This window comes from Castor canadensis, chromosome 2 (assembly GCF_047511655.1).
Source record: "Castor canadensis chromosome 2, mCasCan1.hap1v2, whole genome shotgun sequence".
Taxonomy (NCBI): Eukaryota; Metazoa; Chordata; class Mammalia; order Rodentia; family Castoridae; genus Castor; species Castor canadensis.
In genome coordinates this window covers 85,570,064-85,714,242 of record NC_133387.1, presented here as the reverse complement: position 1 = coordinate 85,714,242, position 144,179 = coordinate 85,570,064, and the positions used below count along the sequence as shown (strand labels likewise).

General features: G+C 41.9%; 1 protein-coding gene, 1 long non-coding RNA gene and 1 pseudogene across 5 annotated transcripts; 2 read left to right on the top strand and 1 right to left on the bottom strand.

The window, feature by feature from the left end:
• The first annotated feature begins 65,704 nt into the window (after positions 1–65,704).
• Positions 65,705–66,153, top strand: LOC109700414 (large ribosomal subunit protein uL24-like; annotated as a pseudogene).
• A 5,829-nt stretch (positions 66,154–71,982) lies between these two features.
• LOC141420707 (uncharacterized) lies at positions 71,983–76,898 on the top strand. Of its 3 annotated transcripts, none has more exons than XR_012445243.1 (3): positions 71,983–72,111; positions 72,961–73,081; positions 76,296–76,898. It is a non-coding gene; the product is annotated as an uncharacterized lncRNA (long non-coding RNA). The 3 variants fall into 3 exon arrangements; XR_012445244.1 differs by having other exon boundaries at positions 72,068–72,226; XR_012445242.1 differs by lacking the exon at positions 71,983–72,111 and having other exon boundaries at positions 72,316–73,081.
• Positions 73,932–137,970, bottom strand: Snx10 (sorting nexin 10). 2 transcript variants are annotated; one of them, XM_074065171.1, is made up of 7 exons: positions 137,825–137,970; positions 98,215–98,261; positions 87,810–87,896; positions 84,079–84,179; positions 83,577–83,675; positions 76,241–76,453; positions 73,932–75,785 (listed from the first exon to the last, which is right to left on the bottom strand). In XM_074065171.1, exons 2-7 carry the CDS (start codon positions 98,236–98,238, stop codon positions 75,704–75,706), a joined length of 606 nt encoding a protein of 201 aa, XP_073921272.1. In that variant the 5' UTR covers positions 98,239–98,261; positions 137,825–137,970; the 3' UTR covers positions 73,932–75,703. The 2 variants fall into 2 exon arrangements, with proteins under 2 accessions (XP_073921272.1, XP_073921273.1); XM_074065172.1 differs by having other exon boundaries at positions 137,758–137,948.
• Between the last annotated feature and the right edge of the window lie 6,209 nt (positions 137,971–144,179).

Below are 144,179 nucleotides of genomic sequence, written 5' to 3'. Positions count from 1 at the left end.
CTTGATGGGTCCCCACACATGCCTGTTTCCTTTTTACCCCTTCTAGGTTGGGAGACTAAATGTCCAACTTTGCCCAGGACAGTCCTGGTTTGTGCCTGCTGACTCAGGGTGATTACTAATAGCAACGTCCTTCCTTCATCAAGTTCACAGTTACAATGATGAATGAAATAGTCACCCTTAGTGGCATCCTATTTTCTAAACGTTATTCCCCTGTATCACCTCTTTTTTTGTTTTGTTTTTGGAGGTACTGGGGTTTGAACTCAGGACCTCATGCTTGCTAGGCAGGTGCTCTATCACTTGAGACATTCCTCAAGCCCCCTGCACCACCTCTTGAGAATGAAATTCTTAAGTGTGCTGAAGTATTTGAAAAAACAGTTTTTCATCAACCCTGACCTTCCTTGGGTCAAAAGCTGAGGATTGCCCTCAGTTTTACTATCAGCATCTAATGAATGGGTCCATGTTCACTTGAGCTACATATTGTCTTCATTTCAATGTTCTCAAGCTCAAGAACCTAGTCTGATAGTCTTTCCTGGATCCATAAGCCTCCCTCATTCTCATTTTCATTGTTTTTGACTTTTTTCTAGAAAGTATCCAATGCCAATCTGTATAACTTTTTTTCTTGCCTTACTGCACTGGCTAAGACCTCCAGTACAATGTTGAGTTGAAGTAGAAAAAGGCTAAGAAGGCACATCTGAAACTTTATTTGGGTTTTTTACAGCAAATACGGTAGTCCCTCTTTGTAGTTCACCTGTGAAAATTCATTACACAAATTGGAATCATTCCTGTCACACTCCATTGAAATGGAATAAGAGGCAAGGAAAAGAGAAAGAAAAAGGGAGGTCGTGGATGCCTGCTCAGGGAATTGTTTCACAGAACCAATCCAGCAAAACTGCCTGCCTTTCTTTAAGACTATTTTTACTTAGCAACTGATGGTGGAACTACCAATCACAGATCACCAATCACAGCTTTCCAGCTCCCTCAAGCACCAAAAGTGAAAATGAACTTTCTTTAAAAATAACGTACATAGATTTCTCTGCACTAGTAATACTTCCAAACCTTTTTTTTGTTCTCTAGACATACCAGAGGCCACCCTGGCCTGTGCATGTGTGCATCAGACTGCTATTCTGTTTTTAACATAGAAAAATCCATTTCTCTACACACACACACACACACACACACACACACACACATACACACACACCATTCAGGCCCTTACCCTTGGTAGGCAGATATTCTGTCACTTAATCTACCCCTAGCTGCCCTTTTTTGTTTTGTTGTTTTTCCACATAGGATCTCTCATTGTTGCCCAGGGTTGACCTCAGACCTCAGTCCTCCTGATCTCTATGTGGTGAGTAGCTGGAATTACACACTGTGAGCCCTGCTCCCATCTCTGTATTTTTTGTTCAACTTTGACAGAGTGTTTGGAGTCAGGAGAGCTAGCTTTGAACACTAGCTCCATCCTTTACTTCCAGCATGAACTCACTCACACAGGTCACTTAATCTCCCTGTGCCTTGCTGTGCTCATCACTAGAATGGCAACAAATCCATGATAGCCATGTCATCTACAAATTTTAGTTTTACTTTTTCCTTCCAATCTTCATGATTTCTTTTCTCATCTTATTGCACTGGCTGAGACCTCCAGTGCTGTGTTGAATTGAAATGGTGGGTATAGACGTCCTTGCTGTAGTCCTACTCTACATTTCCAGCAGAGTTTTTTAAAGATGTCTTCTTGTCAGGTGGACAAAGTGCCCTGCTAATCCTAGTTTATTCAGAGTGTTGAGTTTTGGCAAAAGCATTTTCTCTATTTACTGACATGATCACATGTTTTTGCCCTCAAGTCTGTAATTTACTAAGTTACAGAGATTGTCAAAGAATTGTTAAAGAATCTTGCATTATTGGGGTAAAGCCCACTTATTGCTGCACTTAACTTGCTAATATTTGTTAATAGTTTTGTGCCTGTTATTAGTGTAATACTGTATGTATCACTATACCCTTTTGCTGTATTTGAGAATCAAATAAGATTGTGAATTTCGTCATGTTTCTTAGACTGTAACATGCTGTCCACACATAGGCTCCAAAGCTGCTGCATCTGATAATGACAGTGACAATGAATGGCACCAAGAAACCCCTTCCCACACAGCAGCCCCAGACTGGTCAGAAACCAGCCTCCATAACTCATTCTCACTCACTCACAAATTCAGTCATGACCAACAACTCAAAAGCCTCAGCCTGGTAAGGATGTCTTCTAATTGCCTTTGCAAGAAAACCCTGATTTAAAATTGTCTTTCCTGTTATCAAACCTTATTGTACCACGTGTTCCGACTCTGGGTTTAAGAGTGTTTTTCCCTAAATACATTGATGTATTCTTGCTAAGAACCTCCTCTGTCACTTTCCTGACATTTTTCTACAATCTGCCAACAATAGGACATGGTAGGACTTATGACAATGTGTATGGTTTTAATTCATATAAAGATTCCCTCTCTACTTGGGAAGTTTAAAGTCAAGTATGACTTCTCAATTTTGACAGTTTATTGAAAGTATCCTAATTTGTATATCCCTGCATAATCCTGCATGCCCTTGCTTTCTTCTATTTCCTCACAACTATCTACTGAGCACCTACTGTGTGCTATGTGCTGTGTACTGATGTAAGTGCAGGAGATAGGACAGGGAACCAGATGGGTGAGGCAGTGGACCTGTGTGACCAGTGCTGTTCAGACTCCTATGCTGATTTTGAAAACCTGTGCTGGCTAGCAATTGCACTGCCCAACCTTCAGGACACAGCACTCCTTCCCCTGGCTTCCATGAGAGGAGGCTACCTATAGTTCACATATGCATCCCTCCCTAGCTCTTGTCCTTGGCCAAAGGGAACTATGTCACAGAGGTTACATTGTTTTCCAGGAAGAAGCCACATCCTCAAGGGCGAAGCCACATCTAATGACCAGTAGATGGAAAGACACAAAGGCCAAGCCCCCTTATCCTCAAATGGGATAATCCTGGGGGACCGTCCTAACTCAGGACCATGGTTTCATTACAGTTCAACTCTTTCTTCTCCTCCATTCTGCTTTTCCCTGACCCCACAGCTATTATTTCCAGAACATTCTCTACTAAACTTCCTGTCCTCAAATTCCCACTTCAGTGTCTATTTTCTGTGAAAACTAGGTTAAAACAAGCCCTAAACCCTGATATTTCCTTTTTAAAGGGGAAATGATATTAACTGAATATCTTCACTAAGTGTCTTTCTTCAAATATAGTAGGTTTAAAAATACACCAGGATTGAAGGTGAAAAGTTTGCTGAAAAAGAGTAAATAATTTGTCCCCTGAAGATTAAAGCCATAATGACAATTCTTAGGGAAATCACCACTCCCAGCTGATATACTCCCTCAAAAGTTCAATAAACAAACAAAACCACCCACCATCATGGAGCCAGAGTTTCAAGAACATTTGTCTAACACCAAAAGTTCAGGTATGAAATGTCACAGACATTCACTTTGGAAGTAAGTACGACACTATTAAATAGGCAGAACTCTGGGCTCCAATGTGGGTCACTGGCTGCCACCATCTGTGAGATGGTTTTTCTGTGTCACACAAGATCTCCTACAACAGAGTGACCTAGAATCTTCACATAAAGGATGTTACTTATATGCTGCACGGTTCATGACATTATTTCCGGTTTGGTTTCTTTTGGAAGGCAGAGCAAAATTCGTCAACAGTGCAGTGAAACATCACAAGCCACCAGGAGCTTTCAGACAGGAAAAGATGAAGATACCCACCCAGCCTAGGAAAGGCTATAGTGTGCTTTTCTAACACACGGCAGGTGCTCAGTAGATGACTTGTTGTGCCAACTCCCTCCTCCCTTGTCCCTTGCTTGTAGTGGCACCAGATGAAACTGGTAAACCCTGATGGTAATTCACTCATTCAACAACTGTTCAGCAGTCAGGCTGAGAACTAAGCTGCATAACAAAGAGATCACCAAAAAGAGTGGCTTAAAGAAGCAAGGTTTATTCTGCATTCATGTAACACTTCAAGGCGAATGGTCCGGTTGGAGGAAGTTCTGCCATATGTGGTCATTTAGGCTTCCATCCAGTTGTTCTTTCACACTCTAGAGTATTGTCCTTGTCTGCAGTCAAGTTGACAATGGGCACCACCATGCTCTTGCCCTCAGGAAAGAGGAGTTGGTTAGGGATTGCTTCTGAACTAATGAGACAGAAGTTGAACAGATCACTTCCTTTCCCACTCCACTGGTGATACTTTGTCACCAACAACACAGCCTCAAGGGAAGCCAGGAAGTGTGGCACCTCACAGTGCCAATCATACTACCTTGAGCCTGACATCCTGCTAGGCCAGGATGATCTGTAGTGCTTCCTCCCAGAGTTTACAATTGGGCAGGTAAGAAAATAGCTAAGTGAAGAAGCAATTACTAAGCATAAAGGTCTGGGAAGAGAATGGAGACTAAGATATAGGATGAGAAGGTAGTGGAGGGTCTGTAGGGAAGAAGAAGTGACAGGGTAGTCAAGTGATATTTAAGCAGAGACCTAACAGGGAAGAAATGCATGGCTCTGTGGAACAAATAGAGTGTACTAGATAAAGAACCTAGTGCCCAAGTTCCCTGGAGGGGACCGAGATTGAAGAACAGAATGAGTGGAGAAAAGTGGTTAGATCCAGGGTGCAGGCCACAGGGAGGGTGGCCACATCTGAAATGCAAGAGGAAGGCAGATTATGATTGACCTTCTATTATTGGGAGAAGGTAGTTATGATATAATCCACCTGTCACTCTGAGAAGGGAAATCTAGGGCCAAGAGAGGAGGGGGAGGAGGAGGAGGAGAAGAGGAAGAGGAATAGGAAGAAGGAGGAAGGAAGGAAGGAAGGAAGGAAGGAAGGAAGGAAGGAAGGAAGGAAGGAAGGAAGGAAGGAAGGAAGGAAGGAAGGAAGGAAGGAAGGAAGGAAGGAAGGAAGGAAGGAAGGAAGAAAGAAAGAAAGAAAGAAAGAAAGAAAGAAAGAAAGAAAGAAAGAAAGAAAAGAAAGGGTGGACAGACTCTCCTGGTAGCCAAAGCTTCTTTGGGTTTTCAGAGGGCCTCTGAGATCAGCCAAGCAGGATAGCAGCCTGAAGTCATGCTCAAAAGCCAAATCCTTCAAACCAGCTTTGCCAGAAGGAAGATGAGGCAGGAAGTGCACTGTGGGGAGGGATGGTGATGGGTTTTCTGTTTGAGCCAGTTATCTCCAGCAAAAGGGCTCCTCAGATTTTTAGATAAGGTTTTTTACCTGACTGGAAGACACAGGCAGCTGGGAAACAAGAGCTGATTTCTCATGAGGATGTAAAAAGATCTGGAAAATAGGAAGGTTTTCTCTTGCTTTGTTTATCTTACTATGGAAAAATAGTAGAAATGATAGGCAAACATGCCTAACTTGTCTACAACTCTTGAAAATGCTGTCTTGCAAGGGCCGAGAGCTGGCTCAAGTAGCAGAGTGCCCAGGTCCCCTGCATAACATGAGGATGAGCATCCTACAGTTGAGAAGTGTGTGATGAACCATGGTGCAGGGACGCTATGAGGGGCAGTAATGGGATCCCACCAGGGGTTCCTCCTGCGTCTGCCAGGCCCACAATCAGTCTTTCAATCTCATGCTGCTCAGGTTAAGCCTTCTTGCTACCTACTCATGTATGGCACCAAGTTACAGAGTCATGCCTGAGACCACCAGACTGCCACCCACCTCCCTGAAACCCATGTCCATAAGGAACTTAGGTGTCATCTCATGTAACACCCATGACACCCCAAGGTCGTGGTGTCACCTCCACTTCACAGCTGAGATGACTGCGGGTCAGGGAGGAAGAAGGACCACTCATGTCCTGGTGACCTAGCCCAGGATATACCCCACTGTCCCAGATCTGTTGCCAGTCTCTACAGGTCATCCTGCAGACCCTCAAATGAGCAGTCTGTGTTGTGAATCTTCCTAACAGGGAGGCAATGTCAGGTCTCAGCCTCCTCTGCCCCCTCCCTGCCCCCACACTCAGATGTGACCAAAGCTCCACTGCTGTTCTTCCTGTCCCCCTCTCCTGAGTCAGCCTCACTCTCTCCTCAGGACTATCTCTTCCCCCCTGACCTCTTGGCTTCCAGATTCTCTCTCCATTCCCTCCTTCCACAGCCCTGAAGCCATCTAGGTACCTTCTGTGCTCCATCATCTTCACTGGTGTCCATCACTCAAGAGATAAAGCCTGAACAATGCTCACCCACTGAAGGAAAGCAACCTGGAGAAGAGGCTGAAGCCAGGGGCATCTCCAAGAACAAGGCCTAAACAACATTGTTCTTTAGATCTTAAATATCTCCCCAAAGGTCGTATGCTTAATCTCCTGTCTGTGGCACTATTGGGAGGCCATGGGACCTTTATTAGGTGGAGCCTAGCATGGGGAAGTTAGGTCATCAGAGCATGTCTTGAAGGGATCTAAGGACCCTTCCCATGGCTTCCTGGTTGCCATGAGGTGAGCAACTCCTCCACCACATGCTCTCTACCATGCTGTCCTTTGCTGCCACAGGCCCAAAGCAACCAGACCAAGCGACCATTTCTGAAACTAAGCCAAAATAAACCTTTTCTTCTTTAAAAAAAAAAAAAAAGTAGCAGAATGCCTGCCTAGCAAATGGGAGTTCACACCCTAGAACTACCACCACCAAAAAAATAAATAAATAAAAACGCTGTCTTGCATTTAGAGCTACATGCGGATGGCGATCCTGTCTAAAAGCCACACGATTTTACTCACTCACTAGGATTTTGCCGACACCTTAGCTTATGTAGATACTTAGTTGAGTCGAATTTTTTTTATAAAATGGCTCTTAATAAGTAAATGAGATCAAATTGAGTAAAAAATTGAAATTTGTAATGGGCCTATGTATTAGTCAGTTTTCATCATGAAATACCTGACACAGGCTACATATGAAGAAAAGAGAAGTTTATTTTGCTCAGAGTTTTAGAGGTTCAAAGTCCAAGATCAGACAGCCCTATTGGTCTGGATTCTGGTGAGGGTGTCAGATGGTGGCCCATTGTGGTGGATCACCTAGGGGAGCAAATGGTCATAGCTCAACCTGGGGGAGAGAAGGACGGAGACAGAGATAGACAGATGATAGATAGAGAGATGATAGATAGATAGATAGACAGACAGACTGAACAATCCCCTTCCAGAGCACTCTTTCAATGACTAAGTACCTTCCATTGGGCCCCAACTCCCAAAGGTTCTACCACCTCTCAATAGGGTAACCTGTGGCTCAATCCTTCAGTTACAATGGGCCCCTCAGGGACATAATTAAACAATTAAATCATACCAAAACCATAGTAACATAAGCATTTAAATTTTCAAAAAGACTTTGCAGGCCTTGACAATTTGAGGAGCCTTGATGCTGTATAAAATGATGACAACTTTGGATCAAATGCTGCACTTTTGTAAATAACACCAAAACCTTGGAGGTAAAGGTTATTTAAAGCTTCGTTATGAGAACATGTATGCAAATCATGTCTGCATTGACTCAAATGCTGTATTAGTTGCAGTGTAAGCTAATCATTTCAAATATTAACTCCTGGCCTTGGGATGAAATTAAAGGAGAAACATTTAGGCAGAAACATTTACCCTCAAAGTAAGATCACTAAATTCATAAGTATTTTCCTAAGAGGAAAAAAAAGTGTCATCAGTTTCTAAGTCTAAGCAAAATATAAATAAATAAATAAATAAAAATTAGCCCATGGACCACAGAAAGCAGCCTTGTGTCAGAACACTGGATTAAGTTTTTCCTACCTCTCATTTTCATTGTAACTAGTATTTACTAATATATTCAACAGAGGAATGTAAAGTGCATTACAGTTCTTCAATTTGTCATCCTCAGAATAGCCAAAGGAAATATACTGGTACTAAAGTGTTACCTAGTGTCCATGTCCCAAGCTTAGCAGATGTTTCTAGGGAAATTAGGAATGTACCACAAAAAGCGAGTGTGGGAGGAGCCAGGCAAGAGGGAGAAACTGATAGAGAAGCAGGAGAAGCAACTGCGAAACATAAAAGTCTTGAAAAAGAGAGTGAAGGTATTGCCATGACAAAGACTAAAACACAGGGCAGAAGGGATCATTTACTCGCCACTCTTGCTTTCAGTCTCTGCCAGAGAGCAGACTGCCCACCATCCCTGCTAGGTATTCACTCAATGCATCCAGTGACATTTACCGAGCATCTGTTATGGGAAAGACACAGAAGTGGGCCCTGAGACGACAGAGGCAGTCAGGCAAGGCCCCTCTCTCCAAAGAAATCACACAAGAAATGAACAATCTGCAAAGAGCCCTAAGAAAGGCAGGTGCCAAGTGTCAAGAGTGCCTTGGAGAGGAGGCAACCCCCCTCTGCCTGGAGCTTTGGGGCGGGCTGTACAGGGAGTGGGTCTTAGTCCATCCCTGAAAGATGCTGTGCTGCCCAAACAGCAAAGAGGAGAGGATGGGGGATTGCTGGGGAGCAGCAGAAGATGAGGTTCAGAGGGGAGGCAAGGAACAGGCTGAGAATGGCCTGGGCTGCTAGCTGTGTACTCAGTCTGGACCCAGGTAACATTTAAATTGGAGTGACACATCAAGTCTGGGCTTTGCAAAAGCCACTGGTAACAACATGAAGCCTGAATCTCACATTTGACCTTGAGATATGCCCCATGCAGAACAGTCTCTTCTCCAGGAAAGCCCTCAATACTCTAAGAGCTCTTCTGGTTCTGCATCAGTAATGTCATCCCAGGTTGTAACAACCAATGTCCCTGTGGGTCTTTGGATGAGCCCATTGAAGATGGCTCATCTAGGATCTCAGCCAGAAAGATGGAATTCTGGGTAACTCATTGACTGGGTGCTGGAGTTATCTGGGGTCCATCCTGGGATGACTCAAAGTTCAGGACAGCTGATTAGTGTTCTCCACAAGATCATGCACTAAACCGACTGCCAACACAGGTTGCAGGGAGTCTGGAGTTGGAGACAGAGAAGGTCAGAGTCTATCTGGCTTATGGCTGGCAGAAGTAGCCTATAAAACAACTCCTCGCTGTTCATATTTGCCTGTCTTTGTTTTATTTCTTACTGCACCATCTAGCTGTGATTTCACCATAAAAAAGCCATCCGAAATGTGTACTGCTCATCCCTTTTCAAACTCAGTTCCCAGCTGCACACCCTCGACTCTGCAGCAGATGGTTGCTTGGAGTTTCCCACAGATGCTATTCTGTTTCCTCTCTTACCTTTCCATTGACTATTCCCTCCACCTGGAATGATCCCAGTGTGCCTGACAACCTTCTATTTCCCTTCAAGATTCCACTCTAGTGTCTCCTGGTCTCAGAAACCTTTGCAAAGCCTTCAAGTGCAGTTGTTGCCCTCTTCCTCTCTGCCCCCTTTACACAGGGAGCTCCATCCTGTTCTACACTCAGCAATCACTTGTCTTCATAACCACCTCTCTCTCCACCCCACAAGCTCTCAAAAGTCTAGGAAGGTGGAGAATTCCTTACTGTCTTTGCCCTCTCCTTGCCTCTCAAGCATCCAGGTATACAGGGGATGCTTACCCAATCTGGACTTTTCTTAGTAACTTTCAAAACCTTTCCCATTTTAGTAGAATTTTGCATCATTGTAGCTTACATTAGGAAATCCCACTTAACATGTGCCATCTTCTATAAACAACTGTTCTGAAGATGTTCTGAAGTGAGAAAACCGATGTTCAGAGATGTGAGATAGTTTGTATCATCTGGTCTGCTCAGAGCTCTTGAGTTGCATGATGTGGGAGTGGCAATGAGTACTCAGTCTCAAGTTCAAAGGCTTATTTTGGACATGGTCTCCATCCAGAGCCCAGGGCCCAGAGCCATCAGTTCTTGTCTGAGCACCACTTTGAGGGTAAGGCTGAGGTAGGACTCCCAGGAGTCTAGGGGAGGTAGCACTTGAAAGGTTAACAGGGGTAGCCTCACAGTTTCATTCAAGTTAAAACTGTGGTCAAGTCTTGGTCATTGAGCCAAAACTGCAGCCAGCACTGTAGTAGGAGGGGAAGGAATGGGAGGTTTCATTATTTGTTCTACAACTGGGTCCCTAGCATTGGTTTTGTGTTATGATGTGTGTCCTACTGAAAGCACCAGAAAATCAGAGCTATCAGAGCTCAAATTAGTGAGACCTGGCAGATGCCTATGAATTGTTTTAATTTTAGAGTAATTTATTTTTTGAACAGAAAATATATGTACAGAATTTGAAATTCAAAGGCACAAGAATGTACACAGTAAAAATTGTGTCTCTCACCTTTGTCCTCTCCCCCAAAGTAAAAACACAGACATTCTCCTCTCCTCTCTCTCTCTCTTTCTCTCTCTCTCTCCATCCCCCACCGACCCCTCCCATTTTCAAATACAGGGAAGACAATATGCTGTTCTACATCTTGATTTGCTTTTTCACTTAAACAATATACCTTGGGATTCCTTCCATATCTGCACACAAAGAGGTGCCTCCATCTTTTTTTTTAGTGTTCCTTTGTATGACTGTACCAAAATTTGTTTAACTGGTTTCCTAGTGAGAAGCATTTAGCTTTTCCTCTTCTGTTGCTATTATAAATGGCATCACAATGATAATCTTGTAGATACATCCTTTTGTTCACAGGCGAGGCAGGTGAGGGAGCTGGGGTTTAGGGCGTGTAAGCGGATTGCCCAGTGTTAACCAATAGAAAGCAGCAAAGGGAGACCTCAAAGGCAAGCGCTTCCCATTAGGCAGCCAGCACAATGTGTTCCCCATCAGTAGGAGTCGGGGGGGGCCACAGACCCTTGTCACCACGTGAGGATCATTCCTGAAGACTCAACCATCTGGGCTTCTGGCCAGCCTGCTCTCTCGGGAAGCACCTGGCTTCTTCTCCTTTGGGGGACCTCTATAGTCAACCTACTGCAGGCTTTCCCTCAAACCCAGCTTGCCCCTGACCTGCCCTCCTATTTAACAAAGTCAATGAATTCGTGCTCCCCATAAATACTGCACAAACTAAATTGATCTCCACAGGCTTGAGCAAATGGCATAAAAAGAATTCATCATACTTGTACTGGCTGTGGCCTTCAAAATCCAAATTATGTTGTTTGAATAAAATGACCTCACCTTATATCCACTGTGACATAATGAGTATGGTGTTGGATGCTAAACACTCCCCTGCTTTATATTTGGAGCCTCAGTTTGCTTATCCATAAAGTGGGATTGCAAGATTGTAAGGAGGACTTAACAATACAATGTGAGAAAGTGCCTATCATACTTCATTCAAAAATTATTCACTAAGGCCTACAAAGCAGTATGGTCTGCATTTTTAAAAAGAAGCTTTTCTAATAAAAGCAATCGATTAATTTAAGAGACTTGCATTCTAATTTAAGAAACAGACATTAAATAACTGATTGCAATTAGGAGCCTCTGAGGACGTGACTTTGGAGCTGAGACTGAAGGATAAGCAGGTGTTTAGTTGGGGGAGAGGGACGTTCTAGCAAAGGGCCTGCACCGTAGGAACAAAGGCTCTAAACAGGCAATGAGCACCTGAAAAGGAGTCCATGCAACTGGGTCCAGACTTCCAGGGGATGAGGAGAGAGGCCGGCTGCCAACACTGCCAAGGACAGATGACCCACCTGGTTTCCCATCTCTACAGCTACCCTATGTCTCTCTCAGATCCCTTTACTTGCCTTCTTGCTTGCTTCCATGCATCTCTCCTGCTCACTCTCCAAGACATAGCTACAGGGGCTTTTAAAAAAGGCAACCAGGGTCAGCTTGCCTCCACTCGATGCCCTTCCAAGGCTGCCTGTTGTTTCCAGGAGATTGGCAGACCTCATCCCATTCTGCTTCTGCACAGTGGAGCCCTTCCAGAGCCCATGCAGAGCCACAGCCTTCCTTAGGGAACATGGCACTTTCAGCTCCTGCCACCAAGGTAGCTATAAACTAACACATGAGGTACCGTTCTGATTCAGCATGGCTGGTGGGACCAGGCATAGCAGCAGGCCTCTGAGGAAGCACACTAAAGGTTTTTTGGAAGGTGGAGTGGGGACAGAACTGGACCAATCAGAATGTCTCGCTCAGGAGTTTGAAATAAGGGATTCTGTGAGAATGGCCAGAAGTTGAAGGGTATTATGATGTCAAGCCAGGGACAGAGGAAGACAAAGTCACAAGAAGTTGATACCCTAGGTAGCCAGTCAGGGAAGAGAGAGAGAGAGAGAGAGAGAGAGGAAGAGAGTGAGAAGGGACAGGGGGAAGGGGAAAGAGGGAGAGAAGGAGAGGAGAGGAGAATATGGAACAAGGCAGAGAGGAGAGATGTGATTTTTTTAAAAGACCCTAAAGCCCAGAAGAGAGATGGGGAAAGTCCCTGGCTGGGAATACCGTAGGTCCTGGCTCCTGCCCTAGGCTGGGCAACTCCACCTCATTCTAGCCTGAGCTGGCCACAAGACCCCTTTCTCCCTAATCATCCAAGGTGAGTGCCCGTGTTCGACACCAATCCCTTTGTGCTTGAACTAGCCTGGAGCTCTCTACTGCTTATGTCCCTAGCATCGGGGCAGATGGCTGGTGACCAGACTCTTGTTTGTTGCCATCTCCCTCAACTCCAGGGTTTGTTCCCAGCTCATGCTCACCGTGTACTGTTGGGAGAAATGAGTAAATGAAATTTACCCCCAGACCTATGGCTGGCTGGGATCGTGGCTGGAGAGGCACTTGAGAAGTGCTTTTTTATTAAATACCAGTTTCAGTTGACACACTTAACACCCTGGGTAAAAAATGGTATTGCCCCATCATGAACCAATAGTGATCCTAGAGCAAAACGCCTGGAAGAAAGGGTAGAAGGAAGACAGAAGGTCTAGAACATCTATACATAGAAGCCATTTACCTATACAACACCTCTAAGCACCTGTTGGCTCACTAAATTCTAGTGAGGAGCACATCACACACAAAGGAAGGTGCACCTACCTTTAAGAGTCTGCACTTTATCTGGTCAGTGGTGTCTTTTCCTTACATTTAGATAAAACATTTCAAACCACACTTGAGCTATGCTACCACAATGCAGAGCTGTGTCCCTGTGTTCTTGCAATAGCTGCTGGTGCCTTGTCATTACTATGTGAACTGTATGACACCATCACAGCACCCCAACCCATTCTGGGAGCACCTCCACCTTCAGGGTAGAACTATAACATTCTCAGACATATCCAGTGATGAGTCCCTGTACGTACATCTGATTCTGTCATAGGTACAAAGCCAAGCCACCTCAACAGTGGTCAGTAAGCCCACTGGGGTCTGTCATTAACTGGAGAGAGAGCATCATCTGTGACAGAAATAATCCAATGGCAAAAAAGGGAGGAAATAATCTGGTTGTCATTTTCTTATTCTGTGCAATTGACCAAAAGATCCTTCCTTCGCTGGGCATTCCCTCATGCTGAAATTCACAAGACAGTATACTCATGGGGCAAGAAGCAGTTTCAACAAATACTATTTATTTAGCCTCTTGTGACAGACACAATTCAGGCTCATCAAACTGCCACATGCTGCCTCCCCTCTTCCAACCTGACTTACTGTTAGGGAGCCATGTGCCCAGTCCCAACTGACAGACTGAGAAAAGCTCTGAGGGTCATTTCCAGGCTGAAAAATCAAAAGCTAACCCATGACCTGCCTTCTTTTCCTTCCCCTGCAGTTTCGAGAAGGCAACCTGCTCCTGATTGCACAGCTCTGGGATGGGAAAGGGATGCCCAAAATGCACATGACTTTAGAGGAACAAGAAATGAACTTTGATGGTATGGAGTAGCTGAGATAATACAGTGCCGTCCAGTCTAGCCCCTTCTGTTCCTGCGTGGGCCTCACAGTACAAGATTCTAGGTAGGACGCAATGAAAGGCAGGAATCAGCCCTGCAGTCAAGGAGTATGCAGGCTAGATTGGGCAACCAGGTAGGCAGACATTCCACCTCAAGTGCTAAAGGGCAGGCCACAAAGTTGACAAACTAAATAGCTAGCATTTAGATCAAACCAGCTCAAAACATAAGGGCAAATTTTACATGTGAGGGAAAAGCACATGCCTGCTGACAGGCATGCACATAAGGCCCAAGAGGTATGCTTTCATTGAACAAGAGGTATAAATATGGTGATCAGGCAATTTTGAGTTGTGACACCAACTTCTAATTTCATGATACAAAATTTTTAAAGCATACCGAAAAGTAGAATAGTGCAATGAACTATAGTGCAATGAATAGTTTTGTTTACCACCCAGCTATACAATTATTACCATTTGGCAGTGTGGTTGTATCTACTCTATGTCTTTCTTTCCCTGTAGTGTTTTTAAATTATCTAGTAATGAGTCAGTCTTAGATAATCTAGCTAGTTAGCTAGCTAGCGTATCCTTTTACAGTTAGTTTGTTCAAATCAGAGCCTGAAGAAGTTGTGAACATTGGCTCTAACTGATGTGTCCTTGGAGTCTGATTGCAGTTCTAAGCATTTACCACACACACATTTTTAATGTCATTTATACACATTAACTTTCTAAACACAAAGTAACACATTTTTAAGACCCTGTCTACTCTGATCTCACATAGGGACAAAACAAATCTTGTAATCATCAGCTGGAATGCCAAAAGCCACCAAATCGTGTTAGCTTCGCACAGAGCAGACACTAAAATGTATGCCCAGACTGCAGGCAGCAAATGTGCGTGATGTGTGGCCCTCGAGAGTGAGACCTGAGCCCTTTCAGATAGGTCCTTCAGAAAATGCCTTCCTAAGAGGAGAGACCCAGGGCTTGTGTCCATCTCCTTAGACTGTGGGGTACATGGGAGGTGTGCAGTGGATAAAACCCAGGGCTCTGGTCTTAATCATTAACTTCTCATTAAAAGTGGTCTCGGCAAGGTAGTATCCAGAAAGGGCATTTAGTCCATGCTTCTAAAAAAAGAGAGATCACTACCTCAGGCCTAAGTCTGAGCCTTTGTCACAATAACTGTAACTCTACCAACCAGATGTGGCCGAGGGTGTGTTCCTGCAAGAGTGTTTCCCAGCCAAATTCCATACTTCGATGATCACTGTTTATTGTTAATGCAGAATAAGACAGGATTCTAGAATCTGAGAGAGATAGGAAGATAAATACAAAGTGTAGAGAGACATAGAGGATAGGTGTAAGTTCCTCACAAGAAAGAGGAAAAGCAGTAAGAAGCCAGAGAGAGGGCTAGACAGAGAGTGAGCAGTCCTCAGACCAATGGAGAAGCATAGAGTGGAGGCAGATGTCATCTTTTCAAGCCTAACAATTTGCTGGAGGACCACTCCAAAAACAAGCCATTCCAAAAGAAACTCACAGGTAAGCCACAACCTCACTATGGTTTTACACAAAGAATACTTCCCAGGCAGCATCATTGGATCACCCATGCTGTGTTCTCATGATGTCAGACCAACCAGCCTTTGTTCTATTTTCCTGCCATGGTGGAGGATGGGAGCAATCGACACACAGCATATCAGATGTGAGTTATTGGCTTCGAAGTGGATCCAAATCCCAGAAACCCTCCCAAAGAGAAAGTGGAAAGGATGGAGGAGAAAACAGAAGGCTGCAGCTGGGTGATGTGCCAATTAAATAGGCTCATTTGGAGTGACTTCGCCTGGCAATGTGATCAGGGAACGTAAATGATCAAAAGCAGTGGGACCCTCTCCCATCAGTCACAAAGGATGCTTAAGGCCGGTTCCTTTGAATGCTGTTTTAGTAGTGGTCTTGTACAATACATCTTAAGGAACATTTATACTGTGTTCACTGTGCATTCAACTGTGGCCACTTCAAAGGTTTAGCCAAGTATTTTATGGCCATGGTAAAGGGTTCTTATTGATTTAAATTACAAGCTTGGCTCCTGTCAGCTCCACTTGAGGGCAAAAATGCAATAAAATATCCCACAGCACAAGAGACAGACATATCGCATTGAAAATCTTCTGAGATCCTTTCTACCATAATCACTCTCAATGATATTTATTTATATGGGCAAGGTTATCAGAGAGATTTGTCGTCAGTCTTTAGGCGGTAGGGGTTTTGTCTTGGTTTGGGTATTTGCTTTTTAAAAAGCCTAGTTTTGACCCCGGCTCAAAAAAGGTCACAAGTGCATGCCGTGTCTCTGGGCTGAGAGGCTTCCTCCTCTTCCTGGCTACAGATAGAGTGGCTTGTTCCAAGAATAGTGACATTGACATACTGGCCATGACGGCTGAGGGATTATGGTTTTCAGTCCTCCAGTCATTTGCATATCCGGCAGGCCAGGCTCAGATGAATGAGAGGTGTCAAGGCATGAATGACAAGCCTATCAAGGCAATGGAAAGCTGTCCCCAGATTAACTGTCAGGGAGACAAACTTCACTCTGGAGACACACCGAACATGCTTTCAGTTGGAAGATTGCAAAATCGAGAGGGATCCGAAAGCTGTCAATATGTGAGACTGTTTATGCTACTCGCTAAACCTTGTGAGAAAAAAAAGCAGAAAGCCAAGCAGGATGCTCTGTCTGCCTCGTTCCCATTCCTTTATAGTAATTTGCCTGAAACATACCCAAGACGGAACTAACCGCTGGACATACACAGAAAACCGCAAATGACTACTATGTATCTGACATTTGAAATAACATGTTTCCGGAGGGCTGGCATTACAAGAGTCATTTCACTTCAAAATGTTATTCCTAATGTAATTTTTTAAAATTCATAAGAGGCACTTGCTAGAATTCAGTGTAGCACTAAAGTCACTCAAAAGACAGAGGTCAAATTCATTTCATTTCTTTTATGTTTTCTTCTCTCTGCTAGATGAAATAAATGATTAAGCCTAGAACACTTGGCAGTTCAGCGAATGTGCTCCGTGGCACCATTACAAGATCGATTTTCTCAATACAGGAGTCTTTCTAGGGTGCACATTGCTTAGCTGACATCTGTCGCCGTTGTCATGGCAGCGCTTTCTGCAGCCTAGTGAGAGGTCAGGCCTGACAGGGAAGGCCTCGCCAGCTCTACCCCAGTCACTTCAAGGTTAACAGGCAATGGACCAAAGAAATAGGCAATTATAGTACAGTCAATTCCAGTTAAGGAAATATCTGAGAAGTAAATATGTCTGATAAGTGGATGGAAATGAAATAGCCAATGCTATTGATGCAATCCCATAATATCAATACCATTGTGTGGTGCGGTTTGGTTGGTCCCTGTAAAATTTTCATGTACAGAGAAATCCAGCAAGAGAGGGGATAAGCAAAACTTCATTATGCTGCCATTTGCTTCTGTGTTTGAAGGACAGAATTCCCACAGAAGGACAGGTGGACAGTAGAAGAGCAATGCTGCAAAGAAAATCCCCTGGGTTTCCAAACCCTGTTGGTTTAGTCCCCTGGTCTCTTCTGTTGCATGTCTACCTAAAGAAGATTCTAGGCATTTCAAAATTGATTTGAATATTTTTCACTGCTGTCTTTTATTTACTAAAGTTATTATTTTAATATTTTCTATAGTTTCAACAACCCTGAAAAATATGATTATGCCCCCAAAATCTAAATCACCAATATGCTAGAATTAAGTATTCCCAATTATGTATTTCTACTAAAGCAGAACTTTTGATGGACAGAGAAAAGGTATTATTTTAATAGACATTCATTGGATGGAATTAGAAAAATGGCAGGAGGAACTAAAAGGTAAAGATTTTCAATTACAAACTGCATAGCCCAGAAATTCAGTTACTGACAATATCTGCATGTAGCAATTCTTGAAATTTGTTATTACATACATTCATATTACCTACTCCTGATTAAATCCCATTGTTAGTATCAAGAGATCTTCAGATCTCATCAGACACCTGAAAGACTGGCAATGACTTTTCCTCAGCTGTGAGATTTTGTTAAAAAGAAGATTGGAAAACTATGAGTATGTGTGTGAATGATATATGTATGGATGCATATGGATATATAATCTCTGTGGCTTCTTATCTGGAATTTTTTGTGAAAATGCTCAGCTGTGGTCAGTGTAGACCCTAGTGACTGCTGAGGTCTATGGTCCATCTTGATCCTATTAAGAGGTAGAATCCCTTTGAGCAGTGGTCAGGTTACATTTCACCAACTTGTTTGCCTGAGCCCCACTTCTAAAACTGAAGCTGCTGGTGTCTTCCTTTGACTTCATGGTCAAAGTTGGCTTAACACCTGAAGTGATGAACTGACATGACTCCCTTCAAAGCCCAATGTCTCTTGAGAATCAATGGCTTCGTTTGAAAACAGCAATATTCTAGAGTGGTTATATGTGATTACAAGAAAGAGTAGATCATGCAAATCCTTTAAGTGTAAAGGATTTTATTATAAAGATATAGTAGGCGATCCTGCATAAGACTGGAAACATAAGCAGGAAACAAATTATGCAGTCCAAAGAGGAACTAGAACTGAAATTGGAACATCAGAAAATAGGGTTATTTTCTCTACATGTATTTCATCTTTACCATGCTTTTCTTATCTTCCTCTCTCTTCTGACCAACTTCCTCTGCTTTCAGCATGGCTTACCTTAACCTGAACTTTTAGTTCTAGCACCGTCCTCATCTTGCTCTGTTCCTCAATGCCCCAATTCCCAATTTCCATAAGAGAGAGTCTGATCAGCTTAGCTCAGATAATGAACTGGTTCTCCCAAGGTCAGTTGCACAGTTGGACTTATCATCTGGAAGTGGGGATAAGCACAGGTAAGGGGCTATGAGCCGAGTAATGCAGTTCAAACATGACTCTCCAGGCCCGTCTTTCAGCAAGGGCGAGGCACACACTAAAGACATGTGTTTTCTATGTCTTCTACAAGGAGCAGAACCAACACATGAAGTTAAAGTTCTCCACATGCCCGAAAGCTTTACAGATAAGCAAGCATCCTTCAACAAAATGAGGCTGAGATGGCTGTTCAGCAATGTAGTCACGAATCTGTGCTACTTGCAGCATTATCAGAGTCCTCCTTATTTGTATAAAATAACCACCCCCTGGGGGGAAAATGGTGTGAATCCTCCTTCTAATTATAGGGGGGAAATGCACACAGGAGGGTGTGCCTGGCTCTTCACCATGGGCCCTTGCTGGCCTTGCAGCCCATGACTCAGTGCACCCTGCCTTTGCCCTGCACTGCTCCCTGCTCCCTGCACAAGCCCTCCGTGCAGCCTTGCCTTTCCATCTTCTCTCTGGGTCATACTATTAGCTAGAATGAACACATGGAGGCTTTCAAAGAATAACCAGGGAGGAATGGATGGCCTCTGGAAGGGGGCTATTTTCTCAAATAGCTTAAATGGACACTGGGTGTCATTAGCTAAGAGAAAGTATACAGGGTCTGTCCTTGAGGGCCATCTCAGATGCCAGCTCCCTCATAAAGCGTTCCCTGACTACCCAGATGAAAAACCAATAATCTGTCCTCAGAGAAGGTATTTATTGTCCCTATTTCTGTTTCCCAAACATGAGAACTTGTGGGTCCTTGAAATGGCAAGCCTGCAGACTCCCATTGGAAAAACCCTGTGTTAGAAGTTACGAACTGTCATTTGAGGGACCATGTGAGCCTGGTGAGTCATAAACTCAGGGCCTGAAATCACTCAGCAGTTCTAAGTTGTTAGGCTGACCTCGAGATGACCCAGCATACTTTTCTACTAATATTTAAATGATCATCAAAATAAAAGTATAAAGCATCATTGCCATCATCAAACCTTCATTTTAAATACCTTGTTGTTGAGGACCTGTGTCATCTGGAGTACATGGGTTCTCATTCTGCATGGGCCCACATGCAATTTCCCAGGTGCCACCTCTTTTGAGTTGACTGTGGAACCCTGGTTTCTGAAACACTGAGTGCCCTCCACAGCCTGGCACAACTTATATATCTTCTATTTACACTTAGTCAACGTCATAAATCCCAGGCTCGTTTGGGATAGTGATAGATTTCTAACTTGCTCACCCATAAACCCTATCAAAACACCCCCTCTGATCTGGTACAGACCCCACAGTTCTAGACACACGTTCTGAGCTTGCTAAAACAAGAGTACAGAGAACTGCTTTACATGCCCACAGAGGGGAAGAAGTGCAGTACTGACTCCACTCTGGTGTTTTCTCCTTATTTGTCATCTCCAGGCAAAACTGAGGGTTACCAGGGCAGAGATATAGGCCATACTTTTATCCTTTGTCTTATTCTTTTGAGTGATTTGAGTAGTGGCTATTTTTTTCATCCTTTAACCAATATACAAGACTCCAATAGCTGTACTATGCATCTGCAAATAGTGTAATATCTCACAGTCTGATGGAGGAGACAGACACGTAAACTAGACGAAGCATGGAATAAGTTTTGAAAACAAGGTGTCTATTAAGGGCAATGAGAAAGAAAAATATTATTAGTACTTCAGGAGCATATCAGGCATTTCAGGAGCTCATCATAGAAAGAGTCAAGTTGAATACTGGATTAGTTATAGATTGTTGCATAACAAGTTACTCCAAAATATAACCACTTAATTCTTTTTTCTCACGTTTTCCATGAGTCAGGAATTTCAAGGCTAGCTCAAAGGTTCTCATGAGGTTGCAATCCCACCACTCATGTGTCTGTTGGCAAGAGGCCTCAGCAACTCTCATGTGAACCTCTCCATAGTGTGACTTGAGAGAGAGAGAGAGAACACAATGCTTTACTACCCTAATCTTGGACATACTGTCCAGTCATTTCCTGTATATTTTACTCATTTAAAGTACAGCCTACACTTAAGAGGATGGATAGCAATTAGGCCCCTTCTTTTGAAGGGAGAATTTATGATTCTATATTTAAGTTGCCATAAATATCAAAGAGATTGGAACTTTCTGCAGAAAAGGTAAAGAGAACTGTCTAGACAGAAGGAACAACATGGATGATGTGAAAGACCAAGAGCTCCAAGAAAAGTGTGGTGTTCACTGCAGGTTTTCAAACTTGTTTTAATTAGTCAGAAATCTTACAAGAAAGCCCAGTATGCAAAACAATTAAACATAGCTCAACTTGGCTGACGCTGGGTGAAGGAAGCAGAGCTGGAACTCCCATTCCAAGGCAGCCTTTATAAGAACTCTCTAGAAGCTCTAGAACTTCACATGGTAGTTGTAAAGCCACCGTTGTATGCAAATGGCATGCATAAAGGAGCAAAGCATAGTCTGTATTAATTTTTGTTTTATTAGTAACAAATTGTGCTCTTTTCCTATCACTGGACTATAACCAAATTTAAAAAAAAATAAGATTAAATTCTTAACAAAAAGAAATCAGTGATCTCATTACAATAAAATCTCAATTATTGGTGGGTTATTTTCCAAGAGTTCACTTATAAGAAATTTCTTTAGAATTCCATGTATCAGTTAGCGATGGCTAGCCAGATGGTATATAACAAACCATCTCAAACACAATGACTAAAACAGCTACCATTTATTCTCCTATAGGCTAGAGATCAGTCATTTAAGCTGATGCTTGGCTCTACAGCTATTCTCTGTGTCACAGTTTAGCTAAATGGTAGCAGCTACCCATGTCAAGCTTGGCTCATGGAGATGGAGAAGCACAAAGGGCACAAGAGAGAAAATAAAGGAAGACAAATCCTCGTAAGTACTAGAGTCAAGACTGGCACACTTTGCCATGTATGGTAAACTCAAAATCAAGGGTAGGAAAATGTACTCTGTACATAGGATACTAAAGCAAGGGGATGTCTTGGAGCCAAACATTCATCTGTACATTCTGAATACATTTTCCATCCAAAGAAAATTTAAGTTCTAGTGTGTGCCATATTAGCTTACCAAAACCAATTTAATGCCAAGTGCAAGAACAACAGAGGCCTCCTACTCAGGTAGTTATGGGATGCTGGCATATTTTTTTAAGCAAGCCAAATTTATCTTCCTGCTCACCTTCTTCACTCCCTTTCAACAATGCTCACATCCCCCCTCCACCCTCATGTGCTGTACATCTTCATGGCTGCCCTAACCCCTAACCTCTATGTCTCATTCATCCCTACTTCCCTAATTCCAATTAGTGATTCAGAACTCTGAATCCTTCAACACAGACCCTCAAAGTTAGCTGTTGAAAGGAAAAACCACATGATTAAACTAATTCATGCTTACATATAAATGATCCACTATTTATCACTCCCTAAGACATTTACCTTTTAATGAGGGCTGTCCCCTAGCCCAGCCATCTTCCCAGTGGTGAGAGTTAGATAGTAAGTGTATATTGATAAAATTTTAGCTTGGGATAGTTTTAGGAAAGGGGACTATGTCTTAGGCAGGCCTGTCAGTTGCTCTCATTTTTTGAAGGCAGTACCATTCACACATGTGGAACCTGCTACATTGACTTCATTACTCTCAATTCTAATATTTTCTTTTCTTCTCTGTGCTTCTGTAGGGAATTGAATTCACCAGGAGAAGATAAAAGTCTGAATTATGATTTACATCTCATTATAAGACAATGTTCATTCCTATTTTGGAATTTATTCTATAGGCCAAATCTTTAAAGACTTTCTTTTGACATTAAAAATGACATATTTCAACATGAAATATACCTACTTTGATTTAGGAAAGGCCAACTGATTTGGCCTTGTATTGGGTTTTCTTAGGACTATTCCTATGCTATGCAAACAAATGATTACCTTGAGAACATTGCTATTAATCATCTTTAATATGTGTTTACTTTTAAAGATAGATAATAAAGATTCCAAGTATCAAATTTTAGTAACACTGCTGTTTTATTCTGGCCAAATGTATGTCTATATAAACAGAGGGAAGAATAAAGTTGAGGACTGGAAATGCTGTGTAAATGATCTGTATAATTTGAACAAAAAATAGTTTTATTGCTCCTGAAGACAATGTGCATATGATTCTTCATTTCTGCTGATATTTGTCTGACAAAAAGTAGCAATGTCTACATGCCATATGTAATACAAGTAATATGACTTGTATTATTATGTCATATTTTCACAATTTTGAGTCATTGAAATAGTTGATGCCTCCCCCATCACTTTGCCGAGAAAACCCCAGTGCCTACCATTAGCTACATGAGAATGAGCCTTGATGGATGGTTATTTCTTTTCCAGTCTTATCAAGTGCCAACTATAGCACTGATTTCAGGTAGGTGATGTTAAGTTAGGACTTAGGATGCTTTGATTCAAGAATTCATTCTCATGGGTGTTTTTCCCCTTACATTAACCAGTCATCTAAGTTCCAGGCTACCTAAGAAAGAATGCTTAGCCCTTGCTTCTCAACCCAGGTCCTGCTGAAATCTAAATAAAGTCAAAACTCTCAATGAGAACTGTGAAAGGTATGAGAGGTGTGTATGATCGGGAGTAGGATTAGAAATTTGAGTTAGACCTCTCAGTGGCAGGACAGCCAATCACCCATATCTGTTCTTATTACTGTCTCAAGTAAACTCCTAAAGGAATGACATGGGATTCAGAGGAGCAGTTCAAATCCCATACTCTACATTTATCAGCCACAACTTGGACAAGTTACACATCCTCTATGTGAAACAAGTTCTTTATCTGTTAAGTAAGGATGATAGGGTAATTGTAAAGATTAAATGAGTCCAAGTGTGAAAAGTGTTCAGAACGGTGTGTGGCACATGTCAAGCATCATGGGTTTATGGTCCTCAATCACTGCCATCATTGTCATCATTATCACCACCAGCACACCATCATCATGTGTGGATTCATGTTAGCCATGTAGTTTCTGTTTCCTCTTAATTCAGATATCTGAGAGCAGCTGAATCAGCTCAGCGTTGATACAAAGTCTTAAGCTCCTCCTTGAAAATTGCTGTTGGACTTAGGTCTTGCTAAGACAGTACCAAGTTGAAGATGCTGCAAGTCAGCAATGCTGCTCTCACTCTCAGGCAAACGCAAGGGAGAAACTCTTAGATCTGTGCACCAAGAGAATTAGAATTACAATGTTCATGGAGATGTAGTTTGTAGTAACAAGAAAAAAAGGAGGGGTGGTGGGCAGAGAAAGATCCAGATGGACTGCAAGAGAATGGCTATACTGTCTGAGTGTTCATTCAACAGCATAACAAACCTAGTGAAAAAAATGCATTGTTACAAATATCAACTTGAAAAAATCTCACAAACATAACATTCAGTGAGGGGAGAATATGTTAGTATAACACTTGCAAAACTTGTTTTTAAAAAGGCAAGACAATTTAGGCTAGTGGTGGAGTGCCTGCTTAGCAAGCACAAGGCCCTGAGTTCAGGCCTTATTATTGCCAAAAAATAAAAATTAGAAAAAAACAATAAAAGCAAAAAATGATATAAGCAAAATCATGATAGTGGTTACCTTTGGGAGTAAAAGGGATGTTATTAAAGCCTCAGGGGTTATGATGACATAGTTTAGGTGGGTAGATACGCAAATGTTTTATTGCAAAATTTTACAAATCACATATATTATGAATTTGTACTTTTACACTTTATTCAAAAGTTTTTCAGTGAAGAAAAAATTCATGATTCCCTACCTTGCTTAAAGCGCCAGCCCCATTTGACTCTGGTGCCCTTCCCACCCAGTTTCTTATCTCCATGTGCCAAGGCGCTATTCAGTGGGTATTGCTCTTAGTAGAGTGTGCTCTTCCTTTATTGGTGTTTTTGTTTGTTTTGTAAATACAAGTGTGCAATATCAGGTCAAAACGATGTGGACACCTCTTCTCACAAATATTACCTACCTACCACCTCACAAAGCAGGAGGTGGGCTTACTTTCCCAACTTTGCAAAGAAGCTGGTAATCTATTGCCCAACCATTAGAATCCCTCTGGTTTCTGAAAACACCCACCCGCCCTGCTCCTTCAGGTGGCTTCTCTTCGGGTTTACCCTTCAGGGGTCCCTCCTTCAGCATATTGGCTTCTGTAAACCATCCACAAGTTCCTTTGGAAGTTGAACAGCTATAAATCTTCAATAGAAAACACAGTAAGGGAATAGAACCTATGGGCTGAAGACCCAACTCTCCTGATGGCAGATTCTATAAGGAAACAGCCTGTGAATGGGATTTAAATCCATCCTCCCTGTTCATTAGGCACCACCATGCAAGATGCCAGCTGTGGAGAGAGAAGTGATCAGTTAGCTCCAGCCCCAGCCTGACACAGTAATAGGAGCCGGTCCCCAGTGAAGGCCAGAAGACCCATCCCTGGCCCTCCCATGCAGCCACCCACAGCTTTTCTTTGCATTATTTATTTAGTTCTAAAACTTGGGGGCAGGAGAGGAAAGAGAGGAAGAAAGGGAAGTGATTTTTCTTCTTAATATGTTTGCTCTTCTTGCTCTAGGTAGAATCGATGAAAGTGGGATTGAACTCACTCCCTCATATCCCCTTCCCTCCAAACGGTTTCCTTGCATTGTAAATAATTCAGACAAAATAAAATAATCATGTGCTAGTAATTACCAGTACCTCCTCCCCCTAAACCAGCCATTCTTGAAATGCCTGCCCTCCCTCCCGGGGGCTGCAAGGGCCATGGTGGCGCCCTGCTCATGACCTGTTGAGGTTTGGCTGTATGTGGCATGGAAGGTAAGGGCAGGAGTGCTGTTTCGTGGTCATTACTGAGCAGGAGGGCAATGAAACGAGCCTCGTGCTTCCATGGCAATGACTGACAGTCTGTTCAGGGGCCTGGAGGAAGCACAAATTTTAAAAGGCCACCACAAACAAATTCTTATTTTTCATTCTCATTTCCATATTTCCATCTTTGTGCATGGGAATAAAGCTTTTATTGACTAGCTCTGAAGCCTGCACATGCACCTTTTCTCCGGCCCTCACCTCCTCTTATAATTTTTATTTATCAAGTTTATTTCTTTATGTAAACACCTTGCTTACCTGGGTGGCCTCATGAACAGGGTCTGTAGGAGTGAGGTAAATGGTCGTTTTGCTGGGGAACATCAGAAGTACAGTCAGATTTGGCACAAAGTACAATCCAAGAAGGAACATTGTCAATCCTATAGAATGAAGTGATGGGAAGTCACCAAATGAAGGGGCCAGGGATGAAGGGTGGCTTTCCCAACAAAACTGTGTATGACAGAGAGCAGCCTGGTTTGAGTGCTATGTGGTAGAAGGCATCTCGTTTGGATACCACTAATTTATAGGCAAATCTCTGCTTTAGTTCTTCACAGAAAGATTCTCTGCAGACTCATTGTCCTCATGGAGAATTAAAGAAGCCATAAACAATAAATTTGAAAATAGCATGGACAGGACTGTCATGATCCCAGCTTGTTATTAGCATCTGTCATGTGGCCTTAAATGAGATGCTGAACTCATACACAATGCAGACAAAATCCTGGCTCCCCCTTCTTACTCTTGCCTCTGAAGCTGCAGGGATAGACCCCAAGGAGCAGAAGGATGTGTCTTTTGAAGTCCAAGGGTTCTCTCGTCTGCTCCGGCAGCTTTTTCAGGGGCAATGGTGGCAGATGGAAGACTGTAAATCTGACTTGTCTGGTACTGAAGCCATGGGCCACATGTGGGTACTTACACCCAAATTCATCTAAATTAAATAAAAGTTAAAGTTCAAGCCAGGCACCCATGGCTCATGCCTGTAATCCTGGCTACTCGGGAGGCAGAGAATAGGAGGACCATGGTTCGAAGCCAGCCAGGGCAAATAGTTCACAAGACACTATCTCAAAAAAAAAAACCCATCACAAAAAAAGGGCTGGCAGAGTGGCTTAAGGTGTAGGCCCTGAGTTCAAGCCCCAGCACTGCAAAAAAAAAAAAAAAGTTCAGTTCCTCAGTCACACTGCACACTGGCACGTTTCAGGTTTTCAATAATCACATGTGGCTTGTAGCCGCTTAATGTATGATGCAAGTGTAGAACATTTGCTTCACCTCAGAAAGTTCTATTGGACAAGGCTGCTGCAATGCCAACCCACTGTAGTAGGGTAGGTGTGCTGACAACCTAGGAAGAGTCTTTGGAAAGGGAAGGGGAGGCAGCCACCCTAAGTCACTCTGTCCTTGGGAAGTGGAACTTGTTTACAACTGTTCAAATAAGAAAATTTCCTTGGGGAATAAGTGCAACACCCAGGGTTTTCAAATTTCTGTTTGTAGGGCTGGGGACATAGCCCTACAACACACGACATCCTGCGTTCAATCCCCAGCACTGAAAAAGAAAAAAAAAATCTGTAGCCACGTGTGGTGGCACATACATACCTGTAATCCCAGCTACTTCACAGGCAGAGGCGGGAGAATAGAGAGTTCCAATCCATCTGGGGCAAAATTAGCAAGACTCTATATCAAAAATATAATACAACAAAAGTACTGGAGGTGTGCTTTAAGTGGAACAGGACTTGCCTAGTGTGATAGTCCCTAGGCTGAATCCCCAGTATGCAAAAATAAAATAAAATTCTGTTCATATTCTAATGAGTCATAAAACATAATGGCAAGGGGCTAGAGGTGTGGCCCTGAGTTCAAACCCCAGTCCCACCAAAAAAGAAATAAAATAAGATGGCAGGACATTTTCAAGTGCTTAGAAGATATATCTACCAGTTTGGGGGAATTTTGACCTATTGTCTCTATTTGTGGCTAAAATAGGGAAGTTTTTGGAGAAAGGAAAATGTGCATATTCAGGAGCAGGGCTCAGTGGCTCATACCTATAATCCCAGCACTTGGAAGGTAGAGTTCTGGAGGATCACTGTTTGAGGCAGCCCAGACAAAAAGCTATCAGACTTCATCTCAAACCAACAAGTGAGTGTGGTGGCAGGTACCTGTCATCACAGCTATCATTAGGAGGATTGGGGTTCAAGGCCAGCCCCAGCAAAAAGCATGAGACCCTATCTGAAAAATAGCTAAAGCAAAGAAAAGGCTGGGGATGTGGTTCAAGTGATAGTGCAAGGTGCTGAGTTCAAACCAAAATAAAAAAGAGAAAGAGAGCATATTCAAGGAGGACTTTTTAAAAATATTTTAGTGAGAGCAATGACTGCAAAGATAATATAAAATTTGCATTAAAATACTAAGAATTAGAATGTGTGGAATAAATTCAAGAACACGGGTGTTTTACAAAACGGTAAGGTTTGCTTGTCTTGCATGTCTGTCTTTGCCCAGCCTGAGGTTTCTGCCCCTTCTGTACCTCATCTCCCTGTTCTAGGATGACTCCAGAAGGGGCCAGAGACTGTGGTTGGCTCAGGGGGTACAAATGACCCAGACCAAAAGAACATATGATGTCCTGGAAGGGTTTTCAGCAGGGGAGAGCATGAGCCTAGGTGAAATCCTACTGCTGCCTCTAACTCACTGATATGTTCAGGACAGAAATGATTCTGACTTTATATTTCTTCAACATCACACTTGAATACTACAAATACTAAGCTAATGAAAAAAATCAGCATTTTTACTTTAAAGATAGTGCAATGTGGAATATTGGTTTATTAATGCTAGTATTACCCTTACTGGGGAAATAGGGTCAGTCACATCACTTATTCTATTTTGAGGTAGATCAGAAATTTCAAAAGATTTCTTCAGATATCTAGGATTAATCTTTTAGGGCTTCCCATTTGCTAGGCAGGCGCTTTACTGCTTGAGCCACACACCCCCACACCCCCCACACCCCATCCTTTCCTCTGGTTATTTTGGAAATAGCCTCACTTTTTTGCCCAGCAGGGCCTGGAACTTGATCCTGCTGTTTAGGCTTCTTGTGTGTAGTTGGGATGACAGGTGCATGCCACCACACTCTGCTAGGGTCTTGCAAATTGTTTTTATTATTTTTTTGGCCTGGGCTGGCCTCAAACCATGATCCTCCCAATCTCAGCCTCCTTTGTAGCTGGGATGACAGATGCATACCACCACACCCAGCTATTGGTTGAGACAGGGTCTCGTGAACTTTTGTCTGGGCTGGCCTTGAACCATGACCCTCCCAATCTTACCTGTTAAGTAGCTAAGGTTACAGAAGTGAGCCACGCTTTTTTTTCTTTTCCACAAAACTCCATAGTGTGCCTGCTCTATGCTACGCACTGAATATGACACAGTGGTTGCTAGAAAGACACATCAAAACCTCCCAACTAGCAGGCTAAATGAGATGTTTCTTCATTTGTGCCTTCTGTCATTTCCCTAACCGGCATTTACACTGAGGAGTGCCATGTGCCAGACACCATCTTAGCATCTGATAAGCCTTCTTCAAAGGTTTCAGTCTCGAAGGACAGAGGTACAGCCTAGTTTCTACAATAAAGAGAGCAGGTGATTCTGGCAATAGAAAGGAAAGTGCTTGTGGATTTAGAAGCAGCGGAGCCCAGGCCCAGCTGAAAGAGCAGGACAGCTTCACAGAAAAGCAACCTTTGAGCTGAACCTTAGAGGGGAAAGTTACCAGCCGTATGTCAAGTCAGGGAAACAGGAAAAGGGGAACTGTGTTTGGAGAACCCTGAGTTTTCCCAATTTAGTTGGACAGTAAGCTGAGTAGGAGAAAAGACCAGAAAGGCAAGTCACAAGGCGTGACAGGGGAACTGAATGCCAGGCAGGGCCAGAAACATAATCTAATACAGTCCCAGTTAACAGTGGGACTCAGACTCCAGCACTTTATCCATTCTTGTAAATACTTCAGAGCCTCTGTCTATTACACCCCCTCCGTGATTGGTGCCCCTGTTATGGGAGGTAATTATGTCATCAGTTATAATGCCAGGCTTCTCCGACGCCAGGATCTACTTACATTCCAACTTCGCTCCCCTCCTTTCCTTAAATGTTTACGTGATGGTTCAATTCATCTTTAGAGTGATAGATCTTTCACAAAAGCTGCACAATTACCCCAGGAAAGCAGGAAGGAAGGATGCACCCCCAGTGAGCACAGATTCATATCATGGGTGGTGAGAAGAACCTTGGACTGGAAGCCACAAGAGAGTGGCGGCTTGGCTCTGTCATCTAGCAGCTGGAAAGACTGGGCAAAACGTATGCATCCCCTGAACCACTATTTCTACAAAATGGGCAGAGCTAATCATGTGTTATCACTAAGCTACAAAACACTGGGAAATAGAAGAGTTTAGAATATTTAATATGATTTGTCATCTGACATATCAACCCAGGATAACTTTTTCTTTGTAAATAATGTCCTTTTCCTCTTCAAAGTATCAATTTTCCTTCAAGTACAAAGCAACTACTTCTTTAAAAATATTTACATGAGAGTGATGGAGGTGAGTTCAACTATGATATATTATGAGAACTTTTGTAAATGTCACAATGTACCCCAGTACAACAAAAATGTGATAATTTTAAAAATGCATACACCTACAGATGATTTCATTTGCTCTTTCCTGATTTTTTTTCCTTCCTAGCTTTTATTTGTTTCTTATTTCATTTAGGATGTAACAAAGGGTTCATCTTGTGATTTAAATTTCAAAACTGAACATGAATTTCTTGAGTACCTGTTATGTGTTTAAAGTTATATTCCCAATCAAGCAGTAAACAGAAGCAGTGTTGGGAATGACAATTTCACAATATAGACACTGAAAATAATTTCTGTCGTTGCATTTTGTATGTCATTAGAAAAACAAAATAATTGAATAACTAAAGGTCAACTTGTGGCTGAAACTACACGTGGTCAGGAGCATAGAAGAAAGTCCTCACTGAGGGCAAGGTGGCTTCAGCAGGCCTCATGCAGCAGGTGAGATCTGGATGGGCCCTGGAGGCCAAGAAGGATTTGAGTGGAGATGGGGGTGAGGAGCAGTGATCATGAGTAGTGCATGACTGTGAGCCATCAGAAAAGCCACCAGGTTAACTGAAGAGAAAGTACTGCAGAGTGAAGACAAATTAGGTTGAGTCAGATTATGAAGGATACAGTGGTTTAACTCATCCAACAAATTCCATTTGGCAATTTAATCTATTTAAGGTCAGTAGACAGAAGACAAGTAAGATACTCTCTCTCTCTCTGCCTCTCTGCTCTGAGACAGTAGTCTCCAGGGTTGGTGGGGTACCTATTTGTACCCACTGATTTAGGAAAGTTGAGGATCCTGTTAGGAAAACCAAATAAACAAGTAGATGGGCTTGGACTGTATTTTTATAATTTGGTCAGCCTGCTGCGTGCATGGCTGGAGTGAGGAAGCATCAGAAGTTAGTGAGAGGAGGAATGGAAAGGTGGCAGGAGAGACAGACACCTTGTGTGGGATGGGGTCTGGCAGGACCAGCCAGCCTTTGAAGAGAGGCACCTATGGGTGGTGACCTTGGAAAGCTGGCCGGTACCTGCAGCACTTGCCCCAAGGAACTGGATGGTGTCCATATCCCCATGCAGGAACTGAGGGAGGGGCCTTGTTACACTGCTATAACCCTTCAGTGTTCCAGTAACAGTGTCATGGGACCTCCCTCTTACCGTAACCCAGTGGAGGGAGCATTTGCCCTGCTGGAGACCACCAACCAGTACCCAAGAAATTGGATCCCATCATTGGGGATGGCCAACCTCCATCAGCACTTAAGCAAGGGAAGAGGTCCCCGAGAGCAGATCAAGAGAGGCAGAAGGACTATAATACATATCAAAAATACATGTTACCTCCACAACTTCCATGGGAAAAGCAGCTTTCCCCTCTCCTGGACTTTGGGCTTGGACAAATAAGTTGCTTTGACCAACAGGATGCTAGTGGATGGAACCCAAGCTAAGATCAAAAATGCTTACATGGTAGGGTTTGCTGTCTTGAATTTCTGCTATCATCTTAAGAAGAAGGAACCCTAAATAGACCTTTGCACACTTACACCTGAAGGATAAGCAGAACTAGGCAAGCAGCCTGGAGAGTCAAAAGACTAAACACCAAGATAATCCAGAGAAACTGGAAATCAATCACACGAGTTGTGGCATCCAACATTCCACAAATTGGGACTGTCCCTGCTGGCCTTGGTGAATGGACCTGGCAGAAGAGTGTGATTCACAAGAAAATCTGTGAGGATGGTCCCGTGGGAGGAGCATCATTTTATTCCTCTTGAAAGCAATGGTTGAGTCTAGCTTTGGCAAAATAAAGCACAACTGTGACTTAAAGGTAAAACTGTCCTAGACACAAGCTGGGTTCAATGGCAGAAGTTTCTGGAGCTCATGCAATTGTTTTCCCTTAATACATTTTTCTTATTCTTTTTAGTTTTTATTTTTTTTTAACTTCTTATGTTGAAATAACTTTTGGCTTCCAGGCAAATTGCAAATAATACAGATAGTCTTGTATTCCCTTCACCCAACTTTTCCCAGTGCGGATATCTTACATAATCATAATATATCATGGAAACCAGAAAACTAATTGGTACAATACTACTAACTACACTTCAGATTTTATTTGCCTTTCACCCGTTTTTCACTATTTGTCCTTTTTCTTTTCTAGATCTTATGCCAACCCCCACATAGTTTGTCTGCCTGAGGTCTTTCAATTCTTCACAGTTCCTTCGTCTCCTTGACATTTTTATGATCTTGACACTTTCAAGGAGCACTGGTCAGTCATTTTGTTGAATGGATTTGTCTGACTTTTTTCAATGACTGGAAAAAGATTATACAATTTTAGTAAAAAGACTACAAAAGTGATGATATGTCTTTTGGGGGGCGGTGGCTGGAGGACACTGTCCCGTTACTACTGATGTTAACCTTGATTGCTGGGTTTCACCAGGGTGACGTTAGTGTTTTTCCCTTGTAATTAATAATCATCTCAGGAAAGATACTTAACTATACAAATACCCTGCTTCTCCTCAAGCTTTCACTAGCTGATTTTAACCTCCACAGGCAGACCTTGCCTGCCACAATTACGACTGCAGTGGTTGCCCAATAACAGCTCATGCACCTGAAGGTACAGGAGAGACCGCTAATGAACCATCCCTTCATGCGTCCCACTCGCAACACAACCAGTAATGAGATCTGAACTAAGTGTGCGAAGGGGTAAGAAAGGTCCCATTCCTGAGACTGACGAGTCTCAGTCACAATTTCTGGGCTGCTTTTCAGGGTCATTAGAATAGCTGTTGACAGATCTTGTTTAGAAGGCAAAGAAGGAAATAACTGGGGAGCATAACCAACTTCCATGCTAATCAAGGTGAATAGTTATGATGCAGAACAGAAAACCACAGGACCCTGTTTAACACGACCAGGGCCTCAAGTTACTCAGCCAGCTACCTTGTTCTGTATTTGTAATTAGAGTCACAAAGAAACAGCCTCCTCCCAAGCTACTTCATAAGCAGAGCCCCAGACAGCATCCTCATTTTCAATAACTCGTTCCCTTTATCTCACTCTGCCTGATGTCTAATAAGCTGATTGCTATTTACTTTGGACCAACAGCTAATCTGTTAATGATTGATTTTAAATTTTTACAGTCATTTGTCTCTGGCAGGACCTGAGCCTGGGAAAGGCAGTCTTTTCCTACCTGATGAATTGGCTTTTTCTTTGGTAGTGGAGGTGGGGGTGAAGGGAAGACAGAAAAGAAAGAAGGATTGAAGTCAAAAGTCTTCGTGGTTGCATTCTGCTGACAAGAAATTGGCATTCAATGAGAAATTTCAATCCAAGAGACAAAGTGCTAAACCTTCTTGTGAAAATCATCTCCCTTTGAAAGTGTCAGCAAATAACACAAGTGGACATTTTGCTAATAGTGGTAAGGATAAAGACCCTCTTCAATATGAAGCAAATTGTAATTATACTATAAATTTAAAGAGCCTAAAATTCTTAATTAACAAAATTGAGGCTTATTGCCTGGCCAGAATAAGATAGCTAAACTAAAACCATTACAGTTCTTTAAAGCAAGCTAAATTACACACTGTATGATATATGTATTTTTGGAGGATATACGCAGAAAAGTGAATTTTGCTTTCCATTCTTTTAAGAAAAGAAGAAGATCGTTGAATGACAATGATTATTTTAATTGCTATCACACAGCAGTGCTCTGCAATTTAATCACTGCTTCTAAAAACAGAACCATGGACAACTACTGTGTTCTGAAAAGTGGAAGAAACACCGCACACAAGAGTGCTCTGTGCCTCTATAAACACCACTTCTTCCCCAAGTTAAGCTTTCCACAGAGACGCAGTCTCTCATTTTGTAAATAAGAATGACCCCCAAGGCTAGCATTTCCGTCAAATACTTACTAAAACACACCCTAAGACCTCTCGTCTCAAAATGGAATTAAACGCATCCAAGTGTCTCTGCAAGCCAGGAGTGATTGAAAATGTGAACCAGCACTCTGATGGAATGAGAGGGAAGGGACCCCGGAAAAAGGGGGCTTTGGCTATCTGGAAGTGATGGGGGTCTTCCTGGAGAGCCGGTGTCATAAATTAACAGACAAGACATGTTACTGAACCACTGAAAGGAAAAGCTACACCGTTGGAAAGATAAAAGCCCTAATCTTATTAATATTTTAGATTCTGCAAGACATTGAGACTCCAGCTACCATCAGCAGTACCTGAGAAAGAAAGGGGAAGAGGGGAAAAGAAACTGCGAGCTCCCCAACGGTCTGCTGACCTTCTGAGAGGCAGATAGTCTGTGACAGCGAGTGCCTATCTCAGCAGACATGCTGGGCACAGGAGAAAGTGTTAAATATAACCAGGTAGACAGTGATGAATTGACATACTGAAAAATCGAACGCTTCAGTAATCAGCCTAAGGATCTGATATCAACAACATTTTTCAGTTTTGTCCAAATTCATTGAAAGGTGTACTTTAGCAAGTTCACTTCTCATTGGTAAGACCTTTCATCTTTATGCTGCTTTTCTGATTGGATTCTGTGTCATCCTCACTTTGGGTGGCACTGTGCACAGGAAGCAGACAGTTTGCTTGTGGGTGAAAGAAGACGGGGACGAGCAAAAATATAAATGGATTTTCCTCCACCATTAATTAAAAAACGATTAAATATCTATCAAAATGGTTATTTAGAAAGAATTATTAAAGCAAGCTATATGAAAATGCATCAGGTACTGTTTTCCAAAAGCACAGGAAACCTGAAATATTGAAATATTGCCCTGTATTTTGCTGGAAGAAGCTTCTATAAGTATATTTCTAATTACAGAGTTGTAATTAATGTCTATACGGCTTCAGATAACTTCATTAAATCTTTAGAATATTTGTATTATCCTAAGACAATCTCCATTCATTAGAATAAAGAAATCCTTCAAAATAACTTTTTAAAATGCTGCTCAGAAGCTTTTCTTTTTATGAGACAGGTTCAGTCATAAAATTTACTTTTAGGTTTCATTCATCTCCATAGCAGTATTCTAAAAATTCCTTAATTCAAAAACACTTTTTTTTTCCTAGTACAAATTGAACATGGATGTCAGCTGAGATCGCGCTCTCTTTTTGCTTACATAAAAACTGGTTCAAACTTTCTTCCCACATCCTGTGGGAAGGTCAGTGTCCTCAAGTCTGAGAATTTCTGAGAGCTTATATTCTCAGGGTTACTTCTCTCTCACCAATGGCTTCTGTTGGCTAGATTCTTGATCTCACTTGTCTCTCATCTACTATGGCTACCCTATGTGAACATGAATTTTGAACATAACCCCTTTTACTTGATTTCTGCCAAAACACCAGGCAAATAAAATATTCATGGGAAGCAGACTTTCCATTTCCTTAAGTCCCTCATAAGTTTCATCACTTGCTGCCATCTTGTTTTCTCACTCCCTTCATCCTTCTCCCTTTTCTTTCTCCACTACCCCCACCCCCAGCCCAACATTCCTGTAAACTTCTTCCACAGAGCAGTTTGCTATCTCTTAGCCTAGTTCCAGACTGTCCCAGCTATCTCCTTAGGACCTTATCTTCATGGACAAATGCCTCCATTAAGGTGGCAGAAAGTCCCCTCCCAGAAAGGAATTCCTGGCTAGCTCTTAAAATAACAGCATTTTCCTCTAGGTTGCCCATATATTATAAGAAGATCTGACTCATTTCTGCAAATGTTCAGGAAAAGAAACACAAACAACTAATTTTGTGATATGTACCATAGGAAAGCACAGAAGGTCTACAGTAGGTAGGAATATAACAATAGCATTTGGGGGGACTATAATTTGGGGGTAGGACTTCTCTTTTCAAATTCACCCTGAAAGAGTCAAGAAAAGGATTTTTTCAGGCAGGGTGCAGTGGCTCAAGCCTGAAGTCCCAGCTGCACAGGAGACAGAGATCAGGAGGATTATGGTTTGAGGCCAGTCCAGGTAAAATTGTTCGCAAGATCTTATCTCAGCCAATGACTGAGCATGGTGACATATGCCTGTCATCCCAGCTATGTAGGGAAACACAAATAGGAAGATTATGGTCCAGACAGGCCTGGGCATAAAGCAAGATCCTATCTCAAAAATAATCAGTACAAAAAAAGGGCAGCAGGAATGGCTCAAGTGATAGAGTGCTATCAAGAGGGAGGCCCTGAGTTCAAACCCCAGTACCATCAAAGGAAAAAAAAAAAAAAAGATCAATTCACAGGATAGCCAGAGAGCCATGTTAATTGGAATTGAGCCTCCACCCTGATATCTTCCCAAGTCTCTAAACTCCTAGCTTTTCCTAGACAGTTCAGTGTAGGAGTGTCATAATTGGTACCCTGTATGGGACTGACTGATTTTCCATTGCAGACTAAGCCAGAACCTAAGATGAGAAAATTCCTTATTGCTTGGAAGAGCCAAAAGAATTCCAGGAACTGACAACATATCAACTGTTTTTCCTTCACTCTCAATTTGAATACAGGACCCATTTCCCAGAGGGTCCATGCTGCTCAGAACTCCACAGAAAACAATGCAACGTGCCACCCACCTGCCCACATTAGATCCACAACCTTCACAGACCAGTAAAGCCCCATCCCTGAGCACAAATAGGGGTGACTCAATTTATTGCCAAAACCAGACAATCTTAACCTCTAGTGGATAGCTCAGGCAGAAGAAATTTATTTTAAGATATCTAAAGTAGTTACTATTGAATGCATTTTTCTGGCTCTTGTGGCAAAGTAGTGATGATAGCTAAACAAATGATAGAAGTTAAGTGATCTAGGTTCAAGCCAAAACAAAAGTTTTCACCTTAACTCAGTGCTTGAAGCATATATTCAGTACTGCTGTGTTGGAATAAAATCATTGCAAACTTCTTGAGAGGGAATGAATTAATTAATAACAGATTTTATCAAAATGTTGCATCCTATAAAACACTTACTCAGCTGCATTACAGCTGCTCTATCAGAGACGTGTGGAACAAACTTGCCCATGCACTAAGGAAAATGCTGCATTTCAAGGGACCTGGAAAGAAAGTGAATTGTCACACACTTAACCATGATTGGCCACGCTCATTATATACATGAATGAAAATGTCATGATGAAACCTAATAAAATGCACAAAAAGTTGTCTTTGGAATCAGAATATGTGTGATTCAGTCTATTCCTACTGAATTCATATGTTCAAAATATGGTAAGAAATGTAATTTTTAATTATATCACCGTAAGTCAGTCACTGTTAGAACAACAGTATACCAACTTACATACTCACCACAACACAGATTTGACTATCATCCCCATCTTACAAATGGGGAATCGAAGCATGGGAGATAGCAGCACACACTCAAGGCCTCACCAATAACATGTAGCCATGCAGTAAAGGAACACAAGTAGTCCAGGCATCCAGGCATCACACTCAGCTTCTGTGCTGTGTACTTCCACCACTAAACATGGGCCCAGGGCTCACTTCACCAGCTCCACCACAGAGGACCAGAGACCAGAGCTTGCTTCTGTACTCTGATCACCAACTTCAGTACCCTGAGATCTGGGGAGTCCAGAAAACCCCACAAGTTCAAGCTCACTCACTACAAGGAGCAGAATGGCTGAATTAAGGCAATTTGAATTACAAAGTAATTTAGTATCTACCAATTTGGAGAACTCTAAATGTATATAGTACCTATGACCATAGGATGTTAAGTGTGTCAAGCATAGGTTTCAGAGACCTGCTTAAATAAATAGATGCATATTATTTGCATAGGATATTTCATATGACAGAATATTAAAATAAACACATTTTTTTGTACTTGGATTATTCACTTCTTTCGCAAACCATTTCTCTCTTAAAAGCACCAGAGTTAACCCTAGCCTGGCTGAATGAACTAGTATAGTCTTTGTATTAATAGAGGTTGCATTAATGAAATTCTACTGTGATAATTATGCTGGGTCTGAATCGCTGACTTAATCCATGAGATAGTGTAACAGAAAAATATGTCTTACCCTGTGTCATCTTATGCTTATCTATCCCCCTCCCCCTTTGACATAGCCCGTTGGCAAATCTACACACATTTGTGCTTGAATCAGGTAGCTGGATAGAGAACCTTCTCTCTACTGCCCCAAAATGTAACTGCCTCTTCATTTACTATTACAAGACCTTTATTTGCATATAACATAAGCATTTTCTTTCACATGCATGTATTTAATTTTGCTAATCATTTTCTCATAATATTCTAAATAATAGGTATATGATACAATGTTGGCTACCTTCTCTTCTTTTTTTTTTCTTTGTAAAGGTCAGAATCTGTTTGGGTATCTTCCCTTCCCACACATGACTGAAGGTTAACCCTAATTAGGCCAAGCTTGTGATTGGTTTAGACATGGAGCAGGCTTCACCACTCTTTTTAAGAGTGAAGGAAGAGAAAGCCTTTCTCTGCTTCTACTGGTTCTTACCATGTTTGGTTGTGATGTCTGGAACTGCTGCAGCCACTTGTGACTATGAGGGCACCAAATCAGAGGAGAAAGATGACAGGGACATGGCCTAAGGACGATGTTAGTGAGCCATCAGTTTAACCATAGAAACTCTAGCTGTATGAAATAAAAAATGCCCTCATTGATTTAGCAGATTGAGTCAGGGTTTCCATTGTTTAGAGCTGAAAATATCTAAAGGAGACAGCATGAAATGGGACTGTATACTTCAATTTAATTACTTTGTTCAACATATATTAATTAAACACCTACATCACACACATTGTTCTAGTGCAATATCTAGATATTGTGCAGTATCTTGTAACGTAGCACACTACGAGTGGGAGACGGAGGACATTCAGAATGGGAAGAAAGTCTCGTTTAATATGGGAATGCTTCTCAAAGGCTGTTCCATTCAGTCACCACAATCACATGGTGATGTTCCTATGCTGGTCTCCATTTTACAGATGAGGGTGCTGGGACTCAGAGATCACAAGCAGCAGAGCCAGGATGAGAACCCAAACCTGACACCACCTCTTCTGGTTCCATCAGGCCAGCAGGGTAGGGAGTGGGTCAGTCATAGTGGCAGAACAGGATCTGGACATGTCACGGACACCCATCTCCTGTGCTGCAATAGTAGTAAATAGGACAAGGCAGTAAAATTCAGGACAGTCCCAAGCAGATGGGCTCTGACAACTGCGAGATAAACACTCAGAGCTTCTGAGAAGCTGGTGGAAGGGCATGAAGGCGGAAGGAGTGGAGCTGGGCACCCTAAAGAGCATGTGACTTCCTGACCTGTCAGCTCTGGTCCAGGCTGCCCTGGTAGAGATGGAGGCCCAAACTCTACAGAAGATAACCACAGATAGGCTGATACAAAGGTGGGGTGCTACTTCACTGAGCACTGTTTCATAATAACAAATAAAGGAGCCCTTCCAAAACCACTGTGTTCAGTGCTGCTTAGTGACACTATGACAGTGGCTTCCGTTTACTGGACACTAGCTCCACACCGGGTAATGTGCTAAGTTTTTCTCTGCTGGATCATATTATGAAGTTAATTCTATTGTTAATCCTGATTTTTGCAAATGAGGAAACCAAGACAGAGAAGTTCAGAAATTTGGCCAAGGTCTCAATAAATAAGAGGCAGAGTTGGGGATCTCCATGTCTGTCACTTTGGTGGCAGGGTTTGAACTCAGGGCCTTGGGCTGGCTAGGCAAGTGCTCTTCCTCTTGAGTCACTCCACCAGCACTCCACATCTGTCTCTTATTACTGTTCTGCACTCCCCTCTCTGGCATTTTTGGATCTTCATGGCCTGTGTGCTTGGATTCTCCACTCTGATCTAGGGCAGCATTCCAAGGGGAAGGACAAGTTTGCTTATTTGTCCAGTTTCCATGGACTGATACAGAGTCCTAACGTGGCCAATAAGACTTATAACCAGGCCTGCTCTATAGCCTACAAGACCACCCCGACTATTCCTTAAGACAGTACAGCAATGTCCGCTCAGCATGACGGTTTCCACACCTCTCTCCATTCCTATATTTGTCTCACTGTGGGCTAACAGCATCCAGTGCACACAGCAGCACTGATACAGCCCATAGTGTACACAGCACTGACAAAGGACACTTCACCTGCAGCCCTCTCACCCTGGAGAGGCTTAAAGGACCTCTGAGTAGTGAAGCGTGTTTGTATACTCAGCTATATCTCCAAGAAAGAAGGTCCAACATTTGAAAACCCAAATGAAGGGTCTGCCATAAAAATAAATAAATAAATAAATAAAATGAAAAGGGATTAGGGGAAACAAAGGCATTTATTAAAAGGTGGTTCATGAGACAGGCACGGTAGCTCACAGCTGTAATCTCAGCATCAGGAAGCAGCCAGGAGGATCAAGAGTTCAAGGTCAACCTTAGCTACACAATGAGATTTCGTCTCAAAACATCAAGGACTGAAAATGCAGCTCAGTGGTAGAGTGTCTGTTTAGACTGTGTAAGACCCTGGGGGTTTTTTCCCCCAGCACTAAAAACAAAAAATGGGAGTGTCTGTATGGGGGGGGCTCACAGACCTAGAAACATCTTCTGTACAATAGTAGAAACTTAGAATTGTCTAAGAGCAGATGAACAAAAACATAATTTTGGTGAAGGCATCCACTGAAATAGCATATGGACAGCCATCGGAGGTGTATTGGTCATTTCAGGCTTCCATAACAAAATGCCATAGATCGGGCAGTTTCAACACCAGACATTTATTTTCTCTGGATTCTAGAGGCCCAGACTGCGGGCCTACAGGGGTGGTATGACAAGGGCACTCCTCCCGGCCTGCAGACAGCCAGCTCCTCCAAGTGTCCTCACACAGCAGCGAGAGAGGGAGCGCTCTGAGTCTCTTCTGATAAGGACAGTAATCACATCCATTAAAAGCCTCATGCTTATGACTTCATTTAACCTTAATTACGTCCAGAAAGGCCAGAGTTCCAAATACAGTGAGGGGGACAAGCTTCAACATATAAATTGCAGACACATAATTCACTCCTTAGCAGAATGGTAGTATCAAAGGATTTTCAGTGGTAAAATACCTATGATATAATATTTAATAGAAAATAAGATAAACATAAAATCATGCATCCAGTACGTAACATCATACATCTTATACCTGACACATGAAAATCTGTTAAAGAGAGACTGTATACTCCCTTGTATCCTTCAGCATAAATGGATGGATTATTTTAGCCAGCAGTTTGCATGAATCTTTTTCTGTAATATACTTGTTATCTCTTTTACTTATTTTAAGAAAGTTGATTTAAATTCATTCTCAATAAAGTATAAATGACTGATAGTCCTTCTCATATCCTAGGAAATATTTGTCTTTCATGAGAGACATAGTTAGCTGTCAGGAAGTCCTTGTTGAAATTTACTTGTCGGCTATGCAGTGGTGCTTTGAAATCAGAGGAGGTGTGTGGAACCCTTGACATTACATGGTGCAAGTCTCCCAGGGCTGGTCCCAGCTCTTCTCCTTCTGAATGAAAAAATTAGAGTCCTTGCCTCCACCTGAAATCCATGGGACCATTGATATAGCTGGCTACCTCTTCTACCTCATGTGGGTGTGCAAATTTTTAATTACTTAGGAGTTAAAACTCAACTACTTCCCAAAAGAATTTGAAAACATTTAGGAGAAATAAAACAACTCGATTAAAAACAGAATTAAAAAAAAGAAAAACAGAATAAGAACAGTTTACAACAGCCAAAAGATAGACATGGAGACATTACTGTAGCAGAGCATTGCATTTAGCTTACATTTTCCTCCCAGGGCACAGTACTCTTTTTCACATAATCACAATTTGCTGATTGATTGTGTCTCCCACAGCCCTTCCCACAGTAGGTGTCCAAAATAAACAAATTTAATCCAAGTGAACCAACTTGAAGATTTAGCTATCTCTCCCTAAGGAAACTTGAGGAAATCAATACCCAAATTACAAAGTATTTTGTGAATTCCAAAGCAATAGCTTATTCCGATTATCATTTTATTTTTCTGCTAAGCCATTTAAAGCATCTCAGGCCTGAAGTACATTATGTGTTATCGTTTTATAATGTATTTAGAACTCCACAGACTTCCCTTCCCCTCACCTCACCATCAGATGATCCACACAGGTCAAATTTGGTGTCAAGCAAATTAAAGCATTATTTTATTATCCAAAGTAATTGTTTCTGTATTAAAAGGCCATTGCACTGAATCGGTTATGTTGGTGATTGTGCCATTTAGGATGCAGGGCCGTCAGTTGTGCTGAATGCTCTTATTTGCAGAAGTCTTCTTTAAGCTCTCCTAGATGCGGCAAATCATTCTTAACTGGGTGCTCCAAATGGTCTGTGTAACTCAGAGGTATTTTTCTAAGCCAGTAACACATTGAAGCCCTTCCCCCACATCCCCAGTGGATCATGAATTACCAGGGTAAGAAGAAAGACCCAGGCCTCACATTGCAATGTGGCTGCCACTAATCCTTCAGCAATGCTGGTGCTCAGAGTCAGCCATGGTGTGAGCTCCCAATCACATCAAATATACAGGAAGCAGGAGAGAGGGGCTTTAGAACAGTGCTTTTAGTGAGAGCTTTTTTCTTCTCTCTTTTTTTTTTTTGTCTTAATAAATTAGACATAAATAGTTCTTTGAAAGTTTCAAGGAATCTCAACATTGTAAGGAATTTGGGGACAAACTCATTAACTCAGCCTTCAAACAGTTCCCATATCTGATGACCCATTAGGTACTAAGCCCCACTTTAAGCAACTCAAGGCTTACAAATTCCCCCAAAGTCCCAAATTTTCCTCTTTTATAAATGGGGAGAGAAGCTTAGAGAGAAGAATCTACCCGAAACCTCTGATGCAACTTGAAATCTGTATCAAACGTCCACATGGGTTTGCCTCTAAAACACAGGCTTCTGCCCCCACACAAAGCACAGCAGTCCTGTTCTGGATTACATTGTATACGAGGGTGTAACTTGTCTAAACATGTACCTAAGAACGCTATGGTTAATTATAAGCCAATCAAATTCTGCAAAATTCCCAGAAGTAAACATGAGAAGAAACAGGCAAAATCTATTTAACACACACACCCCTCCAAAGGAATTTTCAAACAAAGCAATCATGTCTTGTTCTCACATAAGACTTAAAATTGTCAAGAAGTCAATTCTCCCAAATTAATCAATAAGTTTATTTAAATATAAATTCATCAACAATTACATAATTCTAATGAAAATCCCAGCCGTATCTTTGGGGGGGTGGGAGGTCCAAGGGTTTGAACTCGGGGACTTGTACCTAGCAAGTGCTCTGCCATTTGAGCCACACTCCCAGCCCTTTTTGCTTTAGTTATTTTTCAGATAGGGTCCACATTTTTGCCTAGAGCCAGCCTTGAACTGTGATCTTCATACCTCTGCCTCCCTCATAGCTGTGATTACAGGTATACACCACCACACCCAGCCCCTCAATGGGATCTTTTTCAAAACTTTGGGAAATTATTGTAAAGTTCATCTGAAAGAACTTCAAGAACAGCCAGGAAAATTCTAACTTGAAAATGAATGAGATATCAAAATGGGTGATGCTGCTTCAGAAACAGACAAGTAACTGATCAAATGATCATCACAGGCCCAGAAAGTATGTGTGGACCTTTAATGCATAGTCAGAAGAGCACTTTATATCAGCAGGACCAAAATAAATTATTCAAGAAACGGTCTTTAAAAAGCTAGCTAGCCATTTGGAAAAAATAAATAGAGCTGGATCTCAGCCTCATTCTTTATTCTGAGTTAAATTCCAGTGGGATCAACAATTTAAATGTAAAAACTGGAACAATAAAAGTAATATGGGAAAAACAGATGAAGATTTTTATTACCCAGGAAAAAATGGCAGTCTTTCTTACGATGAGTTAAAGGCCAGAAATGAAAAGAGAAAAATTTGATAAATTACGTTTCATAAGAAGTATAAAATTCCTATAAGTAAAAAAATAAAAAGGGCAAATGATAGTCTTGGAAAAATACTTACAACAAATATAATTTTTAAAGAGTTAATAGTATTAATCTTACAAAGAGTATATAAAAGGCTTTCTTCTCTATATTCAAACATTGTTCGATTTTTTACAATAAATATAGAATACTTTTCTACTGAATAAAATAATGAAGCTGCTAATTTATTCATTTGTTTGTTTTGATTTATTGTTTTGCAGTTCTGAGGACTGAGCCCTGGAACTCACGCGTGCTAGGCAAGCAACTCTACCACTGAGCTACACCCCAAGTCTTGTTTTGTTTTTTTTTTTAATTAACATGTTTACTTCCTCTATCATATAAGGAACCAACCAATAACTTCAGTTCACATAATCGCAACGTCTAACCACAGGGTTCTCAATATTGGATATGCTAAAGAATCACCCCTGGGAAGTTTTTTGCTGATTTCAGAGGCAGAAGAACTTGCCTTTACAACTTAATAAGCATCTTGATGTCAATGCTGACCTCACTTTGAAAGTTAACGGACTAGTATATTCAGTCACAAAACATTTTAACCTACACAGAAGTGCAGTGGGAAACTACCCCTGGATTTAACAGAAAGCAAAGAAATACCCAGCGCTTCTTGAAATAGCTAAGTTGGCCAGTGAAGAATTGTTTTCCTCTGACTCATAGCTTTAGTTGGCCCCTTAAGATCTAATGCTAAAATGTTGTTGTCAAATGAACTTACTGTGTAGTTTTTATCTTCAGGATTCCTTATATTTTGTGCCAGGAAAACAACTCCAGGATGTATGAAGAATGGTGGCTGGGTCGTTCTCAGTAAGTCACTTTATAGGAACTCCACCTTCTGTGTGCAGTTTAAATTTCATTTACCAAAGATGCCATGTACTTTCTTAAATGGAAAAAAAAGATCTGATTCTTTCTGGGAATTCTCCTGCTTCACCTTGACAAACTGACTTTTTCATAAACTTGGAATGACCTTTGCAAGTTTCTCCTGGGCTCTTCTTCCTCAGTTTCCACCTCAAGGTCAGAAGTTTCACAGGTTTTAAATACAGTTCATTAGGTACACATGACTTAAGGCTATCTTGTTAGATTAGAAACATAAATGCGCTTTGTAAGAGACCTTCCAGTAATTGGTTTTTTAAGGGACATAAAAGCCTTAGAAATGCATCATTTTTTTCTAATTGTTTTCTTTCCTTTTTTTTTTTTTACTTTTGATAAATAGTTAGGTCCTATCACCTATATGCTTTGGCTTATAATAATTTCTCTCTTCATACATAGGTATTAGCATACTAGGTTAAAAAAAACAATTCTGCAGCATTTTCATTTCTTACTTAATTTTAGGTCTTTCCTTCGGTTGATCAATCCTATTGAACTTCTGAATATGGTCCAGTTACTTTGCAGATCATAGGCACATAAACATTCTTTGGAACAATAAGTCTGAGCAATATAACTTTATTCCCTTGCAAGCTTTTACAAAAAGGGGGGCCAAATTCCACAACCACAATGTAGCCACAGAAATAGCAACTATACAACTCCTCAGTAGTCTCAGTAATCTTGGTAAATGGCCGTGAAGAATTTTAGAGTGATATCTTACCAGCTGGGTATGAACAACAGTATTACTTTCATCTGGTGCTCATGACCCCAGATGGGAACCCCCAGTCTTCACCCATATAGAAATACTTAATGTCCTGACACAGTGATACACATGACATATTCTATAAGCTGAACTTCAGGCTGGGTAAAGGACATGCTCTTTTCCAATGACCAAAACACGATCTTTACTGTTGCTGAAAATTTTTCCTTTCTGAGCCAAGACAGGAGGCCCCAAAAGTTCTGACAATGATTTCCTTCATTTTGCCCAAGACAAAATGCTAATTTTCAGATAAATTTTAGGTACTTCCTGCAACTTTTAGATTCAAGGTTTTCCAAGTTATATTTGAAGCTGTCTAGAGGGAAACAAAAAACACAAGCAGACCTCCCTTACGTCTGAACAGCTGTTATGGTAATATCTCTTTGACCAGCAATTCACTGAGATGAGAAAGTTTGGTGCAATGATAGATTATTGAAGGGTATCTTGCCAGTTCTATAGGTCACTGTTTGGAGTCTTGAATTTTATGAAGGAAAGCAAGAAGTCAGAGGGGCTCTGCTGAGACCTTCCAGAATCTAGCCATCTATCTCACACACTGATATTAGGGATTTCTAAAACATTTTCCTATTAGATCATCTTACTTGTGGAATCCATGACAAAGATTTCCAAAGGGGACTCCTAACTGAACCACATTTGATATTTCATTGGTGTGGAACAAGGCCTGCTCAGTGAGGATAAATTTCTAATTTCCTCAGGTATCAAAGGGCAACACAAGATTGTTGCCTCTTCTCAACAAGTATTTGCTGAATAACGAATTAATGCAATCTAATTCCAATTCTTCCATGTTGATACCCTCTTACCAAAATTCAGTTGATCTCAGTGTGATTTGTGTCTCTACCATTTTTCATTTTGATCAACAAGACTTCTTACTCCATAGCCTAACTTCCACATGTCATTGTATTTATCACTTCAGCAGGAGGGAGGGGCTCTCACCGTAAAGTGGAACAGAGAACGTGGTGAGAAAATTCACTCACATCCTAGAACTGGGCTCTGTGAACTGGGTTTGGTGGTGCACACCTGTGATTCCAGCACTCAAGAGTTCGAGGCCAGCCTGGGCTACATAGTGAGACCTTATCTCAAAAACAAAAAGAAGTTTGCTCTAAGACAAAAAGCAACTAGACCAAGAGTGGAAAAATAGGCACACGTGGTTAGCTGGAGTGTATGATTAATTTGGCAATATAAGAATATGCACTGCAGCAATGGATGAAATGGCATGCATTTAAAAATTATTACACTTGGGCCTGGAGGTGGGGCTCAAGTGGTAGAGCAGCCGCCTAGCAAATGTGAAGCCCTGAGTTCAAACCCCAGTACCACACACACAAAAAAATTACACGCATATGCTGGAGTCCATGCAGTCATTACAAAGGCTGCAAGAGATCTAAATGTGCAGAGGAGAGATGTGCAATATATTATTAACTGCAAGCACAAGGCATCGAAGAGTAATGTTTGCCATTAACTAGTTTGTGTAAACAAAGAGTAGAGACACACATTTGTATATGTATTAAAATTACACCAAGAGTGCTCAAAACTATTTATACTAGTTGTAACAGTGGATGGTAGAGAAGAGAGGAAAGGGGAGGAGGAGTTTCTCTTTTATTTCATATAATTCTGCAGCATTTGAATTATTTTACTGATAAACAAATTACTTCTGTGATTTTTAGAGTATCTTCCACCTTCTTACCCTCTTCTTGTTTTATCTACCTTAGCTTAGCCGCTAGGTTTTTCTCAGGACTGAGATTATTTGTTTTCTATTAACTCTCTCTCTCTCTCTCAGACTCCTCTGTATCTCCCAAGCTTATACTTCAAACCACTTTTTTTTGCTTTAAATATGACCTTTCCTAGTCTTCAGCTTATGAGTAACGACATGAAACCACCAGTATGTGAACCCCAATCCCAGTGCTGAGTTACGTAAAGCACATGTGGAAGAAAAATGCTAACTCAGTTGCTTCAGTCACAACATCAACCAACATAAGCCATGCCACAGTGTCATGGTACAGGAGGTCAAAGACCCATGCACCTTGCACTGGTAGTCATGGCAGGATTTAACTGGGGCAGTTCTGGTCCTACCATTAGGACCAGGACCGTGCACACTCTAATCTCAAGACACGGCCATTATCCCGGATCATTGCCACGATAGACCCAAACAACTCCAGTCTGTCGTGTCAATGTGCATTTGGGGAGTCTTTAGCACACAGATCATTGGCAAGCCACACCATAAAAGCCCTGTAGGAGCCGTGGCCATGTGTGGAATCAATGCACACTCGGGGACTCCCCCATGCCTGGATCATTTGCAACGCAAGGTGTTAATGCATACTCCAGGAGCCCTTACGCCCCAGCCTGCTTGGGCTGAGGGACCATGTACACCAGAAATACTTCTGAAATACTTGTTACAGTGCATACACAGTATTCACTCTTCTAAATGGCATGTCAGCAAGTTTAGTGTGTGACAAATAACTCCTAAAAGGCACAAAACGCTCCTAGAGGCCCAACTTCACACATGGAGGATTGGTTTGTGGAATTGTGGCATGGTGGTGAGAGTGTTTCTTTCCAGCAAACAAAGGGAAAAGAAACAGTCTTGCAATTTAAGCCACTGCCTCTGCTCAGTATTGTCTAGGTTTTCCATATAAAGCCAACTACTTCCTACTTATTTTCCCAGCATGTGACACCTGGCACCCACAGACCTGCCCTCTCCCTGAGGGCACGGTTAGATCTAGAAAGCTCTTTGGGTCTTGAGCATTGTTCAACAAACAAAATAGTGTGAATCACACATGTAATTTTTAATGTCCTAAGTAGCCACACTTCAAGTAAAAAGAAAACATTTAATTGATTTTGAAACTATATTTTATTCCTCTCAATGTATCTAAAATATGACCCTTTCAATATCCAAACCATACTTAAAAGCCGTCCAAGAGACAGTTGGCATTCTTTTCCTCATACCGTGCCTTTTATAATGCAGTGTGCATCTTCCACGTAGGGAACGCTTCCATTTGGCCCAGCCACAGCGCCAGTCCCAGGTGGTCGGGTGTCCTGGTAGGCAGCACCCCACAAAGGCCTAGGGAGATGGATTGCCCCTTGTCTCCCTTCAACCACCGATCTCAAGGCAAGCGTGCGTCTATCTTTCCACCTCATTTCCTTACCAGCGCTGCGACAGCCTTTTCTTAGCAACTGAGTGGATGGGGACGTTTGGGGTTTTGTAATCATAAAAATAACCACAAGTATGTATTCAGAAAGGGGGGGGGAGGGACTACTTTAGGCTCATGTGATAATGCAGAGATTAGGTCATCTTTCTTGAAGATGCAACCGAAAGAGAGGGGCGCTGGCTACTGGGGGACGGGAAAGAGAGGGCGTGCATGGCCTCTAGAGTGAAGGCAGTGGCCTCGCTACCACTAAATGTACACCCGCAGGGCAGTGGGGTGTACAGCCCGGGTTTGTGAGGTCGCTGCAGTCACTAGACCTGGGAAGGAGACTGGTATCTGGGATTGGGTCTTGCAGGACACACAAAGGGGAAAGGAGGCGGGAAGGCGACGGAGACAAAGACACCAGCAGCTGGGGAAGCGAGCGGGGGCGGGAGAGGTGCGCGGGCTCGGGGACTGGGGCGCGGCGGCGGTCGGGGACGCGGGGCGCCTCTCATCCCGGGCCCCGCGGGACGGCGGGGGGCGGGAGCCGGGGGAGGGAGGCAGGCGCGACGGGCAGGTCCATTTGAATATCAGGCTCTGCCACACTCGGGGCGCCGCTGACAACTTCATTACCTCCGCATATAAAAATGACTGCCGGGGAATGCAAATGGCTCTCGCGTCTCGGCCGCCTGCCTCCGTGGAGCCGCGGAGCTCCGGGCGCAGACACGCGGCTGTCCACGGTAATGAACCGCCGCGGTCCTCCTCCCCCGAGCACCGCCATCCACCAAGAGTTGGTCCTCAGTGCTACCCAGGTGCCCCGCCTCTTGAACTGCCATCCAATTAATGCTATGGAAAGGCCAGAGCATGAAAGAGAGCAGCTGGTGGGGAGCATTGACCTTGAACCCCGATGGAAAGGAATGTACCCCGCTCGCCCCGATCCCGCTTGCCCACGCCCCTAGTGATCAACCCGATGCCCCTAAGCCTCCCTCGCTTCCCAAGCGCGTCCACCGAACAAGTAGGGTAAGAGCCGGGCGTGGGGCTCCTGCGTCCCAGGCCTCGGGTCCTGCTGCCACCAGGAGGACGCTGCGGGGCTGCGCAGGAACAACCCCCAGGCCTGGCTGAGTTCCTCATCTGGAAACTGAGGCAAGTCCTGAGCAGAAGGGAAAATGGTGTTTGCAACAGCCTTTTTTTTCAAGCCAGGAATTCTGTAATTTCAGCACTTGGGAGGCAGAGGCAGAAGGATGGAGAGTTCGAGGACAGACTGGGCTACATAGCAAGATCCTGGTTTACAAAAAAACAAAACAAAACAGAGAGCCTTTCTTCTTTGGCGCAGAGAAGAAGTCACCTGCACCTTTTGTTTGTTTATTCATTTATTCATATGTGCATACATTGTTTGGGCCGTTTCTCTCACCTGTCCCTCTCCCCCTCCCCCCAACCCTACTGGCTTCCAGGGAGAACCTGTTCTGCCCTCTTCTCCAATTTTGTTGAAGAGAAAGCATAAGAGATTATAAGAAAGACAGCATTTTTGCTAGCTTGAGATAAAGGTAGTTATACAGAGAGATTCCTAGCATTGCTTCCATGCACTTGTGTATTACAACCGGAATTGGTTCATCTCTACCAGACCTCTTTACTACTTCCCAGTCACCTTCCCATAGTGGCCTTTGTGAGTTTAAGATTACTTTATTAGCTCCTCTGCAGTGGGCACATCAAACACTTTCAAGTTTTAGGTTTCCTTTCCTTTCCCTATTCCTCCCATGTGTGTTCTCCCCTTAGTGTGTGACTCATGTCCAATAATATTACTGCATTTGTTTTAGGTCTATAATCCATATGAGGGAGAACATACGATTTTTGGATTTGCATTTCCTTTATGGCCAGGGATGGTGAGCATTTTTTCATGTGTTTTGGCCATTTTCACCTGCACCTTGTGACAGCTCCGATTGAGGGCAGGGACTAAGTCATTGATAGCAGAGCACACCTTGCAGGCCACCAGTAGTGCGCTGTCTCAATCCTAAGTATTTAGGAGTCTGAGATCAGAAGGATTGAGGGAGGAGGCCAGACGAGGCAAATAGTTTGCAAGAGCCCATCTTTGAAATAATTAGAGTGAAATGGACTGGAGGTGTGGCTCAAGTGGTAGAGCACCTGCTTTGTTAGCTTGTAAGCCCAGAGTTCAAACCCCAGTCGTGCCAAAAAAGAAGAGAAAAATAGTTGGTTTATAGTGAGTCACATCTTTTGAGGCACCAAAAGATGTGTTATGTTCAAGGCCAACTGCTTACCTGTGTTCCTTTTGTCACACAGTCACACACGCTATTGTACTCTTGGAAAGCATGGTTTTGTTAATGCTCTCAAGGAGCCCAGGACAACCCAGCTAGGATCTGTGCTCTCAGCCACTCTGCAATATTTCCATTCTGACCTCTCTTTCAGTTTATGCTGTTGTTCTGCATCCCCCAGCCCCAACCCCCTCTTCCCATCATATCCAAGGTCAATCCTAAATGGTCTGTGGCCAATCCCTTCCCATATCCAAGGTTAGATTGGAAAAGAGCAGTCCTGGCCACCATTTGGGGCAATATCTGCAGGGGATTCTGGGAAATACTTTCTTGCTCTTAAAGAAACCTGTGGGTGTGAGTTCTGTCCCTTCTGCTGGATGATTTGTGACCCCCCTACCTGGTAACTACAGAGGAGCCAGGCAACAGAGCTACCCTTTGTGGAGATTTGCAGGTTAGATGCACTGAAGGCAAGGGTTAAAGGTTAGGAAAGCTGAATTCTCGTCCTTTCTCCACCATGCTGCCCTGTGTTATATTGTGTCAGAGCATCTGTTCCCTCAAGGATCATCTGGCCCCTGCAGCTAGCTGTCCTGCACCCACACTCCCGGGCATCCGAAATCCGTGGCCACGGGGGTGTTTACTGAACTTCAGATCCTCTCTCTGGAGAACTTGAAACTGGTTTTAAGCTATTGTGGTTTTGGAACACAATAGCTACATAACCAGTCACATACTTAAGTTTCTCTTGGAAACAAAATCCAAATTAGAATGGAAAATGGATTTTTATCGTTTCATCAAATTCACGCACACTTTTCATTAACACAGACAAACTACAAAATAGGCACTTTATATCTTATTAATCCTTCAGAGTCTATGAGTGGTGACTAGCTTTTTCCCACTACCAAGGAAAGAAAGCCCAAACACCTGAGCAAGACCTTCCGTACCCCTATGGTCTGCATAAACAACCCAGTGGCCACTGTCTGCTGGCATCCACGCATTTCCCCTCCCATGACCTACAAAAATGCCCTTGACCTCCATCTCCAACTGTTCATATACCTGTGCATCCTGCCAGTTCCAGATTAAATACCGCCTCTTCCAAGAAGCTTTTCCCATTCTTCATATATGGCGACATTAAATATTGAGTTCCTTTGAATTTGTTCTCAGCAATATTTACCATATGTGTTATTTAACTGATACCCAGTAGTCCTAAAATAACTCATATTTCAACTAATTGGAGAAGTGAACTATTGTCACACAACAAGTATAGTGGGAACTAAATTTCATCTGTAGACTTGTATAAACCTCACTTCCAACTTAAGGAGGAGTGGCTTTCTTAGATGGGACACAGCTTCTTTTACCTCTTGTTTTTATTAAGATAACTTTAAGTAACCAGTCTCTACTAGCTTCAACAAGGAAGATGTGGTATCTCATGTAAAGAGTTCCCAGATGGCAGGTGCTAAGGTTGGTTAATTGAGTGACCCAAAAATGTTTAATGTTGTCAAGGGCTCAAGTTCTTATCCTTCTACTCTACCATCCTCACCTTGTTGACATTGTCCTTAAAGAGCTCTCCACAAGGTCTCAAAATGGCTGACACAGTTCCAGGCATCACCTTAAGACATGGCAAAGTCTAGCCAAAAAAAGACAACACTGTTCTTAGCTTAAATTTCTTAAGAGTGAGGCAATTATAACAAAAAATCCTTGGAAGATCTTTTCTCATATCTTAAATTGGCCAAAACTGGGCCATAGGACTATCTCTAAACTATCACTGGTAAGGTGAGATTATCATAATTGATGACTAACCAGGATTTACCTCTAAGTCATACTGGAAAAGGATAAGCAGGGTGGCAAAGCAGAGAATAGGACAAGGGATGCCAAAATAAAAAACTGAACTGCAACCAGTCCTGCAGTCATTTGCTCCTGCATATAAACGATCCCAAAGCTCAGTGGCTTAAATATATATGTACATTTTTTTTCCAAAAATCTATGGTGTCATTCATAGGAAAGTAAATAGAACTGTATTTTATCATATTAAACAGAATAATTGAGATAAACATCACAGCTGAGGATGTGGCTCAAGTGGTAGAGCACTTGCCTAGCAAGCTTGAGGACCTGAGTTCAAATTCGTTTCACAAATAACACTTGTTTTCTCTCATATGTAAAATCTAGACATGCATATCTACATATATGATCTGAATGTAAAAGGAAGCCTGTTTGAGGGGACCAGGGGAGGAGGGGAAGAGGCTGATGGAAGATGAATACGATTGCAGTACATTATAGACATGCCTAATGTAACCCATTTAAAAAAACTTTTTTTTGCAATACTGGGATTTGAACTCAGGGCTTCACACGTGCTAGGCAGGCACTCTACCACTTAGACCACTCCATGAGCCCCAAATTTTTTTTAAAGGAAAAGAAAATAGAAGAGGGGGGAACAAAATAAGATAAAGGGGGAGAATCTGATCAAAGCACCTTCTAAGCATGTATGGAAATATCGGAATAAAATCCCTTTATGCAAATAATATATGCTAATAAAAAAATCTAAGCTGTACTCCCAAAGAACAAAAGAAGACTGTTGTTGGGTAGGTCCCACGTGTCTCTCAGCAACTTATGATATTCTATTACTTGACAATCAAAAATAACCACATTTCAGTTATTCTTTTATTGGTTATTTGTACAAAAAATGTGCTTGGAAAAGTGGTATATATTGATTTAGTCTAATTTTCTTGGGGAAGTGTTAAAATTACATTTGCCCTTTTACTGTGTTCTTTTCCCAACTAGTCACACATGGTGGGTGCCACATGTTTTTGTTTTTAAACAGTATTAATTCTTGACTGAATTAAGCTGCTTTGCCCCATGTTCTTTAGTTTGTAGATATCTGAGAATCAAGGCAGAAGATAGCAAATAATTTCTTTGACCTGGAAAATAATTTGATAACTGGGTTATTTACCATCAAAATATTACCTTTTTGAAAACCTGTAAATTATAGAAGTGTTTGAAGATAAAGCCATTATGTAGCCATTTTCCTCTTTTCACCAAGGCAGTTAGGAAAATTGCAACATTCTTTGTTTTGTAATGTCACTCCTTACCCTGTACAGGCCTTCTAGTTCTCTTTCAATTTTTATATTTGTGGGACAAGGAAGTCCTGGTGTAGAGGCTACAGTTAGGCCCCTGTCATTCACTACAGTAACACATGGGTTTCCTTTTGCACCGTGTCTTCCCTCTTCTAGTAAATACAGAGCTGCCTTGTGGGCAGTACCCAGGCAGTGATGACCTTCCTCCCCCTGTTTCCTAGACACCAAGGAACGGTCCGATGTACTCCAATACCATCTCCATGAATCATAGACCATGAAAGCCAGAGTTACAGCCTTCTAATTTGATAGGCAAAAAAACTGAGGCCCTAGAGTTTAGAGAACTTTCTGGAAGTTGTCACACTGGTTAGGATCTCACTATTGTGTTTCCTGGTTGATGGTCCTCTATGTTACCCAATGCTATTATTGACTAACAGAACTAATTCTAAGCAGGTGGTCAAGTCAGATCCTTTAACAGAGGTGATGGCAGCTGCTCAGTCAGGTCCCTGCAGGGACAGGATGTGCCCTGTGTCCTCAGGAACAGAGAGCCTGTCTGTGGTACTCAGAGATTCCACCTGCTACCTGCACCAGGTCCCACGCACAGGCACCTGAGGTCTCCTCTCATCCTTGTGCTGTTACTTGTCCCAGCCTCCCATGCAAACTGAGAGCTGTAGCTGTAGGCAAGGGGCGTCTCTCCCAGGTGAAGAAGGGAAAACAGCTGAGGGTGTTGCCGGTCATCTTTTCCCCTTCACAGTGAGTTAAAGGCAGTTTTTAATGTGAAAATATGACAGTTCAATCATAAGTGAAGTTGAATTTTCCCCCTGAAATAATTGTTTGGGCTTAGAAACCCTGAACTCTATTTTTTTCAAAATGGAATTTTTCCATTTGCAGCATTCATTGAAACCCACAACTCATTTGTTCAAATCATGCATTTCTAAACAAGGGAAAATAAAATGTGCTTCAAATCACTAATATTTTTAAACCATTAAAACTCAACAAAGGAAATGAAACTTAACCACTGTTTCCCTCTTCTTCCTCTCCCTCCTCCTTTTCTTTCTTCTTCTTTGACCAACAATTGCTATAATCCACACTAATGAGGTAGACTGTGTTACGAATTTTCTTCACTTAACATTTCTCATTATTAATAAATTTTGCTCTGACAACTATAAAGTGAGCACTCTGGATTTATGCACCTCACCTAATTACATATGCCGCATGTACGCATTTCATTATTTACTTGACAGATTCATTCCTTGATATCATAAATAATTAAACAAGAATCAAATATTAACAATCAGATACATGTTAATTCTCCTCAAATCTGTAGAAACAAACTATATTTTTATCTTCAGTTCAACAAGCACTGATTAAAATTTCTTCATTAGGCAAATTTCATAAGCTAAGTTCTTGATCTACTTTCACTTTCATTGAAAATTAAACCTGGAACAAATTATTCCAGAATTACTTCATGGAAAAAAATGAACAGAACAGCATTTCTAACAAACCACTGGATTCAACATCTTTCGTGAGCACTGCTGGGTCTTATGTAAGAAACATTAGTCTGAGTGTTTGTCGGAATTCTCAAATCTGGTTTTTATTATGAGCTAGAAGCCCGATATCAAAATACAAGATACCAGAGGTGTCTTGTCGTGGGACACGATGGTTTTAACAAATAATTATTTTATAAATTGTTTAAATAATAATTTCTAGGCATTTTGGATAATGGTAGAGCTTGATTTATTTGAGCTTCTAATTTACCCTGAGGTCAAAGTATAGCTGTTGCTTTTTCCACTTTAATGAGGTAGGTTTAGGTTTTTTTATTCTTGTATATCAACATCTTCATTGATCAAAGTATTCTCACGTTTTATCAGATTTGCTTTGGGAGAACATACCATACAATTTTATCATTTAAAAAATATTAAAGATTCATGGATGATCACATTATTCATAATACAAGATTAATGCCAGGCTGACAGGTTTTGTAAAGATCTGCCTCTTTTTTTCTAAGCGCACGTACACATCTATGTGAAATGGACTCTGATGTTGCATATTGATTTCTCCCTTCCATTCTCTTCTAATGCTAAAGAGAGAATATTATAGAATGATTGTCAGGGTTAGTGTGTCTCTGACCTACACATGTACTATTAATAATTTATGAGCTGACTTGAAATACAGAAGCAGGAAACCAACTGGAGACCACCACTGCTGCCTAGGGTGACATCAACTCAGAGTTGACAGCATGTGCACCCATATTTTGAGGTGCTGTTTGATAAAATACCTAGAGAGACAAAAATGTTCCATGTCAGAGTTAACTGAAGGGCAGCAAGCCATGTTTCTTTACTGAAATTTCAAGTTCATTTATCTCTTTTCATCCCATCCTTTCTATGACATGAGATGTCCTTTTAAAATTACTTAGCCAGGTTTTTAAGTTGACTCATAGTGTTTACAAACACTAGAGAATCTAAATTCAAATAATATGGAGATAGACAAAGCAAAAATTGGCTCTCTCTTATATCCCGTGACCTCAAATCCAGAGGCGGTCTGGCATGTCTCCTTCCACACTGTTTTCTATGCCTGTGCAAAGACAGAGAAGACAGGGAGAGAGAGGCCTTCTCTTCTCCGAAGCAGTATCACACTGGACATCCTGTGAGGCAACTTGCATTTTCCACTAAACAATGCATCAAAGACATCTTCCCAATATCCATCTATAGCTCATTTTAAAATAATGCAGTGTTCCTTTTCGTAGACGTGTGGAAACTCATTCACCTATGCCCTTGCTAAGGCATGGCTAAGCTCTCTCCGATTTTTCACAATTAAAAAGCAGTGCCCCAGACACTGAGCAAACCTGCTTATGAACTTGCTGGTTTATTTCACTGAGGTAGATTCCTAGAAGTGGGATTGCTAGGTCAATAACTGATTTTTGAAATCTCCTTAGCCATTAATTAAAGCATAACTAAATAATCCTATTTAGGATTTAAACAAAGAAACATTTCATTAATAAATACGCTCACAATGTTTGAATGTATTTTAAAGGAGTATACTTTTATTTATCTATATTTTTGCTCTCCATGTCTTTTTCGTACTTTTATTTTTTATTAGTTTAAATTAATTGTACATTGTGATATTCCCATATATACATATAGTAATGTACTCCAATGTAATTCACCCCTTTATTGATCTTTTTAATCTCCCCTGTCCTCCCCATTATAAGCAGTTTTAGTGGGTCTCATTATACTATTTTCATGCATATATAATGTACTTTGATTGTATTCTCCACCCTCGCCTTTCCTTCTACCCTTCCCCCCTCCCAAACAGGACCCCCTTTTACAATCGTGTCATATTTTATTTTAGGGTCTGGATCCCACATATGAGTGCAACAATGTGGTATTTGTCTTTCTGATAAAGGAGTCTACTTTTAAAACTTTAATAATAATATGGAATAACTTAGAAAAAGATTAAAGTGTTAGTTACATTAATTTCATTTGGGAGTAATTTTATGCAAAAACCAAGTAAAGCCTATTTTTCTAATGCTTTAGCAATAGGTCATCAAATGACACAATTGCATTTGTTATTTTTAACATCAATGTCCAAAGCAGCCAGTCTTCATTTTAGCAATGTTACATGTAACAAACACTTTAAAAACGTGTTTATAAAGACTGACAACTCTTCAACTATTGAATGCTTTTCAATCTTTTCAAAGAATTTTATGTTTGGAAACGTTTCCTCTAGGAAATTGAATTAAAAGCAATGTTGTTATGTTTATTTGAAACCAGCACAAGCCAAGTATATTTGTAAAATTCTCTGCTTTTCACCTATGTTATTTGGAGCCTTCTACAAACAGTACCCAGAATATCTGTCAAGTTCTATTATATGAACTAGAATATGCTTTCAGCAAAGATGACTTGCATCCAATGACAGGCACTTCATATCTGCTAGGACACATAAAAATTGGAACATTGATCATTTCTTGTAGAGATTTGCTTTAGCAAGAAGATAAAGGGAAACCTTGTTATGCCAAATGACTTACTAGTCAAAAGTAACCAGGATGTTGAAAACTAGTTAATGGTTTGTAACAAGTCAGAAATAAAGATGTTCAACCAAGAAAATGACATTAAGCAGCACTGGCTACAAGAGGAAAGAGCAGCCTGTCAGAATCATGCGAGCAAGGACTGTGGTGACAGGTAGACAATAAAATGGGATGACACTGGTTCCTCTCAGTGGGGGTGTTTTCAACAGCTTTCTCTTGGGAGTTTCCTTACACTTTCTTTGTAGGAAATCTTCCCTCTAAAAATGGCAGCAGACCCCTTGGAGGTCTTATTAAAATTCTCCTTCTGTGTTATAAAGTGGGTTGTATAAGGCAGATGACAGTACCTGAACAGTTAATTCTTCATTGTATAATGGAAAATGGGAATGACAGTCACGCCAGCCATGTAGTCCATGGCTGACATACCCAGTAACATTGCCCAGTAGGCACTGTGGAACAGTAAATGAGTCAGAGGGGAAGGCAGGCCACAATCCCTGAGACAGCAGCAGCATGAATCCAGACAGAAGCAGTAGGACACATAACGAATATTTTCTCATCAGACTGGAACCCGTTATATCTGCAAATGAGTTTCAGATACCAGCTTAAACCTCCACAGTGCGCAATCCAACAGTGTCATTGGGATGAACTTTGTTTTCACTTTTAAGAGAAATTCTCTATCATCCGCTCTCTGCCCCCAAACTGCAACTGTCACAGTGAACCTGTACCTACCTCATGATAGACCACAAAGGACAGGCCACAAGAGAATTAAAGAAAGCAAAGAACCCAGTGACTGCTCAATGAGCTGCTTCACCCAGTCATTTCAACAACTGAATTTGGTGTTATTCAGAGTAACACTATTGCTGTTTTCTCTCATTTAACCCTGTCCTACTGTAAAGTTCTAACATTTCATATATGTCTAGTTAAAGTGTTACAACACTACTAAACTAATTTCCAATAGAATAATAGCTGTTGGGACAGTCTCCTAAGCCATTTCTCTTTTTTTTTTTTTAATTCTATTCCCAGCATATTTTAAGCTGTATGACAAAATAAACATTTCATAACCTTTTTCAGATAAAATTTTTTTCTACTAATGTCATTTTAACCAGTGGGAGGTCTGTATTTTCCACACGGCAGTTCTACATTTAAAATTATTTCTGTTATAGATTAGCTGTCCCTTAGTGAGCTATGAAAGATAAAATCTTAGCCTCTTTAAGCCCGTCTTGTTTGACAGCATGCAATATTTACATGAAATAAAAAGCAAATATTTGTTCTTTTCCTACAAGCTGTCAGCGCAAATGTGGGTTGTTCAGAAACCTGTTCAGAGAAACAGAATTGGCGTTTGCTAGATGATATAGGATAAAAGGTCAACAATAGGTAACATCGAAGATTATTTATAAAGGAAAAAAGGGGTTGGCATGCATTTTTGGACCAGAAGTGATCATGTTATGCCATAAATAACGTGGTGAATTTACCATTAAAATTCTTTGATTAGTTGCTTGCTTAAGAAAGCATGACCTTAATTTTACTTGTCCATAGTAGGGATATAGACAGAAGAAAATGCTTGTTACCCTAAGATTTTTCCAATTAAAGTTGCTTTTCAGCTCTCTCTCCAGAAAACTTTCTAATAGTTAATAGGAATACACTCTGAAGTCAGGCATGGTGAGCATTTCTGACGTCACTGTCACCTAATTGAGGCCATGAAACCACTGTATCTACTTGCCCAATCAAGTCATCTTTCTACTTAGTAATCTGCATATTCATCTCTGAATATACAGGGGTAGTGATTTACCAAAAAGTTGCTTTCAGGGTCAAATTGACTTTCCTCTCCTCTCTAGGATTTACATGCTCATACTGCCCTGGGAAAGCCTCAGGCTGGGGGCAACTTTCACCACCCCAGACCCACTCTGCTCTGAAGCCATAAGGACAGAACTTGTTCTGCTTCCTATGGACAGTGTCCCATCTGCTGAACACACATTTAATCCATAAACTCCATTTCCAGGAATAATACCTATTGGTATTAACAAGAAAATAGCAACTCTACAAGATTCCCAGAAAAGAAACCCTGTCAGTGTCACTCCTACTACCTTCAAAGACAAGTCCTTGTAATTACTTTCTCCTCTTCATTGCCCTGTCTCGATAAAGCAACAAGATCAAGAGAACCTATCCATTTTCCCCAGAGACTTTCCAAAATGCATGTCTGCTTTGCAGGCTAGCATCAGAAATTTCATTATCTGTATTTGTATTAGTAATTCAATGCACAAAGAGAACAGGGGCAGAGGGAGAGAGCAAGCACAGAAGCAAACATCAGACAGACAATTGTATATATGCAAATGCTTGCAAATTTCTGCCAGCATCTCTCTATCTATAACCAAGCAACATGGAAGTCTATTCATCCCTCCAGCTTCTTTGCTGCCAAATGTGGTTGTGGTTTTGGAAGAAAATATTCAGAAAATGTTGAACTTTCAGCCACTGGACTAAATCTAACTCAAAATCTACAACATCAAAGGCTAATGAATAAATAAAATTGGGAGTTTTCTAGAAAAACAGGAGATAATGCAACCTCCTGGCTACAGAGGGTGAAAAGCAAGATGCCCTGTGAGGGATGGGGGAAGGGGATGGTTGCAGGGAGCTCTCCAGCCCACCTAACAGAGAACTGAAGTGTTGTCTCTTGTCTTTGAGGTTGTCCATTTACAGCCTAGGCAAAGAAAAATGGTAAAGAAAAGTGGCCCAGATTCAAATTCAAAACTACAAGCAATCACTTCCAAATTGCAAATGACAGTAAGAACCGTGTATTGTGTTTCATCTTGAAATCAAATATTCCTAAATATTAACAGTTATAGACATTTTCCTGACTTCCTTTAGCTTTATATATTTATTATACCCACTGAAAATCAGTAATAATGGTCATACTCACCCATGTGTATTTCTTTCTCTTATAATAATTCAGTTCATCCTCAAAATTATGCTTGGAGATAGGGTTCATGATACCCATTTTGCAGGTAAAGATCCTGAGGCTCAGAAGTCGGAGATTTATTCATTTTTATATAATTAATAAGTAGCAGGGGTGTAATGCAAGCTCTCATGATTGAACTCCAAGCACAAGCACACTGTTAGGATTTCAGTGCCTCCTCCAAAACTTATGTTGCGATTTCATTGCCATTTGAACAGTATTAGGAGGCAGTACCTTAAAGAAATGATTATGTAATAAGAAGCCTCATGACTAGATTACAGCTGTTATCATGAGAGTTAGTTAGTTAACCCATGGGAGTGGGTTAGTTAGAAGTAGGTTTCAATTTTTCTGACTCCTATTTGCTTGTGTGTCCTTCTGCTATGTTTTCATGTAGCAAGAAGGCCCTCCCCAGGTGTGGCCTCTTGAGCTTGGACTTCCCAGCTTCCAGTACTGTAAGCCAAACCCACTTTTGCTTATAATTTACCTGGCCTGTGGTAGTCTATTTCAATAGCCAAAAACAGACTAAGACACACCATGATACAACATTCCCAGAGCGAATTTACTCCAAATGAAATGGCTTTGGCCGCTGTTACCTCTGTAACATCTAAGGCAACTGCCCATTGCTGCCCTCCTGAAACCTGCTTTATGTGTTCTCAAGGATTACTCTTCATTGATTTCTCTTTGAAATTAGTTTTTCTGTCTCCTCCAGGCCCTCCTCTTCCTTGGCTTCTATCCAGCCTCCTCTAAATATCTGCTATCAGTGAACAAGCTCACCTACTTCCCTTGGTTGATTCAACAAGTATCTTTTGAGCACCTACTATCTGCTAAGCACTAGTCTAGGCACATGACACAGCACAGTGAACAACGCCTATCTTCCTACACAAGTGGAGTTTCTATTGTCTAAAAACAAATAGACATCCATTTAGATCTAGGTGATAAGTGCTATGGAGAGTCTAAAGCAGGGGAAAGGGATAGGGAGGGCAAGGGTAGGGGAGCTGAAAAGGGGACTGCAATGTGGGATCAAGGAAGGCCTCTCTGAGATTACATGTGTGTAAAGATGTCCAACTCTTTCAGCAGAGGATTACCAAACTCTCATCTCTGATCTCTCTCCTGATCCAATCCCACATTTTCCTATTTGGTCTCATCCCTTCCTGTTCCCACATTGCAAAGTCATCACAGGCATGCCCAAATGCATCCTCTTCTCTTCCTCCTACACCTCTTTCCTGTACTCCCACTCTGATTAGCAATACCACTTAGCCATACCACCATCTTTATATCACAAACATGCATGCAGTCAAGAAAGACAGTGGATGCACCCAAGCAGATGCATTAGTCTAGGTGCTAAGAGGATACATTGGTCTTTTAAGAGCTCTTTTCTTTCTAAGAAGCTATCTGAGGAAATGGTATAGGGAAGTGACTAAAGATTTAGAAACAGAACTAGGTTACATCCCAAGTCTCCCATTAATTAGCGGTAGGTTCATCAATATAATGAGGATAACACTATCCACCTCAGGTAAATGTCACAAGGATTAGATGCAACAGTAGAAAAGTAGGCAAGCAAGTGAATGATGTGCTTGCCATAGTACTCGACCAGGGAAGCACCCAACAGATTTAAGTGAGGTCATGGAGGCCTATTCTTGTTACTGCTCAGCTGTATTATCTTTCCTGTTAGCTCCATTGTCAGGCAGTAGAAAGATGGCTTCTTGGAATTTCAGGTTTACAGTCTATCTCACCATCCCAGAGGATGAAAGTCTCTCTTCTAAACAAAGATCAAAAAAGTCATTGATTTTGATAGGGTCATGTGCCCACTTCTGAGCCAATCACTTGAGCCAGGAAAACACTGTGGCTCTGATTGGCTAGGCTTGGGCTGCAGCTCCTTTTGGGGAAGGATGTTGAATCAACCCAACTCAAACAGTAGAACTGAGGGTGAAGATGGCCTCTGAGGAAAAACCAGGAGATGTGTGGGAAGAGAATGGATAGTGAGCAAGTTAGACAAAGGGTGTCCTCTGCATTCAACTACAGCACCTAATGCATTCTGCTTGTGTTATAGTTAGATGTTTGCATGTGTATCTGCCCTCAGATTGAGAGGCACTTAGCATTGTATCCCCTCTAGTTCCCAGGTCAATCATCTAAATATATATGATCAATAAATACGTTGTGGAACATGAATTTGTTCATCAGACTAGTCAAACTTATTCTTCTTTTGCTCATTTTAAGCCCTGTGGTGTTTTGTTCTCTTTTTGTTGTTCAAAAATACACAAAGTCCCAAACACAAATGCATTTTGTAACATCTGAAAAGACAGGCTGCCAACAGCAGAAGCAAATAAACCTCCTTCATCACTTACTGGCATTTTAACCTTCTAGCCTCTAAAATCCTTTTCTCAACTAATTTTACACAGGTGAGAAAAAGAGCAGGCTTCTATTGTGCCTTCCTAAGCCATTTCATTTTGTTTTTCTGTTTCTGTTCTGCAAATGTTGGATTTGTTGAAAATGGAAGCGCTTAAGACTCCCTGGAGCTGCTCACAAGGGCTCAATATACAACATCATTGTCTGGATTTTACTAAAGTGCAGAAATGGTCTTGGCTTTTCCTTGACTCATTTAATGTTAATCTCTTCAGCCTTTTTCAAGCCTCACCCGCACCCCAAATTCTGAAATCCCAAGTGTAGCATTTGCTCCTTCTTTTGAGTATATGGCTGTCCAGCCTTGATTGTGGTTACAAACGGCCATGTGACTAAATTCTTATCAAGTGATTATGCACAACTTCCAGATCATCTGCTTAAAGATGTCTAGAGTTTGGTCTTAAATAATTCAGCAACGGGAGAGAGTATCTTTGAAGGATATAAATGATACCTGTTGGACCACACGAAGATAGCTGTTTAAATCAAGTGATAGCACATGGAGTTATGAAGATGTATAATACTACATTACCCCACGTTCATGAATGTTGCAAAATTCCTCTTTAAAACAAAAGATGCTCGTTCAGTTGGGTCCTCTTTTACTTCTTCTTTTGGCAGTACTGGGGTTTGAACTCAGGGCCTTGTGCTTGCTAGGCAGGTGCTGTACCACTTGAGCCATACTGCCACATCCTCATCTCTTACTTCTTACTGGCTGGAAAGGGGGCTTACTAGACCAATCTCAGAAGGCCTATGCCTCAGATGGCAGAGCCACTCCACTAGCATGGGTCCCTGAAGGACTTCCTGGAGCCAGGCTTGCCCAGTTGTCTTGGAGAGTTACCTGAAAGAGAAATTGATTTCTTTCCCATTAGAGCCATTGAACTTGGGTTTTCTCGGTTACAGCGTCCATGCTCTCCAGGTAACTCTAGCTCCTCTTTCATGTCCATTCTATTTCAAAACAGTCTCCTTTACTCTAACAGCAAATACAATCTCACTTGCCTTCATTAACCCTTTACTTTTTTCTGGATTTCATATGGGTCAGCACAGTGGTAAACTCAATAAATGCTTACAATGGTCACAGTTTTGGTTGCTCTAGAGGTCAGGCTCGACCACAAGTTCCATGAATGCCTAGATTCTACTAAGACAACCTTCAACTGCTCACATTGTCAAAGCCTGTACACAACTTTCCCATTTGAGTTTGGAGGTCCATTATTTAATATAGTTGTAGACAGACTTTTGATTCAGAGTGTGCCATAAATGATTGCAGAAAAGCTTAGGATGAAATTGTAATGCTGAGAATATTTCAACTAGAAAATGAAAGATTAAGGATATTTTGACTTTTTCAAAAAACATAAAACAGTTATATTGTAAACCACATTGTAGGTTGACCCCCCACAGATTTGCTTTGTTTTCCTCTCTCTATATCTGGCAAAGCTCAACACAGTGTTTTCAGGACTCATGCATTTCCATGTGCTTAGAGAGCAGCTTCCTCCCCTTTGGTGGCCTCCCACCAGGCCCTCCTCACACCATAGTTGAGGATCTGCCATAGACTGGGCTTCACATGGAGCATGGCTATGTGGATGTAAGACAATCCTCTAAAAGCAGTTTTAATCCTTGTCATGAACTGCCAAAGAAGGTCACAGACTTTATCCAGTGGTCCTTAAAAAGAAGGTTGATTCTCACACAGTGGCTTTTAGGTGAGGGCTCCTGAAGGTCTAGGGGGTGAACCTGGCAGGTAGACCTACAAAGAGGAAAGAAAAGTTGAAGCAAGTAGTGTTCATTACTAACTAAACCTAAACAAAATTAGGAGTTTGAGGAAGCTCAGACTGCAGGCTGCACTCAGTTCACCACTGCCACGGCCAGGACAGCCAGCCTGTCTCCATTCCATCCCCACCACAGTCCCTCCCCTTCCAGTCCCCTAAACCTCAGGAGAATTCCCTCTTTGCCAGACCAGTTCCTAGGCTGTGGATGATAATTTAGAATTAATGTGAGGAGGAATCAAGAGGACCTGAGGCTGCCATGTCCCACGTATAGGAGAGCTGCTGATGGAAGAAAGGGAGACAGAGCTGGAGATGATAGCAAAAAGGAGAAAGACAAAAAGACAAGAGCCAGTAAGGGTTGGGTTCAGACCATTGGAAAGTTTGAAAAGAAGCTGAAGAAGAATGGAATGGGGTGTGTGTGTGTGTGTGTGTGTGTGTGTGTGTGTGTGTGTGTAAGAGAGAGAGAGAGAGAGAGAGAGAGAGAGAGAGAGAGAATAGACTTTTGAGAAAAGGGAATTAATCTTCCCTTTTGTGGCCATTTCAGAATCAGCAGCAGACAAAATGAAGTTCAATCTGTTTGTGACTTCTGATGGAAGCAAGAACAGTAAAAGGCATTTCAGTGCACCAGCCCATATCCACAGGAAGATCATGTCTTCCCCTCTTCCCACAAAGCTGAAACAGAATTACAAGGTTCCATCCATGCCCCTCGAAAGCATGATGGTGTTCGGGTTTTGCCAGGGCCCTATGGAGGTCAACTATGAAGGCACTATGAAGACCAGCAAAGTAGCCCAGGTTTACCAGAAGAATATGCCATCTATATTGAACAGGTACAGAGGGAAAGACCAACAGCACAGCTGTCCATGTGGGCATTCACCCCAGCAAGGTGGTTATCATTAGGCTAAAACTGGAGAAAGGCCACAAAAAGGTCCTGGAACAGAGAGCCAAATCTCACCAAGTTGGAAAGGAAAAGGGCAAATAAGGAAGAAACAATTGAGAAGATGCAAGAATAAAGTAATCTTATATACAACTTTCACTAAAAACTGCCTACATGGGAAAAAAAAAAAAAAAGAATAGGGTATTAGGCTGACAGGGACATGATAGAGCCCCTGCCTAGCAATTGTGAGGCCCTAAGCTCAAACTCCAGTACAACCAAAAAAAAAAAAAAAGAATGGGGGATTAAAATTAATACTCCAGGGATTTTAGGAGAATTTAGAAGACATTAAATTGCTTTTCAATGACTTTTTTAAAAGTTAGCCTGACTCCAGCCTTATGTGGGCTATGACATAATAATAGGCTTTTGGAGAGAACACTAACTTGTCCCCATAGTTAGAAGTGAGAACCACTCAAATATTTCAACCCACTCATCAACCATGCATTGACCACTCATGCTACCATATACACACTGTGCTAGGCACAGTGTCTAATTAGAAACGAAGTTAGGCACAGTGTCTAATGATAAAAAAAAAAGTTGACCAAAAGAAATATTTCACCGAAATAGTTCATTGAATGGTCTCTTTGGTCAAGGAGAGCAGCAGTCCTGAGCAAACATTTTTTGACTGTCATTAGACCTCATGAAAGGACAGTGGCATCACCATTTCTGTGGTCTCCTGCCTGGGAGAAATGGGAAACATGTAGATAGGGGGTTTTGTTCTCCCTTGGAATGACTGAAATTTCCCAACTTCAAGGAGGCATCCATCTCTGAGTCACCCACCAACATGCTCCCAGCTCTTCTGCTGCTGGTGGTGGTTCTGCCACAAGAAAGGGGCTTCATGAAGGGGCTTTGGGTCTTTTGCCAACCATAAGATTGTAATTCATCACAGTCTGTAGAATATGCTCTGCCTGAACTATAGGCTGGTGTTGGAAGAGGCAGAGGGGGTCCAAGATCAAAGGTAGTCTCACCCTCCTGGGGCTACTGCCTAAAGAGGGACAGACAGGTAAATGAGCATGCAGAATTATCAGGCAGTCAGAAAGCCAGGTAGTAATGAAGGCTGGTCAGAATATGGAAACACAGAGAAAGGACACCTGACTTATAATGGGTGTGGTTGGAGCAGGCATCAGAACACCGGGAACATTTACTCTGAGTCCTGAAAAACTGGTAGGAGCTGGCCAAGCCAGAGGGCATTGGGAGAAGTCCTGGAAAAGATCTTTGTGAGTGGAGGGAGCATGCGGTGATTTCACCACACCTCATAAGGCTCTCATGTTGCAGAATTATGTTCCTGTTGTGTGATCATTTTTCTTGATTGCCAACTTGACTGAATTGAGAACTGCCTTGGAGATAGTAAAGTACATGCGTCTTTCTGGGTGTGTCTGTGAAGGAGTACTTCCAGAGAGGATTAACTTAGGAGAGGACTCGCCCTGAACATGGCTGGCACCATCCCATAGGCTGGGTCCTGAATGGAATAAGAGGATGGGGAAGAGGGGAAAAAAGAGAGACAGCTAGGTCAATCATCTCTCTCTCTCTCTCTCTCTCTCTCTCTCTCTCTCTCTCTCTCTCTCTCTATCAGCCTCCTGGTTGACGTGAGATGAGCTAAAGAGACTTGCCCAAGTCACTCATTTTGTAGCAGTGAAACTGAAATTTAAACTTGCCTCTCCCCAGATCCTGATCTCTGAATTTTTCTCATTAAGTGACGTCTACTTATCCCTTCCACCCTGGCCTCAAGAACACTGAGGGTGAAATCATCTAAGAAGGAATTCAGACTACTATAGTTTCAAAGGATCATAAACATTTATTCTCTTCTTCAAATAATACCAACCCCCATCCACATGCACAGGTTCACAGGATTAGTAACAGATGAAACACACTGAGAAGTCCTGCAGAAAAATTAACGTTAACTTTGCTTTAACCCAATGTGTCTGAAATCACATGGAAACCTCCATTCTACCTTGCTTTTTTTTTAAACACTTATTTGTATCCCTCAGAACTAGTGCTCCACAGAACACATTTAAGAAGTTCTGCATCCAGTCTTTTTATTGTTCTAATGAGGAAACTGAGGTCCAGAGAGGTTGGGAACTGCCTTTGCGTATAAACCAGCAGCAGAGCCAGAATCCAATTCAGCAGCCTCATCAATTCTCTCGGGTAAATCATGCTTCAGCATGTCTCTTCCATACCTTGGCTACATAAACAGCACATACAGCACAAGAGTTGATAACCTTGCAGTTGTCAACTTACAAATCACCCCTTTAAAAATATACAAAGGAATCCCAGAGCGAGAGCTGAGATGGCATATACAAACTTTGAGTGTGTTTATACACACTATTAATCGCCCTCGTCATGGTTTACACCAGTTACCCAAGCCTCACTATCAGTTGTTTATCTTCATTGCCATTCCACTGAAATAATAACACCAATAACAACTACTAGCTCTCAATGTGAAGGATAATGTTAATAGATTGCTGCAAATTTCTAGTGTTTATCTCTATGAATTCATTTAAATAGAAGCAAAGCTGAAGAAATCACTCCTTAACAAGATAATCACAAACAAATCTCTGTACCAAGTACTCCACTGATAGATCAAACACCATTACCACTAACTAAAGGAAAAATCCTTTCTTTGGAATTTGGTTGGAATTAAGACGACCAAAAAAAAAAGGAAGGAGGCAGGTGGAAATCCTTTTGTTTTTGTAAAGCTTTATAACAATATTTGTCATATTAACATGTAAGCTATATTTGACTGGGAATTTTTCAAAGGTAATAAGCAAATCAAAAACATATTTCCAGTCCTACCCAACTTTGAAGAGCATTTATGAATAACGTATTATGAAGGCTCGACTGTCTAAAAAGTTAAATATTCAGTGCCTGTGCTCTGTATTTTTTAACCAAAGTCTCCTTATCAGCAAAAAGAGGCAAATGATACTCTGCAAATGTTTTAAACGTGCCACTTGGTTTATCTTCCTGTATTAATGATCCTTATGGCAGTGGCTGTATTAACCTTATCACATAGGATAGCAATAAGGGAGACCTATTGTGAAAGGGAGAAAAAAAATACATTTTATTTAATCTCAGGGACCTTTTTTTAACCTGGCAATTTTCTGATTGTCAGAGGGGAAAAATGAAAGTTAGGCTTTTATTGGGCTTTTGTAAAAATCTCAAAAAAGAGCCTAGACATTTTCCAAATGGGTGATTCATTAAACATCATACAATGCGAAGAGGACACAGATTAGATTATCGACTAAGTGTTCATTATGTGAGTTCTGGGATTCACGGCGTCCACTAAGGAGCTCTGACCAGGAGGCAGGAAGTGGCACCTGAGAAAGCCAGTATCTGAATTGCTTATTTATAGATATCACACCACAAAAAAATCCCTTTTACCCCTGGTAAGATATCTACTTCCTTCCTCACAGAGACTCTGTGCACATTAAGGAAATTCAAAGGCTCCATCTTTGAATTCCTTTTTAACCCTGACAACCATACGAAACCTAACCCTGAGCTCTTCTCCCTTTTCTTTCCAGGTGCTCCAGAAACCACCTAACTTCAGGATCGAAACTGATATTTTCATTCAACTGCAAACATTAGCAGTGTGAACCAGCCCCTTCCGCTTCCTCTGCTTTTTCCTCTGGGATTTTTCTTTTTTTTCATTATTCTTTTAATGCAGAACAGGGCTACTGATTACAAAAGAGGCAGTTTGACTCCAGCAATAGGTCTTCTTCACTAATCCTCACTGTCATGGAAATTCCAGCTGCTACAAAAATAAGAGGCTCAATCCATATTTGCCAGCTCTAATATGAAATCTGTCAGAGCCCAAATTAATGAGTTCCAAATTCCTTACATCACGATAACAGGTTAAGACTGGTCAATTAATTACATAAATCCTTCCCGATTCATTGTAGCCCAGAATATGTCTTACATTACTCCATGACACAAGGCCTTTTGGCTCCTGTTGTTCCGCAGAAAGCCCCATTTAAGTGGAGGCTGCCTGCCATGGCAAAATGTTAAATGTCACACGTTAAATTTGCACTTTTCAATAATTGCTTTTGTTAAAAAAGAAAATTAAATGAAAGCACAGAGCTCCCAGTACACCACTATGCGGAGGGCTGGGACTGCACTGAGTCCCAGGGCAAGCAGGTACCTGTGTTTTACCTCTACTGGCTTCCACAGGCTTCTCTGTTGCAGCTGTTCTGTAAGCAGTGGAACTCAGAACATGTATATGGGGGAAAATAACCAAGCTTCCCTAAGATCTGTAGCAGCAAAAATACACATTCAGAAAAACATACATTCAAGATAGGGCTCTTTGTATAGCCAGTTTCTCTTGTCTAGCAGTAAAAGTATTAGATATGTAAACCACAATGGAGCTAATCATTTGAAAAGGGAGCCATGTTTTACAAACGTGTACATTATATTTGTGCAGGTCTTTGCCTTTAAAAAAAAAAAAGATGTTCCTGGTGGCTTTGCTGTTTGAATTTGGAACTAGTGCACATCTACAAAGGAGAGAATAATTGAGGAGTCAGAGGGTCTCAAAATCGTTCGGGCCAAATCTTTTCGTTTTAAAAAACATCAAAATGCTCTTGCAATCACAGCTGGTCGGAACTCGACCTCGAACTGTAACCTCTGGATTCCCGTCACGGTATCTCTTGGTCAGGTTGCATTTCTTTGTGGCTTCGATGCACGTGGGTGACCTGTACAGAACGGAACCAGTTTGGTGAATACACCCGAGCGAGCAGTTGATGCTTTAAGCACAGAGTGAACCTACGAGGACAGCAGGTTCTCACCACTTTGGAGCCAGAACACCACAGCAGATGCAGCCAGCCGGCCCCACCCCAGGAGGCGCGCTCTCGGGCTGCCTGGCCCGCGGCCGCACTGTCCCAACAGCGCCCCCCTCTGTGCGACAGCGGCCTTGCGCCCGGCAGTCACCGGCCAGGCGATTTTTTTTTTTCGTGGGCAAATGCCACCTCCCGGCTTCTCTATGCTGAAGGACAGTATCTCTTTGCCTGTGCCCCCTTGGCACACAGACACACCCCACCCTCACCCAGGGCTGTTTCTTACCCAGCGGCCCAGTCCTGCCACCAGGTACCACTGTCCCCTTCCTCTCCAGATAAGAAGGGGCAGGTTAGCACGACGCGGGCCCGCCAAGGTTTTGGGGTCCCTAGAGGCCGGATCGGACAGGGGGTTAACTAACATAGGTCGCGGGCGTGCAGATGAGGACACTTGGGGCTCGGGGTTTTGCTCCAGGCCCGCCATGCCCCAGGCGGGGACCCTCCGGGCCTCAGTCGCTCCCGGACCCAGGCGGTGTGTCCTCGGCCTCTCCGGTCCGGCGCCGCGCCGAGCATCTGCAGAACAAAGACCCAGGTCGGGCCCAGGATGGGGATCGGCGCCTCCCGTGGCCCCCGGGCAACCAGCCCTGACCTAGCCAGCGGGCGGCGGGTCCCCGCTGCACGTGCGCGCGCCCTCCACCCGGGAGGGTCCCCTGGCGCGTGGAAACGCGGAGGCCCTGAGAGCCATCGGTATTCAGTGCTGCCTCCCATCCCTCACCCGCCATGGAAGGTCTTTCTGCAACATCCCTGTTTTATTTTTGTGACTGTTTCCCCCCAAGCAGCCAGGTTGTCATTTTGAGGCTCGCGGTGGCCACGGTGGAAGCAGGTGGGGCCGGCGAGCTGCAGGTCGGCGCTGTAAATCGCTGTCTTTTTGTGGCTGTTGTTCCCGCTCACCCGCCACCCCAACCCCCACCATCTCCCCACCACCACCACCACCACCTCCCCCCCACCTTCCCACCCCTTTCCGCAGCGCCGTTGCTATGGGTTACCAGGGCGGTTGCCATGGGTTACCGGACCAAGGCCGGCTGGCTCGCTACCTGCCACCCAGTCTCCGCCACTGGCCAAGCAGCCCGCGCGGAAGGCGGCGGGAGCGCGCGTGTGCGGGACGCGGCGCGGGGAGCGCGCAGCAGCCGCCGGGCGCCGCAGCCAACAGGCTGCCGAGCGCGCAGCGGGAAGCGCAGCGCGGTGGGTGGGGGGCACAGCCATAACCAAGGCCAGAGGTAAGGACCAAGCAAAAAAACCCGCCACCAGTGCTGCCCGCGCCGTGCCTCTCGCCGCAGGGACAAGCGCTGCGGGCTTTGGGAGGAACCGCCACTTCTCGTCCCGGGAGCCAGGGTATTTTCCTCTCTCGCATAAGCCATGTGCATAGTGTCTTTAGAACAGAGTTGGTGTTCAGCAGAAAATTGTGGCTTGTTTTTTTTTTTTTTTTCTCTTTTCCTGTATGTCTTTTGGAAAGAAGTCTTTGGAATGTTGGAGAAGAAAGGGTCATTAAGTACCAGAGTTTGCGCAGCTAAAATAAATTAGTGTCCAATAAACTGTTCATTATGAGGATTTCCAAGTTTCCTCCAAGAGTGAAGGGCAATTGTGTCTGACTTAAAGGGCCAGTGGTGCCTCGATTCTGAGATGCACCGGGCAAAGAAAGAATAGAACCCAAATTCTTTGTAACTATCTCAGATTTAAAAGAAATTGTTGATTTCCATCCTTCTAATTTTTTTTGAATTCCACTTTATTAAAATGCATAAATTTCTTATGACCTTTATTTGCAAAGAAAATTGTATTTGTGCTTTGAGTGTCAAATTGCAATAACGAATTTCAGACAGCATTTTGTATTTGGAAAAATGTGTTTATATATAACAAACTTAGAAAAGGTCTATAGTCTAAAACAAAAGCACTAAATTGTATTGAAACAAATCGTTTCTTTTGTTGAAAAATGTTGCATTGGATTCATGGGATACCAACTAAGTAATTTAAATATGAAGAGGGAGACGATTTATAAACAAGAATAAGGTTTTGTGATTTTTGTCTTCAATTTTTAAGGCCTTTCATGTAAAAGGGGTCTTCCCTTACAGCTCAAACACTGGGAACGTTGTTTGTCAGAACCACAGTACCTCAGTACTGAGAAATCCCTAAGGCATCAAGAAAACAAACTGAGTTCAAAGCAATATTCAACTTACCATTGCTGGATGTAAGGTAACTGTGGCTAAGCTAAATGAATGTGTTTCAATTCTTAGTTGTCACATAAGAGACATTTTACTCCTTTAGTTTTCTATGTTACATACCACTTGTTTATATTCAATTATGTAATAAAGTGTGACCTAAGCTTGAAGAGCTCTGGCAAGATACAATTAATATCTTAAGGGAGGAAAACTTCTATAATAAACATTTGTGGTTTCCCCCTAGTAATTGTTTAACCTTAAATTTTTAACTAGAACTAGGTCACTTTCTTCCAAGTAAGACTTTAAAAGAAGCCTAAGTAACAGGTTGTTGACTTTCATGGTCGACATGTCTGTGTATATATAAAGTCAGTTCTAAAACAAGCTGGCTTTCTAGGTGAATGGTCTACCTTTGAAAATTAACCAGGGAAATACAGCTTTACTGAATGTAAGTCATAAAGCAATCAGGATTAGAATTCTTTAAATTTAATTCACATTAAGAATAGTATTAAATAAATACCCGGTACTTTTTAGTTTAGTTGCCTACGTAAACCGGTACTTTTTAGTTTAGTTGCCTAAGTAACTACTTTCTTTTCCTAAAGGAAGCTTTAAATAGATATGCCAGAGAAAAATAAGAAACAAAGCAAGAAAACCAGTGGGAACAGAAGTTCATATCAGTATTTCAGCTGCAAGCAATCAGTTTTAAGAAGGTAGTGATTAGATATCAAAACATCCAAACGAAGGCGACTATGGACAGATGAAGCAAGGACCAAATCAAGGTTCACCAAAGCTCTTCGTAAAAAAATTACCAGTAATTCAAAAACATACTGAACTTATGTCTTGGTCAGAAGAAATAGTCTCTTATGTAAAATAAGTGATCCCACAAGTTGATTTTTCCATGTTTAATGTGAAAACAATGACTTCATGAAGTTTACAGAATAAATGTTAAGCATTTGTTCATATTAATTTTGTTGGCTATGACAGTTGGTGGCACAGTATATGCTGTTCAGAAGTGCTGTGAAACAGAAATATTGTGACTTCAAATCCACCTTGCTGAGGAGCTAGAGACTGCTCTTGAGAGACCCTGATGCCAAATTTTACATGTCAACAAGATGATAAGAAATGGCTACATCTTCGCCTTTATGCATTAAAAGAATGAGTCTTTGATGATAAAATTACAGGGTCAAAGACACATTAAATCAAAATATTAATAATTTTTTGACCAAAGTGAAAAAAAAGAAGAAATTAAAGAAATCATTCTTATTTTAAATTTAGTTATTTCTATTGGATGTTTTTGTTTTTATTTTTTTGGTCAGTTCTTTGAAACAAGCATTTCAAAACTTTTTAATAATACAGTAATTTTTTAACTCCTACTTAAAATAAAATGGCCACTTTTTGCAGTAGTCTTTACTACCCTCCAACTAGACTGGATAACATTTAATTAAAGCAACAAGTTATTCCATTTATGTAAAAATATCTTCCTGCTTAGTTTCACAGAGATATTTCGGACCTGTGAGGCAAGAAAAAACCCTGGTAATTACCTCAAGAAAACGCTGCTACATCTGAAATTTGAAGTTCAAAGTAGTTTATATAAGACATCTTATCTTTGGGCCACTAAAAACATAAAAGACATTTTATTAAAATTATACCAAAACCTTCAGGTAAACACATTAAAAAAAAGGTTTTAAAAATGAATAATGAATTCTGAAATTAGCAAGTTGATATCCTTTCCAAAATTAGAGGAATATTCATTAATAAAATTAATTTTCATAATATCCTCTGATTTTAAACTAAGCAGTAAGCAGTCCCCACTGATGATGAAAGCTATCTATTGACAAAAAACAAATGTGCACATGTAGTCAGAAAATAAGTCAAAAAGAAAAAAAGGAAAGAAAATAAGTCATTAAGCTGTAATTCGATTTCTACAATGATAGTGCAAACACATTTGTTGCCAGAAACCATGTTTGAGTTGATATTGGACAATGAAAATGTGTATCTGAATCTACCCATTCGAAGTCTACATAAAATTATTATCACTATTTGTTTTTTTTCCTAAGATGTAAACATTATTTTAATGTCTCTATTCAGTAAGGTACATTTTTCATCTAAGTTTGAGATAGAATACTGGAAAGGTTAAATACTCTTAAATATTTTAACCAAACAAGCACAGTGTTTTGCTAGTGCAGGGGAGGTAGCCACCTTGCAGCCACATGCCTTCCAGACGGTCTGCTCCACGCTGTCACCCTTCCTGTTGGCTAACATCACATATGCTCGTCTACAGTAACTGCCTGGTTCACAGAGCAGGAATGCTGTATCTGGATTTTAAACACACCTACGTACTTATCTTTTGAAATTCAATAAAACCAACTAAGTCTTTTTCAAACATATAAATCATTTCAACTGAGGGCAGGATCTTGTTTACTGGGACTGTTTGGCGATGCAGGGTAGTATGGCATTCACAGACTTTTTGCTTTATACAGAAGCTTGGCTAAAATTAGACAACATAAAAACACCTACCACTAATAAACAACCCAGCCTCTTGAATTCAAATACCTAATGTCATGACGGTGAGCTTCAGGTTAGACTATACTATTAGCAAGCGTTTTCCTCTATGACTGGACACACGCTATTCCTAAGAGAGTAACATGAGAATTCCTTTTCAGGATTCTTGTGGAGCTGTACTTATTTTACATCCATGCGAACTGTTATCGTCGCTACTGTGTCCCAGCCCAGAGGATGAACTGGAAAAGAAGAGAGGGGGAAAATAATAAAAAGAGGAAATTGGTTTTCACAACACACTCAAAGCCTGAGTAACAGAGGAGAACTTTAATTATCTCCAGTCACAAAGAGAGACAGGAAATTTGGACTTTTAATTAGCCATTTGGAGTGCAGTTGGATATTTTTTTAGCTAGATAATTTAAACGCGAATAATTCAAGTCTGACTAAATGAAAGTCACATAATCAGAATGCAGATAATTGAATTTCTACTGCATTCATTAATTCAGTGTGGAGGTGTGTGTGAAGACTACTGTGATGAGCTGTCACAGCTCAATAAAATCTCAGTCAATTAATTTTTTCATTATCTTAGTATTACATCAACAAAAAAGCAGAGAGAGTGTGTATATCTGTGTGCGTGCATGTGTGCACTGTGTGTTATATCAATACGTGTACAGTAAATCAAAATGCAAGGAAATACCTTTCCGAATCATAATCTGCGTCATGTTCTTTTTTTCCTTCTTCGTCTTCTTCAGGGAAGCGTCGGTTCATCAACGCAAACTTGTGGATTGCTTCTTCCACTGAGTACTTGGTCTGCCCAGAAACACAAGCCTCGATGTCCTCGGAGTTCAGGTGGCTTTGCAGGAAGAGGTGAAGGCTGCTGTCTGAGAGCAAAAGTGCGTTCTGCAGGACTCTGTGTAAAAGAAAGAAAGGGTAAAAAGTAACTGGTGATCAGGATGGACAGACTTGGGGTAGGAGAGACACAAGAAGTGCACCACCGAAGTCATTTCTCTACCTTGCTAAACTCTGTGTTGAGTATGAGCTCTGCCCATTAACGGGACAAAAGCATATGTTAACTTTTATTGAATTATTTGGAAATTTAGGTGAGTAAAAACATGAAACTAATAGTTAAGAACATCTGTTAAAAGAATAACTTCAAGGACATTTCTTCAATTTAACCATCTGTCATGACCATGTGGATTAATTATGGAAATATTTTGCTTATAGAGTCAGATAAATTTATTCTACTTTTTAAAATTTATTGCCAATAGCACATCAATTCAGCAATCTTTATTGACTAGGTTGTCATGAAATATCAAAACATTCAACTATTATTAAAAATTATTTGAAAAAGTCAATATACTTCTCAGCATGTTTTTACATCGTAAAACTTTACAAGTGTGATTATGTATAAGCACATGTGAACAGGGCTCATTTGAGCGGTAGCTTTCTTTTGCTGGATTGGGATTTGAACTCAAGGCTTTGTGCTTGCAAAGCAGGCACCCTACTGCTTGAGCCACGCCTCCAGTCTACTTTTTTTTTTTTTTTAATCTAAGGTTTACCAGAAATTTCTCTAAAAGCCAGGTGTGTAAAAGGATCATCAGTTCAAGGCCAGTCTGGTCTATAAAGCAAGTTCAAGACCAACCTGGGCTACATATCAAGACCCTGTCTCAAAAGTATTAAAACAAGAAATTTCTCCAAAGTCTTCCATAGCACTGCATCTCTATGATGTCAAAACAAAGCCACCAAAGAAAACTAACTCCAGGCAACTTTACTGTATGTAACTAAAATCCAATAATTCTATGGTAATTATATACTAGTCTTTCCACATGAAAGATTAAAGTTTACAACAATAGTGCAGATTTCAACTAATGCATCAGAACTTCATGTAGGATTAAAAACTACCATGTAGCAAACCTGATGCTCAAATTCATACTATCAGAGGATGTGTTTTTTCTGAAATGCATGTCTTAAGAATAGGAAATCAAAGCAAAGCATATACTTTTAAATTTAAATAAAAACTAGTTTCATTTTTAGCAAAGATTTTGATGTATGACAATTTACTATTTATTAGCAAATGATCTAACGGGAAACACTAAGGCCAGATGTAAAAAATGAATCTAGAACACTACACTTCAACTATTATTCTGCCCAACATGGGATTTTTTTCATATGGAGATGTATGAAAAGTAGATCATATATTTCAGACCAAATGAACCTTACCTTATACTTTGCATGTTTAAATAAGTAATTAGAAAAATAATTCTCTTCTGGCCATTAATATCAATTTAGTTAAACTTCAAGGTCATTACAATGCCAAGTCCTTTTCTTCAAAATGAAACGATTATTTCTTCTAGAACACAAATGTCTACAAAAGCTGATATTGAAACTAAAATCTAGATATCCCCTTTTCTGAGAAAATAGTCTTTACTAAAGGTCTACTAAAAGGAAAAGCAAAATCTTTGTTTTTTTAAAAAAGGAAAAATGTCAAGCAAAGCAGCTACACACTTCCTCTCTCTGTGTCCTCGGTCCCCAGTTCTCCCAGATGACCGCGTCACAAGATTCACTTACGAAGTACAAGTAGCCAAGCAGTAAATCCTTTTTACCATTCCGAGATTTATTTTCTACATTTACAAATGTTTGCCTTTTGTTCGAAATACTTCAGATTAGGGAAGAGCCCTACAGCAACAGCCCACTCATATGAACTTGGACTCGCTGTGCAGTTCTGAGCAGAGCATTTCCTGTGGCCTCCTGTTGGTCACTTCCTGCCAGCCCCAGGACAAGTAACTGTTCACGGGGATTACACTCACTGCTTTGTTTCTGCTGGAAATGTGTTTTATTTTCTTTATAAAATAATGGGTAATCTTTAAAATTGATTTTAGATGGTTTGAGGCATTACAGCACAAAAGTAATGAGCACTAATGCCAATGATATTGGACGCAAATTCATTTTAGCTTTATTTCACGTCTAAAGCAATTCTACTGAGCCTTGAACTGCTCGCGCGCTGTTATTAACTTGCTAGTAACCTAACACATGTGCACTGCAAACAAAAGTGATCAGAGTCCAGGTTGATCGGGACCTCAAGGCTACTGTCCTTTTTCTTGAGCTATAATTCAATTTCCAATTTTACTCTACATTAGACTCATGATGTCCTAGTGTTTTCTCTTCTGCTCAATACTGCCACCTGGAGGACACACAGGGAACCAGGGAGCCGGCTCACCCAGCTCACAGTAAGAAGAGAATGGGAAGCTGAGGCTGGGGAAGACCATCTGAACACTCACACAACTCAGACTCGAAAACCAGTGTGCCTACAGGGCATGGTTTTGATTTTTGGAATCTCTTCTGTCTTGCTGGTAAATTTACGCCACCTTACTGAATAGGGATAACTCTTAAATAGGCAAAAATATCTTAAAGTACATTTATGCCTTTTATTTTGCAATCAGATTTTTTTTTAAGTTTTACAGTAAAATTTTAAATGTAAAAAATTTGGAAGGGGTTTTCCCATCTGGTTCAGAGAGTGTGATTACTTCATCTGGAGTCATCTTTGGTTTACTGTCTCTCAAAAAAGGTTGTGACTGCCACCATCCTAATAGTAAATCCTATTTTTTCCTTAGTCATATTTGTGCCACATTTCCCACAAACAAATCTAATAGCAGAAAACCAACTTCAAACTTGATATAAAGAGTACTTTGTAAAGCAGTCAATAAAATGTCATTGTTAGAAGCCTCTGTAAAAATGTTTGTGATTTTTCAAGCCTTTATAAAAAGAGTGAAAAAGAACCTCCAGAATTTAAAGAAATTAATGGTATTTACGATGCAAGTCAAAAGTTATTCGTTTCCCCATAACAACTTTAAACTAAACAAAGAAAGACCTGCTTTTTCCCCCTGAATGGGACACAGTTGAAAATCTGGTTTTCCTCAACATGATTTTATTAGGTGTGTTATATAGTGGTTTAGTAGAGAACGATATACAGTTACACAGAATCATTTCATCCTCACTGAGGATGTCCTGGGTCTACTAAAGCCAATATACTGATGTCTACACACATTTATTAAAAAATAAATAAATAAACCTATAAATTTTTGTTGAAGGATATTCATGATCTGTGCTGTGGTGCCCTCTATCGAACACAAAGACTTATAAAAATTGTGTGTGTGTGTGTGTGTGTGTGTGTGTGTAAAACTAGTCTTTGTAAAAAGAGAAAGAAAGCACTAAAGAAAGAAAGAAAGGAAAAGACTTTAAGTATACAAAAACAATTCAAAAGTCTACATTGCAGGGTGAAAACAGTTATATTAAGGATTGTATTTAGTAAAGAAAGCAAGCCAGTTTCCATTCATGATATAAATTAAACCTGAGAAATTAGCAGGAATTCCATTATTCATAGTTGGAGACTTACCGACGGAGTGTGGAATTTTAGTCTATAACTTGCTTTTCTCATAATTAGTATAGGTGAGTTCTAATTTATAATTAGTCAGGAGAAAGAATATAAAGGGAACGTCAAGCTGAGATTGAGGAAAAATGACTATATTTGGAAAAAAGCTCGCAATCATGCTGACCAAAATTAACAAGTAGTTAAGAGTTCTACTAATTATAAACTTGCCAGTTCCTGGAATTAATATATAACCTCCACCTTTCCTATAGTTTTCTTATCTATAAAACTGAAATAATACCCAGCTTCTAAGACTCCTATAAGTACTGAAATAAGACATGCTAAAATGTAGCAAGTATTCAATAAATGATATAGTCTTATTTCTCATATAATCAAACAAACAATTTTCTGATTCCCCTATGAAGATTAGCCTGAATATATACTTTGCTTATATTAAATATGTATTATTTCACAAATGAGCTTAAAATGAAAAAAAATATATTCTTTATTATATACACACATATAAAAAGAGGTATTTTGGTTTCATAGAATTTGAACGTATGTAGTGCTTCTGGTTCATAACTTACATAAAAACCAGATTGTAAAAACACAAGCTAAAATTCTGTAATTCAAGCATACTACACTTTACACTGTGATTACTGGAGGTCTCCACAAACAAGGTACAAGGTACTGATGAGTGGCCCTACTTAATAAGTAACCAATGGCACCTCACAGGATACCCAGCTGGGGTCAGACACAGTGCCAAATTGCACATCACACCCAATTTTCCTGAGTGAGTTTGGGTGAGGTTACAGGGGAAGGGCTCTAGAGGCAAAAACATGGAGGGTGCTACTTGTGCAAAACTGGGAGAATGGAGAAGCTGTGCATGGGAATCTAAGGACCACAGAAAGGAGGGACTCAGAGGTCAGGTCAAGTCTGAAGCCAACTGGGTGCAATTAGAATCCTTGTTTCCTTTACATTCAAATCACAGAGAAGTCCCAGCTTTCATTTTTAATGTGAAACTAACTAGTTTGGTGACAAATAACATTGCAAGAAAACTGCATGTGAGCAGAATGGTTTGACTTCTAGATGGTAACCCAGATCCAGTTTCTAGGAATCTAGCCACAGTCCTGACATATACACAGTGCTTCCCCATTAGAACGGAAGCTTCGATAAGGTCTTGGGTCCATTCAATGTAGTCCTATATCCCTGGCATACAGTCTGGCCCAAAGTTGTCACTTAATTAACATCTGTTGAATGAAGAATCACTACATTGCTTTCAGAGTCATTTCTAAGTAATCATCTTAACAATACAACCTCCCAGTGAGCTCAGCAATGTGTGGGTATGTCCTCTAACTCTACAGAAAACCAAAGGATTCAACTGAATCAAGGGACTTCCAAGGTTGCATAGCTAGGAAAAATCAAGGAGCCAGGATCAATGAGAGACTAGACACTACCTCCTTGAGCTCCTGATCCAGGATACTCTTCACTATGACAGATGCATCAAACAAAGCCAGCAAACAGCCAGACAATACAGTGCACACAAGCATAATCCCACAGTGGCAAAAGACCCTCACTGGTGTTTTAACTTAGCAGACCAACTATGGATGGAAAGGTTATATTCAAAGCAATGAAATGACTCCTTGACACATGCCCAGAGGCTGGGCAAGGTGGTAGCTCACACCTATAATCCCAGCTATTTGGGAGGCAAAATTCAAGGCCAGCCTGTGGAAAAAAGCTAGCAAGACCCATCTCAGTCAATAAGCACAGGCATAGTGGTACATGCCTGAGATCCCAGCTACATGAGAGGCCACAGGTAGGAGGACTACAGACTGAGGCTGGTCTGGGCAAAAAAAACAAAACAAAACAAAACAAGAGACCCTACCTGAAAAATAAAAAGCCAAAGAGACTGGGGGCATAGCTCACATAGTAGAATACCTGCCTAACAAGCACAAGGCCAAGAGTTCAAATCCCAATACTGCCCGCCTCCAAAAAAAAAAAAAAAGAAATGAAAAACATACCCTACACTTAACTAGTGACACAAATAGAAACACTTGCTGTTCTTTAAGCTCAAATAAGGTGCTTTCTTTACAGCAGATGAGCAGCTTCCCAGTGCCCAGGCCTCCCTAGAGGTCACCAGGCTGCTGCTTCCCTAGACAGCATCTGGAAAGGAGGCCACTCTGCAAACTTGACCTACATCTTAAAGCAGAAGCCAGCAGCCCCCTGGGCCTGTAGAGGCAACAGTTAAACTCAGGGCTGCTCCTGAAGGGGAAGGGCAGAAAACCTGACCAGCCCTTTGTTCTGCCATGCTCACTACACCCAAAAGAACAGCACTGTGATGTTTGTGGAGGGGAAAGGGGGAAGAAGGTGGCTCCACTAACCAGTTCTCCTGGGCTCTATTTCTCTTGCTTCTCTTCCTTTTCCTACCCTCCCTTAATTCATAAGCTTGAATCTTTCTGCATATCTCTGTGACCCTTTCAAAGGAAAGGCTATGTCAATCTAAGAGAAATAAATATTAATATTCATGTACACACTTAATACTCAGGTTCTTTATGAGCCATATGGAGAGAAGCAGCGTGTTATTTCAGCGAGCTCTGGGGCCCTGTTTAGTGAATTCAGAAGGAGATGACTTCAGATCTCGAAGCCACTAGGAAGAGCATGGATGCTCCGGAAACTGGGCCCTGCTTCTAACTAAGGGCTCACATGACTCAGCTATTTCCTTACCTGGGATATAGAAAGCTAGAAAAATAAGCTCAAAGTCACTTTGTTTCTACATGCATTACAATAATTATGGCTTAAGTCCAGCACCACTGATAATAATAATACTAGCCAATAATGACAATAACAAATAATAGCTCAGACATAAAGGCAGTCCCGCTCTATGGCTCTATGCCAGGTGCTGTGGTAAGCGCTTTATGTTCATTAACACAATGCAAGGGAGGTACTATTTTGACCTCATTTTATAGCTGGGAAAAAACACAGTCACAAAGGAGGGAAAAATCTTGCCTAAGACCCCAGTTAGTAAGTGGCAGAGCCAGGATTTAATCCAAAGTAGCTTATCCTCAGAGTCTATGTGCAAACCAGAGTGCAATAAGCCCCTGGTGGGATGGGCAGTCCAAAGATGGAGACAAAGGGAAATTCTAGCAGTGTGAATTCAAGTAGCTCTACTGAAAGTACCCACCATCAGAGTGTAAACCAGAAACTATGAAAAGCTACCTAACATCCTTTACAAACGTGCCCTCTGAAGGGAAGAATTAAGCCTTTTCACTTAGAGGAACCCAAAGGGCAGGAGGAGTTCTAAAGATGATTTTGGTCTGTCAATCATGAATGCTGTAAATGCAGATAGTGTTAAAATGTAACTTTTCATAATAAGGCACATGTTTCCTGGAAATTTTTACTTCTGCCAACAGGAATTTGTATCTGCTTCATACCTTAAGAGACCCTGTATTTAATGTTCTCTGACTTAATTATTCATTGTTTCTTTCTAGAAAGCTTGGTCCTGGACACGCACTGGGTAACGTGAGCCACAAGGTGGCGCTCTAGTACAGGAAATGCACTTGTGAGCTCGGCTGGCCAGGGACTAGCATGTCAGAAACGCTCCTGGCGGGACCTCTCAACCCCTCCGCCCCGCACCTCGTCTGCCCGCCCGCAGGGTCTCTGTACTTACTTTCTGAGGAAATCTTCCAAACCCTGACGGCGCTGATCAACATGCTGGCGATTGTTCATGTTGAAAAACAGGTTTTTAGATGGAAGTTCTGGCAGTTGTCTTATGGGGAAGAAAAAAAATTTATTTTTAATGACCAATCAAGGTGACTTAGTTATAGAAATCCCCGAAAGTGAAGGCACATTAAGCATGTTAATAATTACCACGTAGCTATTATATTATTATTATATATGATATAATTAGGGTATGTAGAAATCAATTAAAGAAAAACCCAGCTTTAAACATTTCTAGGGTCTTTCATGGTCACTATTCATAAAAGTCGGTTAAGTCAAGTGGAAAATTTGAAATGCAGATGCAGAATCTACAAAACTACAGAAAGCAAGAGATTGCAATCAAGAAGAAAGCCTGTAAAATGCTTGCTATCTGATATATCTTAGTGAATATCAATTTTTAGTTATTGACTCCCACAATAAAATCTCCTCAATATACTGCTTAAATCACTTACACCAGCAATGCATTACTTTGGAGTCTTTGCCTCAGCCACACAAATTCTCTGTATCTTCTTCGCACACAGGATGTTTTCATTGTAAAACACATGCTATTAGTCTGTACGGAAAAGTAGAAAAATATGAGCCTCACCTGAGGAAAACTCAACTATCTGCCTTGCTTATATCTAACTCACAAGATGTTCATTGTAAGTAGGATGTAAACAACCAAAAATGTATTACACTTATGCTGGTACTCTGAAATCTTGTACGTAACGCACCAGTAGCTCAGCCTTGAATATGGCCAGGATAACGTAAATGAGCACTGTCACCCTGGGAAGGGCGTGGCCCAGCTACGTTCTGAGTCCTGAAGGAGACTCCGACTCTACTAACTGAGCATAGCTGTCAAGGATGAATCATTTTAAAAGATGATTTTTAAACCATTTTTATCCTTCTGGGCAGAGTGGTACACACATGTAATTCCAGCTCCCAGGAGGCAGAGACAGGAGGATGGCAAATTTAAGCCAGCTTGGGCTACATAGCAAGAGTCTTGTCTCAAAAAAACAAAAACAAAATGACACACACACAAAAAAAAAAACAGGGCTAGAGACATGGCTCAAGCAGTAGCAAGTACAAAGCACTGAGTTCAAACCTCAGTACCTTAAAAAAAAAAAACTTATCAAAAACAAATCCCAAAATGCAAATGGCCAATAAGAGCTCAAGGTTGTGCACTGTGTTTACCTCCACCACTGTAGTGGAGGTGCCTCTGGGGATCACAGGCCACTTCCCAGAGCCCTTCACAGGACATGGCCAAGATGTGCATCTTCTGACATGGCCGTCCCTACAGACCACACCATCACTAGGAATCCAGAAGTCACCACTAAGCTAGAGAACAGCATCTCTCTGTTCTGTTAGACATGGAGCAGATGTGATCCACGTTAGGAGAACAGCTTGGGGGCACAGGGCTGAGTGTCACACAGGGCCAGGAAATCCAAGTTCCAGTGCTGGCTCTGCTCCAGAGCGCCTCACTTGAGCTTCAGTGTCTCAAGTGGTAAACAGAGTGGTCCTCAGGACGGACAGAGATAATCCACAGATGTTATCTACTAATGTTATTATTAGTTCCTAACCAGTTGTTTCCTTGCAGCTACTCTGAGACAGACTTGGGGGCAAAAAAACCACACTTACAGAGTCCCCACCCAAAGCTAAGCCACACTGTTTCTCCTCTGGGTAAACACACAATATGCAAATATTTTCCTTTGGGTAAACAAGGAACTGACAAATATCTGTGTGTACTGGTTTCAAAAAGTAAGAGCATCTCTATTTTCTCTATGTTCATGAAACCCTGTTTCATAATTTTTACATTGCCAGATGAGAAAAAAATTGCCACTAAGATCTGTATTATGTCAAAAAAAAACCAAACAAACAAACAACTCTCTTTTTCTGATTAATAAGCTCGGCAAGTGTTTGTTTTCCCTGGGAAATCTAAGTGCTTCTGTGCATTTGTTCTTAAACTAACCCCATGAAATGTATGGGATGGGTCCTGGTATTCCTGACCTTCATAAAGTTCAAAAAAGGCTCAGGATGCAGAGAGGTGAAGACACTCAACTCCAAAACAGCCTCTGGTCTGAATCCAGCCACCCTTGATGACATGGCGATAAGACATGCTAGAAGGATCTGTGGCACAGATCTGTGGACGGTTTCAGAGCACACCAGGCCTCACGCTAATGCGCTCCTTGGGGACTAAGCCAACAGGCTGTGTTACGCTAGAATTAGTGTCCTAACGAGGCTTGGGCGGCCATCCTCTCAGTACCCTCTCCCCAGAGAGGACCAAGACACAGAGGAACTCCTGACATCTCAGGTACAGGCTAGGTCAATTTAAATCCTTTCCTTCCTGCTCAGAGTCACTGTGGGTGTCAGTAATGAAAGACCCCCCTGGGACTCCGTGAGAACAAGGTACATCTGTGAGTCTTCATTCCCAGGACAGGCTCAGGAGAATATGTACGATGGACCACCAAGCTCTATCGTCTCTTAGTTTAAATTCCAAGTAAATGTCAAGATTTCAGGGTCACCCGCTATTATTTCCCTTGAGGTCAATTTAAGCGAGTTAATCCCCAGTTCCCTGCCTGTGAAGCTCCAAGGGTGCAGCCTCTAACAGAGGCCACTGAGAACTTTGGCCCTCCATCTGCTTTTGATTGAACAAGAGGTGGAGCCCCTTCAGGATCACACTATCTATCGTGAAATCACTAACTGATTAAGTCCCTCTAAATCTGTTTGCTTGTCTTTGCTACCCACCAACTCAAGATCATTCATTACCAATTCATCAGCATTTCAGAGAAACACCACAACACTACCAAATAATATTTGTGCAGCCCATCCTTTCTGGTTCCAGACAGAGATTTCTGAATTCACGTCATGCTATTTATTAACAAAGAATAACCTATACTCTCATTATCTCCTAAAAATAATCAAACTTCATGCCTCCAATACAGTGTGTGATAGGGACTCACAATTTTTTCAAGAGCCAGGTGAAAGGAAACTAAAGAATTCCATTTTACTTCAAATGCTTGCTCTTATATGTTCGTAATTTTCCATACTGAATGTGTCTGAGTGTCTGGCATGAGCTTATAAGTAAAACCAAAGCAAAGTAAAAATAACAGCATATCCTGGCAATGGCCTACAACACAATCACCAAAAAAAAAAAAAATCAGAGCCAGGTGCCAGTGGCTCACACCTATAACACTAACCAATTGGAGGCTGAGATCAGGAGATCAGGAGGATCAAGGTTCAAGACCAGCCTGGACAAGTAATTTGCAAGACCCCATCTCCAAAATAACCAAACCAAAGTGGACTGTTGGTGTGGATTGACAGTAGAGAGCCTGCTTTGCAAGTGGGAAGTCCTGAGTTCAAACCCGATCCCATCAAAAAAAAAAAAAAATCAGTTCTGAGATTTTACTTGGCTTATTTTCTAAGTTGGGCAATCTTGAAAGAAAAAGAAAGGGAAAAGGAAAAAAAAAGTGTTATGGGTAGTATTGGGTACTTAATATACCAATTTAGCTGTTTGCAATGGTAAGATTAAATGATGCTAATCTTATTTCACTGTGCTCTGTAGTCACAGACAAATTCTGAGCCAAGAGAAGTCCAAACAAAAGAAGATGGGAAAAGTGACTGTCTTTAAGATCAAGGGCCAGTAAACCACAGCCGTGGGCCCGATCTAGCCTACACTTTTCTTTGCAAGGAGTATTGTGGAACATGGTTATACTCATTCTGTGCTGCCTGTGCTGCCTCCACCCTACAACAGCAGAAATGACAGCTGCCCTCAAAGCTTTTCCTGGTCCTTTCCAGGAAAAGTTTGATAACCCTTGTTCAAACTGATCATAGCACACAAAACTGTTCAAGCAATTAGGATACTATATTACTTTCAAACAACATCCATCATTTCTGGTTGTTTACACCTCATGTTAATTACTCAGATCCAGGCTAAGGCAAATCAATTGCATTTTCTGATTCTCTCTATAAAATATTATACATCTCTTTTCCTAAGAATTCTATATCCTCTCAAAACTTAAGATTTATCAGGTAATATATTACAGAAATATGTTATACTTCAGGAATCATCTTACTACTTAATTCAAAATGCATGCAATTAATTGTATCTTTCCAAATTCAGTGTTTTTAAGTGTATCACGGCATCCCACACAATTGTGCTACGTGAGTGTCTATGATCTCTGCTGACTGCTGACTGCGTACTTACGTGAACGCATATCTCGTAGTCAATGTAAGAGTGCCAGAAGTCCTCCTTCTGAATCCTGGGATCTCGGACCCAGACGCTTACGAATTCCTGTATGGGCATCATAAGCAAAGAAATGGCTTTCAGAACCGCAAGGAAGGCAGGAAGGGGCTGAGAGAAATGGCGATCCTAGAACCAGACTGAAATGCGTTTTTGCCAGTGTGTGTCATGAGAAAACAAGAAGTAAGTCAATGAATCAGGCACCACGAGCAAGTCCAGAAAACACTTTTGCCACAAACGGAATTTTCCAAATAATGCAAAACCGAGCCCGGCAGGCTTATGGACAGTGTTACAGGTTGTCTGAAGACGAATAAGAAAGTATACTCTAAAACTGATGGTCATGAAAAATCAGTCCACATTTCCTCAAATTTTAAATGTGGTCAATACTTACTTTCAACATCTCTAAATGCTAACTACAGGCCCTGCCTGGCTAATGGCCAATTGCTTTCTAAAACATGTAACAAGGAAAGGTGACAAAGGTCATGTGAAAAGGAAGCAATGAGAGTTGAAATTGACCACTGTGTGTGTGTGTGTGTGTGTGTGTGTGTGTGTAAAGCCTCATGAGAATACTAGTAACAGAAAGATGAACTTTATACAAAACTTTTATACAGCTTTGATACAAACTTTTCTATTTTTAAAATATATTTCCCCACATAGTAAATCATTTCATCTTCATATCCTTGTGTTACAAGTAAAAGTTAGAGAGGTTATAAAAGACATGCGCAGTGGATAATTTTCCTTTTAAAAGATAATATAATAGAACACATGAGGTAAAATTTAAAATAATACTTTTCAAGAAGTGCTCTTAACTAAGTAGATGTAATGTAAAAATATGAGAATGGGTATAGCAAAAAATAGATTTGCCATGATAAATTTCAATGTGTAACTTCTTCATTCAGCAATATAAATTTGCTGAATAAAGAATATTAATTTCAAATATTTTGACTTTTTCGTAAGATGGGGGCTTTGAGGCCTCTTCCTGTTTTGTTTTAGCACATCTGAGATGCAGGATGAGGCCAAATCTGATACTCTGCCCTTAGTCTTTGCTTTTCACGTGGTCCTTTTCCCGCTTTCCACATACACACAGCTCATAGAAGGAATCAACCAATCATTAATGAATCAGTGAACAGAAAGTCGGTTAAGGAAGAAAAGACGGTGAGTGGGGAGTAGACCAGTGGCGTCCACACACACACCGCAATGCACATGTGTGCTGGCTTTCATGGCTCTTCGGCGCCTTTGCCCTCACGGGCCCTTTCCTCCACTGCAAAAATAATCATACTTTATAACAACTACTCAGGTACAAAGATGACTATATTAGGATCTATTAAGTCCCTTCTTTGATCTAAAAGTTCATTCTTCTGATTTTAAAAGGAATTAAAACACTTTTCAGTGACCCCAAAAATGCCCTGGGCACTGTGCTTAGCGGAGGACCCACGAACAGCAGCTCCCAGTCACCAGGTCACATGGAGGGCACACTCCCCTGGAGCGTGCTGGCATCACCACTTTTCCATTGAAGAGGCGGAAGTTCTTGGATGGACCAAAACGAGAAACTCTTTCCACCCGCTCAATGCCCACATTAATGTTAGAAAGAAGACAGGCGCCTGTTACTAAAATAGTGAATCTTCTACAGAAATGGAAAGACAGAGAAATGCATTTGCTAATCTACTACAAATTTGTGACTTGAAAACAGGGTGTGGGGGAAATTCTGAACTCAAACTGTAAAATCTACCACTACTACAACACCATGTACTCGTACTGACCGTTCTAAAAACTAGAAATAAGTGAAGACTTTTCTCCCCATTTGCTCACTACGGCCTAAGTGTTAACACATCAACTTTGAAGAAAGAGTCTACCCCTTTTCTGGAAAGGGCCATGAACTGCAAGTCATAGGAGTAGAAGTAAATTTTGGCTCACCCACTTCCTAAGATTAAGAACTCATTCACCAAGTCTTGGTTTCTACATCTGAAAAATGGGAATAATTACTGCTCAACCTATTTCAAGTGTTTATTAGCTAGATCAAATTATAAAATTCTAGGCATTTGTCCTGTGCTTCTGTAGGCCTGCTAGGGTAGTATTGATTTCCATTTGCTTCTGCATTCTATAGTAAATTTAAAGAGAGATACCATTTTTTTTCAACCATCCAAAGTAAATGTTCATTCGTCTCTACCTTAGTGCCTTCCTGACTGCGCGGAGCTATCAGTCAGGAGGACATAGAAAAGAAATGAGAAACAGACAAATCCACGATTAAAGTAGCTGGAAAATGATCAGATTTATAAAATCCTTGTCCTACTCAGGAGGCAGAGATCAGAAGAATCGCGGTTTGAATCCAGGCCCCGGGAAAATAGTTCAGGAGACCCTATCTTGAAAATACTCAACACAAAAAAAAGACTGGCAGAGTGGCTCAAATGATAGAGTCTGCCTAGCAATCATGAGTCCCTGAGTTCAAATCCCAACTCCACCAAAATAAATAAATAAAATAAAACGTAAAAGCCTTGAACTGCACTAGTTACCAACTTAATCAGATAACATTTTTTAAAAAAATTATAAAATTCTAGTGCAAGTACCAGGAAATTTTACATTTGCTTCAGTGTGAAGTGTAATTACGTTGAAAGAAAAGGCTTATTAGCCCAAAACACACAGACACTAGCATTAAGAAATTAGGAAAAACAAACCGATGGCATATCTTTTTTGAAGTAAAAATTATTAATTTAAGAGCAAGTAGCAAATCCTCAAACAGCAATTTTTCACCAAGAGACACAGCACCGTCAAGATTTCAAAGCACCTGCCCACAGCAGCACTTTCATTATGGACACCATAATGAGAAATTATGGTAGAGAATTTTTTCCTCATCAATGGGATGGAATTCTTTCTCCACCTTGATTGTGACTCCAACAGTATAATCTTTACTAAGGGCGTGGCATGTGGAATACATACCCTACAAATGTGCTAGAAAAAAAAAAGGTCCGTCTCCTAAGAACACAGCAAGACGCGTTAAATGCACACTCAGAATCCACTGCTGAACAGTTGTTTTCAAGTTGAATGTCTTTAACTTGGCTGGGGTGCTAAACAAGTATCCCTATTCCTTTGTGGATGTTGAACTTTTCCTCCTTCTCTGCTCCCTGGGCGTGTACCTAGACTGCTGTTCTTTATCCCTACTGTAATTTGAGGGCTGATGACGCCACAGCCCCTCCTCATCCAGGCATCCCTCCCACGTAGCCAGCTTCAGAGCAGAAGGCCCATGAGCCCTCAGCATCCGAGCCCTTCCCCTATCCTTCTCTTCCTTGTCTCATAAGGAGCCTCCTTATCATCTCCAATCAAAGACCCAGTTCCGCCAGACTTCTCTTTGACTCACCCCTAAAACCCACACAGGTCAAGTCCCTCAGAATCTCCCTTCTTGGAACCACCTCCATCTCTGTTCCCTCTGCTCCTGCCTCCCTTCCAGGACCTCCAGCAAGGTAAGAGCAGCTAATTGACATCTGGGCCATATCCAATGCATCCCCCACACTGAGACAAGAATGGCTTCAACGTATACAGCTGGTGATGTCACTTCCCTGCATAAAATCCATCAGAGGTTGCCTGTAATCTTCAAGATCAAGTTCAGACTCCTTAGCCAATACAGGCTTTCATGACTTCTACCTATGTCCAAAGGCAAAGCTTCCGTCCCTAATACACATGCCATCTCACCTCTGTGCATTTGAACATGCTCTTCTCCCTGCCCGAATTGCTGTCCCCAGCCCACTTAGTTTTTTTCCTTTTCTTTATGTATATATATATTTTTTTCTAACTCCAGTTCTCTTCTTTGCAGTGCTGGGGATGGAACCCAGGACCTTGCGAGTGCCACACACGTGCTCTACCACTGGACTTCACTGGTTACATCCCCAGCTCGCCAATTCATTTTTCAAATGCAACTTGGTCACTGCTCCCTCTGCAAACCCTTTTCACATTCACCACTCTGACTGGCTTGGCTCTCTTCTGGGCTCCTACCACCCCCAGGCATACCCTGGACACAGTCTTACTCCAGCACCCTGCCACCCCTGGGGGCCTCGTCTACCTGGTCCTGTGCCTGTCTTTTAAGAGCTGAGGGCCTGATGCCTCCAATGCACTCCATTAATATCAATTAATGAACAAATGAATGTCTTCAGAGGAAAAAAAACAAAATTAAACTTCAGCTGAAATAAAAACCTCATCCATATGGGTTCTTGGACTCCATATATTAATGTAAGTTATTTCACAGCTGGCCTAAAGTTTATCTTAATTTAACAAGCCCCTTCCTCTAAGGGTGTGCCAATTAACAGCAGAAGGCTGCCCAGCAATGTTTCAGATCTATGAGAACAAACTGTTTCCAGCACCCTAAAGAACCTCAGAAGTGCCTATTTACATAGAAATAATTGAAAATCATTCTGATGGCGTCAATAACTTTTCCCCTAAGACTTGTACCAGGCAACAATCTGTTAGCCTAGTTGGACTTAAAATACACTCAAATGTAATAAAAGTACATTTATTTTAAAATATTCTGTAATTCAGATGGGCCTCTCCTCCCCCACCCTGTAATTAGTAGGAATTAGTGAAGTTTCACCATACTTCCAGCTATGAGCAGCACGCCCAGGCAGCCCAGGTTCACCTATAATCTCTTAATTAGATACATCCCTCACGACCTGGCCACCATCCTTCAAGGGAATGTTGACAGCCTGTCAGCCACAGAGGACAGCCCCAGTGTTCCGTACCTGGAATCAGATGGATTTCCTATGGAAATGGCTTCCACAGCCGCAGTTAGTCAATTTAATAACCTTATTAAACACTTTAATGACTTCTTATGCCTAATGACTGTATCTAGTATGAAAGGAAACGCAAGGCAGAGTAGAATTAAAAATTTAAGCAAGTGATCCTTACTGCTGTCCATATGAAAACAGGTTTCTAAGAGAGAACGCTAGGTTCTGTAAAAATCTAATAGCTGTGTCCCTTGTAATAACCACTCTGCTTTCAATGAACCATTTTTCCCTGGCCCCCACATCCCACTTTCAACCTTTATGCCAAGCATGTCTTTTTTTTTCCTTAGCCCTCATGTGACATGATATTAATAAAAAATAGCTGTATCGTACGTGCTGTGATATTAATAAAAAATAGCTGTATCATACGTGCCAGCCACTGTACTGTTTCACACGTTTTCCTTTTGTCTTTACAACAATCCTAAGAGCTAAGTAATATTACAATCCTCATTTTATAGATGAGAAAAATGAAGCAAAAGCTTAGGCAAGTGGTCCAAAGTCAAATGATCAGCAAGGCCAGGTCAGGTTTGTCTTGTTCAAACTTATTCTAGCCAGTGGTTCTTCTAGCAACAGTAAACACTGGGCCATGCCCAACTTCACTGTAACTGCATTGTTGTTAGGTAAATACCAACGTAAGCAACATGCTTTTTTTTTTTTTTTTTTCTTTTGGTGGCACTAGGGTTTGAACTCAGGGCCTCGCACTTGCTAGAAAGGCACTCTACCCTTTGAACCACTCCATCAGCCCACAACACGCTCTTCTGAAACTCTGTCCCCCCCATCCAGGACACCACATTACTCTGAGAGGTCTGGTCTCCTTAGGCTCTTCTTAGCTATGACACTTTCTCAGATTTCCCTTGGTTTCAGCAACCTTGACAATCTGAGAACTGGTCAGGTCTTTTCTAGACAGTTTCTCATTTAGGATTTGTCTGGTGTTTGTCTCAGGATTAGACTGGGGGTCTGAGTGTTGCAAGGAAGACTGCAGAGGTAAATGCCCTTTTTATTATGTTGTATCAAGGGCACCGGCTGTCACCATGACTTTCCATTTTTGATGGTAACTTTGGTTGTCACCTGGCTGAGGTAGTGTTTATCAGCTCTTTCCAACATAAAGTTACCCTGTGTTCATTTCTTAACAAATGTGAAGACAAATTTATAGTCACTAATCTCTCTTTTTTTAAAGCAACTTCTAATTTAATCACAGCTGGGAAGGTATTTTTTTGAAATGTATCAGAATATTGAGCTAGAAGAGAGGTAAACTATAAGTTCTACATGATCTCAATTTTCTAAAAATGACATATACATATGCATAGGAAAAGACTGGGGAGAAGTAGCCTAAACTTGTATTTTTTCCATAATACTTTTCCAACAATATTCTGTAGTGAACAGTCTTTTAAAACATGGAATAAGGACAAACTACATTACATCTGTTCCTACAGATGTGTAGGAACAAAATACAAAGAAAAACGTTGAAAACTTAAGCAACACAGAATAGCGGAAAAAGGTGAGGAAGTGCAGTGTCGGGGGGTTTTACATTGACTTAAGCAAAGTGGTTTAACACCAGGGCAAAAATCCCACTGAACAACCAACAGACACCTAAACAACAAAGGACAAGAATGAAAAACGTCAAACAAGGGGAAGGCACTAACAGAAGGGGGAGGGTAAAAGAAGGAAGTAAAGAAGGTGAATATGGTTGATGTACTTTCTATACAACAATGAATATAGACTATTTAAACCTGTTAAGATCACCATAAGAAGATGACCAAAGTAGAAAGGAGAAAAATAGAGGGGATGAACCAATGCGATGTAGGTTATAATATATACACACATGGATATGTCATGAGACTCTCTGTATAGATATCTTAAACAAACAAAAATGTCTGTTTTTCAAAAATGGAGGACAGGAATGTAAATTAGGTCCTGTCTGGGGATAGGGGGAGAATGTAGGGATAGGGTGTAGGAGGGTGGATGTGTAGAAATACTATGTACACACGTATGAAAATGGAAAAATGAGACCTGTTGAAACTATTGCAAGAATGGGGGAGGGGGGAATAAAGGAGAATGATGGAGGGGTGAATTCAACTAAGATATAAGAACTTTTGTAAATGTCACAATGTACCCCTAATACAACAATAATATGATAATTAAAAAAGATATTAGTTTTTTTAAAAAATTTAAAACAAATAAAATGAAATATGGACTAAGGAAATAAAATGAAAGAAAGATCTTTCTTTGGGACTAGCTCAGTGATTACAACACAAATGTCATGCTCAGAATGAGAGCAGTGTTCCCTGGAACCTGGTTTCTGCTTGGGAAATAATCTGAGTTGGTTTTCTTTTCTTACAGAAAAATGTAAATTCCCTCTATGAAAAGTGTACTATTTTTTTAATGAGAAGACTTAGTAGTTGGGTATAATGTCAGTGACTAAGATCAGAAAGGAAGAGGGAAGGCATTAGGAAAAAAGGAGGAAAGGGGAAGGACAAATTTAGGTTTGGGGGAGTGAGAGAATGTTTTATCTTGTTATGTTGCTTCCCCTCAAAGTCCCCAGTATCCAAAGGTACTAGGCAATATTCTCTTATTCTTTAATGAGAGTCAGTGGTTCCAGCCCCAGTCTGTTTCCAGTCAGTACCCCAACATCAAAACCATGCTCTTGGGTTAGCAGTATAGCTCAGTGGTAGGGTTCAAGGCTCTAGATTCAATCCCTAGCACTGCAAAAACAAAAGAAAAAATGACATCCTCTCCTAGGGCAAGTCCAAAATGTTACCATCTGTCACACAAGCGTATCTTGAACACATTCATCTTACCTACAGTCTACTCATCCAAAATGGCAACATATTCCATCCATCATCCTCTGTAGCATCCTGTCTCCTTCAGTGGTGGGGTCCTCACAGTGAGTGGAACTCTCCTGTGCCACCTGGACCTGCTCTACTTAGGGTATTCCTTGCTGAGAACTGAGGGATTTATTGTCACTCAGGTGTCAACACCTGGTAGTTGTTGGCCTGGGAGCTGCTGTTATCTATCCCCAGTATGAAGTATGTGCATTTTGAAGAGGAAAAAAATCCTTACTGTCCTAAAGGTATAAGTCTCCAAAGGGAGAAATGCAGCCATCATGAGCCAGGAGAGCAGGGAGATACATAGCCCCACACACCCCGACAGCCCACCCTCAGTCTCATCCCATAAAAAGGAGCATCCTAGTCACACCAATGGCTATAACTAGAGGAAGAAGTCTAGTGCCTTCACAGAGGAAGCAGTAACAGGTTCAAGGCCAGGATATCAGTCTCCATGACACTGACCGTGACCTGCAAGAGGAAGCTGCTTGCTCACACACCACAGAAGACGAGTTTCAACAAGGCTGGGGACAAGGGTGCAGAGAAATCAAATTGCTCATGTTCAACATCAGAATATAAAAAGAACCAAAATGTCTGTGTCCACAAAAGATGTTGTCTGAAACTCATCTCCTGTCACAGCCACCTGCCTTTCCATTTGGATTCTGGGTTCTGTCTCATTAAACACAAGAGTTGATTCAGTTGGGTCCATCTAATTATTCTTATTAAAATATGTAACCATAATATTTTAATTGTAAATTAAAGCTGCATGCATGAATGAATCTGAATTCATTTTAATTTTACAATGGCTCAATGCCAAGGTCTTTTTATGGGGAAGATCCATCAGCTTGGATACTGCTCTGCTGGGAATTGGAACCAATGCGCAAATGGAACGTGTTTAACAAGGGAGACTCTCACTCCCTTTTCTCCTCTCGCTAGATTTATTATAGTAATAAAGCTGTTCTAACAAAAGAGGCTGCATTTCCCAAATCTCCAAAAAAAAAAAAAAAAGATCAAACTTCTAGGCTGGCACTACCAGTTATGAAGAACCGAGACATCACTCCAGGTCATCTGCACCTTGAACAAAGGTGGCAAGTAGGTCTTAATTCACATGCCAACCTCATGATTAATTCGTAATGTCTCCTATCTCTGGGCACTGAGTGGAAAGTGCTTACACAAAAGCACTGTGCTGGACTGGACATGGTATCTCATGTCTGTAATACCAGCTACCCATGAGGTGGAGATGAGGGGAATTATTATTTGAGACTGACCCAGGCAAAAAGTTAGTAAGACTCCCATCTAGACCAACAAGCCAGGTATGGTCCTATAATCCAAGCTACTTGGAAGACTTGGATCATAGTGTGAGGCCATCTCTGGGCAAAAACATAAAAACCATACTGAAAAATAAAGTTAAAAAAGGGCCAGGAGTGTGCTTAAGTAGTAGAGCACCTGCCCAGCAAGCATGAGGCCTTGAGTTCAAACCCTAGTACTACCACCAAAACAACAAAGTAAAACAAAAACACTGCACTCTTGGTCTAGATTCTAGAACAATCAGTGTTCATGCATTTGACCCTTACAGGCATGATTAAGTGGATCCTGACTTAATTTAAAGTAAACAACAGTCAGCCTTTGTTGCTTTCAAGGGCAGTCATCCATACTCACACACCAGGAGAAAACTTTTAACCGTACCTTTGGAAAAGTGCTGGTAGTAACACAGTCTGACCAGTGGTGTCAGGCCAACGCAGGTGGAAAGAACCCACCCTGCCCACCTGGAGGTCTAGACTTGTCCCTAGGTGACTGGGAGATGGTCTCTAGACTTGGAATGTCCTGCCTGATGTCTTTCTTTGTCTGAGGATTTGGCCACTGGACAGTCTAATGATAGGATTATTATGGGCACTTTGAGCCACACTGATACCCAGAGGAGATGGAGACTAAGTGTGCAGGCCCCTCTGTAACCATGAAGTTTGCATTCAAGGATTCGACCAACCACACATCAAAAACAATCAAAAAGAAAAATTTACATCTGTATTAAACATGCACAGATTATTCTGGTCATTTTTCCATAAATAATAAAGCACAGCAACCATTATCATAGCACTTACATTGCATTTGACTTTACAAGTAATCTAGACATGACTTAAACCATGTAAGAGGATGTGTGTAGGTTATATGCAAATATTATGCCATTTTACATAAGAGACTTGCACATCCTTGGGTTTTGGCATCCATGGGCGGGGGGGAGGGGGGGGTCCCATGGAACCAATCCCCTCTGGCTACCAAGGGATGTCTACACTAACTCAACCTCCAGCAAGCTGGGTTTAGAATGTAGTAGTCGGAAAGCAGTAGTCAGGAAAGAACATCCTTGCCCAAATTATGCTAAAATAAAAACACCAGAGATCCAAGAGGCAAAAAGCAGGACCAACTGAAACTAATGGCATCTGCCATTATAGCTCCCCTGGGCTACTACCCAAATCTGGGAAGATTCAGGGGTGTCATGAGAGTAGAAAACCAAGAAATCAGACCAAGGGAGATGTTTAAGACAAAAGGTAGGCTGCAGAGCCTGGGAGAATTCTGAATCATGGAAAGAGATGCTTTTGACAAGCAGTGGGAGGTCAAGTGTTCTACAGCTTAGTCACTGGATGCATAGACGCACCTCTGGTGGAGAGTGGGGGAGCACGCGGTAGGATGGGTACTGTGTTCTTCTGATAGATTTCCTCTAGGATGCCATAGTTTATGGTTAGTGAATGAAGAGCTGGTCTGTAATGAGTCAAAGTGCAAACATACCTCTTTCTGTTGTTCTGGAAACATCTTCAGCACAGGATCTGACCAATCTGAAAAATAAGTATCAATACTAGGTGATGTGAAATCTCCACACTGGCATGCATATGTCTCTATGGCCTCCCTCAGTTCCTCCCAGGTGAAGCTCTGCCCCTCCCTCACTCCCGTCCGCTGCTAATGGGATCAGGGTGAAGAACAGGGACTGGGAGTCTGGACTATAGCCAGTCCAAGGCAGCTGGAGGAAGATGGACCCTCAAATCACAAAGCCAGTTGCACCTGGAGCCTTAGAGAATGGGAGGAGGCTGGAAATGTGGGGGGAGGGGCATGTGCATAGGGGGAGTGCACATGGGAGACAGATGGGATTGGGAATGAAGTCTACAAAGATCCATCAGTGGGAAAAGCCCTGATAGTTTTACTGGAAACCCAAACCTTCAAGGACCAGATCATTCCTGTGACATACAACCATGCCACAGGTCAGACAAGAGATGGGGGTGCCCAAGGACGGGGACGAGTCAGGACCTTCACCATGACCTTGCAGTCAGTACAGCCAGCCTACCATCTAATTCCCGGCCCTGCATGACCCAGGGGTTGTCTGTTGTTCTTTAAACCCCATTATTACATAAGCTCATTGGAGTCAACACCTGATCCCTGCTTGAAATTAAAATCCCCTGCCTATGTCCATGCGTATATATTCTTACACCAGAGCTATGATAACAGCTCACTATTTGCCTTTATTTTTACAGGTCTGAACCCATTTTCTGAATGCTTATTGTCATCTACAAACATTTCCAGCATCTCTCCACTGATGTTTTGATGTGTTCTGTAATGAACACAAGGAAGCAGAACTCACTCTAGCCTCCAGTCACACAACAAGTCACTGACAAAATAACGCACAGCAGGCTGAGGAAAGGACCTCCCCAAAGGGTGAGCAAACCACACCCTGAATAGCAGGCAGGAGAGTTTCCAAGGGGAAAGAAGTTCCTTTCACCTGAGGGGATTTATGGGGAAAGCAGAGGAGAAAGGGAGAATCTCAAAGTTTAAGGAAAAAAAAAAAAAGAGGGCCTTCCAGGGGAACAGAGGTGTGGCAGTGACACACAGAAAATGACAAAAAGCCCTACAGTCAAGAGATGATATAATCAGGTCAAATCAGCTGAGGTTCTCAGAGGGTACAGCTGAATTGTGACAGCCAAAAGATATGACATCTCCCAGCTCCCAGGACCTGTGATGTGACTTCATTTGTTAAAAAGGTCTTTATAAATATAACTAAGTTAAGGATCTCAGAGGAGATCATCTTACCTTACTGGTGTAGACCCTAAATCTAAAGTGTCTTTTTAAGAGAAAGAAGAGGAAGGGCTGAAGGCATAGCTCAAGTGGTAGAGCACCTGTCAGCAAACACAAGGCCCTGAATTCAAACTCCAGTACCACAAGAGAAAAAGAAAGAGAGGAGAAGAAGAAGAGAAGACACACAGAGAAGGCCATGTGAAGAGGGAGGAGGGATGTAGCCACAAGCCAAGAACACATGCAGCCTCAAGAAGCTGGAAGAGGCAAGGAAGGAAGGAGCCTCCAGAGGGAGCATGGCTCTGCCAACATATTGACTTGGAACGTCTGGCCTCTAGCTTTGTGAGAGAAAAATTTTCTGCTATTTAAAGGACAGGAGACTAACAGACAGGTGGGTCTGTGGGGAGTAGGCTGTAAAGATAGGCTGGGGTGTGTAACTGGGGATGGGATTTGTGCATTCATTCATGCATTTATTCAATAAATATAGAATTTCTACCACATGCCATGTGTTGATCTAGAGACAGGATATAGAGTGGAGAGCACAGCAGACTCAGAACTGTTGAAATGACTTCACAATTATAATGGGAGAACAATATAAAAGAACAGGACGGGGGCACCCTGTGACAAGAATGGAAGGACACACAACACAGACGAACCTGGAGGCCATTATGCCAAATGAAATGAGACTGTCACAAAAAGACAAATGCTGCACGGAGTACCTAAGAAGCCAAATTCAGAGAGAAGTAGGAGGGTGGTTGCCAAGGAACAGGAAGTCGTTTAGTGGTACAGCGTTCCAGTTTCACAAGACAGGAGAGTTGAGGAGACTGGTTGCACAATACTGTAAATGTACTTAACACTGCTGAATTGTACACTTGCAAAATGGTTAAGATGGTAAATCTTATGTGCATTTTACCACAATTAAAACAATGTTCAGTGTCTTTTTTTTTTTTCAAAAACAGAAAACGGGAAGGTAAAACAGGACCTATCTGGGGGTTGGTACAAGTGGGAGGGGGAGGATACAGGGAAAGGCTGTAGGAGGGTGAATGAAGTAGAATTTATTATGTGTATGAAAATGGAAAAATGAAACCTGTTGAAACTATTCTAAGAATGGAGGGAGGGAGGAATAAAGGGGAAGGATGGAGGGGGTGAATTCAACTATGATATATTGTAAGAACTTTGGTAAATGTCACGCCCAGTATAACAATAATATAATTTTTTAAATGTAATAAATAAATAAATAGCACTTTTTAAGTTAAAAAAAAATAACATGATAAAACAAGTTCTGTCTGGCTGTTGGTACCAGTGGGAGGGGAGAAGGGATAAGGAAAGGGTGAAGGAGGGTGAATACAGTGGAAGTGCTACGTATTCGTGTATGAAAATGGAACTCTGAGAGCTGATGAACCTGTTCTAAGAAGGAGGGAGGGAGGATAAAAGAGAAAGATGGAGGTGGAAACTAGGGAGTATCTAAGATACGTTGTAAATGTCACAATGTAACCCTGGTACAACTACAATATGCAGATAAACAATTTTAATGAAAAAATAACAAAAATTATGTGGGAAAAAATAAAGAAATTTTAAAGAGTAAAGGGACTTGGGGTTGGGGAAGGCTTTACCACAAAGGAGAGCTTACACTGAGATTTTACCAAGAAAGCAAAAAGAGAAACACATTGTAGGCTGAGGAACTGGCCCAGGGACAGGGCAACGGGGCAGAGGCTGGAAGGAGGAGCAGCTCCAGAGTGCTAGTTTTCAGGAACTACGTTCCTGATAAATACAAATGGTGGGTTGTACCTTCTCAGGATCTGAGCTCCCACACACCACGTGCTGTACACAGCTGAACCTCTAAGCCTAGAAGAATCCTCTGCCCTCCAACCACCACCTTTTCCAGACACCATACAAACTCCTCTCCCCTTCCTGATTCTGCACAGAAACCACTTCCCCTCTCCTGCCCCCATTACACCACTGCGTGTTGGGCCATCCCTCTAACATGACCTCACTTGCATCATAACACTTACAGATTCTGTCTCCCCCATTTCACTGAATCTCTCCAACAGAGCAGAGCTATGTTCTCATGTGTGAGATTCGACTTCTCACCCTTCCTATGAGGGAGACTTGAGCATCCTCATTTACACGCCAGAAAATGGAAAATCAGAGAGATTTAGCTGCTAAGATCTTGAAGTGAATGAGAGCTCAAGTCTAGTTTCAACTCAAGCCCATCTGCTTCCCAACTCAGGTCTTCAAGGCCTGACACTGCCTCCATGATGGTGTGACATGGACAAATGGTTCCAAGTTGGGCTCCTGATGGGCTGGGGCTTTTCTCACCCAGGCAGGAGGTACAGGTGAATTCATAACAAACACCATGGTGGCAGGGCCCCTCTAGGAGTAGAGGAAAATTAGTGCATTTTTAAAAAGAATAAAAAGAAACAACTTTTATATCTTTGCCATGTTGTAAGTTGTCAACCCTCAAACAAAACACTTGACCTTGTCTCTCTTTGGGATGTAGGACTGAGTTCCAAGACCTGGGGTCTGAGCCTGGGGGATGGGGAGAAAGAAAATAAAAATGCATGTTTCTAGTATTTCTCTCCAGGTCTCACCATCTTGCTTTGACACTATCATTCCAATGCATTTTCAACTTAGTCTTATAGCCATCATGGCAGCACACTACCTTTTCATGTTAAAGAGACCCCACTATGGGACAATTGTGCCTAGAGAAAGGCATCACTCACCCTGTTCCTTTCCTATTACAATTCCTTCTTCCTCTTTTTTATTAGCATATATTAATAGTACAAGGGGTTTCATTGTGGTAATTCCATAAAAGCGTATGGAGTACTTTGAACAAGTCACCTCCTCTATTATATTCCCTTAATCCCCCTTGTAAAATAATGGTTGGTGGGTTTCATTATGCTATCTTCATATAGCCTTTCCCATTACAATTCTGCCTCCAGAGAAAGCTACCATTATAGTTTAGATTTTAAAGGTATGAGGCTCAGTACCCACAGTGTAGTTATTTTGGGAGGTGGCACGCCTTTAAGAGTAGGGAGAGTGTAAGGCAAGGAAGTTAGGTCATGAGGGATGTGCTCTTAAAGAGGATATTGGAACCCCACCCTTCTTCTTCCTTCCTCCCTTTTTCACTTCTCAACTGCTATGCATTGACAGGCTTCCTCTACCACACACTCCCCACCATGATATGCTGCCTTGCCACAGGCCCCAAACAACAGAAACAACCAGCCATGGACTGAAACCTCTGAAATCATGAGCCAAAAGAAACCTTCTTTCTCAAAAGTTGTTTATCTCAGGTACTTGTCACAATGATGGAAAGCAAACACAGCTATTTTAAAAGAAAGTTAGTCACAGGCGTCTTGGGATTAAGGGAAAAAAAGGAGTGAGGCAGAGGCTCTAGGAACACTCGGGGAGAGGACCCCAGTGAGGGCTACTTTAACAGCATGGCTCAGTCCCAGGAGTAGCTAAGAAAGTGGGGCAAGAAGGATGGCTGCTTACAGGAGCATTCAGAAGCTATGTTGATTTGGGGTCCTTAAGAGGAAACCCCATCCCCATTTCCTGCACAGTGATTCCTCCAGAGCACATGGGGCAGGGACTGTGTCCTGTCCACAGATGGACCTCACCAGTTCATAGTCTAGTAGGGGAAAGGCTGGCTGTGCTGGGGAGTCGATACTATGGCCATTGCGCTGACAGCTCCAAAGAGTCTCCTGGGACACACAGGAGTTGGTCCTAGTACTATGGTGAGTAAACAACTCTACACCCTTACATAAACATAAATGGAAAGAAAAATGATAAAATAGTGATAGTTATAAAATTTAAACCTGCTGTATGTTTCAAAAAGACAAAATGTTAGTCAGGTGCCAGTGGCTCATGCCTGCAATCCCAGCTACTCGGGAGGCAGAGATCAGAAAAGGATCACAGTTCAAAGCCCCAGGCAAATAGTTCTCAGACCCTACCTCAAAAAAAAAACCAAAAACAAAAAATGGCTGGCAGAATGGCTCAAGTGGTAGAGGGCCTGCTTAGCAGGCATGAGGCTCAATGTTCAAATCCCAATACCACCAAAAAAAAAAAAAAAAAAAAAAAAAGACAAATGTCAAATAATAAAAAAATTTATAACATACATGACAAAGGATTAACATTTCTCAATTTATGAAAAGCTCTTACAAATCCACACCAAAGAATATTTCTGTGTAAAAGTGAGCAAAAGTTATCAATCAATCAAAAACCAAAGAGGAGTCAGGCACTGGCAGCTCACAACTGTAATCCTAGCTACTCAGAAGGCAGCGATCAGGAGGATCATGGTTCAAAGTCAGCCCCAGGCAAATAGTTTGCTCCCAAACTATTTGGGACCATATCATGAAAATATCCAACTCAAAAAAAGGCTGGCAGAATTGTTCAAGTGGTAGAACACCTGCCTAGCAAGCATGAGGCCCTGAGTTCAAACCCCAGTGCCAACAAACAGAACACCAAAAAGTAGTTAAATAAAATTTATATGAGGTCCCTGATTTGGACTGAGTTTCTGTACTAGCCCAATGGACTGACGAAATCAGAATGAAGTCACTCCTATTAGGTGCTACATAGCCAAAATGAACTTTGGAACAGGCCTATTTTCAAAACCACAGGAGATTTACAGGATCAGAAGAGGCCCAGTTAATCTTGAGCCAGCATGATGAGCAGGTCCAGTCTATCTGAATTCTATAAGGGAAGTAACTGAAACAGCCAACTCACTGTTTGGCTCTTGTTTGATTTTCTTCAGCCCTTCTCTTCCTCCACTCCTTCAAATGAGTTTTTCAGTTTCTTCCCATGAAGCCAACCTCCACTGCTCAGCTCAGAGCACCTTATCTAAAGCTTTACATGAAAAGCTTCCTGATTCATGAATCAGTAATAAAAACCTACTACATTTTGAAACTGAGTTTGTTGTAACTTTGTCTTGTGACAAGCAACCCAGTTAAAAAATAGGGAAGGACTGATATCCATTTCTCCAAAGATGATCCACAAATGGCTGACAAATATACGACAACACACATAACTTCACCAATCATGATGGTTAATGTCGACTGCCAACTTGACTAGATTAAGAAGCTCCTAGGAGATCAATGAAGCAGGCCTTTGGCTGGGTCTGTGAGGACATTTCCAAAAAGGATTAACTAAGTGGGGAGGGCCTGCCCTGAATGTGGGCAGCATCAACCCTCAGGCTGGGGACTAAGATGGAATAAAAGGGGAAAAGGGGAGAGTCTGCTAGCATAGGCATTCTCCTTCTCAGCTTCCTGGCTGCCATGCGGTGAGTAACCTCTGCCCCGTGCTTCCACCACCATGATGCCCTGCCTCATCAGGGGCCTAGAACGAACAGAGCCAAGGACTATGGACTGAAACCGCTGGAACTGGCAGCCAAAATAAGTCTTTCCTCTTTTAAATTGTTACATCAGGTATTTTGTCACAGCAATGAGATGCCTAACATATTAATCGTTAAGAGAACTGTAAACCAAAATCACAATGAAAAATCATCTCACATTCATTGGACTAGCACAGGAAATCAATGTGAGTCAATGCCCTGTATAGCTATCCTTATCTCAACCAGCAAAAACCCTTGTTCCTTCCTATTATTGCTTATACTCTCTCTACAACAAAATTAGAAGTAAGGGCAAAATAGTTTCTGCTGGGTATTGAGGGAGTGGGGGGGAGAGGGAGGGGGCGGAGTGGGTGGTAAGGGAGGGGGTGGGGGCAGGGGGAGAAATGAACCAAGCCTTGTATGCACATATGAATAATAAAAGAAAAAGAAAAAAAAATAAACTCCAGAACCACAAAAAAATAAAAAATAAAAAAATTAGTGAGTGTAAGTCAGGATATAGAGAAATTTGAACCCTTGTGCTGGTAGGAAGGTAAAATAGTACAGTTGCTACAGAAAGCAATATAATGGTTCCTTAAAAGAACTTGAAAATAGATTTCCCAACATGATCTAGCAACACTACTTCTGGGAATGTATTTTTAAAAACTGAAAGATATATTTGTACACTCATGTTCATAGCAGAATTACTCACGATAGCCAAGATTCAGAAGCAATCTGCCAGTGGATGAGTCAATAAGCAAAATGTGGTGCATGCGTACAACCAAATGGTCCTAACACATGCTACAACTTGGACCAACCTTTCAGACATTTTGTTAAGCAAAAGAATTCAATCACAAAACGACAAATCCCCTACGATTCCACATACATGCATTTAACACAGTAAAGTCATATAGAAAGCAGACAGAAGCTAGGGGGAAAATGGAGCTTTCTTGTTTATTGGAGGTAGGGTTTCAGTTCTGCCAGATGAAAAAGATATAGAAGCCTGTTGCACAACACTGTGAATATATTTAACACCACTGAACCTTACACTTAAATACCAGTAAAATGGTAAATTTTATGTGCTTCCTACCTCAACTAAAAATTAAACTTTTTGAAAAAAAAAAAAAAAGCTCAACAATCTACTTAAAAACTTCACTTTGCTATTATCAGAAGTGCAAATAAACACAAGATAGAAAATTAGGGATTTCTTTAATCATAATACTCCCTATTGGCAAGAATCATGAGAAATAGAAACTAAACATTCCTGTAAGAATATGAACTATTTCAATACTTCTGAAAGATAACTCAGCCATATATTTCAAAAGCATTTGTAAACTACTTTTATTCTTTCACACAGTAACTTGACCTCTGAAAACTCAACCTAAAAAAAATCAGTGCAGTATACGTAAAATATTTGTAATAGTGTTCACAGTGTGGTTTTTTTTAACCAAAGAAAATGGAAATCTAAATATCCAGATGTAAATCAGAAAAAATTAATTATGGCCCAGATAAATAATAGACTACCTTGTAGCCATTATAAATCATCTTCTAGAAGAATACTGGTAAAACCTTATTGTTCAGTGATTTTTTTTTAAGTTTATATGTATTTCTTCACTTATTTATTTAAAAACTGGATCCTATACAATGACAAAGTCATTTCTGAGCAATGGAATTATAACTGCTTTTACTTTCTTCTTTTCTGCATCTTTCCAAAAGATTACAATGCATCTGTTACTTTTAAAGTCAGAAAAACATACATTTTTAAAAAGAAAGTAAAACCAAATGGGCTCAGATAACCTCCCCCTCAAAAAAACAAACGCAACCAAGTTAACTTCACTCTTTCTGTATTTCATTTTCTCTTGCAATGTTCAGGTATTTTCTACTTAAACTTTTAAAAATCACCAACTTCTTACATTTGTGTCTTAAGGATATTTCATCAGCGAAGTTAATTTAAGTTCAAAGTTTAGTGAGAGCAGTTTTCTTCACATCAACTCTCATTATTGCCTGTGCCCTTTGCACTACACAAGGCATGTTTGGGGGGAGGCCCTGGATCCTGTTCCAGGGGCAGCTCTACAGGTAACCTTGCTTTTGTGACCCTCCCTGGGCATGAGTGACCACATCAAGGGTGGGTGGGGACCCCAGGAAAGCCAATCTGCAAGGTAGCCAGGTGCCATTGCAAAGCCTGGCACAAAGAAAACAGGTTGGGTGATGGCCTAAGACACTCTGGAAGACTTGACAGCTCTTTAGGAACCAAGGCTGGAAAGTGATGAAAGAGAAACTGGAGCGATAAAGATGTTCCAGCTGGAGTTCTGAGGAACCAGAGGTTATCTGTCCACAGAAGCCATATGCAGATAAGAGATTAAAGACCAAAGACATTGGCCACCAAAGAAACTGAATGGCAAGAGCCCACGTCAATTGCTGAAGTCAACTGCCAGCCCCAGTGGCCCAGGCCCTGACTTTACTAGAAGCTTAAGCTTCCAGCAAGTATCTCCTTAAGAAAAACTCCATTTTACCTGAGGTAGCTTGAGGGAAACCCCAAGTTGTGCAATCAGAAGAACTCAACCAAAAAGAAAAAGAGAAAGAAAATAGAGCTCCACCAAAACAGGAAAGTGCACCCCCACACACACACTTTCCCAGCTGCTCTCCTTCAGTTTGACCTCAGAACTTGCAAAAAAAAGGCAAACTAGGATGGAAAAATAAGCAAAAGTCTGAAATGCAGTTAAAGTTTGAAATGCAAATAAAACTGCCATATCAGTTTTTCTACCGCTATCACAAAAATAAAAATAAAGAGGAAAGGTCAGTGATGTTACTTTTTAAGGTTTATCAGTAATCTTAAAAAATACTAGTTCATAACACATAAATCCATGAAACCACTAACCTGCTGTGCTCTACAAAATGCATTACAAGTTCCATTTATGGTCATGAATGTGATGATAGGCCTAATTTGAGGCTTAAAATTTGGGAACCCAGGATCTCCTGCCAACAACCAGAAGGACAGTTTTTTTTTAATGCTGCTCCCTCTACCCTGTGGCTAGCAAGGAGGTTTTGCAGAAGTACTACCGCAACTTCCCATCAAAGTACTACCGAAAAGATAACACCCAAAGGAGAGGAGGTGCAGATATAGCTCAGTGGAAGCGCATGGGCTTAGCATTCATGAGGCCCTGGGTTCCATTCCCAGTACCAGGTAGAGAAGCTGGAGGCAGGGGGGGGGGGGGATATGGAGGGATAGGGAGGGGAAAGAGAGATATAACAAAAGAAGTATACCAAATATAGTGGCACACACTTGGGAGGCAAAGGCAGGAAGATTGCAAATTTGAGGCCAGACTGAGAGTGTTCGGGAGACCCTGTCTCAAAACTTAAAAATAATTTTTAAAGGGGTAGGGATGTGGTTCAGTGATGAAGCACTTGCCTACCATATGCTGGGCCTTGGGTTCAATTCCCAACACTTCAAAAAAAAAAAAAAGTCCAAAATGTGTATTCTGAAAACTATAAAACATTGTTGAGAGAAATTAAAGAAGAGCTAAATAAATGGAAAATCATCCGTGATCATGGATTGGAAAACTTATCATTAAGACGGCAATATTGCTAAGTGCTGGTGGCTCACACTTACAATCCCAGCTATTGGAGAGGCTGAGATCAAGAGGATCACAGTTCAAGGCCAGCTGAAGTAAATAGTTTAAGGGCAAATGCTCAAGAGACCCTGTCTTCAAACTAACCAGAGAAAAATGAGGTGTATGCCTGCTTTGCAAGCACAAAGCCCTGAGTTCAAACTCCAGTCCTACCAAAAAACAAGTTTGTACTCCCATAAAGAAACAATTATTATTAAGAAAAATAATGACAATACTGTCTACCTGGTCTGTAGACTCAATATAATCACTAATCCCAACTGATTTCTCTATACAGATTGACATGCTGATTGCAAAAAATGCATGTGAGTCCCAAGAGACCTAGACCAGCCAAAACAATCCTGCAAAGGACAAAGTAGGAAATTTGCTTTTGAAATTGCTTCCCAATTTCAAAACTTACTGCAGAGCAACAGCAATGTAGACTGTGTGCTACTGACACAAAGCTAAACAAACAGATCAACAGAAGACAATTGAGAGTTCCAAAGCAAGCCCTTACCTCCGTGGTCAAGGTTCTTGACACAGGTGCCCAAAACACCTGTGTTTGGGGGAAGAAGAGTCTTTTCAACAAATGGAGCCTGGGACCAGTGGACAGCCACAGGCAAAGGAATGAAATTACCTTCTACTATACACAAAAACTAACTCAAAATGGATCAAAGACTTAAATATCAGAGCAAACACTAACACTTACAAGAAAACAGAGAGTAAATCTCCAGTGCTTGGATTTAGCAAAAGATTTTTAGATGGCACCAAAAGCATAAACAACAAAAATTTAATAGATCAGACTTCATGAAAAGCAAAAATTCTGTGCTTCAAAAGATACCATCAAGAAAGTAAAAAGACAACCCAGAAGATGAAAAAAAATTTGCAAGTTGTATGTCTGATAAGGGACTTATATATGGGATATATAAAGATCTCTTACAATGCAATAATAAAAAGACATCTTAATTCAAATGATCCTGAGCAGACATTTCTGCAAGAAAGACACACAAATGACCAATAAGCACATGGCAAGTTGTTTGACATCACTAGCCATCAGAAAAATAACACTTTATTCTCACTAGGCTGATTAGAAGCAAAAAAAAAATATCGGAAATAAATTTTGGCAAAGATACAGAGAAACTGGAAACCTTAGTGGACACAAAAAAATAGTATAGCACCTTCTAATATAGTTCGGCAATTTTTTAACAATTACAGAGTTACCACTTGACTCAGCAAACCTACTCATAGGTATATATCCAAGAGAAATTAAACAAGCCCATGAAACTTGTACGTGAATATTCACAACAATTTAATTCATAATACCCAAAAAGTAGAAACAAGGGCTGGTACAGTGGCTCAAGTGGTAGAGTGCCTGCCTAGCAAGCATGAGGCCCTGAGATCAAACCCCAGTATTGCCAAAAAAAAGAAAGTACAAACAAATTCCATATTCCATCAAGAGACAAGCAAAACGTGGTTTGTCCAGAAAATGGAGTACTGAAAGGGAATGGAGTTCTGATACATGCTGTAACTCTGAAGTGCTGTGAACACATGACACTAAGTGAAGGAAGTGAATCGCAGTCCCCTTATCATGGCACTCCGTTCACATCAAAGTCCAGAACAGAGATGCCTACAGAGACAGGATCTAGAATACCGGGTGCTTAGGCTGGGGATGAAAGGGGGAACCTGAGGGAGGACAGAGAAGTGATAGCTAAAAGACTGTTTCTTTTTGAGGTAATAAAAATATTCTGTAACTGACTGAGGCAATAGTCACATGTATCTGGGAATACACTAAAGACCACTGAGCTGTACACTTCAAGCAGATGAACTATACAGTATATGGATCATAGCTCAATAAAGCCATTTTTTAAAAACTGTGAGCTTAACCCATGTCACTCATAGCCATATTGTCCTGAGCACCATAATCCACTGAGCCACGTGTCTACCCCAGCTGAAGGTTCTCCAGGCATCACCCATTCCCCAGGGTTCTCTCCTCACTACCCGGATCTGACGCCACTTTCCCATGCCATCTCCTCTTTTAACCCTTCCTTCCACTAGACCTCAGGAACTCTCTTCTGAGAGCCAGCCAACGTACATGGGTACACCCCTCTCAGCAGCTCTGTCTTAGCTAGGCCCTGGCTTCCCCACTCTCCCCTTCCCTGGAACCCTTGGTTTAGTCCAGCCAAACCTGTGTCTACAGTCACTCCGAGAGTGACTGCTGGGGAGCTCCCTCGGGGGTACCCCAGCTCTTCCTAGGTGACGATGGCTGGGACTCCAAAGCAAACAGCACTCAAGACCAGGAGATCAGTCCAGTGTTCCTAGGGAAGTTACTTGCAGAGTGGCTGCAGTGTCACTGCAATGGACAGAGACAAATGTTCCTCCCAAGTACATCTGTGGCTGGGGACCAGGGTGTGAAGTTTATCTAAGGGTGTAAGGAATTTGGCTCAGGGCAGGCCAGTTTCTTTAAGTGTCTTGGGAAACAGCCTAGACATCCTTATCAGTGCCCTGGAATGTTCAAGTCCCTAAGTTAAAGACCACCAGGAAAAACCTGTCACTGGCCTGGTCACGATGAGGCCAAGGCACTCTGAGAATTTTCAGTCAGGACATGGAAGGACATAGGGGTAACAGGGGCCCTACAAATTTACCCACTGAACAGCACTTACAATTTCATATGCCCACCTCATTTGTGACATCCCTTGAGTTGGTAGGAAAGAGAGATCACCTGTAAGGGCCTTTTTCCTGATTTTATGGAAACACTGCAAACAGAAGTAACTATAGCTTTTAAAAAGCTTCTACAATGACTCCAGCAAGAATCCTAGAAACTGTCTTTCCTTCTTTATCCATCCTTTCCAAACGACCAAGCCCTGACAATCCCCCTCTCAATGCCTCCTAAGTCTGTTCCCCTCAGCCTCCAAGGCACTGGCCTAATTAAAGTGCTCATGATTTCTCTTCCAGATTTGGAACTGTTTAAGGTCTTACCACCAACTAAGTGGGACCCATACTGGACTGTTGATCCCGAGTTCATGTCCTCGAAAAGTAGATGATTGAAGACTCTGGATCAGGAGTTAAGAGCAAAGCAAGCACAAGGTTTACTGAAAAGACAGCAAAGCTCCCGCATGGGAGGGGCTTAGGAAAGCTAAAGTTGTAGTATAGCTGGAGTCTAGGAGTGACATAGGGCTCTGGCTAGCCTGAGTCCAACTACTCTGTCTTGAAACCATACTTGTGATTGGCTGACATCTAGTCAACTCTCCACCTATCCGGCCCCATCCTTGTGGAACAGAACATTCCAGGAAGGTCTGATCAGCTCATCCTGGCCTTGGGGCCCACCACCTACATCGTGTAGCTGCATTCTGTTATCTTGGTAAGAGGCCTGTTATTTTATTTCTCTGAGAAGTCTACTTCTCATGCCTCTTTAGACGTCTGTTTCTAAAAATATATCCTTCATCCAAAATGGAGTCACCTCTGTCACTGCTCCCCTCACAATACAATCTCTTTCAAAGGCCATAGAGATAAATATCTGTACCTGACCCCCTGGCATTTATTTTTAATATGGTTTTAGTTTTAAAAGAATACACATATTTTTTATCTAATTTTGTTTCAAGTGTGAACCAATAAAATGCCCTCTATATGCTCAGTATTATGAAGCTGTATACCAATCAGTCAAATATAAATTTTTCTGGCAGTACTAAGACTTGATATCAGGGCCTCGGGCTTGCTAGACAGGTATTCTACCACTTGAGCCACTCTGCCAGGCCAAATATAAATTTATACTTGGCAAATTTTAGTAGAAAAAAATTAAAGGCAAAACCCAGAAATATACCTTTAACTTTAATACTGCATTGGGAAAGGCAAAAGAACAGGTCCAACACCTAAACAAGCCCTTAGAGGTCAATTTCAAATCTTCTAGGATCCTAACCTTAGCACTCTCAGGAATGGGGCATGTGAGTACCATTCTACTTTCTTCATGGAAATCTAGAGTGGAAATGATCACAGCTTCAAGTATTTCCCACTTAATTATAGTGACTCAGGACCCCAAAATATGAAGAAAAAACCTTTAGCAGACTGAACCTTACAACAGGGTTCCTAAATGGCCCTTAGGACCATGACCAAGTTTTCAAGGGCCCACAGGAAAATGGGAAAAAGAAAAACAATGCTTTAAATTTTTTATAACGCTAAAATCTCTCATTTTAAAGGACTCTCCTTTATTCTGAGATTGTATTTTCCTACTTTGGGGATACCAAAAGGAATACCTGATAAGGGTAGGCAGGTTTTTATGACTTTTATATAAAAAGCAAAAAGCTAGCAATCTTGTGTAAGATGCCTAACCTTCTTTTTCAATACAAGAACTCCACAAATCTGGGTGCCATTCATCCCAGAATTCTGGAATTGCCTCCCAAGTGTAGACCCTGACAGGGTTTTCCTGGGTCCTCAATTGTACCAATTCTACTAGCGTGTTGAAGATCCCAAGGGTTTGCTAGCTCAGTGGGAAAGGGACATTATCAGTGATGTCTGTCATAGTGTAGAGGAGGCTAGGAAGGACACAGGCGATGAAGTAGAGGGACAATAAAATGAGTAATACATGTCACAAAGACAACTGCTGGCCTAACACATGCCGGAGTCCAATTTAAAATGAGTTGGTAAAGTACAACTGAAAAAACTTTGACTTGTTCAGCCCCTTAACAGAAGTCACTGCTAACAGAGAGGACAATGAAGTCACGAGAGTGCCCGTGGTCAGCAGGGAGCACTCACAACCTCTTGGTGTGATTGAATTCCAGCCTCAACAAAACCTTAGGAACACTGAATCTAAAAGGCACACTTGGCGAAGATAGGCTAGCCAGGAAGGGCTCAATGGAAGAGCACAGAACCGACCAAATGAAACAAGATCAGCAGAAGTCTTTTTCAAAGAAAGCTAATCATATGATGTCATCAGTAATTCAAAGTCCAAAGATTAAGAAAACCCAAATACTCTAAGGAGAAGGCAGGAAAGCCAAGACAGTCTACATTCTAGAAGCAAAGGTGGCACAGTGAAGTTCTCTGCGAGCACATCTGGATTGATGCAAAAGTCAAGGTAACAGGTCGCACCTTCATAAATTTGAAAAGGTCAAAATTTAGGGGAAGTACCATCTCTGTGGAATAACACTGCCTGGGCATGGGACTCTGCACTACAAGCTGTTCTGCCTGCCTGTGTAAACAGGAAATGGACACAGAAGACACCTTATCTGAACTAGGGGTTACTGGCTGAAGTCTACAGCTCACACACCATTGGACCAGCACCCCTTCCTTCTTCTAGGAAGGAATCCTTCAGAAAGATCAGCCCTGGGACTCAAACCCACAAGTGAAAGAAAGGCTGCTGGCTGGAGCTGTGTTTATAATTGACAAAGCTGAGCCAATCCAAGTGCCCGTTAGGAAGGAAATGATTACATAAAATAGGCCACAGTAGTGGAATACAAATCTGTGAGTACTGAGATGGGGAGAGTCATGATGCATACAGTGGTGACAGCAAACTGCCATCAATGTGTGCTGCGAGTCCATGGTGCAAGTGTGCACAAATACATTTGTTACCCTGAGTACAGACTAGGTGACTGAGCTAAAGTTTACCTACCCTAATCTTGTTTATCTCTAGATAAACCTGTGACCTGTAGGTCACAAGTTCCTCTTCAGGTGGGCCAACCAAAACCAGCCAGATCTAAGATGGCTGCCAGAGTAATCACCAGATGACTTCTGACTCCATTATAATCCCAGCATGCTAAATGACACTCTCCCAGTGCCATGACAGTTGACAATTGCCATGGCAACAAGTAGACAGAACTGTAAAAAGAGTGAAAACGCATGCTCTTCTGTTAGCCTATTCCTTCCCTTCATTTCTTTTATTCTATATCTTTAACCTCCCAACCCCCAGTGGTGAAGTTGATTTGTGAGTTTATCTCCTATTCTTCGCCAACAAAAAAGTCTCCTTCACTGCTCATTATCGATACCACAATTCTGAGAATGAAAAAGGACCCAGTTTGGGGGTAAAAACTAGTAACACAATTATAAACACATACATATAACAAAGATTCCAGAGAGATACATGCCAAAGAATTAAGGGAGGGGAGCTTTAATTGTTTGACTTTATACGTATAAGGACTGCTAACAACTTAAATATATATGTAACTTCTATGATTTAAAAATATAAAGACATAAGTACAAATAACAAACAGAAAATGAACAAGAGTCATCTCTATTCCTCTTTTGCTGAATCAGGAAAAGCCAATCACAAGGAAAGAAAACAGCCTTGGGAAGTGAATCCCTGGCTTCCTCTCTGGAGCAGCTTTGGACATTTCTGTCTGCCTTAGCTGGCGTATCAGATTGTATTTTTATTCAGTTCTGAACAGTCAAAACAACACCTAATTCCTGATGCAGGATTCACATTTAGAAGAAAAACAAGAACTACAGAACAAATCAAGATAGTTTAGAAGAGAGCAAAGCCCAACCCAATACAAGTCTGTGGAGGTATCAGACCCTGACAGGTAACAGCTTCCTTGGTCTTAGGCCTCACTGACACACCTTTCCAACTCTGAGACAGACTGGAGGGGTCCCCTCTCCCTGGAGCACTGGGGCAGGAGTCAGGCGTTGTCAAAGCACTACTAATGCCAGTGTAAGTCTTCATCCTGAGCACCCCTTTTAATGTTTATTTTCCCTTTAAATAAGCTAAGAGGTTGGGTGGCTGGGTGATTTGACTCCCCAGTTGGTAGCTTCTCCTCCGGCTGCTTTGAAGGAAGGACCATCAGTCAAGCAGCCAGCAGACTGCCCTCATGCTAGCCACCAGCTGCTCTGAACACTCCTCATACACCTTGAAGAAGCTACATGGCAACCACAGCTACTTGCTGCCAAAGCACAACTCTGGCTCCTGAAGCCACTGTCCCAGCCACAACTGTTTCAAACAGTTTATGCCAGATTTCTTGTCATCACAAGCCTCGGTGAACTCTGGATGGCCCTGCAGCCATTTCCATCCAGGCCAGAGGAGGAGCACACTTGTGTCCCCTGGTGGCCCAGCATAAAGTATATGACTGGCATAAACAGTCATTCACTTGCATGAGGGACTGCTGTGATTGGTGCAAGTGTGGTCCCTCATTTGCATGAGAGACTGTGCCATGATTGGTGCTGATGGCCTTGCCACACCCCCTTTCTGACTATATAAGCAGGCTGTTCAGCTCACTCTGAGCCAACTAGAAAACGACCTCCTGTGTTGTCCCTGGTATTGCAACATTAGGCCCAATCAAAAGGGACGTTTCATGGTCTTTCCTTGCTTTTGATCTTCAGTATTAGTACAGTGGTCTGAGCTGATAACACAAGAGGATGTTGGAAGCAGCAGCAGAGAAGTGGCAGTTGCAGCAGAGCAGCAGCCCTGGTAGAGGTGACTAGAGGGCAGCTGAAAAATTCCAGAGAGTGGCCAGGGCAGAAATAATGGGGGCGGAAGGGGGCAGAGGCAATGAGGGCATGAGTAGCTGAAGATGAGAACCTGTGGGCCCTGGTCCCTGAAAGAGTTCTAGGGAGCTGTAAAGTATTAAAAGCCAAAGCCAAAACTGTAACACTACTAGTTGCTGTCAAAGGCTGGTGATCCTGACATCCTAGGCCTGAGAACTGTCACACTAGCTTCTGTCAAGCGCTGGGGATTCTAATACCCTAGCCCTGAGAGTTGTAGCACTTGTCACTGTAGGGCTGAGGTCCTAGCTCCTGAGGCCTGTAAGAGAACTGTAACACTAGAAATCACTGGCGCTACTGCTGTGGCTTCTGCTTGCTGCTGTCTACTGCCACCACTCACTGCTACTGGAAGCCGAGGATTACAACAGCTGCCAAGTGCCAGGGCTTCTGGTGGTTAAAGCCCAGAGCAATAAGCCTCCCACCTGAATGCCTAAAGCCATTCGTCTCAGCTTCCAAAGCCTGCAGCAGTAGGCCCCTGGTTCTCAGAGTTTGGAGCTGTAAGCCTCTGTGTCTACAGGTCCTACCTCCATCTAGACTTTGGGCACTTAAAGGCCCAGGACTGCCAGCACTGGAAAAATTTCTACCCTACCCAGGATTTCTATCCAGGTAGAACAAAAAGCCAGCTGATTGGTAACAACTCCACCCATCTTGCCTAGACAAGTTATTTACTTGTCATTTATCCTCCCCTTATTTCCAAGTGGATTTAAGGCAACAAACAATAGTTGACCTAAAAATGTAAAACTGCCAACACAGGAACTGTGGTACAGAAATGGCAAGGAGAGAAGAAGTAAAAATGCTATTTGAAATAGATACCCCTAACATTTCATAAGCTGATTTAATTTTTGGTTGATATAAATCAGAGTAGTACATACTATAAAACCAAAATTCGTAACGATCAGTAAAATGGTAATTCAGAAAGACATGGCTACATTATCTACTTCTACTGACTCAGTGAATAAATCTAAATTCAACAAGTTTCCTCACGCTTTCCAGAAGCCCCTGACAGTTTTTACAAGTCTCTCTGGTGACCAAATAAGTATGAAAAGACCTATTAATACTGTCTTGCTCCACTGAGGCAGGAGTTTGGTCATCTTTAATAACTAGCTTAAAAGGTAGCATCAGCGTTTTCAGAGCTCAGGTCTGGGCACTCACATCTGTGTTCAAATCCCAACTATGCTACTCACAGCTGTGGGACCTTGGACAAGTTAACCTCTCTGAGTTTCGATCTTCTCTTATGGAAAAAAGGGATCTTTTTTTTCCCCCTTTCTACTTTCTAGGAAAAAAGGGATCTTAATAGCGTCCATTTCATAAGGTTGCTACAAGAATGAAATCAGACAATGTACTTAAAGCACTGAACAAGTTGTAATAAAAATTAAGTAAGGCCACCAGCTAAATTCTTGGTATTTTTTTTCTTCAAAATATAAGACTGAAAGGTATAAAAATTATATTACTGTTAGGTTGGGGGGTAGCTCAGTGATAAAATATGTGCTTAGAATGTGTGAGGCCCTGGGCAATCCTCAGCACCACAAAAAAAGAGTACTTATCCCAATAAAAAGTTGGATTGGATACTTACATATATACATGTACATCTCCACAGATCAGTGAGAAGAGATATGTCTTTCTCGGTGGCTGCACAGCTATCCCTGTGCATTTGGGTGTAAGGAATAACTGTGCATAATCACCAACACTGTGGAAAAACTCATTTGGTTAAAAAAAATAAAAAGTAAGGTACTGGTACGGAAAATACGTATTTCATGACGACCGCCATCAGAAATGTAGGAGATGTGATGTAATACCACTTGGGTATTAAAACTCTGATATATTCCAGATGCACAACTGCTTCTAAGACAGGCTCACTCTAAATGTGGTGTCACTCCAGTGGCTCATAAGGACCTTTCCCACATCTTTGATGCTAAGGACACTTGGCCTATCTCATGTCCATCATGAAATCTGCCTTTAAGCCTCCATTTTTCAAGTTAATGATTCCTAGGTATTTAGTAACTTTTGCTACACAATAAGAGACTTAAGTGTCTTCGTGAAGATTCCAGCAAAAATACAAAAGAGTAATTAAAGCAGCTACCATTTAGAATAACATGTCAGCCCTGTGCTGAGTATGTTAGTGCATTGCCTCGTTTAATTCTCACAGCTGCCCATTTTACAGATGAAGACACCAAGACTTAGAGAGGGGAGGTACTTGCTCTAGGTCACCCTCACAATGTTACTACCTTGCTCAAAAGTAACACTGGAATTCAAACCCATCTGTCATTAGTTAACACTACTCAGTTTTCAGATCTCACTTACAAGATCACTAACCCAGGGGAGCTTACCCTAACTCCCTCCAACAGACAAGGTCAAATTCCTTTGCACCATCTTCCTCTGTAACTGACCACAATGATATTTTTACCTTTATTCTGGTAAATAGCGAAATGACGTCTGTCACCCCACCTAACTATAAACTCCAAATGGCACAGTGCCTCACTATTCTTGTTTACTTAGGACCTCTGGCTTCTTCATAGTACCAAGGACATAATGGGTCCCCTCCTCACATTGAATTGAATGGATAGAGAAAAACAATGTCAAAACCAGCCAGCAGCTTAGGGCACTGCATTAAGAAAGCACAGGTGGCCCAGTGCTCACCCACATGTGGGCACAAGAATGCCAGTTGACCAGAGGGACAAGAGGATGTTGAGGCAAAGGTCTTCTTCAGGACCAGACGACTACCTCAAAATCTAAAACCTCGCAGTGGTGACAAAGGAGGCAGTGAGATGTATGGATTCAGCAGCCATCTCTGGAGTCACACCACCTGGGTTCCTGCTAAGTGACTGGGCCACCTGCTGTGTGCCTCATAATCTCATCTATAGACCAATGACTAACAACAGAACCTACTTACAAATGAATGCATGGAAAACACCTTAGAGACTAAAGCCTTACTCTTAATAAACACATAATAATTACTGCTGCTATGATTGCTATTAGGTTAAAAAGCAAATACAAACTACATTTGTAGGAGTTACAGACCAAGGGCTGGTTTTCTTTGTGGTCACTTACTGCTAGGCAAACCATTACAGTTAAAGGATAACACAACTGTACCAATAACTCACTCTTCCCAGAAATAACCCCGAGTGACTCAGCAATCCCAGGTTACTTGCAGGTCTGAAATCATGTGACTCTAAGCCAATTTACTTATGCTAACCCAAGGATCAAAAACTATTATCTGCTTCAACAAAACAGGATTCCATTCCTTTACTTTAAGTATAATATTATGCAGGTAAGTTGCAAAAGACATAGTCTAGATATAATTTGATACAAATATCAAAATCTTAAATTTGATAGCTTCAATTCTACTTGCATAAAAGAAAGCATCCCTTTTACAATTGCTTTTCTGATTAAAAATGTGAAGTCATTTGATCTTGTATTATATACACTTATCTTGCCATGAAAAATAGCTTCAAGTATTTTGTGATTTTAAAAAGTTAAAAAGACATCACCGGCACAAGTGGTGATATTTTACTGTGAATTTGTTCATCAGATAGTGTACAGTATAAAGTTGAGTTTCCAGGGTAGGATAATGGCATCAGAGTTATCTACAAGAGTGCTTTTGCTCCTAGGTTTCACTTCTGCACACAAATGTTCCCACGATCACATCGATAGGTCTCTGTGCACTCGAGCATGTAAATTATTTACTCTTCATCAACCCAAGGATGCAATTTTTGGTGAATCATTTTTCTAAGCCAGTCTGGTTGTCTCTTTTCATCACATATGACTTCTTAATATTTGATTATGTTTCCTGCTATTTTAATCTGCTACTCTCTTCCTCTGGTCTTTTTTCTTAAAATTTTTTCAGCAGAATCACACACAGCTCACAGACTGTTTTTGATGCTCAATTATGAAAGGGAATGCAACTGAAACTGTAGTACAAAAATAGTTATTAAATCTCAGCACTTCTTCAAACAAAGTCATTCACAAGGGAAAAAAAACAAGGGTTTCAGCTAGGGCCTATGCTCAATTGTAACACAGAAATGCCAAACCTGTAGAGGAACCAAGTTCTTTACCAGAATGATCTATCCTTTGAAAACACACCCATGTAAACAAGCCATTTCAGTCTAACAAAACAAAATAAGTAATAGCATAAGATGTAATTTTCCACCTCTGAGAAAATCACGTTCTTAAGGGCTCAGGATTGGCTTATCAGTCTGTTGACAGGCTGGATTTCCCAGTGTCTTATTTTTATGCCACAAGTACACAATGAGCCTTAAGAGAACGGAGAGGGTGGAGGCAAGCAGGAGGTGGGGCTCTGTCACATGAATGATTTAACAAAAATAATCTTAGCCACCCTGGTTTTCAGAGCCCCAAATTCATCTGCCACCCAAATGATTTAACCCTTTGCTAAACTGCAGTGTTTGTAGGTATAACATTCCTTTGAAAATCCTTTTCGGAATATCACAGATCCAGCAGGTCCTCCTAAGCTGGCAGGACAATCACGAAAGGCCCAGGGAAGCAAATACTTAGCAAAGAAAGGAAGGCACCAGACTTGGGGGGGAAAGACTTCAGTTTACAGGGTCTAAGGAAATCAGACACAATAATGTGTTCTACCCTGAAAAGGTGGTTATGTCTTAAGAGGGGAGATCTCTTAAAGAGTTCTTACCAAAATAATTAAAAAAAAAAAATCAGGTATCATCAGTTTGCTAGTTAGTCCTTGGGGAAGACTGAAAGGGAGAAATGCCAGTGTCCCCAAATGCTGCAAACACAGGTGTCCCCATGCCTATCAGAGAGGAGGGGGGAGAGGGAGAAAGGAGAGGAAGAAGCAAAGGTGGGGGAAGAGAGAAAATGAGCTAATTCTACATCCTAACTCCTCTGTGTGCTCCATGAAAGCACACATGGTTTTTGTTTTGTTTTGTTTTGTTTTAAGGAATAATCTGTCTTTTTGTAAGAGATGCAAAATGGTGTATAAAAGAGGAAAATGCTGATCCATTCCTCATGATCATTCTCTCCATGAACCCTGAAGATTCTGGTAACTTGCATGCCCAAGAACCAGTTCTACACGCTGAGAGGCCACAGACCCAAATGGCCAACGGAACCACAAGGCCTTCTGTGACCTGCTGGAGTGCCAGGCTGAAGTTCTGCTCCTCTCTGCAGGAAGAAACAGAAGAAACAGGTGTGCAAAAGCAGGAGGCAGCTCTAGCCACTGCTGTTCTTTCTTGAGGCAAACTCAGCCTTGGAGATTTGGCACCCATAGCATACCAGGTGGCAGCTCCTGAACCAAACGGGGTGGAGGTGGGGTGGAGGCAGGAGCACAGGGAGATGGCTCAGGGTAGGGGGCAGAGAAGATACGGAGCCACAGCTCAGATGTGAAACCTGCATCCCACCTGGGAGAGCTGAGCAGTGTCCTTACTGTATTCATTGCCATCCCCTACCTGCTCCGTCTTCTGACACCAAGTGCACTCAACAGTCTAACTTCCAAGGCCACCAATGTCCAACCCCACGCGTTCCTAAATAGCCTTACTGTTGTCTTCCTCCAGCAGAGCTCCCACCATGCAAGTGAGAGCCCTCCTCCTCCTCTCCTGGGCAGTGGGCTGTCATGACATTCCACTACCTCTTTCTGCCAACCCTTGCCCTACTCATCATGAACAAAAAAATTAACAGCAAACACTTAGGTAGTCCTTGGGATGGCCAGGCACTTCACAAGTTAACTCATTTACCCCACACTACAGTACTTTGAGGAAGCATTGTTACCATACCCCCTTAAAGATGGGAAAACTGAGGTGTAGTCAGGCAGGGGGGCACAGGCCTGAAATTCCAGAATCAAGGGTTCTGGGTAAGCCTGAGCTGCATAAGGAGTTCAAGGAGTTCAAGGCCTGCATCGTGGGAAACTGCCTCAGAAAAAAAAAAACAAAACACCTGAGGCACAGAAAGATTACGTGGTTGTCTCAAGGTCCCACAGCTAGGGAGAGGCAGAGCCAAGAATCAAATACACCAGATTCCAACCCACAAGCTGCTCTGCCCCTCCTTGTACGACTAAGACAGCCCAGCCCACCCCACCCCCAGCCTTCCCTGAGCCCCTGGAGGACGGGTCCCGGCAAGTCTCCAGGCCATGTTCTGAGTTCAGTCGGTGTGAAGACTGGCTGGATCCTCTTCTCTCCCACCTGGATTAGGAAGCCCGGGAGCACAGGCTTGGGCTATTTCTGCATCATGTCTGTATTAGTTTCCTTCTGCTGTAATCGTAGAGGTTTATTATTTCTCATTACATATTTCTTATAAGTCACAACATGGATCTCTGCAGGACAGCCTGGGGCTGTGTTCCTTCTGAAGGCTCTGGTGCAGAACCCCTCGTCTTGGCTTCTCCTTCCAGAAGTGCCTGCTTTCCTTGACTCATAGCCCCTTCCTCCCTCTTCAAAGCCACAGCAGACCGTCTCTATGACCTTCTGTGGTCACATCTCCTCTGACCCAGCCAGGGAGGTTCTCTGCTTTAAAGGACTCATGTGATTAGATTGGTCCCAGGAAATCTCCCTTATCTTGGCCTTTAAACTAATCCCATCTTGCAAAGTCTCTTTGTCCGGGTTAGGAAATGCACTCACAGGTTCCAGAGAACAAAACCTGGCCATTACTCCATCCATCACCATCTCTGCATATGAGCCTTGAACAGTGGCCCTCTGAGAAGTACAGACCCCACCATACTGCAGCTGTCCCATCCCATCCATGCTTGTCCATGTGACCCTTCCACTGACCTCTGATTACGATGCTCATTACACCCTTGTGCTATTATCAACAGTGTTCAGTGAGTACTTGCATGAGCACATCTAAGGGATAAATTGCTATCACTGGAATTTCTGGGTGCAGTAAGGTTATGTAAGTTACTAACACTGACAGCTATCAGCAAGGTGTCCTTGGCAAAGGACTCATAGTTGAATAAGCTGTTTTTGTACCTTCCCTAATATGATCAGTTTTAAATTTTTTTCTTTGCCAATCCCAGAAAGGTGAAATAGGATCTATTTAGGTGAGATTTAACTGATTTTTTTTTTCAATTACATGTAAAAAAACGGGCATTTTTCTTGTGTTTAGGGGCCATTAATTTCTTTTATATGAATTGTTTGTTCATATCTGTGCAGGTCAGTTGTCAGTTTTTTGTTGCTATGACAAAATACCTGATTAAAACAACCAAAAGGGAGGGAAGATTAATTTTGGCTTGGGGTTTCAGTCCGTGTTCAGCTTGCTCCATTGCTATGGGCCTATGGTAAGGCACAACATCATGCCAGCAGAAAGGTGCAGCAAAGCAAAGCCAGTCACCTCATGGTAGCCAGGAAGCAGAGAGACAGAAAAGTGATTGGGAACAAGGTATACCCTTCAAAGGTATACCCCCAGTAACCCATTTCCTGCAAGTAGGCCCCACCTATTAATAACCCATTCGTTATGAACTCACCAATGGGTTAATCCATTGATAAAGTTAGTTAGTGCCTTCATTTTCCAATCTCTTCTCAATAGCACCACAAGCTGGGAGCAAAACCTTCAATACATGAGCCTTTTGTATTTTTTTCTTTTTGTATGAACATTTCATATCCATGTCATAACAATATCCTTTGACCATTTTTACAAAGTTTTTTTTTTGTGTGTGTGGCACTGGTGTTTTGAACTCAGGGCCTCATGCTTGCTAGGCAGGAGGTCCATCACTTAAGCCACTCTAACAGCCCTTTTTCGTGTTGGGCATTTTCAAGACAAAGCCTCACAATCTTATTTGCCTGGGCTGGCTTCAAATTATGATCCTCCTCCCAACTAGCCAAGATTACAGGTGTGAGCCACTGGCACCTGGCTGCAGATTTTTTAGGTAAAAAATTTTATCACTCTTTTCCTTATGGTGTCTAGATTTTGTATCACACATAGAAAGACCAACCTATTCCAAACTTACAAAATATTCTCCTTTCACTCTCCCAGAGACCAATCATCCATGAGCAGTGAGAAGTTCGGTTCTATGGTCACAGATTGCATCCTGGCATATTGGCCTTAATGAATGGAAACTAAATTTAATTTTTTAGTAACTATTGCTTTTTGATACGTGACAGTTTATAGTCACCATCCTGTGACAGTTGGTGAAGCAGGCATATAAGACTTATTTGTCTTATCTTAACAGAGAGGTAAAATTACTTCCCACAGCCACAGTGTGGTGCACACTCAAGTCAGGACTCCTGGATGTCAGTTGTTCTCTCCTTTCCCTACACTGCCTCTCTTAATGAAAGGACAACATCTATATGCATTTAAAAAAAAATGAGGCCAGGCACTGGTGGCTCACTCTATAATCCTAGCTATATGGGAGGCTGAGATCTGGAGGATCGCGATTCGAGGGCACCAGGAAAATAGTTCTGAGATACCATCTCCAAAATAACCAGAGCAAAATGGACTGGAAGTGTGGCTTAAGTGGTAGAGTACCTGCTTTACAAGTGTGAAGCCCTGAGCTCAAACCCTCCAAAAACAGTTGGGTGGAGAGAGTGGTACTAGGGCTTAAACTCAGGGCCTCACACTGACAAGGTAGCTGCTAATCAACACCTCCATCCTGACATGCATTAAAATTTTAAGGACATCTTTGAAGTTATTCCCAACAAACTCCCAAGGAATGTGAATAACTTTTCCATTCAAAACCAGTATTGATTTTAAGTGGGCCCCACAGTAATACAATTAAACAGTGACTCAGCCTCAGTGGTCCAGTCAACATTCTCATCAGCTGACAGTAGTCCAATGTCCCTATAGTGGGCCTGTGTAATGCTGCAAACGCAAATGAAAAACAAGGACTGGAAACATTCCCAAATCCCCAAGGATGCTGACAGGTTGTGAAGAGCAGTGCTTCTCAGTCTGGGGAAGTGAAGAAGGTGAGAAACAGCAAAATCACCACATACCCCAACACCCCCATACTGGGCAGTCCCATCCCAGGAGTGCACCACATGCCCCTCAAGTGCATCTACGATGGGAAAAAATATAAACCCCTTTTCAGAGAACAGGGTCTGTATTTGTGCAATCCGTGTAGGTAACACCCCTTGGGTTCTCCAATCACGCGCATCTTAACTCTCTATACAATCACGTCCATTCACACTGACCAGATGAGTCCCTAATTTTCCTGTCTCAGGCCCTTCATATCTCTTGTTCCCTTGACATTCACCCACTCCTCTTTCCTACCCAATTCGCCACCATGGCTCCATCCCACCTTCCAGGTCTACTCACCACTTCTTCAAAGAAGCTTCCCTGACTATTCCCTGAGCAGACTCTCCCAGAATACTTGATTCTTTTATTTTCACGTTAGACTTTATTGCAGTTGGTATTAGTTTCTCCAGTAATCTATTTCCTATTTATTGTCTGTCATCTCAAAAGTCCCCTGAGGACAAATCATTCATGCTTTATAACCCTAGCATTGGGCACAGCGCCTGGCATACAGTCAGTGCTCAATAGATATTGGGTAAATTAAATTTGATTGAATGCGTTCCAGCTATTTTCTCCACTTATGCATCATCATCAAGTTTCTAAGTGCCAGACAACCTGAGATGAGGGGACGAGCACAAGACCAACCCCACCTCTCCTGCCAGCCCACATTCCCCCATCTTGGTAACCCTTCATCCAGTGAACAACAGCCCAGAGCACAGTGGTTAAAGGGAACATGTTTTCCTCTGTTGTCTTCTCCCTTTCCTCTTGATCTAACTCCACCAGACTGCAGAAGATGAGTTAGGGAATAATGCTAAAATTTTACCATTAAAAAAACAAAAATCAGAAGGGCTGGAGTGGAGCGCAGATGTAGAGCTCCTGTCTAACATGCTTGAAGACCTGGGTTCAATCCCCAGCACCACAAATAACTAAATAAAAAATGACCATTGAGAAAAGAATATTTGGTTTTATACTATGTTCCAGACACTGTGCAAGGCCTAAAACATGAATTATCCATCAAATCCTCACGATAGCCCCACAAGCAAGGTATCATTATTACCCCAACTTTATAAGTAAGGAAATGATACTTAAAGAAGCCTGGATCCAAGCCCAAGTAGACAGACTCAGAAAATCCCTCACTTTTACCACAGGGGACCCACATAACTAACTGGGCATCTACACTTCCTCCTCAGAAATACATGCTTAAAAGATAGCTAGGAGTGGAGGATCCCAACCAAAAGCCCTGAGTTATTATAAAGAGTTCAAATCCTTTAAGGACGTGGGGCAGGACCAGAGTTCTGCCCACACATGACCATGGGGAAAGCCAACAGCCAGACATCTGAAAATGGCATTCTCATCTTCATACAGGAGGTTATACAGGACAGATCTGTTTAGGGTCATCAGCTACAAAGAGTCGCCTAAGGATAACTACAGGACAATGACAAGCCAATCCAATAAGCAATCATTGAGAGCCTACTGTGTGGTAATTCTAGGTTTGGTCCCAGTGAGGAATATTTTTTGATGGAATACTCCCCAAGTCCTAAGCCCTAAAGATGCCAAGACACAGATGAGAAACTGGTCACTTACAATTCAAAGCTCCGAACAGCACTGGTGACTGGGCTACAGGAAGGAGAACAGAGCAGGGGGCTTTAAAGAAAAAGCAGGACTTGACTATATCTTGAGGCTCACACTAGGACAAGCACAGAATCAGGACCAGCCTGGGTAGTTCAGCAGTAGCAATGCTTTGGGGACAAACGAGGGGCTTAGCTCCCAGGGTTGGGGGCCATGCCAGCAAAATACTGCAAGGAGGCAAATCTAGAAGGGCTGCAATGGGCGTTTTAGGATGAGGAGGTCCCTGAAAAAGGAGAGGAGGATACTGGATTGCTATCCTGTTAGAAACCTGGCAAAATACAGCCATGCCTTTTGGAAGAGAGGTTTCCCAGCATACACATGCAAACACATACACAGATACCAAAACCTAGGATACTAAATTCCCTTATACGAAACAGCACAGTATTTTTGTATAACCTATGCATCCTCTCCTGTACTTTAAATAATCTCTAGATTACTCATAAAATCTAACACAGGAATAGGCATGTAGCTTCGTGGTAAAGCAACTGCCTAGCATGCACTGAAAATAATACAATGCCTACAAATCTCTTTATTCACATGGACTCAGCATACTACTCAGTAGAGTAAATTCAAGCCTTGCTTTTGGGAACTTCAGGAATTATTATTATTATTTTTGTTTACCAAATCACAGTTAGTTGAATTCATGAATGAGGAACCCACCAATATGGAAAGCTGACTGTAAGTGGAAGCCTGACACAATGGCTATGATTCATCTGGGGATGGGTGGAGGATGGGCTGACAAGGAGAGAAATTACAGGCCAATGTTTCAGTCAGGGGCTGCTGAAACGCACCAGCCAGGGGAGGAGCTCATGGCCTTTAGATGGCCAGGGGGAATAGAAAAGTACACTTGAAAACAATAAGCAGCAGAGCACAGAGGAATTCGGGGGGCAGTGAAAATACTCTATGTATGATATTATAATAGTAGATACAAAATGGTGGGTTTTGTCAAAACCCATAGAACATCAATGCCAAGAATGAACCCTAACATAAAATCTCTGGATCTTGCGTGATAATGATGCATCAGTACAGGTCCACTGATTGTATGGATGTGTCACTCTGGTGGGGATGCTGATAACAGTAGGTTATGCACATTGGGAGAGTAGGTAGTATATGCAGACTCTACACTTTTTGCTCACTTTTGCTTTGAACCCAACACTGCTCTGAGAAATAATAACTATTAAATAACTGACAAGAAGAGCATGACCAGAGGGCATGATGGGGAAAAGGACTGGGGGATGACTCAAATGCAGGTGATGGGAAGAAAATGTGTCACCAGCAGGATGAGGAGGTTGGAAAGGGAGCCTGTTTTTAGGGTAAGAGAAAAAGAAGATGAGTTCAAATTAGGAATGTGTAGGACACCACGTAGCCCTCTTTTAGGCTAAGATAAAGAAGGATCCAGGTGTGCAGATTAGAGGAAAAATTCAACATTAAATGTTTTGCTTTTAAACTGAGAAACTCTCATTTAAAGAGAAAAGACCTTGCAACATATGGGAAATGACCATCTTTTCACCACACTCGCCACCTCTGTCATAAAGAACTGGTTCTGGGGAGGAGGAGTTTCAGTTATTTGTGGGAACAGAACAACCAGGGATTATGTGTGATCTACTGGTCAAGTTCAAATCTACCCAAAGGGACATCAACCCAAATTTGAAGAACTGCCAAGACATTGGAGGGGCAAGCAAGGAAGATTTTACTTGTGGGCAAGTCATGCCCCCCTCAACTGAGCAAGAAAAGTACAACGAATGGGAGAGGTAGACTATTTGTTCATTGTCAAATCTACCCTTTCCCTTTGCCAAGGAAAACTGTTTGATCTCTCTATGCCTCAGTTTTCTCATCTCTAAAAATAGGACAGATATATAATTCACAGATCTGCTCCAAGCCCCCTGAGATGTCCTCCTCATGATCACAGAGCATTTGTTCCTTAAAGAAAATTTTTTCAAGTATCCTCATTGTCAGATGGGATAGCAATATTTAGGAACAGAATGTTTTAAATCTAAATGCTCTGAGGTTCAGCCTCCACATGTGAAACTTACACCACAACCACTCCCTGTAAAAAATCAAGATCATCAGCTCATGGATGTCCAAGGCTGGCCTGAATTCAAGAAGGCTAAGATAAAACATAGGAAAGTCCTTCTAAAAGGGAGCAAAATGCCAAAGTTATTATTCATGACTATTTGACAGAAGTACTGACTGTAATCCAAGGGCATTTGATTCGTGCCCATCTACAGACTCAGTCTGGCCAAGTTCTCAAAACAGAGGTCACAGTTTTTCACGGTTTCTCAACCATCAGGGAAATGAGCTCCATGCAAATCATGACACTGATTTCCTGGCACAGAAACTTTGCTGTTAGGGCAGAAATAGCTCAGGTTCTCAAGTTCTGATCACCACAAGACAGGCAAATGAAAAGTAAGTTTTCCCTCTGAGACCCCAGAGCCCAAAGGTATGGTGACATAGCCTTCTAACCCAGGCAGGAACCTTCCACTCCCACGTGCAGCAAGAATACCTCTTCCGAAACTACTCTACTAAGAGGTGTCCAATCAGTAAGAAATCAGAAGATAACTGTAGTGTGATACAAAGCTCTCAGTGGGTCTCTATCTGTAACTTCAAGGCTGTTGGTTCCCTATAGACAGAGCCCTATGTTTTGGCCTGTACTTTCACCGACTGGGTTTGTAGACATAAAAGAGGAACTGGGGGTATCCATAACTACAAAGGGAAAAGCTCAGGGGAAAGCCAGAGCCCCACCCATGGCTTCCCCATTAACCCAGTAAAATCTACTGCATGACAAAGCCCAGGTAGGGGCCGGTTTCTTCACCAATATGTGAAGGGACTATTTGTGTCAGGACAAGTAAACAGAAAGAGCTTACAAGCCCTCCAACATGCAGCCCAGAAAATGAGCAGAAAACATGGGGAGGGCCTTGCACCTCCTTGGGCCAAGGGTTCATGGGTTCTCACCTTTAGTTCTCTAAGGGAGCAGGACCCAGCTGAATACATCAGAATGTATCTTTCTTCCCCCAAATTAATTAAACAGAGTCTGGTTTTACTGTTCAACATCTAAACACCACAAGAATGCATTGAAAAGCTAATAAAGGTGCAGTCATCCTCATTTTGTGTTCACCCCCCAGGTCTTACACAATATCCAAGATCTTCCAGGAAAAGGTGATTCTGAGTATGAAATGAGTGTGGTGATAATTCTGGTGTATCTCCCCTGTCACATCCCTACTTCTCTGAGACTGGTCCCAGACCAGGGAGCTTGTGCAGTGTGATCCCACCCTGACTCTCTCTCACCCACCCATACCCCTCGCCCTGCCACCAGGATCAGCTGTTTGTTCATAAGGATGGGAGTAGGACAGGGGAGGAACATGCTCTACTTTCTGTTCCTCAAAAGATGACTCTGGTTGTCTTTGGCAAAGTAGGTTGGAGGGGACACAGGAAAGAGAGACTCATCAGAAAAATGCATGATAGCTGTGTGAGATAAGGAGACAGCAAGAGGAATAGGATCAGAGACTCAACCAAAACCTCCAGAAGCTCACATATGGAGTGCAGATGAGGCATGGCTCCTAGATTTCTGGCCTGGACAAATGAATTGGAGGGTATAGGCATTATTCAGGTTGGGGAGGCCAAGGAGACTGGGGGCAAAGGAGGAAAGACCAAGAAGCTAAAGGAGCTCATGGTCACAATCTCACATCTGCACCATCCTCCTCCTTATCCCCACTCTTGCTTTATGTTCACTCTGTTCTTTTTCTTATAGAGGCCCCCAACCTATCACATTTACGCTACCACAAACTAGGGAAGTCAGGAACAACAGTGTTGGACAGTTATCTGAGATGTCTGTGACATATCCAAGGAACCACAGTCAAACTCAATGTTCAATGTCTAAACCTGAAGGTCTCAAGAGAGAGCTAGAGGTCAGGAATGGGGGTAAAATTCTATAATCCCAGCACTTAAGAGGCTGAGGCAGGACGACTGCAAGTTCCAGGCCAACCCGGGCTATAAAACAACACCCTGTAACCTTGTGTGTGTGTGTGTGTGTGTGTGTGTGTGTGTGTGTGTGTGTGTAAGAGAGAGAGAGAGAGAGAGAGAGAGACCGACCCCTAGAACCTTGTGTGTGTGTGTGTGTGTGTGTGTGTGTGTGTGTGTGTGTGTAAGAGAGAGAGAGAGAGAGAGAGAGAGACCGACCCCTAGAACCTTGTGTGTGTGTGTGTGTGTGTGTGTGTGTATGTGTGTGTGTGTGTGTGTGTGTGTGTGAAAGAGAGAGAGAGAGAGAGAGAGAGACCGACCCCTAGACATGTGTCTCAGGGAGATGATGGTTCATCAACAACACTTATTCATGCAAGTCAATAAGCCCAGCTTGTTCAGTGTCTGTCACAGCCTCTGGGTACCCTGGAACTTAGACTACTGATTCTCAGATCTCACCCTTTACCTACTGAATCCAAATGCTGAGGCCAAAAATCCGCTTTAACACCTTTCCCAGATGAGTTTCCGGCATGAAAATGTTTGAAAACCACAAATGTGCGAAGCAAGCATAGAGAAAAGCATGAGGAGAGGAGCTGCATCTGTGGGACCTAGGAAAAGTGGAGGAGCAGGCAAAAGAATGGAGAAGTGGTCAGGCAGGCAGAGAAGAGCCAAGGTGGCTCAGAGTCATAAAGGCAAAAACTGACAAGGAAAACTGCATGAGAGGACAGTGAGCACTTGAGTGGAAAATCACAAGCAGTGAGAGCCAGGCCAGCCATATTGAGGTACAACACATAGAGAAATCCAAGGGACAGGCACAGAGAAGGGGAGTTAGGCACCTTGCAGCTCTTGGGAAGACAGGGATAGGGCAACTGTGCATGTGTCTGACTTTTCAGTTCCACAGAGCTGCCTTACAATAAGCACCCATTGTGGGTGTCAACTTTAGGGGGTCCCTCTTCCTGTGTAGAGGATAGATATCAAATAATTAATTCCAAAAAACAATAGTAAAAATGATTAATGACCTCAAAAAAGAAGCACAAAAGTTAGTATTTGACCTCAAAGAGGACATGAATAAACAAATAAGCTCAAAGATAATACAAAGAGGTGAATGTAATTGAGACGACTTTCCAGGATATAACCAGTGGCAGTGAACACACAAAGGGATTAATTAATAAAACTACTATAAACCTTGAAAGAACAGTGATGAAGCCTTTCAAAGGCCTCCAGGGTCTGCCATCTGCAAAGCAAAGGCAGTCTCACCCCACGGCTGATCTCAGCGGAGAAGAATCCAAGTCGTGCGACCTCAATCTCCTTTTTAATGTTTCGTGGGTTTGATTTAATTTGGTTTTCAGACAGGGTATCAATATGTAGCCTGGGCTGGTTCTCCTGCCTCAGCCTCCCAAGTGCTGGGGTCATAGGCATGAGCCACCACACCAGGACTATCAGAAATAGATTCAGCCTGGAGATGGCAAATCTGGGTTCAGACCTCCAGGTCTAGCCCTTGTGGGTGAGCAACAAGGATGGTCACAGGAACCATGGAGTAGGAAGTCGCATAAACAAGGGTATGTCTTGTGGAAAGAAGCCATGCTAGTAAAACAGAGGTTCTGCACACCAGTAAGATCTCTGGAGGCCCCAGCTATACTTTGCACATAGGTATCCCATGTGCTCAGGAGATGTGCAGCTCAAGGATTTGAAAGAGGAGGCTGGCTGCACGCAGAGGTAGACCACGTGGAAAACACCATGCTGATGTGGGGCTCTCTTGGGGACTGCGGGGGAGGTGACCCACTGCTAATGTCAGGTTGGGTAGGTGGGGTTGTTTTCCTGAGTTCAAGGCCACATCAGAGCAAGTGTCCCACGTGAATGACAGTTCTCTAAGGTTCTGGACAAACAAGGCTTGAGTGAAAAACCTGTTTTTCCACATTTTCTCTGATAGCCAGGAAATCTGGCCAAATGCTATGGGGGTCTGAGTGAAATGAGGGAAGCACAAAGAGGAACAAAGAAGGAAAACACACACCTGAGTCAGAAAAATGGGAAAGGAAGTTAGAAAAAAGGGGATAGAAACAGCCTTACACCATTGATCCCAAAGATAAAATGTTCTGAAGGTTTCCATCTATCCCATGGTTTTTGCAAATAAACCAGGACAAACCATGGTTTTACCTGATATTATGGTTGTCCATAATATCAGTGAAAAAATTTATAATCCAGCCACCAAATTATAGCCTTTTAGGATGTACATGATGGTATGGTTAAGGATCTAGAAAACTGAGACTCCGTATCTAATAATGCACTCAGTAAGGCTTCTAATTTTTCCCTTAATAGTTTTATCAGAAAGAATGCCATCTTGACTCTAGATTTTTTTTTTTTTTCTTTTTTTTTGGTAGTACTGGGTTTTGCCCTCTCACTTGCTGGGCAGGCGCTTTACTACTTGAGCCACAACCCTGGCTCCTATCTTGACTCTGAAAGTAAACACAATGGTGGAAATCTTAGGATAGAGGGCTGGGAAAAAAAAATCGGCATAGCAGCTATGCTTTCAAATCTTTCTGTACTTACTCAAGTCATGAAATCTCTCAGAACCAGAGAAAATGTTTCCTATCTCACAGGATTAAAATGAACTAATGTAAAATCAGAATGTCCAGGGTAGGATATGGCACATGGTAAGTACCGAATAAGTGTCCTCATCTTGTTCCTAAAATGTCACCATGTGGAACAAACACACGATGTTCCTGGAAACAAGTCAGAAAGCTCCATCATGCTGTCTAGACACAGGACTGGTCCCAGGCAAAGCTGTCTCGGTCCTTTGGTGCTCACTCTTATTCCCCTCACCCCATTTTACTGTTCTTTCATCCCCAGGAATCTAGGGTTTCCTAAGAGAGAGAGGGCCCCTTGGCAGCTATTTGGAATTTAATAGGAAACGTCCAGCCTGAATCTGGAAAGAGCTCCGGCCTTCCTTTCTTTCAATTATGGATGAGTCTCCATTTTCATTACTATAATGAAGTACCTGAGGCTGGGTATCTTGGTAAATAAAAGAAGTTTATTTAGCTCATATTTCTGGAGGTTCAGAACTGTGAGCATCAGTTCTGCTAAAGGCATCAGGGTAAATGGAGTACATGAGAGAGAAAGAGATTACTTTGGCAGACAGTACACCAGACAGCAATTCAGAGGTTAAGTTCAGGCTTTTATAACAACTTTCTCCCAGGAGAATTAACTTGGGGTCCCAGGAGTACTGTCTTAATCCCTTCTGAGGGCAGGGCCTCAATTGACTTAAGGACCTCCCACTAAACCTCTACCCTCAAAGGTTTCACAGCCTGTCACATGGTCACACTGAGGACCAACCCTTGGTCCCTGGGAGAACAAACCATATGCAAAATATAGCAAATCAATACTGTATAAAATTATTAAGTCAAGCAAATCTAGTATCAACATATTATTTAGGAATATTCAACTTGATTCCAAAAGAAATAGGTAAGAAAGCTGTAAGAGCCTTCCTTTATGCCTAAGAATGCAGTGGTAGTGGTGAAAGGTTTAGGAAAACAAATTTTTTTTTTAAATACAAGCATTTTAGTTATTGGTAAATTATTAACTCTGTATTCATTACTTTCATACTTTGTATAATTACAAAAAAAAAGCCCACACTGTTCACCAGCCAGCTCTCTGGAGTGCAAGAGAATACACACATTTTTAAGCTATACATGCAAATTACAGGACACCTGCACTGTTGAAGCCAGAGAGCCAGTTTATACATTCACTGGGGGAGGGGAAGACTGAGACACACCAGTGAAAAGGTAACAGGATTAGTATTGTGCTATACCCAGGAACCAAAACTAAACAGAATGATGAATGCTGGCATCTTTAAGGGCTTGAACCCCCTAAAAGCTAGGGTAAATGCCCTTCTAAAACGCCTGGCACTCTGTACAACTCTTTCCTCCAGGAGTGCAGGCTGGGACAAACCTTTGGAAGAAGCAGTAGAAAACGGAGTGGAAATGCTGCCTTGGCAATCCAAAGGATAGGTTCTCACTGAAATGGAAACCATCCCTCACCCAGGCTAGGTGCAACAGGACGAATACGAGACTGGGAGTCAGGAGGCCTGAGTTGTACACTCAGGAATTAGAAGTGTTGTACACTTCTAATTACTATGTACAACAGATTAAGTTATTCTGCCTCTCCAGTGGACCTCAGCTGCATCGTTTGTAAACTGAGATTATTGGAATTTAAGAGTCATTACTAACATTTCTATCTGGTGTGAACCTTTTAGAGTGTGAAGAAGGTTATCACTTCCTTCCCCCAGAACAATGCACTTTTGTCCATGAATATGAAATCACACATATGCAGGACGGTAAGGGATTACAGACCCCACCTCAAGCCTATCTCTGTATCCCCAGGGTCAAGATCCTTGAGGCCTACCACAGCCTTTTAAAAACAGAGAATGCAGTAGAGAGGTGTATAGAATCACAGAGCCTAAGAGTTGCATCATTTATAGAACTAAAAGCATCTCTTCTGAAGGAACTGAGAAGCAGAAGTGGTTACTCAGGGAAAATAAATGGAAGTACCAATAATAAGAGCCGAGCTTGAATGAGGTCTGGCTGAGCCTTTATATGCATTCACAGGGGAGTGACAGAGAGCACAGATTCCGGAGCCAGTCTGCCTAGTTCAAACTGAGGCACCATTATTTACTAGTTGTCTGACCTTGGGACTTATGCTTTCCTATCTGTAAAAAGAAATGGGGGTCGGGCACAGTAGCTCAGGCCTGGAATTCTAGTTACTTAGGAGGCACAGATCTTGGGGATCACATTTTGAGGCCAATCAGAGCAAAAAGTTCCTGAGACCCCATCTCAACCAATATCTGGACGTGGTATCATGAGCCTGTCATCCCCAGCTACACAGGCAAGTAGAAACAGGAAGATCACAGTACAGTTCAGTCATAAAGCAGACCTACCTCAAAAATAACCAATACACAAAAAGCTGGTAGAGTGGTTCACGTGCTGAGGTCCTGAGCTCAACCCCCAGTACCCTCCCCCCACAAAAGGGAGGAAGATTAAAAAAAAATCTATCTCGAGAATTGGTAATATACATAATATACATAGGTAAATAACTATTACCTATTACAAAAACCTCAGACACATTTGCCGGGTGGTAAAATTGTGAGCCAAGAAGTTAAGGGAAGTCATAAACCCCTTGATGCCTTTGTTTCCCCAGATGTAAACTGAGGACAATAATAAACTCTGCTTCATAAGTTTGTTGTGAGACCTAATGAAAAAGTCTCTTTTTTTCCATGCTGGGGATCAAACCCAGGATCTCATGTCTGCTAGGCAAGTGCTCAACCACTGACCTATATCTCCAAGTCCCCAAAAAAAAACCCTTGTTACAATGCCTGACACATAAATGCTCAATATACAGCAGTTATTATGAATTCTGGAGGGAAAAAGATTATCTTTACCCTTTTTTACATTTCTGAATAAAAGATAATGCAGACTTAAGGATGGCTAGGTGGCCTGCCAACCACATCTCAGCTAGCAAACAATTTTCAACTGATTTCAACTCCTTTGGACCTGAAACCAGAAGTTGTTACTACTACCCTAGACAACAACCTCTGGTTTGAATAGGGTTTAGAGAATCTAAGTGTTAATTTAAACCTACTATGTTACTAACAGACAGAAAGACCTTTGGTGATAACAGCCCAAAGTCTGGGGGCTTCCCTTTAGTAAACCATGACCTTGGCCAAAGTTTTTCTTTGCCACACTTTGAAATGAAAGACTTTGTAGGCTGGACCCTGTTCTCAACCAGTTCTCCGCCTTTCACAAGTGGTTGTTAAACCACAGCCCTAACACCAAAAGAGGAAAAAAAAAAAACTATCTTCCCAGTGACCACACTACCAAAATGAATCCTTAAAATGAAAGCAGTGCCATGCTAGAGCTGAAAAAAGATACTCTAAAGTCAAGTAGAATGGCTGTACTATAACACGAATGTTACTCTTTAATTAACACCCTTTTATTTGAAAAATAATAAAGGTGTTTGCTTCTATTTTTAGGATAACAATCAAACTCAGAAGGTCTTCCCATTAGTAAAATAAGAGGAAATGAGTAGCGCAGCCTAAAGCAGTGGGGAGAGAACCCCCTAGTGTAACCAAGAGACATCCGCACCACCATCACCATCCTCCTTTCTGAGGGGCAGGCCAGCCTCACCCAGTCCCATTGTGTCAACACCGCTGTCCAGAACCAGGAAGTAAGAAGGCAAGGCACTGACAGAAGAAACGGGAGAATCAGAAGTCACTGCTAGTCGTGGTATTTCATATCTCCATATAACTTAATTTTAAATGTATTCTATTTTTGAATCTTCATTCAAGGTAGTCCTGTCAGTCAAACTCAACTGTACTGCTGTTTTAAAGAATAAACAAACAGGGCTGGGGTGTAGTGAAGTGGTATGGTACTTGCCTACCTAGCATGCTCAATAAATGCCCAGCACAATAAATGAATGAATAAAAAAATTTAAAACTCCAGCCATTTCCGGCCTTAAGAAGAGGCATCACTGGAACTCATGGTAGACCCCTCAACCTCATCTCCACGCTCCGACTGAGAAGCCCTTGGAGAGGTGGGCCAATATGGTTGGAGGGGTTCCCCTCGATCCACACCGACTAGACCACTCCCAGGGGAGGGGAGGGTGTTCTTGCCTTCCAAACCCCTGTCCCAGCTCCCACCGTGGAAGTGCCTCTGGCGTGGGAGTCAGAAACTCGCCAGGTTCTAGGCCTCTTTCTGCTCCCAACCGGCTCACTCACCCTGCGGAGGGCACTTTCCTCCCGGACCTTAGTTTCCCCATCTGGGAAATGAAAGGTTTGATGGAGATCACGTGGAACCTCCTCCTGCTCTCAATTTCCATCTGCATTATTCTTACACATAAACGTGTCCAGCAGAAATAGAAACCCTTCCTTTCAAGTAGGACGCGTTGCTCTACATTCTGTGACCATCCCCTCAATAATCCGTGTAATTTTAGAAAAGTCTGATGCATCCAGAGCTGAAAAACAGGCTGTTGCTTTCCGGTGTTACCAAACCTGATCAGTGTGGATTTTCTCCCCGGCCTTCTCCGTTAATCCCACAATCCCACGGAAAAGCCTTGCCTACCCTTCTCAATTTCTAAACTCAAAAACACCTTTTCTTGTATTTAAAGAAAAAAAATCCCCACCCCAACCCGGCCTGGGGGAAGGTGTCACAGCACTTTTTCTGAAATCTGCTGTTCCACTCTGTTCCACCCTCTCCAGGGCTTCATTTTAGCCGTGAACCCCGGATTTGGTAGGTCTCACCCCTCACCCCTGGCCAAGCCTACCACGTCCCCTCCCCGGCAAGCACAGCTGCCCCGGGGGGACCCGAGCCCTCGGGACGCCGGCACCTGCGCGCGGCAGGAAGAACCTACGCGTTCCATGGAGGAGGAAGAGGCCTTGGCCGCGGTCCCCAACCCGGGCAGGTCTGCTGTCACTTACGGGCGGTGCCTGGGCCAGGCTGGACAGAGCTGGGCCGGCGGCGTGCGGCGGACTTTGCTGACTCAAAGGCGCGGCGCGGCGGCGACGAGCGCACACGAGCGCAGCCCCGCGCTCCCCACGCGCACCGCGCACCGCGCACGCCGCGGCCCCGCGCCCGCGCTCTGCGGCCGGCCGCCCAGCCCCGCGCTTCCGCCGCGCCGCGCCGCCCGGCCCAGGTGCCGCCCGCCCCGCCCCACGCCGGGCGGGCACTCGGCAGACTCCGCGAGGACCGCGGCCCGGGAGTCTCCCGCTTCCCCGATTCGGAGCAGGAAGGAAATGCACCCGTTGCTGGGATACCGACGCGCAAGGCCACCTTGGGCTTCCCAAGCTCGGCTTCCTGGTTACCCCGAGGATTGATGATGGGCTGGGGATTGGACCCACAAGGTGACAAACAAGAACAGCAGGGCGTTGATAGTGAAATCTAGGTGGCGCATGTGAGGGTTTGCGGTACATTTTTCAGCTTCTCTGTATCTTCATAAGCATGGCGTGAGGGGAAGCTTGAGATCTGCCAGTAAAGCAGATCTTCATAAATAGCGCCTTGCACTGGGTCCCTTCCACCTGTTTGCGTGGAAAACAGCAATGAGCGCTTAAAGTGCTGGGGGACTAAATGACACCGAATGATCTTTCAAGTTTGAGTTCTCCCATTAGCCACACCCGCAGAGCATCGGTCGGCACTTACCGCTGATTATCCCCGGACCTGAAATTTACACGTCTATGGTCCACGTCTGCATTGACTTTCCTAACAGAACTTGTGGACATACAAGGTGTTTGGATTCTGAACTTGTATCTCTGCATCCTAAATTACTGAGATTTAATTTCCTAAACTCTCACCCAAGTCATTATGTATGTAATGATCGCTCACCATCATCACGTTTTGGGGGGTTTGGGTCTATCCAAGTATAGTTTATTAAGAATAGTAAAGCTTATTAGCATAGAAAGGCGCTTTCAGAGGTGAAAGTGGGTCGGTCATCTCAGAGAGGTTGAGAATGATCCATCATCACTTTTGAAAATCAAAATGTATTCTTCAAATTCTTGTTTCTGCGTTGACTGGGAAACAAAATGCACATGTATCTAGGATCCTAAGGGATGCCAAATTAACATCTTTCCGAGCTTATTGTCAAGAGCATGACTTTACTATTGTGGGTAGAGCAGCAAATAGCACTTGGAGGGTCTTCAAGAGGTCATTTAATTATCTGTTAGAATTATGGCCCTAAAAGAAAGGAAGAATATGAAAAGAATAGAAAGAAGTTACAGCTGTCTCATGCCTGTAATCCTAGTTACTCAGGAGGCAGAGATCAAAAGGATCACCATTGGAAGCCAGCAAATAGTTCACAAGACCCCATCTGGAAAACACCCAACACAAAATAGGTGTGGTGGAGTAGTAAGAGAGCCTGCCTAGCAAGCGTGAGGCCCTGAGTTCAAGTCTCCAGTGTGCCAAGAAAAGAGAGAAACTATAATTGATTGGGTTTTTGTTTTGATTTGATTTGATTTTTTTTTTTTTTTGTGGTACTGGGGTTTGTACTCAGGGCCTCCACTTTGAGCCACTCCACCAGCCCTTTGTTTTGTAATGGGTTTTTTCGAGATAGGGTCTTGCAAACTATTTCCCTGGGCTGGCTTCGAACCACCTACTGATCTCTGCCTCCTCACAAGCTAGAATGACAGGCATGAGCCATCAACCCAGCAATTGATTGTTTTCATTTCTCTGTTTTTGGGACAGGGTCTCCATTGGTAGCCAAGGCTGGCCTCAAACTTGTGATCCTCCTGCCTCCCTGAGTGCTGGGATTGCAGGCGTTTGATACCAAGCCCAGCTAATAATGGGTTATTTCAATCCTGTCCAGCAGTGTACAAACTGGGTCACTTTTCTGGTTTAAAATTGTAATTTGCAGAGGGTAAATATGGGGCAAATACTGTGAACACATGTATGTAAACAGAAAAACTATACCTGTTGAAACTATTCCAGGAATAGGATGAAAAGGGATAAAGGAGAATGGTGGGAGGGGGAGAATGCATGAATGATATATTTGATATATCATAGAACTTCTATAAGTGCCACAATGAACCCTTATCCAGCACAACAATAAAAGAAAAATATAGGAATTAATAAAATTGTAATTTTCAGCCTGACTATAGGGGACTGATGTTCCACTTTTTAGGCTGTAGCATTTGGTATACCATCGATGGGGATGGGTAAAATCTGGACTCTTTTGTAGTTATGAAACACTACTTACTGATAAGATCACTCCAAAAACTGCTTTTAAGAAAAAAAAAAATACCAGCTGCACATGTGGCTCAAGTGGCAGAGTTTGCAAGGCCCTGAATTCAAATTCCAGTACTGCCAAGGAAAAAAATCAAAATTTTTACTCTGTGAGATATTTGTTTGTTTTTGCACTGGAGTTGAAATACAGGGCCTTGTGCAAGTTTGACAAGCATTCTAGCACTTGAGCCCCTTTTTTTAATTTTGTTTTGTTTTTGTTTCTGAGACAAGATCTTGGAGATACCTTTCCTTGGACTGGCGTCAAATGCACTCTCCTTCTTCCTTTGCCTCCTGAGTAACTAGGATTATAAGCATGCAACACCGCACCCAGCCTGTGAGAGTATTTTTATAGTGGGAAGACTGAGAGTTGAATATGCGTTATTTACAAGATTTAAGCATATAATATTAATATTTTGTCTTAGGGAATCTGGGCGTATTTGGAATCCTATGTATATGTAATGTTTAAGAGAACTTAGCCTATTGTAAATAATCATTTACCTTGTACTTTAAGTGTATAGTTTAAGAGATAGCTAATTTTAAGTTAAAGTATTTCTATGTTAGTAAGCAGTAATAGGAGGACTCAATAGAATTTAAGATTTACATGTATGAATTTAATTTATTAGATGTCAAGTTACTTATAAATCAAGCTGAACAAGAAAATCCAATACTTTAAACTCATACATAAGGTTAAAAATGTTTAGAAGACATTAAGTTTGTTAATGGACTCAAGCATTAATCAGATGCTTCTTTGGTTGTTAAAATTTGATAGGGTTTTAAGTAGAATAATAAGACTAGTAACCCAGACTTTAAAAAACTAAGAAAGTATTATGCTACTAAACTTGTGACTTTAATAAATCTAATAATATAAAAAGAATCAAAATAGGGCTGGAGGTGTGGCTCAAGCGATAGAGCAACTGCTTTGCAAGCATGAAGCTTTGAATTCAAACCCCAGTCCCACCCAAAAAAAAAAAAAAAGAATCAATATTTTGTGTACACAAAATCTACTCCAAGAGGCACCAAAAAATTTACATTAACAATTAGTGTCATTTCTGTCTCTTTGGGTAAATGACCTTATGCTGAGGACAGGTGGTTTTTATATCTTTGTCTCCTGGAATACCTCCTCAGTTCTTTGTACTCAGCACTGTTATGGTAGAATGGGAGAACGCCTCACTTCGTAGTTACATTTGTGGTAGAAACACCACTCATCAGCATTCACTCTGCTTTTCACCTGCCCAAATTTGACCTGGAAGGTCACTTTTAGGGTAACTGGGTTCTAATTCGGCTTTATCACCATTCACTTTGGGATAATCGAGAAATAACTTAAATCTTCTGAGCCTCATTTCCCCATCTGATGAAAATAGTACCATATTAGAAATAAGGGCAAAATAGTTTCTGCTGGGTATTGAGGGGGTGGGGGGGAGAGGGAGGGGGCAGAGTGGGTGGTAAGGGAGGGGGTGGGGGCAGGGGGGAGAAATGACCCAAGCCTTGTATGCACATATGAATAATAAAATAAAAAGAAAATAGTACCAGTTCCACAGTGTGGTTGGAGGGTTAAATGAAATAACCCAAGTAAAGCTTGCAGAGCTGTGCTGGGTACATGGTAAGTGCTAAGTAAAATGAGCTATTATAATTTGATCCCCAGTCTCTGCCGTCTCACACTAAGTGCACTAAGACACCTTAGAGAAAGCCACCTTACCAGGAGCCTGTACTCACACCTGTAATCCTAGCTATTCTGGAGGCAGAGATAAGGAGGATCATACTTTGAGGCCAACCCAGGCAAAAAGTGAGACCCTATCTCAAAAATACCCAACACAGAAAAGGGCTAGTGGAGTAGCTCAAGTGGTAGAGCACCTGCCTAGCAAGCTTGAGGCCCTTACTTCAAATCCCAGTACCTTGAAAAAAGAAATCTACATATACCCCTGTCTCTCACTGGGTTCTTCCTCTGTCTCTTGGGAAAATTACAAAAACAAAGAAGTAAAAATAGAAGTTGCCAGGACTTGGTCTTCAAAAATTGTAAGCTGGGCAAGGTGACTGACAACTGTAATCCCAGCTCCTTGGGGAGGAAAAGATAGATTGCATCCACAGCTGGCCTGGCTCAGGTAAAAGTGTGAGGCACTATTTGAAAAACAAACCAGAAGCAAAAGGACTGGGGCATAGCTCAAGTGGGAGAGCACTTGCCTAGGAGGTTCAATCCCCAGTACCACCAAAAGAAAAAAATTTTAATTTATTGATACTATACAAAATACTGCATTAAGAAAGCTGTACTTTTCTTTCTCTTTTTTTTTAAGTCAGGTTGTCACTATGTTACCCAGACTGGCCTCAACCCCACTTATAATCCTCTTGCCTCAGCACCACCATGCCCAACTCTTTATTTTTATTTTATTTTTATTGTTTTATTATTCATATGTGCATACAAGGCTTGGGTCATTTCTCCCCCCTGCCCCCACCCCCTCCCTTACTACCCACTCCGCCCTCTCCCTCTCTCCGCCACCCCCTCAATACCTGGCAGAAACTATTTTGCCCTTATCTCTAATCTTGTTGAAGAGAGAGTATAAGCAATAATAGGAAGGAACAAGTGTTTTTGCTGGTTGAGAAAAGGATAGCTAAACACTGTGCCTTGAAATATAAATAAATGTTCCTGCCTTCTTGAAAGACACTGTCAACAGAAAATTTGTATAATGTACAAAGATAGTTTTTATCATTCACCAAATAATAACAGGATATAAGGGAATTTTTTTAAACAAATGACAAATAATTTGGATTTTGTTTTCTGATCTTGCAATCATAATTCCTTTTTCAAGAGCATGAAGGCATACAGATTAATGTAAGTAAAAATAACTGTTTGTTCGAAGCATGGTGGTACATGCCAGTAATCTCAGTGCCTAGAAGACTGAGGCAGGAGGATCACAAGTTCAAAGCCCTTCCAGTCTACATAGGAAGTTGGAGGTCAGCTGGGGTAGCACAGGAAGATCTCTCTTTCAAAAGAAAACTGCATTTGAATATCAACCTAAGATGTTTTTAAAAATCATCCTTTGGACCCAAAAAACACTGGCAAAAGTTTTGAGCCTTTGTCCTATTTATAGGACAAAAGGGTTCAGACTTCTTATCCATCACCTGTCTTCCTTTTGCCAATGGACTGCTCTTCTCCGAGTTAACACCCCTGCTGACTTTGGCACTACCTTTGTGCCACTCCCTCCCCTGATCTACGCAGGTCCAAGTCCCTGACACTTAGCTTAGCCAGATCATGGTGGGACGCACCTCCTTCTTTTCATCCTCCTATTGACACACTCCACGCTCCCAGAGGCCTACGATGGCCTCTTTGTGATCCCAGGTCAGCAGCTTCCAAATGCTGTTAGCAACAGGATCCTTTCTTCAGATGAACCCTACCTGTAAAATGGAAAAACAGTATTTCATTACTGTACATTTACTTGATGTATTCAATTTTGTACCATTTGCTTATATAAGGAAATCAAAGAAAGTGTTTTATTGAATACCAACATTTGAAATCAGGGTCATGAAGGATGGTTGGAATCACAGTGTCAACAGCCAGATTTTTTTTCTCTATTTTTCAATAGTAAGAAAGTGCTGCCAGGTGCCAGTGGCTCACACCTGTAATCCTAGCTACTCAGGAGGCAGAGATCAGGAGGATCACAATATGAAGCCAACCCAGGCAAACAGTTCAGGAGACCTTAGCTCAAAAAAAACTCTTCACAAAAAAGGGCTGGTGGAGTGGCTCAAGGTGTAGGCCCTAAATTCAAACCCTAGCACCACAAAAAAAAAAAAAAAAAAGCTAATCAATTCAGAGAAGTATTTGCAATGGTGACAGTTAGGTTTAAGATTGTCTTCAACCCAAATTATAAGTCAAAAATAAATAAATAGACTATAGTCTTCTCTCTTGCTCTTTCTCTCTCTTTGGTGGTACTGGGGTTTGAACTCACAGCCTCACACTTGCTAGGCAGGCACTCTACCATTTGAGCCACTCCACCAGCCTGTAGTCTTCTTTTGGTATCTACTGGAGATTGGTTCCAGGACCCCCAAAGCTATCAAAATGGTTAGATGCTC

Coding starts and splice junctions, on each gene's coding strand:
- Snx10 (XM_074065171.1), bottom strand. CDS start 98,238: ATGTTTCCAGAACAACAGAAAGAG. Junction 87,897..98,214: donor TTCCAGAACAACAGAAAGAG/GTATGTTTGCAC, acceptor ATGCCCATACAG/GAATTCGTAAGCGTCTGGGT. Junction 76,454..83,576: donor TTGGAAGATTTCCTCAGAAA/GTAAGTACAGAG, acceptor TCTTTTACACAG/AGTCCTGCAGAACGCACTTT.